Raw genomic sequence first — 144,179 nt, forward strand, 5'->3', positions numbered from 1 at the left:
TTGCTTGCAGAGGCCCGCCCCTATGACTTGTCACCTCATTATTGATGGTCAGACGATGACTGGTGAGGTGTTTGTGTCGTGGCAGCCATGAGGTCATCATTGAAGTTTTGGTTCCAAATAGGACGCTAATTATGCCACTCATGACGTGTCACTCTGCTTTTGTCTCCAGGAGGTGCATTGTGGTCCACCCTGGTTTGGGGCGGACCAAGGTTATAAAACGGGCTGGAGCCAACAAGGAGGTGCGCAGTCTTCTATTATGCTCCGAAAGAGCACAGCTCCATGTGTTGAACCCATTGCGGCTTTAGGCCAGAGGTAGGCAGGGATAGGGCGTCGATGCAGGCCGCCACCACAGTTGGTAACGCAGAACGGTTAAGACCAGCTCCTGTCCTACAAGTCCTGCTTGTGCAGCCCAGTGGCATTAACAGGCCTGCTGCTGCTGATGCGCCTGCTGTCCACAGGTGTGGCCCCAATGCACACGGTCAGAGTACTGAATGGCCCCTGTGATGTTAACAGGGAGTTCCTGGGCTGGGTGGGCGTGTGGACCCTGTGACGCTAACAGGGCTCCCAGTCTCCAGATCCGAGTGGCGTCTAACTCGGTTCAGGCAACTATTAGTTTCATAGCCACACAGATCTGTATCCTCCATCTAACCTTCCAGTTGCCAACCTCTCCTTTTCCATCTGGGAGCACGGTGGACATTGACTGCTGATGGGGATATATACCTTTCTCTTTCTTTTCTTATTCATTTTCGTTATATAGCGGTAACATAGTATATACCACCTTATCCAAATCTGCCAGTCCCACCGTAACAGATGGTGTTTCTTCATCAAATGTTACTTTTGCTTAACCAACAAACCCACGGACAAAAACTTTTTTCCCCTTTCCAACACACCTTTTCCCCTTTCCACCAGCATCTGTCCTTTTTGAACTCATTTGGTATATGACCAAAAGTGCAACTCTGCAGGGACACCGTACTCAATGCCATCTCAGCACAGCAACCAGCCCTCGGTCCCTCAGATGTGGACAAGTAAAAGACCATTTCCTCCTATCCATGACAAAGCATTGAGATTCACTTTGTGCAGCACTGGTGTTTACTGGAAAAGCAGATCTAAGAATCCGTACCACCTTCTGCAGATACTCCTGTATACGTGCGTCCCTTTCTATGGCAGGAATTATTTCGCCAAATTTTGTCTTGGGATCTAACAGTGTGGCAACCCAGTAGTTAGCATTACTTCGAATTCGTACAATCCGAGGGTCATGTTGTAGGTAGTGCAGCAAGAAGGCGCTCATGTGTCTTGTGCATCCAGGAGGACCAAGTCCTTGGTGTGTTGGTGGCAGAGAGGTGAGAATCGTGCCTCCTACCTCTGCCCTCTCCCCCCAACCTCGCACAACCTAAATGTGAGCAAGCTCTCACTCATCTGCTGAGTCTTCCATGCCCATCGCCAGTTCGTCCTCCATTTCTTCATGGGCTCCTGCACCTTCCTCAACAATTTTTGCAGATACTATGCGCCCTTGTTAATCCCTCTCCCCCACCGTCCCTTGACTTCCACCTAGGTGCCGCTCACCGTCTGGACCTTGTAGATCTTATTATCCCTTCTGCATATGACTCCTCCTGTACTTCCTCCCCTTCCTCTTGGACCAACACCTGACTCCGAATAATGCATACAGTGTGCTCCATCTTGTAGATGACCAGAATTGTCACGCTGAGAATGGCATCGCCAGTGCTAAAGATCTTCGTCGATATTTGTAAACTGTGTAGAAGGGTGCATAGGTCCTTGATCTGACACCACTCCAGCAGCGTGATCTGCACCACCTCTGGATCAAGTTAGCCCAGGGTATACGTCATGCCGTATTTCAGCAGGGCTCTGCGGTGCTGCCACAGACGCTGCAACATGTGCAGATTCCAATTCCTGCGTGTCGGAACATCGCATTTCAGGCGTTTAACCGCCAGACCCTAAGACTTCAGGAGCGATGAAAGTTGTTGAGCTGCTGGGTGCGAAGGATGAAAGTGAGCACATAGCAGCGTGCCCGCTGCACAAGGCCATGTAGGCCGGGATGGTATTTTAAAAATTGCTGGAGAATCAGATTCAACACGTGAGCCATACAAGGCACGTGTGTCACATTGCCCTGACGAAGGGCCGCTGACAGGTTTGCATCATTGCCGCACACGGCTGTTAAGTCACCAACGTAGTCCACTCAATCAATTTGTACTCCTGTCGCCAGGTGACAACGTGTTCCTTTCATGCATAGTGCTGATGATGGTAAAGGAGTCGATGCCAGCGACGCAGGTGGATGCAGGTTATGCTCACCCACTGGGCTGCGTTACCTTGACAGATGCAGAACCACAGGCTGAATGTAGGTGGTGGGTATCTGAACAGATGAAGTACTATCATTCAGCTACAACCAATGGGAATACACCACACCCTTTTTTAGGCTCCTCCTCTCTGCAGACCACTGCCAGACAAAGCTATGAACCTCTTATTACTGTTACCCCCAGTTCAGTTTTATGATTTTGTGTGCTTGTTACCTGTGACTACTTTTCCTGCTTGCTGTTTATGTACCTCGTTGGCCGATCCGCATTTCACCTCTGCTTGTTTTCTGATTAAGTTCTGGCCATCCCATTCTGTTCCTCTTCCTCAATTATTGTTTTGACCCTGCATGACTACTATTCTCTGGAACTGCAGCCTTCCACAGGTATTGATCAACTTGGGCCCTGTGTAATTCCAAATCACTGTATAGGGGTTAAAGGGTTTCAGGGTTCTGGGTGTCCAGCTTGGTGAGTGGCTTCCCTCTAGCCTATCCTTTACAGCCCATCTGAGTGTGTCGATCCAGGCAGGCGTTACACCGTGCCCTGGTCAGAAGGCCATGTAGGCCGGGATAGTGTTTTAAAAATTGCTGGACAACCAGGTTCAACACGTGAGCCATACAAGGCACGTGTGTCACATTGCCCTGAAGAAGGGTCGCAGACTGGTTTGCATCATTGTCGCACCCGACCTTCCCTGGCTGCTGGTTGAGTGGAGACAACCATTGATGAAACTCGGTCTCACTCTCCAGAGCTAACCGTCCACAATTCCTCAGCGGTGTCTCACATTTCCCCTACATTTCAAAGTAAACATTTGACCGCCTGATGGCCTTGAGCTCTGCTGCCAGCATAGTAAGGAGGTGTGTGGGATTCCTTGGGCGCAGTTACAAGGAAGGGTGGACTGACCACACAGGGTTTGGGCCGAGGTGGAGGACCCACACGAGGTTGAGGAGGCAGAAGCAGTGGAGGAACTTGTACATACAGAGGAAGGATTGACACACAAGTCGTGGGGACGGCAAGACTTGTACAGCAAACCCTTCTCCATCTCTCACCATAGTTACCCAGTGCACAGTCAGCAACATGTAACTCCCCTGTCCATGCTTACTGGTCCAAGTATCTTTGGTGAAATGCACCCTGTCACACACAGAGTTTCTCAAGGAATCGGTGAGGTTGTGTGCAACCTGCTGTGGTGGCGCGGGCATGCCTTTCTTGGAGAAGGAGTGACGACTGGCCATCGGCTCTTAGGGCACTGCAATGGGCATAAGGTCTCGAAAATCCTCGGTCTCAAAAGGGTGTAAAGGCAGCCTTTCTGTTGCCAACAAGTTGCAGATGATGAAACTCAACCTCTTAGTCATGTCATGCCCTTCAAAAATCATGTAAAACACAGCGAGGGGACTCCAACCACAGTCTCCCTTGTTTCCACTAATTGGGCCACACACACCCCACTTGACTGGCATCACTTGATCCCCCTTTTCAAAATGAAAAAGATGCTTTGCATGAAGCACTCTCAGAAATACGCGTGCCTTTCTCCTCCCCTGGCTGACCCAGGGGAAGAAAAGTCCTCTGAGAGCCATGACTTGTTCATCTTGGTTCTTTTTTCAAAAGCGAGGGGACTCCAACCACAGTCTCCCTTGTTTCAGCTAATTGGGCCACACACACCCCACTTGACTGGCATCAGTTGACCCCCCTTTTGAAAAAGAAAAAGATGCTTTGCATGAAGCACTCTCAAAACTACGCGTGCCTTTCGCCTCCCCTGGCTGACCCAGGGGAAGAAAAGTCCTCTGAGAGCCATGTCCACATTGTCAGTGGACAGACACGTGTGCTTATCTGCCAGCAGACCCCCAGCAGCACTGAAGACAGGTTCCGAGAGAACACTGGCTGCAGGACACGACAAGATCCCCAAGGCGTACGTGGCAAGCTCAGTCAATTTATCCAGATTAGAAGCCTAAAATGAGCAGGGCTCAAGTTGCACAGTAATGGCATCGATGTTTCCTTGCATATACTCATATATCTGTGTGTCCTCCTCTTTTTCCTTGTCCAGCTCTTTTGTTTTCGCATGAGTATATGTACTTGTCACTTTCCCATGTGTTTGTGTTGTGTTGTGAGTTGTCACCTTTTGGACACCTTTGAGGGTGTTTTCTAGGTGTTTTTATGTGTTTGTGAATGCCTGCCATTGTTTCCTATGCAGTTCGAGTTCGGTTCGTCAAACGTTCGACGAACCGAACTCGAACGGGACCTCCGTTCGGCGAACCGAACTCGAGCCAAACCACGACCGGTTCGCTCATCTCTACTGCTGAGGCCACTGATTGGCTGCAGCATTACATGACGTGCGGTTAAGATGTCATCTCTTTTGGGCCAATGGAGATAATTGGAGCAGAAGAAGTGGAGAATTCTGGAGGTAAGTATGCCTTCTTTATATCTGGTGATGGGCAAATAGTAACTTTTCGTGATCGGATTATTTGTAACAAATCCCAGAGTGCTATGCCAGTATTCATCACAAGTAACGAACCTAATGCAAGTCAATGGGGAACCTGAGCAGTTTTCTGGAAAATCTTCAAGAAAAATGCTTGGGTTGCCCATTGACTTTCATTTGGTTCATTATTCATGATGAATACCGGCATAGCACTTTGGGATTCGTTATGAATAATCCGAACACGAATAGTTACTAATCACCCATCACTAGATATATCATTTAGGAGCATCCCTCCCACTGCAACCTTTTCATTTTCAAGACCAGAAACCACTGTAAATGGTGGATGCTTTTGCTGTTTATGGAGATAATTTGAGTTGTGAGAACAGAGATGTAAAAAGATACCAAATTCATTATTACAAGAATAATAGGGAGTGTCATTACAAAGAAACAGCACCAGGTCTATGTGGAAATGTAAAAGTATTCCACTGAATTTAGAAGTAGCTGCTTTAAGAGATGTTGTTGCGTTGTTTTATTTTTGTATTAATACAGTTAGGTCCAGAAATATTTGGACAGTGCACAATTTTCGCGAGTTGGGCTCTGCATGCCACCACATTGGATTTGAAATGAAACCTCTACAACAGAATTCAAGTGCAGATTGTAACATTTAATTTGAAGGTTTGAACAAAAACATCTGATAGAAATTGTAGGAATTGTACACATTTCTTTACAAACACTCCACATTTTAGGAGGTCAAAAGTAATTGGACAAATAAACCAAACCCAAAAAAAAAATTTTATTTTCAATATTTTGTTGTGAATCCTTTGGAGGCAATCACTGCCTTAAGTCTGGAACCCATGGACATCACCAAACGCTGGGTTTCCTCCTTCTTAATGCTTTGCCAGGCCTTTACAGCCGCAGCCTTCAGGTCTTGCTTGTTTGTGGGTCTTTCCGTCTTAAGTCTGGATTTGAGCAAGTGAAATGCATGCTCAATTGGGTTAAGATCTGGTGATTGACTTGGCCATTGCAGAATGTTCCACTTTTTTGCACTCATGAACTCCTGGGTAGCTTTGGCTGTATGCTTGGAGTCATTGTCCATCTGTACTATGAAGCGCCGTCCGATCAACTTTGCGGCATTTGGCTGAATCTGGGCTGAAAGTATATCCCGGTACACTTCAGAATTCATCCGGCTACTCTTGTCTGCTGTTATGTCATCAATAAACACAAGTGACCCAGTGCCATTGAAAGCCATGCATGCCCATGCCATCACGTTGCCTCCACCATGTTTTACAGAGGATGTGGTGTGCCTTGGATCATGTGCCGTTCTCTTTCTTCTCCAAACTTTTTTCTTCCCATCATTCTGGTACAGGTTGATCTTTGTCTCATCTGTCCATAGAATACTTTTCCAGAACTGAGCTGGCTTCATGAGGTGTTTTTCAGCAAATTTAACTCTGGCCTGTCTATTTTTGGAATTGATGAATGGTTTGCATCCAGATGTGAACCCTTTGTATTTACTTTCATGGAGTCTTCTCTTTACTGTTGACTTAGAGACAGATACACCTACTTCACTAAGAGTGTTCTGGACTTCAGTTGATGTTGTGAATGGGTTCTTCTTCACCAAAGAAAGTATGCGGCGATCATCCACCACTGTTGTCATCCGTGGACGCCCAGGCCTTTTTGAGTTCCCAAGCTCACCAGTCAATTCCTTTTTTCTCAGAATGTACCTGACTGTTGATTTTGCTACTCCAAGCATGTCTGCTATCTCTCTGATGGATTTTTTCTTTTTTTTCAGCCTCAGGATGTTCTGCTTCACCTCAATTGAGAGTTCCTTAGACCGCATGTTGTCTGGTCACAGCAACAGCTTCCAAATGCAAAACCACACACCTGTAATCAACCCCAGACCATTTAACTACTTCATTGATTACAGGTTAACGAGGGAGACGCCTTCAGAGTTAATTGCAGTCCTTAGAGTCCCTTGTCCAATTACTTTTGGTCCCTTGAAAAAGAGGAGGCTATGCATTACAGAGCTATGATTCCTAAACCCTTTCTCCAATTTGGATGTGAAAACTCTCATATTGCAGCTGGGAGTGTGCACTTTCAGCCCATATTATATATATAATTGTATTTCTGAACATGTTTTTGTAAACAGCTAAAATAACAAAACTTGTGTCACTGTCCAAATATTTCTGGACCTAACTGTAATAGTGATTATGAAATCAAGTATTTTTAATACAAAAGTAAATTCACTGTTTATTTAGTTTTTATTTCATTCTAGTTTTACTGAAACACTGGGCACTGCCATCATGGATTTGCTGTGTGTAACAACAGTTACCTCAAATACGACAGCCCCTGTGCATAACAATCAGTTGTCGGGCTGCGATCCCTATACTTAACACTGACACTGCTTCTGCTGTGATCTGGACAAGGCCCCTGGGCTGTCCAGATCACAGCAGAGGGAGGTGATCGCCGCCATATTTGTGGAGCTCACAGCATATGCTGTGTGCTGCACTTTCCCCCTGTCACCCAGGATGTGTGAGTACCGGCGCTGGGCCGCCGCTGCTCCCCCCTCCCCCCACTGCCAATACCCTCCCACCCTGCCGCTCTCCCCACCCCTCACCGCCGCTACCCTCCCCCTGCTGCCACCGCTCCCACCCCCGCCACTCCCCACCGCCGTCATTCCCCCGTCACACCCCTCGCTCTCGTGTGCTCACCTTGGGCCTCTGCTCAGTGGGGCACAGTACAGTGAGGAGTACAGTGCAGTACACTGCAGTATGCAGCAGAGCGCAGTATTCAACGGAGCGCAAAATACAGCAGAGCACAGTATACAGTAGAGGACAGAATACAGCGGAGAGTGGTATACTGAGGAGCACGGAATACAGCAGAGTGCGGTATACAGCAGGGTGCAGAATACAGTGATGCACAGAATATAGCAGTGCGTAGTATACAACAGAGCGCGGTATACAGCGAAGCACAGTATACAGCAGAGTGCGGTATACTGAGGAGCACTGAATACAGCAGAGCGCGGTATACTGAGGAGTGTGGTATACAGCGGGGCACGGTATGCAGTGGAGCACGGTATACAGCAGAGCGCGGAATACAGCCGGGGCGCAGTATTGAGCGGATCGCAGTATACATTGGGGCATAGTATACAGTGGCGCACTATGCCATTTGTCCTTAGTGACACTTTAGATATATTAGGATCACTTTGTGGTCACCAACAATATGGCTCCGCATTGTGATCCTAAATTTCATTCTCTCTTATCCCTTTGGAAACACCAGATTGGGAGGGGGAGGTGACATCACACACAGGAGAGCAGAGTCTGCCCACATTTACTGCAGCTGTAATGTGAGCTAGCTCTACAGTAATTCTACAGTAGGATTGCAGTAGCTGCTACCCCAGTGTTTAAGAGTGGAAAATATCAAACTTTAAAAAAAATGATATTTTGCTCAATTAAAAACAAATATTAATATTTAAACATAACGTTAAAACTTTACATTTTTTCAGTTATTGACCTTTTTTTTTTTTTTACAATACCTTCCCTTTAACGTTACACAGCACTACTCAGTCTGCCATTTGCTTTTTCACCCAGAAATCTTTAGTTCATTGCTTATGTGAAATATTTCCATCTAACAACACAAATTGTTAATCCTATTGTCTATAGTGTTATCTCGTTATTGTACATCCTTTTGCAGGGTAAATCTGTTCATACTGTTCAAACTCCAATGCTTCCATGTCAGTCACAATACCTCATTCTCAAGCAACTGATTGCCCCATGTAAGACACAAACTGTCCCCATATTAGCCAGAAAAGCTCTGTTAACTCTTTATGAGAGCCATAAATGCTTCCCATGACAGCCATGGATCTCCCAAATAACAGCAACAGATGGCCTCCGTGAAAGACACAGATTTTCTACATAACAGACACAATAGCAGCCATATATTCTCCACGAAAAATAAAGATATCTCCCTTGACAGTAGACAGTCATACTGGATGAGAGGGCCTGACTCACAATCTTCATTTGCGTTCATCCCAAAGGTATTTGTAAGAGTTAAGCCAGTAAAGTTCTTCCACACCTAACTCACCCAAGCATGCCTTTATGGACATTGCTTTGTGCACCAGGCATGATGGAACAGAAAAGGGCCTTCCTCAAACTGCTCCCACAAAGTTGGAACCATACAAGTGTCCAAAAAAATCTTTGTGTGCTGAAGCATTAACCTTTCCTTTCATTTAAATTAAATGGTCTAGGCCAACCAATAAAAAAGAGCACTATGGCATCATCCCAACTCTACGAAATGTTACAGTTGGCACAATGCACTCAGGCAGGTAATGGTCTCTTGGCATTCACCAAACCCAGACACATCCATCAGAATCCCAGGCAGAGAAGTGTAATTCATTCGGGGTTCATACCATTCACCGGATGTCTGGTGCTCATACTCAAACATGAACTTGTAAAAATCTTTTAACTAAAGTCTTTTGACTAAAATCTGATGAACCGGAACTGTCACCGGTCCGCTCATCTCTACTTGTAAGCAATGGAAATCCCCACCAGGAAGTTCTCTGTACTCAATTTATGTGCTGATGTTAATGCCAGATGAGGTTTGTAGCTCTCCAGGTATTGCGTCAGCAAAGAGTTGACCATTTTTATGCATTCTGCACCTCAGCACTCAACGATTGTACTCTGTAAGTGGTCTCTACTTTGTTCTTGAGTTGCTGTGATTCCTAAATGCTTCCATTATTCAATACCACTCATAGCTAATCACAGGAGACATAGGAGGGAAGAAAATACATTATTGCAGAGGTGACATCTTATTACTATACAATACTGTGCACTCTCACAAATGTTTGAAAAGGCAGCCTGCATGGCGAGGGGCTGAATTGTATACAACTGTAGGAATATAATTGAATTCTATGTCAATAGGGTTTTTATCACTATTTTTGCCACATAATGTACAGTCGTGGCCAAACGTTCTGAGACTGACACAACTTTTGGCTTTACAAATTTACCTAATTTTGTGGTTTTAGATCTGTTAGATATTTATATGGTTACTGAAGTACAGTAAGTAGTATTTCATACATTTGTACACTTTTATTAATAAATACATCAAGTTTATGCAAAGACTTAATATTTATAGCATTGTACCTAATTTTTCATGAATTCTGTCCTTCATCCTCACTGCTAAACATCAACTTCTGTGCCAAATCCTGACTGATGACCCAATCTTGTCCAATCACTTCTTGGAGTTTATTACATTTTTTGTATTTTTGTTTGTCCATCCCCCGTTTTTGAGGATTCACCGCATGTCCCCAATGAGACTGAGATCTGGGATGTGTCCATGACCATAGACCCAAAGTTAAAATGATCTGTTCACCTAGCCACTTGGTTATCACTTTTGCCTTATGACCTGGTTCTTCATCATGATGGAAAAACAATGTTCATCACCAAATTGCTCCTGGTTCATTGAGAGAAGTTGGTATGGAAGGATGTCTAAATTCAGTTCTTTATTCATAGCAGTGTTTTTAGGCGAAATTGTGAGTGAGCTCACTCCCTTGTATGAAAATGGTCTCAAGATGCTTTACTATTGACATAGTACCAGACTCCTGGTAGCGTTCACCTATTCTTCTCCAAGAAATAATTCTTCAAAATGTCCAAAACAGTCTGAAGGAGGCTTTATCAAACAAAATAAGTTTTTGCCAGTCCTTTGAAGTCCAATCTCTGTGCTTCCTCCAAAGCTGTTTTCTGGGATGAAGCCAGTGCAAATTACAAAAGCCAAAAGAAATAAGGGTCTACCCTAGAGATTGGCAAACCTGCAGCTGTTTGGGTTTGGGAGGTCCCCCCTATTTTGTAATATAAAGGTTTAATGACAGCTCACAGCTGCCACTAAGCTCTAGATTAGTAATGGGTTGTAGGAGAATCCCCAATTACTAATCATGTAAGTGAAAAGAAATAAATACAAACACAAAAAAAATCCTTTATTTGAAATGAAAATACAAAAAACACGTTTTTTTTCTCCAATTTATTAATCTCCCAAACACCCAGGTGTGAAGTAATCCACATATGAAGTCCAAAAATGATCCCAACTCTACTGCATACTGAAGTTGTTGAACGCTCAGGCACATTAAAGAACATGACCGCCTACTGCGGCTTCAGGCAGACACTAACTGAGCCGCAGCTGTGAGCGGTGACAAAATTGAGTTTATCTGCATTCACAGCTGGAATTCCTATGGTACCCCACCTGTGACCACAGGTAAACTCACCCTAGGTGAACTCGTTGAACTCAGTGACTTCACCTCAGGTAAATGGAGTTCAGTCAAACCTGCATCTCTTGGCAGAAAACCGCATTTGTTTTGCCAAAAAAATGCAGACTTGGTGCTGCAATTTATACACCAAATCCTGCACCAAATCTGCATTTCTTTGCAAAAGACACATCAAAACGCGATGTTGTTTTGATGCAGTATTGATGCCATTTTTTGTTAGGAGATGCAGATTCTGTGTAGGAATTGAGTGTATAAATTCTAGCACCAAATCTGCATCTCCTGGCAGATAACATACAAAAACATGGTTTTGATGCCTTTTCCATGTGGTTTTCTGCCAGGAGATGCAACTATGGTGCAGAAATCTGGTGCAGAGATTTCACTACCACATTTGCATTTCCTGACAGGAAACTGTGTTTTTGTGCCAGGAGCTAAAATTTATGCACCAAAATACCAGCACCAAATCTGCATCTCCTGGCAAAAGAAATGGATAAAAACGTGATGCGTTTTTTTAGCCAGAAGATGCAGATTTGGTGCAGGAATTTGGTGTATAAATTTCAGCACCAAATCTGCATCTCCTGACAAAATAACGTAGTTTAGGTGCAGTTTTCTGCCAGGAGATGCAAATTCCATGCTGAAATGCCTTTGCGCCTGTTCTTTGTCTAGTTTTCTGTGTTTTGTGTCTTTTTTTTCTGTACCGAATTCACTGTACTTTATTTGTGCCTTTTTTTATTCTATTTCATATGCCCTTGCCTGCTTCTTCTTTTGTTCACCTTGCTGGCTTAGTTTAGTGACTTCAGATATTTTTAGTCCCTTGACCCCCACCAGGTATTGTTCTATGTACTTTATTTAAGAAGTCGTATGTTTTGTGAAATTTTGAAAAAGATGCCACTTTTTGCTCCAAAACAAAATCTAAAAATTGTTCATGGAATTTTTTTCAATTTGTGCTAAAGTCATGTACCACATGCACCATTTCTATTTTAATGTTAATTTAGTAATTTAATAATTGTCAGCGAATAGCACAGGTCACAAAAAAGAAAAGTGACTTAAAAAAAATTCAAATGAAAACTCGGTGCTTCCGATGTTATTATACTATGCTACCACTAATTTAGGTATTGAATAGGTGAACAATAATCAAAAGCAAATTGTGAAGGTAGAGCAACACCCTCAGAAAAATCAACTGTGCAATTGCTTCCGAAGACCTTCATCCATAGCAAATAGCACAGGGGCCAAGGACTGCGGATGATAAACAGGCTGCAAAATTGACAAAATGACCTGCGTTGGTAAATATGGCAGAGCAGTGATTGGTTTAGGGATACGAGGGAGGGGTAAGAAGGGGCTGAAACATTTGGTTAATAAATGGCATGATTTTCAAATCTCCTGAATGCTACTTATTCTCCTACATGTTAATGAAGATTACGTCATCTAAATATATAAGCAATAAGAATTGCACTACTGACTTTCCTGATAATTATTATTATTATTATTATTATTATTAATAATAATGTAAATATATATATATATATATATGTACACTACATATATATGTATATAATAATGATAAAATCGTATCCAAGCCACTAGCTAGGCTCTAGCTGTCTTTAGCAGCGACAGTATATAAACCTCTAGCCATATTTCTTCAAATATTTTCTACATTTCATGTGTCAATCCACCGTGCTTAGTAAAGCATGCTGACACTGACACCCTACCCCATGGCTCTGATACTTCCTGTTCGTGTAAATTTGATGAGACAATATTTCATCTGTGTCAGTTATGCCATGTATGCCATTTTACTGTAGGTGTCTGGTTACGATGAGTGACAAAGTCCAGACCTCTTATTTATACCTAACACCTTGTATCAGGAAGTTCACTGCAGGCAATTGCTTTAAGCAAGAGGACGGCATCAGTATTTTATTAGTACACAGACCGGCAGTAATTAGACTTTTTAAGCGTAGTATATAAAAGCTATCAAGCACAGAATAGGATATACACATCAAGAATACAAAATGTATTGTAGAAAACAGGTAATAGGACTCACAATATGAAAAACACACATTTTTAAACTAAATTTAATAAACAGTTATCAAACTGAGGCTTCACGTTTAATGTCTCATATTCCAATTGTTTAACAGAAAGGAAACAATGTTGCAGATTTACCATTCCAGTCTGGTGCACATGCTCTTCGCTACATTAATTAAAGAAGATGTCCAGGATTAGCAAAATGTAGCTACTTTCTTTCAAAACAGTTTTTTCCCTTTACTCCCATCCATACCTGTTTAAGATAAAAACAGTCATGGATGACAGGGGAAAGCAAAAAAAAAATGAGCAGAGGAGCTGACAGAGCACTTTCTTTCTTCCAGTTCATTACAGAATATCAGCACAGTCAGCAATTACGCATATTTTTCTTAATGAATTAACAAGTATTCTTTCAGTTCCTTTACTTATTCTTTCTGCTTTTGATGTCACCATCTAACAGATGAGACACAAACAAATAAAAGTGTATATAGAGTACAGAGTTGCATATGAACCAGGGGTACTCAACTCATTTACCACCAGGGACAGCGTTGGACTTTCATCTGATGGCACCACAAGGTAAGAAGGACTTTACCAAAAGCTGTCCTCAAAGAGTATCACTGTTTGAATCTGTGCACTGCGGAAAAGAACCATCCCCATGAGGTTACAAGCACCATTGTTATTCATGTTTAGTCAAGGGTGCACCACTTAGGCTAGGTTCACATTTCCGTCAATTTGTATCAGTCACAATCCGCGGCTCTGGTAAACAACATAAACTTGTATGAGTGGCGGATTGCGACTGATGACCTTGCGTTGCATCCGCTACACGGCGCATCAGTCGTCTTTGGACTGACCACTGGGCGGAAACAACGCAGAATGTAATGTTTTTTGGGCCGTCAAAATTAACGCACCGCGCAGGAATCCGTCAAGCTTGTAATGGATTGCTATGGCGCTGGATTCCGTCATGCTCTACTGAGCATGCCCAGCATGTTTGGCACACCCACTGGGCTGTCCCAAACACAAACGGATCATGACGGATGCGTCAAAAACAGACACACAGCGGATGTAACGGACGCGACGGATCAGTTTTTCCACAGGATTCCTGTGAACAGAATCTTGTGAAAAACACATCCGTTGCGTCAGTTGCCATCTAAAAAACGACGGATCCATCGCTAACGGACCTGACGGATTTAAAACAACGGAAATGTGAACCTAGCCTTAGAGACAACTGTCTAGGTCAGTGACTCTACACCCCAGTCCTCAAGATCCACCAACAGATTATGTTTCAAGGTTTTCTTCAATCAGGCTTTCAGGATTTCCTTAATGGTCCACAGGTGATGGAATTATTCCTTGTCTAATATTAAAGGGAACCTATCAGGATCCATATGCATTCTAACCTACCTGTGGCCTAGAAACCCCTTCCTACCCATCCCTGTGTTGTAATATTGTATAATATGAATGTATAAAAATACGTTTTATTACTTACATGTTCCCTATGTAAATGATCAGAGGGCCTAGCCCCCTGGGTGCTGCATCGCCCCATGGGCGTTTGCATACTTTCCGTGGTATTACGCCCCTGTGGGTGTGATACCATGGATTTACATCAACGACGTCACCGTGAGCTCCTTGAGATCCCGCACGTGCGCACTTGCCATTCCCACAACCTTGTTATCCGGGTGCTTGCTTGCTGGCTTTAGTCACGTAGTGTGCATGCTCAGAAGACTCCTGCGGTTTTGACCATGCGTAGAGCACGCCTGAAGCCGAGAAGCATGCACCCGGATAACAAGGTAATAAGGCTGCGGGAATGGTAAGCGCACACGCGCGGGATCTCAAGCAGCTAACGGTGATGTCGCTGACGTAAATCCATGGCATCACGCCCACAGGGGCGTGATACCGCAGAAAACATGCAAACGCCCGCAGGGCGATGCGACGCCCAGAGTACAAGAGTATCTGATCATTTACATAGGGAACATGTAAGTAATAAAACTTTTTTTATACATTCATATTACACAATATTACAATACAGGGATGAGTAGGAAGCGGTTTCTAGGCCCCACATCACTCTGCTTGAAGTTTAGAATGCATATGGAACCTGACAGGTTCCCTTTAAGGAAAAGCTGAAAACATGATCCGTTGGTGGGTCTTGAGGACTGGAGTCGAGAAACACTGGTCTAGGTGGATACTGGTTCTTGTTAAATATCTACTCAATAGAAATGTTAAATGTTAAAGCAAACCTGACAGCTGATACATGTTGCCCAAGCCACGACATGCATGTATAAAGGGGGCTTTACACGCAGCGATAACACTAGCGATATCGCTAGCGAGCGTACCCGCCCCGTTGTTTGTGCGTCACAGGCAAATCGCTGCCCGTGGCGCACAATATCGTTAGGAGCCATCACACGGACCTCCTTCCTCATTGCCGATGGCCGCAGGTAAGCTGTAGTTCGTCGTTGCCGAGGTGTCACACATAGCGATGTGTGCTGCCCCGGGAACGACAAAAAACCTGCGTTCTCAACAAACAACGATTTTTTGAAAAGGAACCACGTGTCAACAATGGATGATTTGGTGAGTATTTTCCATTGTTAACGGTCGCTCGTTGGTGTCACACGCAACAACGTCGCTAAGGATGCCGGATGTGCGTCACGGAATCCGTGACCCCGGCGATATATCATTAGATACGTCATTGTGTGTAACGGGGCCTTAAGACCCTGGCTCTGTGATCTCAGGCAAGTATTTTTGACTCTGAAATGCTGCAGAATTTCAGAGGAGAATATACTTTAAAAGCCGCCAGGGTCCAATCTGTATGGGAAACTAGGAGGACACACTGGTCCTTTTTCCGCCCACTACCAATGAGTGACAGGCCTCTCCCTGAGTGTGTGCATAAGGGAGACGTGTCAAATCAGGGCAGTGAGAGGGAAAGAGACAACAAGATCCCGCTTGTCCGACTTGCCTCCCTTGAGCTTGGTCCTCAGCAGCTTTTACCAGAATCAAACATAGCTGACTGAAATTAACATTTGATAGCATTTGATACTTGAAGCCTGTGATTCGGGCAGCAGGTATCAGTGTATCAGCTGTCAGGTTCCCTTTAAATATCTATTTCACAATCCAACTATTAAGTTACAATCAGAAATTTTATTCAGCGACAGTGTCGTCCATGATAAACCAACACGGATATGTGCTGCTCTAAGATTAAAATTAAGGAGGAATTAATTGAGTTATAAGTCATCCTCCCACCTCCACGACATTTCTGCCTTTTGAAATTGATGAAGTGTCATGATATGTTGAAATAGCAAACACAAAAGATGCAGCCGCTTTCCAAGTGCTAAGATATAAGCAAACATTGAATAGATTTTTTGCTATTTTGCAATGCATATTGTGTTAAATTAGGTTATAATGACCTGATTGCACTAGGCACTGAAGAAGAGTAGAAATAAAATGTGTAATAATCTTCTTTTCCAGACTCTTATATTGTGACAGTAATGTATAGAGTGATAAATTATGTATTCTAAGAGGGCTGCTCAGGACGGAGGCAGGGTCCTACATTTTTAGGACAGCATTGCATGTCATATGAAGAAAAACAGCTAATGGAGAATGCTTACTATGCATTCTAAATAATTGGTTCTAACTAGAGATGAGCAGATCGTATGAAATTTAAATTTCTCTGGCTTCAATGAATTTTCCCAAAAATATGATTTCCAGCTAATCTCAATGTTGGAAAGCTTATAATTACTAAGAATATACACATGGAGGAGAGGAGAAAGAGAGAGAGGACCCTGCTGACTATAAGACCTTACACTCTACAGGAGAGATATGTTCAGCAGGATCCTAACAGCTTATATTCTACAGGAGAGAGAGGACCCTGCTGACTATAAGAGCTTACACTCTACAGGAGTGAGGGGATCCTGCTGACCATAAGAGCTTATACTCTACAGGAGAGAGAGGGGACCCTGCTGATCATAAGAGCTTACACTCTACAGATGAAAGAACCCTCCTAACCATAAGAGATTACACTCTACAGGTGAGAGAGGGAGGATGCTCCTGACCATAAGAGCTTACACTTTACAGGAGAGAATGAGGACCCTGCTGATCATAAGACCTTACACACTACAAGTGAAAGGGAAGACCCCGCTGAGCAAAAGAGCTTACACTCTACATAAGGCCTCCGACACACATCCGTGCCGCCGGTACATGTTTGGTAAGTTTTTGCACGTACCGGCAGCACGGAGACACGTACACCAATGTTACCCTATGGTAACAGGCGCACACACATAAAACCACACGGAACGTGTGTCTGTGTCGTTTGTACGTGTGTACGTTTTTTCACACGCTCATCATGTCCGTTTTTCTCCGGCATCACGCAGGCACGGACCCGCTAAAGTCAATGGGTCCGTGTCTGCACGTATGTGACACAGAGCATGTCCGTGTTCTATCCGTACCATCCGTGTGCGTTTTTTTGGTGAATTGTGGATGCGATGTCAGTCAATCTCCCTCTATCGGTCGGTCGGTATCTTTCGCTGTCAGATGGTCGCTCTGTCTGTCTGTCTCTCTCTCTGTCTGTCCCTCTCTCTGTCCGTCGGTCGGTATCTCCCCCTCTCGCATACTCGCCAATCCCCGATCACTGGCGCGGCGCTGCACAGCTGTCAAAAACCTCCGGCGGCTTTTACTTTTTTGAAAATGCCGGCCGCTCATTATTCAATCTCGTATTCACTGCTTCATCCACCCACCGGCGCCTATGATTGGTTGTAGTCAGGCACACCCCCATGCTGAGTGACAGCTGTCTCACTGCAATCAATCACAGCCGCCGGTGGGTGGGTCTATATCTTGCTGTAAAATAAATAAATAAATAATTTAAAAAAACAGCGTGCGGTCCCCCCCCAATTTTGATACCAGCCAGGGTAAAGCCACACGGCTGAAGGTTGGTATTCTCAGGATGGGGGGCTCCATGTTATGGGGAGCCACCCAGCCTAACAATATCAGCCAGCAGCCGCCCAGAATTGCCGCATCCATTAGAGGCGACATTTCCGGGACTCTACCCAGCTCATCCCAAATTGGCCTGGTGCAGTGGCAATTGAGGTAATAAGGTGTTAATTATGGCAGGCATCTCCCCGAGATACCTTCCATGATTAACCTGTAAGTTAAAGAAAAGAAACACACACAACGAAAAATGCTTTATTTGGAATAATACACAAAAACAAACACCCTCTTTCACCACTTTATTAAGCCACAAATACCCATCCAGGTCCAGCGTAATCCACGGAGGTCCCACGACGCTCTCAGCTCTGCTACATGAAGGTGACAGGAACGGCCATATACCATGACTGCTCTCTGTCAGCTCCACGCAGCAACTGAGGTGAGCCGCGCAATCAGTGATGACGTCACTCAGGTTACTCTCGGCCACCGCTGGATCCTCCAACTGTGACAGCAAGTCACCCAAGTGAGTGAAGTGAGCTGAGCGATCTGCAAAAAAGTCACAGGTGAGTTGTGGTCTCAGGTGGAGGACTCCAGCTAGCCGCGGGTAGCCTGAGTGACTGCAGCGATAATCACGCCCCTAACTTCAGTCACTCAGCAGATTATTGGTCACCGGTGAGTCCTTGATGGGTGACTACTAATCAGGAGGCCACACACAGACAGAGCCGTGGTATGACAATGAAGTTGGGTGAAGTTCATCCGAGTTCATTCTCATCGCGTCTCTCTGTCTGTGTCGTCTGTTAGCGGGTATGTATCAACGACATTTTGCCACACACACGGATCATTTCAAACGGACACCACATGGACATTACTTGTACGTATCTCACGCATACACAGACATTCAACGCGCACACACGGCAAGCATACGCCATCACACGGATGTCACACGTACCGGAGAAACGCCCATAAAAAAAACGGAACACGTACCCGAAAAACAGAATGTGAGACACATACTTTTTTTTTGCGGAAGTGTGGCAGAGGCCAAAGAGAGAGGACCTCACTGACTATAAGAGCTCACATTAATGTAAGTTTGACCTGAACCAAAAATTTAAACTCAAAATGTTCAAATTCGAGTGAAACTGTGAATTTTAGGAAATTCAATAAACTTGATGCCTTGCCTCTTTGCAAATCAATCTGCTCAGCTCTGGTTCTAAGAGGAAATGATGAATCATTTTGGTGACTGGATCTCTTCAAATGGATGGTCTGCTTTAACTTGGTTTGAGAGCGTTTTTTTGCAAGGCAAGCAAAGCTTTTTACAAATTTGTAACTTGGTTTAAGAGCAATGCTTTGCAAGAAGAGCAAATACTTACCGTGCGTACTTCCGGTTCCATCCTTTCACCGCGCTCTGACCCGCTCGGGAGGTAACATTCTGTACATTCGTGCTGTATACAGTATACTATTGTACAGTACAGTATATACTATATAGCATGTCTATCAATTTGCATTTATGGATACAGTAATATACTTTCTTTCTGCTAAGCAGTACAACACATTACTGTACTGTACCTCCCAAACCCCAACAATTTTATTGTAAGCTAAAGTGCAGTTTAATTTGTTTTTACTGTACTGCACAGTATTTTGTAATAGTGTACTGTAATAATTTTATATGAATACAGTACATTATTTTGGATTACTGTAATAAGTTTGTATAAATACAGTAAATATTTTTGGGTTGTGGAACGAATTGTTTGTGCTTCAATTATTTCCTATGGGAAAATTTGCTCTGATATAAGAGTAACTTGGTTTAAGAGCGGAACTAATTATGCTCGTAATCCAAGGTTCCACTGTGTATATATATATATATATATATATATATATATTGTGATATGATCACTGGTACAGTGCAAGGGGGGAGATATGTGTCGCTGAGATTACTGATATCAGTGATGTGAACCTGGGTTGAATACTCCGGCATATTAAGTGCTGAGAGGGTTAATGTGTGTTACCTGGGCCGGGTTTGTTGTGAACAGCTAAAGAGATGGGTGGGATGGCTGTTCACCATATCTCCACCTCGGGGTGTGGTACCAGAGGTAAAAGCCAGGCCTCTGGACACACTCGTTGGTCTGCTCTGTATAATCCTGTGCTGGAGGAAGTAGTTCCGGGTTTGTCTGTGGGTGGAGGTGAGGAAACCTCTTCTGAGAAGTCTCTGCTGGGACTTATGTGCTGGACTGACACTGAAGATCTGGTGTTTGGGAATGTGCCTGTTTCCCTGCATGTAAATTCCATTTGTTGTCCGTACTGGCGGTATGCTTTATGCAGTCCAAATAAAGCAGCCTGAGGTTTTAAGCAAAGTGCCTCCCGTGTCTACCTGAACCCGCATGCTGAGTGAGTACCCCCCCCTCCCTCACGTTGCAGGGGCTGCAACATTACAATTGGTGGAGAATGCGGGCAGAGTTCCCAGGAGCACGTGTTGGATTCACAGCTGGGGATCGGCGGGTCCACGAAAAGTGACAGCGCACTCAAGCGGCTTGCAGTGGATCGGCGGGTCCACGAAGGTCCGGGGGAGCTGAGCGGCCATGAGTGGAGCAGCAGGCTGTACCAGTTCCTTGTGCATGGACAGAAGGAGTGGTCAGTGCACAGAGATGTGGCAGCAGTGGACCAGTTTGTGAGTTCCCTTCTGGGGCCAGTATGGACACAGGGTGCCCAGGGAGATAATGGGGAACGGTGTGAACTGGGGGCTAAAGACACTGAAAGGAAGCCACAGAAACCCCATAAGGGGGCGGAGTCGCATAAAGGGGTAGTTACCCAAAAGGGGGCGGGGTCCCAGAAAGCGGTGGTGGCCCAAAAAGGGGTGGAGCATCCCAAATCTGAAGGTGTAGTGGCACCGATGGACAGTAGCCAAGGACAATGCTGCTCATGCTATGCGTGTCCGGTCTGCGGTACAGACTGCCTGGCTAACGAGAAGTCACGTCTGTGTTCCGTGGAAGTTGATGGCACATGTGTGACTGGGCTGGTAGACTCAGTGAGCTTGGTGTCCCTGGTGAGGGCCTCGCTCAATACCTACCTGATTCCTGGAAAGATGGAAGCCCGCTGCAGACATGGGAACATTGGAGAGTATCCACGGTCCCGAGTGATCTTTGAGACAGATGGGGTGTTTGGATCCGTTAATGTTGGTGTAGTGCCTGACTTACCACATCCCATTATAATAGGCCGGGACTGTGATTTTTTTGAGGACTTGTGGGAGCTGGGGAAAGTGCCCATGAGCTCATGCAAAAATCGGAGTGGTACTAAGGAAGCCCCACCACAGCTGGAGGCTGAAGGGCTTCCTTGTTGTATGTTTGTGTGTCAGAAGGAGGAGAGAGTGCCTCCTACAGGCAACAGCCCTAAGTTAGGGGTGACTAAAGAAAATGGGGGACATGCCCAACTTAGTGACATGACCTTTAAAGTAATAAATGATAGTGTGACCGTTAAAAACGGGAGAGCTCTAGACAAGGGGGCCGACACCATGTTAAGTGGGGACGTGTTAGTCCAGGACACCAGGGGGAGTGACGATGACTCCGGTAAAGACACTGACACAAGAAAGGTGACAAACGAGTACAGTGAGATACAGATGAGTGAGAAGGGTAAAACCTCCTTCCAACGCCGAAGACGTAATAAGTGCCGAGAGGTGGCACAGTGTATGCTGTCTGATGGTGCAGAGAAGGTGAAATACCTGGTTAATGAAAACATATTGCCAGTAGCAACTGCTACGGTAGAGTCAGACAGCGATATCCTGCAAAAAAAAGAGGAATCAGAGACTGAACTGATACATTGTAACGACAGAAATCAGCAGGCTGAAATTGCAGAAAAGGAGCCAACCAAGGAAGTAATGGTGGTGTCCCCTATGATTTCCAAGCACAAAGCTGATGGTCTGTCAAGTGAGAGTGGTATAGGAAATGAAATCCTGGAAAGCACTACAAGAAAAGAAATCCTGGAGAGTGTTGGTGGAGGAATAATCCACAAAGGTCATGGTGAGCAGACTGGTGAACTACCTAGTGCTGGGGTGGAGAACAGCGAATACAGCCCCACATCTCTAAAAGGAACAGAGTACCATGCTGAAGGGCGTAACACCCTGGCAGAAGGTGATGCTGCAAATTCCCAAGAGAAGTCTGAGGGTGACACTGCAGAGACCCAAGAGGAAGTTGGAGGTAATGCAGTGAAGTCCCAAGACACAGCTGGTGCTGTAAAAGTTGAAAGAGCCTCTGAGGAAGAGGTGAAGTCTGGACCCGAGGTCTTATCAGGAGCTGAGAGCTTGACTGACTCAGTGGGTAAGACCAAGATCGCAGACAAGAAGATTGACTCAGCAAAGAGCCTGAAACCCAAAGGCTCTGAGGCTGGGGCTGAGCCCGAGGAGTGTGTAACTCAAAAGGTGAAGCCTTTGGTGAAGAATATGGAGGGAGGCAAGAGACCTCAGGAACAGTCTAGTGTCCTTGAAAGTAAAGGAAGCAGACCAGTCTTCAAGTGCCTGATAGATGTGCCAGAAGACTTAAGAGAAGCCTGTGCCAGTGAGATGGTGCATGAGAGATTTCAGAAGGCAGTAGGAGCCTGTAAAGTGTACTTTGCCGCAGAGACTAATCGGTTGGTGGTGTGCTCTTTAAGTGATGTCACAAAGAAGCGAGTGGCCATCCTGAGTGACATGCACCTACGGTGTCTTCGTACAAAGTGGCTCATCCCTGCAAAGAAGGATGAAGACACCAGACGCTTGGTGCAGATGAAGCAGCTGACCGCAGTGTTTCAAGAAGTGGATGTTGTGAAGAAAACATTAATTGGGCTGGCAATAAGAGCGCTAAGAAATAATATTAAGCAAGCCAGGAAGGTTCCAGGTGTTACAGGTGTGCAATTAGAAAAAGACAGTGGAACATTTCGTATCTATGGGAAAACTGCAGAAGCAGTTAAGACAGCTCGAAGGTTGTTGGAGTTTGTGGAAGAGATCATACAAGTGCCCAGAGAGATGGTCATGAGGCTTCTTGGACCACATGGAAGAGTCATGCAGGAGATGGTTGATAAGACCGGTGTGACGAGAGTAAGAATTGATATTCATAATGAAGCCAGGATGCCCTGTGAAGTCGGTATGGTTCCATGCGCCATTGTGGGAACAAAGGAGTGTGTTGAAGATATACGAGCTCTCCTAGAATACCGCCTGGGATACTTGAAAGACTTAAAACAATTAAATCTAGAAGGATAGAGAATTACAAACCAACTTTGTCAAGTTGGTGTCAGATGGCAACCATATTTGGGCTATGGCCCAGAAAAGAAGGGTGGCCCACTCTATGAAAGTGTTGCCCCAGAGGGCAAAAGCAAGTCCTATAGTAAAATGAGCAAAGGTCATAGAGGACCCAGGTATTCATCAGGCTATAGCACAGATTCTGAAAGGTCTCAGTCCTTTGAGAAAAAATCCAAAGGACAGAATGAAATGAGTGATGTGTCTTTAGCCAAAGATGCTGACAAGAGAGTGCAAAATCAGAGAGACAGATTGAAGATGCCCTAGAAGAAGAGCCCACAATAGATCTGCAAACAGACAATGCGGAAGGTCTAGATATGGCGACTCTTCTGTCAGCTCAGTGCTGAGGCCCCTCGATAGTAACCCCTCTAGTGGACAGGATAGCTCAGAGTTGGACAGGATGGTAGTACCAACTAAGCGAGAGTCTCCCTACCACACTGACCATTGGCGGTAGTCATGGAGAGATAGGTCTGACCAGGGGCGTATAAGAGAGTTCACTGGGAAGGGTCTGGTGACTGTGACGGACGGTATGTCAAGGGCTGTAGTCCAGGGCGGACAGAGTGGATGCTCTTGTCCACTATATCAAGGTGCCAAAACCCCCCGGCTTTGGGCAGAGGGGGGGATACGTGATATAATCACTGGTACAGTGCAAGGGGGAGATATGTGTCGCTGAGATTATTGAAATCTGTGATGTGAACCTGGGTGGAATACTCCAGCATATTAGGTGCTGAGAGGGTTAATGTGTATTACCTGGGCCGGGTTTGCTGTGAACAGCTAAAGAGATGGGTGGGATGGCTGTTCACCATATCTCCACCTCGGGGTGTGGTCCCAGAGGTAAAAGCCAGGCCTCTGGACACACTCGTTGGTCTGCTCTGTATAATCCTGTGCTGGAGGAAGTAGTTCTGGGTTTGTCTGTGGGTGGAGGTGAGGAAACCTCTTCTGAGAAGTCTCTGCTGGGACTTATGTGCTGGACTGACACTGAAGATCTGGTGTTTGGGAATGTGCCTGTTTTCCTGCATTTAAATGCCATTTGTTGTCGGTACTGGCGGTATGCTTTATGCAGTCCAAATAAAGCAGCCTGAGGTTTTAAGGAAAGTGACTCCCGTGGCTACCTGAACCCGCATGCTGAGTGAGCACCCTCCCTCCCTCACGTTGCAGGGGCTGCAACATCACAATATATATATATATATATATATATATATATATATATATATATAAATATATATATATATATATATATATATATATACAGTATATATTTATTAAGCTTTTTAGTCAATTCTGAATTAATAAAGAGTGATCAGGACCCTCATCTGCAATATCATCTATAGAACTAGATCCTGAAGAAAATCCATGAACTACGTGAAAATCCGATTGATTTCAACATGAACTGTGCAATGTTTCTTTTTTTTTTTTTTTGTGCTACTGCCAGAAAATGAAAAAGAGATGAGGAACAGTCCTTGGTCACCCTATCATCAGGGAAATCCTTCTAACAGGAATTGTGTTCTTTTATGACCTTTTATATGGTCTCTAAATTTAGATTATGGCCTATAGCTTATTTCCAAATTCCAAACGGTTTACATAATTTACTATTGAAAAAAATATTTTGAAAAGGATAGCATTTTGTTATCATTGTTCTTTGTTTTGCATGGAAATGTACAGTAGGTGCCATGTGTATAGTCTGGCGAGAACTGTAATTGTTTTTAAAGATAGAGCTCATTAATTACTATCCCACAGAAAGACATACTTAGCTTCTAGCAGTCCAAGAAAATCTGCCACATTTAACCACTTCAATACAGGTACCATATATACTGCCAGTGCAAAATCTTAACATTCAATTTATGTAAATTTATATAAAAGAAAACCAAAAGCAAAATATAATACTTAGTGCTTGTTATGCATGCCTTCTATTTTTGTGAATATGTAGGGTCAACATAAAATGTAGTATTTACCATAGCTCTACAATTTCTTAAAGTGCACTAATCACCAGGATTTTCCTATGTAACCTAAATCCAGTGCTATACTGGCACTATCAGGCTGATTCTCTACATACCTGTAGTGGTCAGCATGGATGTTTAGGTTTTGCAACACAAGCAAGTACAGTTGGTAAAATCAGCAGCTTTTTGAATGACAGCAGCTGCAGCAGCTGATAGCTGGGGTGGATATTCATAGTTATCCCCTTCCCCTGTTATTTATGCTAATTCTATTATAGAATCGATTTACTTTGTGAGTAGAAGGACCTGTGCTGATGTCCTACCCATGTGAATAGAAGGGGTGGGGCCTCAGCCAACAGAAAAATGTTGCTTCCTGGTATCAGCTATGTTGGCTGAGGCCCTGCCCCTTCTGGTCACATGGGTATGACATCAGCACAGATCCTTCTAGTCACAAAATAAATCAATTCTATAATAGAATTATCCTAAATAACAGGGGGAGGGGATAACTATGAAACCCCAGCCCAACTATCAGCTGCTGCAGCTGCTGTCATTCAAAAAGCTGGCTGATTTTACAAACTTTACTTGCTTGTGTTTCAAAACCTATTCATCCTAGCTGACAACTAAAGGCATGTATAGAATCAGCCGGACAGTGCCAGCATAACACTGGCTTTAAGTTATATAGGAAAATCCTGGTGATTGGTGCAACTTAAGTTAATTTTCAAGTTTCCCCAAGTATGTGTCACAATGATTCTTACAGGATGAATAACACTATATTGTGCTTTGTGTTTCAATACCATATTATTTTCAAACCCTTTAACCCCTTAAGGTCTGGGTGATTTTCATTTTTGTGTTTTCATTCCCCCCCCCCCACCCTTATTGCAAGAGCCAAAACATTTTTAATTTTCCATGGATATAGCCATGTGATGACTAGGGCTTATTTTTTTCGGGATGAGTTGTACTTTTGAATGACACCAAACATTTTATTGTATGATGTAATAGAAAGTGTCAAAATACAAAAACAAGTGAAATTCTTTTTACCATATAACTGGCCTGGCAGTACAATTTTCCAGGTTAGTACTATTATGTACATACCAAACATGTTTAGTTTTTGTTTTTTTAAGTGGTAAATAAAATTAAAATATGTTCAAGAAAAAAATCTTGTGTCTCGACTTTCCAAGAGCCACAACGTTTTCAATTTTTGGGACCTGGGGCTGTGTGAAGGCTTGTTTTTTGTGCCCACAAATAAACTTTTAATTGATTTTATTTTGGAATATATACGATGTTTTTATTGTCTGTATTACAACTTTTTCTGTTGTTGCAGCTGCCAAAAAACTGCAATTCTGGCATTTTGTTTTTTTCTCATTACTCTGTTTACTGATCAGATTAATTTATTTTATATTTTACTAGATCTGACATTTCAGAATGCAACAATACCAAATATGTATATTTTTATATTTTTAAATTGTTTTATTTTCAAGGCGTTGATTTAAACTTTTGCGTTTTTTTTATTTTTTTCATATTTTTTTTTTATTTTTTTTTTTACTATTTACTGTTTTTACTAATCCACAGGATGATTGTAATGACAGACATATGGGTCCTCAGCTGACTCCTGGCTGTGAGGACAACCCATTGGCACCACGCGATCACATCACGGAAGCGCCAATGGTAACGCGGAATGACACACCCCACTGCCAGCATGTGATAAATCCCTCTGTCAGAGATTGACAGTGGAATTTAACTGGAAATATGTGGGCTCAATGTGCAAGGGAAACGACTCATGACGTAGATAGCACGACATGGGTCGTTAAGGGCTTAAAGGGAATGCCTTATCATAAGATGACACATAATTGAAATTAGTTCAAAAGGGTAAGGCACGTCTACCGAATTTCTAGTTACCAGGGTGCTCAGGTAGGTTTCCAAACCATATACAGTAGTATTATATACAAGGCACGCCTGAATTCAGTAAAATATGATGATTTTTATTATTTCATACTCAGTAGTCAAGTCAGACGTTGCGGCCCAAACATGGCCTTCATCAGTAACTAGCACCTGAATCTCAGGTGCTAGTTACTGATGAAGGCCATGTTTGGGCCACAACGTCTGACTTGACTACTGAGTATGAAATTATATAATTGAAATTACCATATTTTTTGGACCATAAGACGCACTTTTTTTTCCCCCAAATGTTGAAGGAAAGTGGGGGGTGAGTCTAATGGTCTGAATGTAGGGCATGGCTGTGGGGAATGAGGGTGTTGCAGTGGAGTCGGTCATCGGGGGCACGAGCAGGCAGCAGCAGTGCCTGCCGTAACCACGTGGGCCTGCTCATTACATATGCACGCCAATCCTCCCGCCAATCTCTCAGCGCTGAAGCCGGGGCTGATAGGTGGATGGGATGATTGGCGGGGACGCGCGCATAATTAACAGTCGGCCGTGATCACCCATGGCAACTACAGCCTGGAGTGATCATGCTTGGCTGTATTCACTGCCCCCCGCGCATCATCATCAGCGCGGGGGGCAGTGAATCAATGTACTCACCGTTCCCCTGCAGCACCGCGATCTCCTCCAGTCTGCCTGCCGCGCTGTGTGGACTGGAGACTAGCGGTGCTCACAGCGATGACGTCATCACTGTGCACACGTGTGTCTTCACAGCCGTGCCAGCAGACTGGAGGACAATACATCGCAGTGCTGCAGGGGAACGTGGCCGGCTCAACACAGCACTGCCGGCACAGACAGGAGGAGGAGCGACGCTGCGTGGAACGAGGAAATGTGAGTGTAAATGTGTCGCCCAGGGACCAGGGGGTACTCAGATCTGGGCCACGAGGTCACTTCTGTGGGTATCACGGTGGCGTGACCCGGTCTGTGAAGCCAGGCTCCACAGTAAAAGGGGGTTTGTTAAGGGAGATTGTCCGTGACGCCACCCACAGTTGTGGTGATTGTGGACACCACCGCTGCGATGAAGGTGCGGGACTTCCGGGAACGGTGTTGGGATGCAGCTTAGGATGTTAACCCCTCCGTGGGTAGGGGCAGTTGGTCCCGGGGCCCGTTCGGGGATAAGCAGGGAGTAGGGCGCAGTGCTGTGGTGTGGTGCCTGAGGGCACGGGCGTACTCACAAGTATTTCACACAGAGTCACTGGTACCTAGGAATTGCCGGTGTCCGCAGCCTTCGGTACGGGGTGTTAGTGTCCCACACACAGTGCAGCAGATCCTGTTGTTCTTTCCCTGCAGCCAGGTGCCTCTCTCTCCACTCTCTTCCTCTTTCTCCTCAGCCGGGAACAAGGAATCCACTCCCCTGCAGTGATCCGGGTCACCCTAGGTACCGGTGGGCCACTATCCTGCCCCGGCTACCTCTGGCCCCTTCCTCACTCACAGCCTGTCCCGGCCCTTTCAGAGCACGCTTCACTATCAGCCTGGGAGCTACAACTCCAGACTCCACTTCTGTCTGTCTCTCCACACACTCTGCTCCAGCCCCTCCCCTCTGCTCTGCTTTTCTCTTACCCTGGGGGATGTGGTTTGTCCTGCTGCATCGGTGTGGGATCAGGTTACCAAGGAGGATTAACTCTTTCTGTGACAACCTGGCTTTGCCAGGGCGTCACACACCCCCTTGGTAAAACACAGCCCGTCCTCGGGCTGTCTGGGCACCAACATTTATTGAGCGGGAAAAAGAAAAATTAAACATTACAAACATGCATCTTCCCACATCGGGAGGTACGTTTGCTCAAACTTTAAACTGTTCTGCCACCCCCACCTGCGGTGTAGACGGCCCCCTCCGGAACTTGAGGACATTCAGCAGGGGTGACAGTCCATAAAACAGTCAACGTTTTAACTTGCGGGTAGCCGTCCATGCTCCGCTACCACTGCCGCTGCCGCCACTCCCAGTATGGGGCACGGGTTCCGTGCTCTGCCTCCTGCTCAGAAGCCAGGCCCACTTGGATGCCCTCGGCGCCGGCTACAACCGGCCTCGCTAACTGCCGAGGGCTCCATCTCTCACTGGCCTGCTCCTCCTCTCTGCAGGTGCACTCCGGCTGCTCCACAGCCATGACGGGATACCTGGGAGCGGCTGGCGCCACATCTGGGGCAGACTTCCAATCGGGTGCCACCTCCGTTGCGGCCGGGCGGACTGCCGGAGCCGACATCATCACCGTGGCGGTTGGGCGGACTGCCGGAGCCGGGTAAGATGTCATCGGGGTAGCGGCTACTGCTTGTCAAGGAACGGAATTAGGCAAAGTCCTGGCGTCCCTGCCTTTACAATCCTGGTCACATAAACTGCGGTTCCTTCCTCCTGCTCCCCCTTGGTACTCGGGAGCAGTCCTTCTAGCAACTTTTAAAGTTTTCCTTTCTCTTCCGGTCCTCCGGAGCTTCACTTCCGCCCGCGTTCTCAGGGGGCGGAGCCTCTTTTTCGCGCCCACCGCTTGGGGAAGAAGGCGCTGGGCGGGAGATTTTCGCGCCCAAAATGGCGGCAAAGATGGCGACTTTCAAAATTTTTGCAGTGGAACACCGCTGACAGTCCAGAACAAGGCGCACTTCCTCCAGGTAACTGGATGGGTTCGATCCTGTTCGTGACGCCAAACGTGTCGCCCGGGGACCAGTGGGTACTCAGATCCGGGCCACGAGGTCACTTCTGTGGGTATCACGGTGGCGTGACCCGGTCTGTGAACCCAGGCTCCACAGTAAAAGGGGGTTTGTTAAGGGAGATTAAGGAATAACGTTTGGAACTCCATTCTATGTCTAAACTGGGTGCAAAAACCTAAAAAACATCACTATGGGGAGATAAGGTATGCACACCAGTGACTATGTAAGGGGAATACATGGAATAGCAGAAACTGCTGTGTGAATACTGACATGAAAAATTCAATAGCTATATGTAAGAATGAAATGTGAAAAATGGAACTTGCATTACTGCCATGAATATATGAATAAAGAGAAATTTAGCTACTGAATTGATCAATGCAATAGAGCCCCAACACTACGCCAAAGTATTTCTCTACGTTGGGGTCCCTAGCTTGTGTGTGTCCTCTCATGCAGTTAAAAAACTTACCGCGTATGGGAAGCTGAGACCCAGGCTATATATACGATGTGGATTGGCAATAGGTGTGTGTGGGGAGGGTTCACAAACGAAAAACTACTAACATTAAGGAATAACGTTTGGAACTCCATTCTATGTCTAAGCTGGGTGCAAAAACCTAAAAAACATCACTATGGGGAGATAAGGTATGCACACCAGTGACTATGTAAGGGGAATACATGGAATAGCAGAAACTGCTGTGTGAATACTGACATGAAAAATTCAATAGCTATATGTAAGAATGAAATGTGAAAAATGGAACTTGCATTACTGCCATGAATATATGAATAAAGAGAAATTTAGCTACTGAATTGATCAATGCAATAGAGCCCCAACACTACGCCAAAGTATTTCTCTACGTTGGGGTCCCTAGCTTGTGTGTGTCCTCTCATGCAGTTAAAAAACTTACCGTGTATGGGAAGCTGAGACCCAGGCTATATATACGATGTGGATTGGCAATAGGTGTGTGTGGGGAGGGTTCACAAACGAAAAACTACTAACATTAAGGAATAACGTTTGGAACTCCATTCTATGTCTAAACTGGGTGCAAAAACCTAAAAAACATCACTATGGGGAGATAAGGTATGCACACCAGTGACTATGTAAGGGGAATACATGGAATAGCAGAAACTGCTGTGTGAATACTGACATGAAAAATTCAATAGCTATATGTAAGAATGAAATGTGAAAAATGGAACTTGCATTACTGCCATGAATATATGAATAAAGAGAAATTTAGCTACTGAATTGATCAATGCAATAGAGCCCCAACACTACGCCAAAGTATTTCTCTACGTTGGGGTCCCTAGCTTGTGTGTGCCCTCTCATGCAGTTAAAAAACTTACCGCGTATGGGAAGCTGAGACCCAGGCTATATATACGATGTGGATTGGCAATAGGTGTGTGTGGGGAGGGTTCACAAACGAAAAACTACTAACATTAAGGAATAACGTTTGGAACTCCATTCTATGTCTAAACTGGGTGCAAAAACCTAAAAAACATCACTATGGGGAGATAAGGTATGCACACCAGTGACTATGTAAGGGGAATACATGGAATAGCAGAAATTGCTGTGTGAATACTGACATGAAAAATTCAATAGCTATATGTAAGAATGAAATGTGAAAAATGGAACTTGCATTACTGCCATGAATATATGAATAAAGAGAAATTTAGCTACTGAATTGATCAATGCAATAGAGCCCCAACACTACGCCAAAGTATTTCTCTACGTTGGGGTCCCTAGCTTGTGTGTGTCCTCTCATGCAGTTAAAAAACTTACCGTGTATGGGAAGCTGAGACCCAGGCTATATATACGATGTGGATTGGCAATAGGTGTGTGTGGGGAGGGTTCACAAACGAAAAACTACTAACATTAAGGAATAACGTTTGGAACTCCATTCTATGTCTAAACTGGGTGCAAAAACCTAAAACACATCACTATGGGGAGATAAGGTATGCAAACCAGTGACTATGTAAGGGGAATACATGGAATAGCAGAAACTGCTGTGTGAATACTGACATGAAAAATTCAATAGCTATATGTAAGAATGAAATGTGAAAAATGGAACTTGCATTACTGCCATGAATATATGAATAAAGAGAAATTTAGCTACTGAATTGATCAATGCAATAGAGCCCCAACACTACGCCAAAGTATTTCTCTACGTTGGGGTCCCTAGCTTGTGTGTGTCCTCTCATGCAGTTAAAAAACTTACCGTGTATGGGAAGCTGAGACCCAGGCTATATATACGATGTGGATTGGCAATAGGTGTGTGTGGGGAGGGTTCACAAACGAAAAACTACTAACATTAAGGAATAACGTTTGGAACTCCATTCTATGTCTAAACTGGGTGCAAAAACCTAAAAAACATCACTATGGGGAGATAAGGTATGCACACCAGTGACTATGTAAGGGGAATACATGGAATAGCAGAAACTGCTGTGTGAATACTGACATGAAAAATTCAATAGCTATATGTAAGAATGAAATGTGAAAAATGGAACTTGCATTACTGCCATGAATATATGAATAAAGAGAAATTTAGCTACTGAATTGATCAATGCAATAGAGCCCCAACACTACGCCAAAGTATTTCTCTACGTTGGGGTCCCTAGCTTGTGTGTGTCCTCTCATGCAGTTAAAAAACTTACCGTGTATGGGAAGCTGAGACCCAGGCTATATATACGATGTGGATTGGCAATAGGTGTGTGTGGGGAGGGTTCACAAACGAAAAACTACTAACATTAAGGAATAACGTTTGGAACTCCATTCTATGTCTAAACTGGGTGCAAAAACCTAAAAAACATCACTATGGGGAGATAAGGTATGCACACCAGTGACTATGTAAGGGGAATACATGGAATAGCAGAAACTGCTGTGTGAATACTGACATGAAAAATTCAATAGCTATATGTAAGAATGAAATGTGAAAAATGGAACTTGCATTACTGCCATGAATATATGAATAAAGAGAAATTTAGCTACTGAATTGATCAATGCAATAGAGCCCCAACACTACGCCAAAGTATTTCTCTACGTTGGGGTCCCTAGCTTGTGTGTGTCCTCTCATGCAGTTAAAAAACTTACCGTGTATGGGAAGCTGAGACCCAGGCTATATATACGATGTGGATTGGCAATAGGTGTGTGTGGGGAGGGTTCACAAACGAAAAACTACTAACATTAATTAAGGAATAACGTTTGGAACTCCATTCTATGTCTAAACTGGGTGCAAAAACCTAAAAAACATCACTATGGGGGAGATAAGGTATGCACACCAGTGACTATGTAAGGGGAATACATGGAATAGCAGAAACTGCTGTGTGAATACTGACATGAAAAATTCAATAGCTATATGTAAGAATGAAATGTGAAAAATGGAACTTGCATTACTGCCATGAATATATGAATAAAGAGAAATTTAGCTACTGAATTGATCAATGCAATAGAGCCCCAACACTACGCCAAAGTATTTCTCTACGTTGGGGTCCCTAGCTTGTGTGTGTCCTCTCATGCAGTTAAAAAACTTACCGTGTATGGGAAGCTGAGACCCAGGCTATATATACGATGTGGATTGGCAATAGGTGTGTGTGGGGAGGGTTCACAAACGAAAAACTACTAACATTAAGGAATAACGTTTGGAACTCCATTCTATGTCTAAACTGGGTGCAAAAACCTAAAAAACATCACTATGGGGAGATAAGGTATGCACACCAGTGACTATGTAAGGGGAATACATGGAATAGCAGAAACTGCTGTGTGAATACTGACATGAAAAATTCAATAGCTATATGTAAGAATGAAATGTGAAAAATGGAACTTGCATTACTGCCATGAATATATGAATAAAGAGAAATTTAGCTACTGAATTGATCAATGCAATAGAGCCCCAACACTACGCCAAAGTATTTCTCTACGTTGGGGTCCCTAGCTTGTGTGTGTCCTCTCATGCAGTTAAAAAACTTACCGTGTATGGGAAGCTGAGACCCAGGCTATATATACGATGTGGATTGGCAATAGGTGTGTGTGGGGAGGGTTCACAAACGAAAAACTACTAACATTAAGGAATAACGTTTGGAACTCCATTCTATGTCTAAACTGGGTGCAAAAACCTAAAAAACATCACTATGGGGATATGTCAGTATTCACACAGCAGTTTCTGCTATTCCATGTATTCCCCTTACATAGTCACTGGTGTGCATACCTTATCTCCCCATAGTGATGTTTTTTAGGTTTTTGCACCCAGTTTAGACATAGAATGGAGTTCCAAACGTTATTCCTTAATGTTAGTAGTTTTTCGTTTGTGAACCCTCCCCACACACACCTATTGCCAATCCACATCGTATATATAGCCTGGGTCTCAGCTTCCCATACACGGTAAGTTTTTTAACTGCATGAGAGGACACACACAAGCTAGGGACCCCAACGTAGAGAAATACTTTGGCGTAGTGTTGGGGCTCTATTGCATTGATCAATTCAGTAGCTAAATTTCTCTTTATTCATATATTCATGGCAGTAATGCAAGTTCCATTTTTCACATTTCATTCTTACATATAGCTATTGAATTTTTCATGTCAGTATTCACACAGCAGTTTCTGCTATTCCATGTATTCCCCTTACATAGTCACTGGTGTGCATACCTTATCTCCCCATTGTTAAGGGAGATTGTCCGTGACGCCACCCACAGTTGTTGTGATTGTGGACACCACCGCTGCGATGAAGGTGCGGGACTCCCGGGAACGATGTTGGGATGCAGCTTAGGATGTTAACCCCTCCGTGGGTAGGGGCAGTTGGTCCCGGGGCCCGTTCGCGGATAAGCAGGGAGCAGGGCGTAGTGCTGCGGTGTGGTGCCTGAGGACACGGGCGTACTCACAAGTATTTCACACAGTCACTGGTAACTAGGAATTGCCAGTGTCCGCAGCCTTCGGTACAGGGGTGTTAGTGTCCCACACACGGTGCAGCAGATCCTGTTGTTCTTTCCCTGCAGCCAGGTGCCTCTCTCTCCACTCTCTTCCTCTTTCTCCTCAGCCGGGAACGGGGAATCCACTCCCCTGCAGTGATCCGGGTCACCCTAGGTACCGGTGGGCCACTACCCTGCCCCGGCTACCTCTGGCCCCTTCCTCACTCACAGCCTGTCCCGGCCCTTTCGGAGCATGCTTCACTATCAGCCTGGGAGCTACAACTCCAGACTCCTCTTCTGTCTGTCTCTCCACACACTCTGCTCCAGCCCTTCCCCTCTGCTCTGCTTTTCTCTTACCCTGGGGGATGTGGTTTGTCCTGCTGCATCGGTGTGGGATCAGGTTACCAAGGAGGATTAACTCTTTCTGTGACAACCTGGCTTTGCCAGGGCGTCACATAAACGTTTGTTTATTTTTTTGTGTGTGCCGCAGGATGGGGGTATATGAGCAGGATGATGGGGGTATATGAACAGGATGATGGCATATAGCAGGATGATGGGGGTATATGAGCAGGATGGGGCCATATACCAGGATGATGGGAGTATATGAACAGGATGATGGCATATAGCATGATGATGGGGGTATATGAGCAGGATGATGGGGGTATATGAGCAGGATGATGGGGGTATATGAGCAGGATGATGGGGGTATATGAGCAGGATGATGGCGTATATGAGCAGGAGGATGATGGCGTATATAGCAGGATGGGAGCACATACCAGGATGCAGTATATAGCAAGATGGGGCTATACCAGGATGAGGGACATAAATATATACACAAGGTAGGAGGATCATTACCAGAATGGGGTACCTTAGTAGAGAATTTGGGGACATTACCCACATAACAGTGTCATCAGCAGATCCTCGCCCCATAACAGTGTGTCATGACCACATTTTTTGCTTAAAATTTTATTTTCCTATTTTCCTTCTCTAAAACCAGGGTGCGTCTTATGGTTCGGTGCGTCTTATAGTCCGAAAAATACAGTAGGCTTACAGCAGCTGAAAAAAGTATTAAATATGTAATTAATTCTCTTAGTAAATATATTTCAAAGGTGATAATGACATACATATTTCAAGATATGTCGGTAATAACATGAAATAATGAGTAATTACACAGGAAAAAAGTATTATTTACGCTTACTGAAATATTTTTAAGGGTACGTGTGAGAATCGGACGAGTGCAATGCGAGAAATTATCACATTGCACTCTAACCAATGTTAGACAATGAGGGAGAGCAGTTAGTCAGCTTTTCTGGTATCCAGATTCTGGATGCGAGAAAAGCGGTAGCATGCTGCGATTTTCTGCTACAGCCGTATCTCTCGCAGCCATTCAAGTGAATGGGTGCGAGAGATACATCGGACTGCACTCGGATGTTATTCCAGTGCAGTGCGATATACGCACAGGCTGACAATGGAGGAGATGGGGGGATTAACCCCTCCCTCTCCTCCACAGCGCCCGCAGTGAGCTTCACAGCTGTGACCCGATCAGGTAACAGTCGCATGACACTCTGCTCATGCTCGCAGCAGAGCCTGAGCTAGGGGTCATTAGGATATCGCATCCGATGCTCTCGCATCGGATACCATACGCTCGTGTGAGTCCAGCCTAATACTTTGAACAAAAGCCTTTGTTGGTGCTGATGACAGCTTTAAGAAGGCTCCTGTTTGGAGAAACTAGACACATGCAAAATCCTGAAGTTTTCAAGAGATCCTTCTATGAACTTTGGCCTTAGGTGCAATAGAAAATTATGGAAGGAAGTAAAGCTCTGAGTTCATAGATTTGTCCATGGAACCTTCAAGATTTGAAGAATGTTTGTGTGGAAGAATGGGACATAATCACACCTGACCAATGCATGCAACTAATTTCCCATACAGGAGCTGTCTTGAAGCTGTCATCATCACCATCAAAGGCTTTATTTTCTTTCTCTAAAACTATTGAGAATTTCCTTGGTTGTGTGTTTGAGATCATTGTCTTGCTGAAATGTCCACCCTCGTTTCATCCTCATCACCCTAGTAGATGGCAGAAGATTTTTATCAAGAATGTCTCTGTAAAAATTTTTATTAAACCTTCACCGAATTACATGAAATTTGCCAGTGCCGTATGATGAATAGCACCCGCACATTATTATGTTCCCATCTTTAAACTTGACTATTCGTATGGTGCTTTTAGGGTGATACGCAGTGCTTATGAGACTCCAAACAAGGTGTACAGTTAGGTCCAGAAATATTTGGACAGTGACACAATTTTCGCGAGTTGGGCTCTGCATGCCACCACATTGGATTTGAAATGAAACCTCTACAACAGAATTCGAGTGCAGATTGTAACGTTTAATTTGAAGGTTTGAACAAAAATATCTGATAGAAATTGTAGGAATTGTACACATTTCTTTACAAACACTCCACATTTTAGGAGGTCAAAAGTAATTGGAGAAATAAACCCAACCCAAACAAAATATTTTTATTTTCAATATTTTGTTGCGAATCCTTTGGAGGCAATCACTGCCTTAAGTCTGTAACCCATGGACATCACCAAACGCTGGGTTTCCTCCTTCTTAATGCTTTGCCAGGCCTTTACAGCCGCAGCCTTCAGGTCTTGTTTGTTTGTGGGTCTTTCCGTCTTAAGTCTGGATTTGACCAAGTGAAATGCATGCTCAATTGGGTTAAGATCTGGTGATTGACTTGGCCATTGCAGAATGTTCCACTTTTTTGAACTCATGAACTCCTGGGTAGCTTTGGCTGTATGCTTGGAGTCATTGTCCATCTGTACTATGAAGCGCCGTCCGATCAACTTTGCGGCATTTGGCTGAATCTGGGCTGAAAGTATATCCCGGTACACTTCAGAATTCATCTGGCTACTCTTGTCTGCTGTTATGTCATCAATAAACACAAGTGACCCAGTGCCATTGAAAGCCATGCATGCCCATGCCATCACGTTGCCTCCACCATGTTTTACAGAGGATGTGGTGTGCCTTGGATCATGTGCCGTTCCCTTTCTTCTCCAAACTTTTTTCTTCCCATCATTCTGGTAGAGGTTGATCCTTGTCTCATCTGTCCATAGAATACTTTTCCAGAACTGAGCTGGCTTCATGAGGTGTTTTTCAGCAAATTTAACTCTGGCCTGTCTATTTTTGGAATTGATGAATGGTTTGCATCTAGATGTGAACCCTTTGTATTTACTTTCATGGAGTCTTCTCTTTACTGTTGACTTAGAGACAGATACACCTACTTCACTGAGAGTGTTCTGGACTTCAGTTGATGTTGTGAATGGGTTCTTCTTCACCAAAGAAAGTATGCGGCGATCATCCACCACTGTTGTCATCCATGGACGCCCAGGCCTTTTTGAGTTCCCAAGCTCACCAGTCAATTCCTTTTTTCTCAGAATGTACCCAACTGTTGATTTTGCTACTCCAAGCATGTCTGCGATCTCTCTGATGGATTTTTTCTTTTTTTTCAGCCTCAGGATGTTCTGCTTCACCTCAATTGAGAGTTCCTTAGACCGCATGTTGTCTGGTCACAGCAACAGCTTCCAAATGCAAAACCACACACCTGTAATCAACTCCAGACCTTTTAACTACTTCATTGATTACAGGTTAACGAGGGAGATGCCTTCAGAGTTAATTGCAGCCCTTAGAGTCCCTTGTCCAATTACTTTTGGTCCCTTGAAAAAGAGGAGGCTATGCATTACAGAGCTATGATTCCTAAACCCCTTCTCCGATTTGGATGTGAAAACTCTCATATTGCAGCTGGGAGTGTGCACTTTCAGCCCATATTATATATATATAATTGTATTTCTGAACAGGTTTTTGTAAACAGCTAAAATAACAAAACTTGTGTCACTGTCCAAATATTTCTGGCCCTGACTGTATATTATGGCATTCAAATTGTTCAATTTTGGTCTATATTATCAAAGTATTTCACAGGCATGTTTAAATGTTTTTGGGTAAACTTTAACCCCTTCACGACCGGCCGATTGTTCGCTTTCCGTTTTTTTTTTTTCGCCATTCTTTTTCTGAGAGACGTAACTTTTTTATTTTTCAGTCAATATGGTCATGTGAGGGCTCATTTTTTGCGGAACGAGCTGTACTTTTAAATGAAACCATCAGTTTTACCATATAGTGTACTAGAAAACGGCAAAAAAAATTCCAAATGCAGAAAAATTGCAAAAAAAGTGCGATAGCACTATGGTTTTTGAGATTTTATTCACTGTGTTCACTATATGGTAAAACTGAAGTGTGGGTGTGATGCCTCAGGTCAGTGTGAGTTTGTAGACACCAAACATGTATAGGTTTACTTTTATATAAGGGGTTAAAAAAAAATCGGAAGTTTGTCCGAAAAAAGTGGCGCACGTTTTACGCCATATTCCGTGACCCGTAGCGTTCTCATTTTTCGGGATCTATGGCTCAATGATGGCTTATTTTTTGCATCTCGAGCTGACGTTTTTAACGGTACCATTTTTGCGCAGATGCTACGTTTTGATCGCCTCTTATTGCATATTGCGCAAAAGTTGTGGCGACAAAAAAAAAACATCGTTTTGGCGTTTGGATTTTTTTTGCCGCTATGCCGTATACTGATCAGATTAATTGATTTTATATTTTGATAGATCGGGCGTTTCTGAACGCGGCGATACCAAATGTGTGTATATTTTTTATTTTTTTAACCCTTTAATTTTCAATGGGGCGAATGGGGGGTGATTTGAACTTTTAGGTTTTTTTTGTTTTTTTTTAATTTTTTAAAACTTTTTTTTTAACTTTTTTTTTTTTTTTTTTTACTAGTCCCCCTAGGGGGCTATTGCGATCAGCAATCCGATCGCTCTGCAGTATCTGCTGATCACAGCTACAAGGCTGTAAACAGCAGATACGCTCTCTTTCTCTTTTGCTGTGCCGCTGGCACAGCGAAAGTGAAAGCAAGTCAGGTGTAGTACAGGAGTCATCACATGACCCTGTGCTACCATGACAACTATCGGAAGTCACGTGATCGCGTCACGTGACTTCCGGTATTGGGCGGTAAGTAAATGTTTACCGCGATCGCGCTTATAATGGTGCTGTCACATATTGACAGCGCCATATAAGGGGTTAAACGGCATGAGCAGATAACGATTCTGCTCGTGCCTAGCAGGCACACATCTCAGCTGTGAAAATCAGCTGAGATGTGCGCCGATCGCAGCATGATGCTGCCGGCAGACCACGGGCAGTAACATTATGACCGTAAGGACATAATTTTACGGCCCGCGGTCGTTAAGGGGTTAAATGCACTTGAACTTGCTTTTTGTTCAGCGATGGAGTCTGGCATGGTGAGTATGCATATAGGCCATGGAGGATGAGTGCATTGCTTATTGTTTTCATTGAAACAATTGCACCTACTGATTTTAGGAATTTCTGTACCTCTCCACAGGCGGTTCTTGGATCTTGAACAACTTTTATCATAATTCTTTTCACTCCTCCGTCTGAAATCTTGCAGGGAGCACCTGGTCGTGTCCGGTTCACAGTGAAATGATGTTATCTCAACATCTGGATTACAGCCCCTACCATGCTCACTGGAGCTTTCAGTAGTTTAGAAATTACAAATTCTTCTGTAACCAATGCCATCAGTATGTATTGCAACAATAAGGTTGCAAATGTCTTGAGGCAGCTCGCTGGTTTTACACATAATGAGATGTTTCTTGTGTGGAACCTTGGTAATAAGACACCTTTAAAGGATGAGCTCACATTAGCATACAACATCCCATTCAAGAGCATCGGATGCAATAGGCTAATGACAGCTCAAGTTCTTCTGCGAGCATGAGCCAAGTGTAATGCTCTGATTCTCTCACATGTGAGAATCGGTGCACAGATGAGGAGAGGATGGGGAAATAAAGCTCTCTATCTTCTCCATTGATTGTCTCTGCATATATCAGACTGTACATGGATGTTATCCAAGTGCTGTCCGATGTTTCACATGGACCCAAAGACTTGTATGGGTACGAGTGATCCGATATATGCTGACAAACTCAGCATGCAGCAATTTTTTCCTCCTGCCGAACTGGCAAGAGAAAAAAAATTGCAGATCTGACATGCATCATTAATTAACATTGGTCAGAGTGCATTGCACTTCTCCGTATTATACACCAGTGTGAATGTACCCTAAGGCTACTTTCACACATCAGTTTTTTGCCATCAGGTACAATCCGGAAAAAAAAAGGATAAAACGGATCCGGTATCGCATCCGGTTTATCCCCATAGACTTGCATTGTAACCGGATTGTACCTGATGGCTTTGCGGTGCATCCGTTTTTTTCCGGATGCGGCAAAATAATTAAATCCGGCGGCCGGATACAACGTATCATGTAACGTTTTTTTGGCCCTTAAAAAAACCGCATTCTGCCGGATCCGGCGCAATGCGGCATTGTATACAATGGTTGTCTATGCATGCCGGATCCGGCGCAATGCGGTTTAAACCGGATGCGGTGACCGCATCCGGTTTGGTAAACAGAGCATGCGCAAATTTTTTTTTTTCATCATCACAAAACTTATAAAAGGATCCAGCACATTCTACACACCTCCTGCCGTTGGTTCCTGACTTCAACTTCTGCTGTCCTCCAGTCCAGTGCTCCAGGGAAGAGGTAATGTCCACAGTACTGTCCACAGATCACTGATGTGAGCTGCGTACATGTACTTAGACATTGTTTTTGCTTTTTTTACAGGTGCAGTGTTGCGGGCAAAGTTTGTTCAAGCCATTTGCAGTGCCAGTTTGTTTCGGTGCCAGTCTTGAAGTGTTGTGGCGGAGAGTGTCCCTGAGGTAATGTCCACAGTACTGTCCACAGATCACTGATGTGAGCTGCGTACATGTACTTAGACATTGTTTTTGCTTTTTTTACAGGTGCAGTGTTGCGGGCAAAGTTTGTTCAAGCCATTTGCAGTGCGAGGCCTGTTATAGAAAAAGATATGTCGTCTTCTGGTAGCCCGCCCTCCGGTTCACAAACTGAGGTATATATTTTTTTTTTGGGTTTTTTTTAAAAAAAAAAATCAAAAATTTTTTAAATAAACGACATTTACACAGGTGGCCGAAACATCACAGGAGATGCTGCCAGAAGATGACGGAAGGGGTGGAGAAATACAAGGAGCGGGCGGTCAGAGTGTAAGTTTCATACAGGAATTGTTTACCACAGCACACCAAACACATAAGTAAATAATGGTTTTTTTTTTCCTTCACTAAAGGCTTCAACTTCTAGGGCTCACGATAGAGCTCCCCCAAGACCGTCCCAGGGTCGTCGTCGAGGTGGCGGTGGTCTTAGTGTAAGTTTTTTTTTTTATTTTTTTTTTTTTTTTTTCATATCTGTGTGAATTTAGGTATAATTTTTTTTTTTTTTTAATTTCTTTTTTGTTTCTTTGAACAGGCATCACAGCGTGCTCCCGATTCTGACGGTGAGGAGGCCGGATTTATCAACATCGACCTCCTCATCGATGAAGTTAGAGAGAGGGAGCCGCTGTGGAACATGGCTGACCGCCGCCACGCTGATTCGATCGTAACCCGTCGACTCTGGGACGAGGTATGCCACGCAGCGGTAGAAGGTTGGGGGGAGCTCAATTCTCGTGGCCAGAAGAAACAGCGTAAGTATTCACAGTTCAGTAGGTTATGCTGCAGGATGTAATGTGTTGTATACTAACCACTTTGCGCTTTCCACTTTCAGGTGACAAACTTCAGAAGCGGTGGCGGTCTATCAGGGATCGCTTCAAAAAGGAGTTGAATCAAGAGATGCAGGCCCCGAGTGGATCCGGAGGACGCAGATCGAAGTACCGTTACTTTAGAGCGTTGTCGTTCCTCCGGACAACTATGGTGTGCAGAAGGTAAATATTCCACACAATATGTACAAAGTATAATATTTTATGTCTGTTTTTTTTTGCCTTTTTTTTTTTATTCAGTGGCACTGTATAGCAATTAAATTAATTATTGTTTTGTTTTTCCTCTTTTTACCAGCACCGTCTGCAGCACTCAGGAGCCTGCATCGAACCCGACAGGAGCGATCCCTGAACAGTCCGCCACTGGGGAACACAGGCACAGACCCCACCCATCTGAACCTTCCCTTCCATCGACATCTGTCCCATCCACCTGCGCTGGAGCTTCACGTGAGACTTCATTACCTGAAGCTGCTGGTGATGAGATAGCTTTTCCCCTACCCCACCCCTCTGACACTGCTGCCCTCAGTAGAACACCTTTGGGTTCTGGGCGTCAGCGTCATAGGGGTCAGGAAAAGAGCTATGCGCCCGAGTTCTTGCATCTAAATGCAGCCTTCCAGAACGCCATTCAATTATTAGCCGAACAAAATCGTTCATCTTTTAGCTTCATAAATGCCAATATGGAAAAAAATACGCACGAATTGTGCACGTGTCTGGACAGGCTGCATTTAGATGCAAGTAAATCACCCAATCATTGTTTTTTTCAAGCTGTACTAGAGCGCATGGAAAAGCTTTCTCCTGACCAGCAGATGCATGTAATGCAAGCCACACGGCAGGCTCTGGCGCAGGTTTCCTCCCAACCACCTCCACCCACCCCTCCTCCAGCACCTGCCCCCCCTCCAGCCATTGTCCCTACTCCCCCTGCTGCCCAGTACCAGCCTGCTGCCCAGTACCAGCCTGCTGCCCAGTACCAGCCTGCTGCCCAGTACCAGCCTGCAGCCCAATACCAGCCTGCTGACCAGTACCAGCCTGCAGCCCAGTACCAGCTCCCAACCACATCTGCCCCTACACTTCCTTCCCACTACCACATCTCGCCTTCCACACCCATCATGACCCCAACTCAAGCCACTAATTCACCCGCCACCTCTTCTGTCTCCCAATCCCTCCACTCCACCCCTCAATCCTTACCAAATCCCATCCCATCTCCTGGTTTCCCTCTTGGTTTCTCAACCACACCTTCACCTTCTGTTACTTCCCCACCACCACCACCAACACCACTTTCCACCCTCAATACTCCAACTGTGCGTGTGTTCCCACCTGTCAGCCCCTCCAGTACTATCTCCACCCCAAGCCCAAGATATACCAATTTATAATTTATTTATGTAATAAAAATAAAAGTTTTTTGTTGAAAAGTATTTATTTGTTCTTGTTTTTTTGGGGGGGTAATATTATTTTGCAAGTTAAGTTAATAATAAAGGTAATACAAAAACATAACATGTTGTAATTTGACGGTGTAAAAATTACAAATTTTTAAAGCGAGTGAAAGATTAAAATTAACAAGGTTAACAAGATATTTTTTAATTTATTTTTAACTATGTTTATTTGTTATAAAACTAAACAAAAAACTTATACCATTTGATCTTGCCAATCTACTCTACCTTCTGGGGACACAAAATAGTCAGCATATTTGTCACGGATTGTTGAACAGGCAACACTACTCCTAAATCCAGGACTGGTGTAGTCAGTCAAAGAGGTGGATTCCAAACTCTGGTCATCCAAGGACAAAGGTTCCTTTGTTAAAACAAAATTGTGCAGTACCACACATGCTTTCACTATTTCATCAACAGTTTCAATGTTTAAATTAATGGCTGTTAACAACACTCGCCATTTGCTGGTTAGTATCCCAAAGGAGCATTCCACCATTCTTCTGGCTCTGGATAATCTGTAATTATATATTTTTTGTGTTTGCGTCAATCCACGGCTTGCATATGGCTTCAACAGATGTTGGGAGAGTTGAAAGGCTTCGTCGGCCACAAAAACAAAGGGCATTGGGGGCTCACATGTGCCAGGAAGAGGTCTTGCAGGAGGGAAATCAAAAGTATTCCCATAGATTCGCCGCCCCATTGGGGACATTTTAAAGACCTGAGAGTCATTGGATCTCCCATATGCGCCAATGTCCACTGAGATAAATTTGTAGTCCGCATCCGTTATTGCCATTAGGACAATTGAGAAATACTTTTTATAATTGTAGTATTCTGACCCCGAAGCAGCAGGTTTCACAATTCTTATATGTTTGCCGTCCACTGAGCCAAGGCAATTTGGAAACTGACAAATGTTATAGTATTGTTCAGCAATTGCAAGCCATCTGTCCCTGGTGGGCTGGGGGATGAAATCATCATGGAGGCAATCCCACAAGGCTTGGCAAGTGTCTCTAATGATTCCCGAGATGGTGGAAATTCCTAGTCGAAACTGGTAGTGGAGGGACGAAAGCGACTCTCCAGTTGCAAGGAATCTGTAAAGGAAAGACAATAATTATAAAAAAATAATAGCAAACACATTACAGTTAAAAGTCAATTTACAGGAGGATACAGTTCGAAAAAAAAAAACTTACCTAAGCGTAATCAGCAAACGCTCCTCGGGTGTTATAGAGAACCGGCTGTAGGTGTCCGTTTTACGGATGTTGTCCGCAACAAGGCCAAGGAGGACGTCAAAATTATTCACTGCCATCCGGACATAGCTTGTGAATTTTTCATGGTTTCCACGGAGCTCCAGGTATAGGGTTGAAAACACCCCACGTGTCAGTCTCTGGGCAGTCAGGGGATGGATCCAAAAGCGTCGATGTCGCTGACGCCTCAGTCGCTGTCGCTCCTTTTCTCTGACGATGATACCCAAGCGATTTGCCTCAAATATAAAATCTGCAGCGATCTTTGTGTAATTTGCAAGAATAGCATCCATGGTTTCTGCTTGCCTCTGTCTTCATTCTGTCATATATGCTTCAAAATACTGTATATATACTATATTTTCCCAATAGCCAATCAGAATACTGAACTCGTCAATTGTTTGTTTAGTGTTTAAAAAACGGATCCGTAAAAAAACGGACATAACGGATGCAAAACGGATGCAAACCGGACCCACTGGATCCGTTTTTTTCCGGATCCGTACACAACGGATCCGCTTAAAACCGGATCCGGTGGGTCCGGTTTGCTCCGGTTTGCACAACAAAACCGGAAACGTTGGATACGGCAAAAAAAAGGACTGTACCTGAATACAGAAAACTGATGTGTGAAAGTAGCCTAATACTTTTTATAAGCCATCAGTTGAACCAGCTGGTATTATTTTTTACAAAGTAGCAGGATTGCTTTTTAATCACTGATTGAAGTCGGCTGGTGCCATGACTGTCCTTGGCTTTTTGCATCTCTTTCCTGATGTGTTCAATACTTTTTCCCTGTGTCATTTCTCATTATTTCACATAACAAATTATGGACATTTATGGTTTGATTTCTTTGCTTGTGTGGATTGGATGGGTTATTACTGACATTTGGTGAGAAATTCATGTCAACAGCACCTTTAAATATATATTTATTTAGAAAATCGCTGATGTGTTCAATACTTATTTCACCAGCTGTATACTGTATGTTGCATTTATTTTTTTGGCCAAGTGTAGAAGTAACACATAGGACCCGTTGAAGTGCAGTTTTGCTCCAAAGGCCATCTTCCACGGATTTTAAGCAAACAAAATAAAAGACTTTTATGGATTGGTGAGTGCCACCTATCTCTTCGACACTCGGCTCTGCTGTACCATCCACTTAAAGGTTGAGCGAGCACCACTTTCTCCAGGTGGCCACTTAGTGCTCATTGTAATCATTTTTGTGTCCCGCAAAGAGTGTGCTGGATCTATCCTCCTGTACCAGTCTGAGCCTTGTACTGTTTATGATTATTGTACTTGTCCCTATTATGTACACCCTTTTCACATGTAAAGCGCCATGGAATAAATGGCGCTATAATAATTAATAATGATAATAATAATAATTAATGGTGCCAGATCTGTTTTCTGTTTTTTTTGTGAAAAATGTATTTATTTTTTATTATTTTTCAAAATGTATATATTACTATCTATATTTTAAAATCAGAACTCTCGCAATCTTCACTCTTGCCACTAAACCTAATACTAAGTTCTTCCTGTTCTGTACAGATGACATTTTATCAGTTTCATTGTCATCACAGACAGACAGACATTGAAAGATAACACCCCTATATGCAGTAGTTAGCAGAGGATTCACTGTTCAAAAGCTCATCTCACAATGACATTTGCCCAGATTACAGCATGCTCAAGTAATACTTCTACAGTGCTGCTCACCATTATTGGCACCCCTTCATTTTTTTCATAGACTGTACAATATCTTCAGAAATAAATGGAAATGTACCAAAGTTATATCCTCAGAATGTTTTAATTAGTGGTCCAAAGTAATACAACAGTAAAACATTGTCAACTTGCATGTTGTTATTTCAAAGAAGAAACAGAATAAACAGCATGTGCACCAATAAAGGCACCCCTAATTAATACTTGGTTGCCCCCCTAATTCATTCTTAGTTGTACACCCTTTGGTATTGATGACAGTCTCCAAACGTTTCTTGTAGCCATCTATAAGCTTCTTGCACTTCTCAGCTGGTATTTTCTCCCACTCTTCCTTTGCAGTTTGTTGAAGCTCTTGAATGTTTGCAGGGTTCTTTTTCCCAATGGCAGATTTTAGCTCACCCCAAAGATTTTCAATGGGATTGAGGTCAAGACTCATTGTTGTTCATTTTAAAATAGTCCATATTTTCTTTTTCAACCATTCATGTGTACTTTTGAATGTGTGCTTTGGGTCATTATCTTGCTTAAAGACCCAGGATCTTTGACTCAAACCAAGTTTTCTACATTGGGTAGGACATTTTTTTCTAAAATCTGTTGACTCTATGATTTCATGATTCCTGTGATATGGGCAAGTCCTCCAGTAACAGACACAGCAAAACAACCCAACAGCATTATGGATCCTCTACCATGCCTAACTGTTGGTAGGATTTTCTTTTCCTTATAAGCATCATTATGTTGTCCATAAACAAACTGTTGCTTTGCATTGCCAAAAGGGTCTATTTTTATTTCATTTGTCCATAGAAAATTTTCCCAGAAGGATTGTGGTTTATCAAGGTACTCTTTGGCAAAGATCAGTTGTTCCTTTTAATGTCTTTTCTTCAACAATGGTTTCTCCCTTGGCCTTTGCCCATAAAGCTCTGCTTGGTTTAGTGTGCGGCGTATGGTACTTGTTGAAACCATGACCTCAGACTGTTCCAGGTTGGCCTACAGGTCTTTGGATGTTTGACGTGGTGTTTTTTACCTCATTCGCACCAACCTTCAAAGACATCTCATGTCAATTTTCCTCATTTCCCGAGTCCATGGAGGATCTTGACGATTCCATGCTTGGCAAACTTCTTAATAACATTGCGCACTGTTGAAACTGGGAAACCAAGGTTTTTTGGAGATGGCTTTATACCCTTTGGAAGGTTTGCTAATAACAGCAGTTTTGATGTCCTCAGACAGCAACTTTGTCTTCAACATTGTAATAAAGGAAAAGGGCCTACCATGTGACTTTTTCAAACTCTGAAGTCATCATTCATTGGCTAATTAATGTCACATGGGCACCGACAATTTATCACAGGTGATTCTCATTTGGGATTAACCACAGGCGAGTCAAAATGTGTTTCCATAATAATTTAACGTAAAGGTGCCAATAGCAGTATCACAGTAAGCTTTTTTTTTTTTTTCTATTTCACCTCCCATTGTTTTTTGTATAAAACTGTTGTTAATCATTTCCGCTTTTGTGGTTAAAATGAATGCTCTATATAAAAAAGTTGTTTCACTGAATTCATTTTTTCAGGAGATATTCCACATTATCTACTTAACCCCTTTACGACCGCCGATACGCCTTTTAACGGCGGCATATTAGGGTACTTTTTCCGATCCGCCGCTTTTTAACGGCGGTCGGAAAAAAGGGTCTAGCGCCCCCCAGAGTCAGAAAATTTCCGGGGTCTCAGCTGCCGGGGGTAGCTGAGACCCTGGAGATCATGATTCGGGCCGGTTTTTCCGGTCCCCAGTCACGTGATGACCGGTATACACCGTATACCGATCATCAAGTTATAGTAAATGACCGCATCGGTAAAAAATGATTTATCTCCCATCTGGCATGATCAAACATGCCAGATGGGAGATAAATCTTTTTCCCGGTTCCCTCCGGTCCCCTCGGTATCCCCAAAGTGCCCACCCCGACCCCCAACCCCCTCCCGAAAATCCAAGATGGCCGCGCGCACCGGCGATCACAGCAGCGCGCCGGCCGCATTTCCCCCTTTTCTATGGTTTCTGTCGCATGTGCCATAACACATGCGACAGAAACCTGCTCCCCAGGCCCTGCCGGGTCCCCCCCTATCCCCCCCGGTGTTCCCCGGTGTCATACATAGCTGTCGGAGCGCTGATCCCCCGCGGCCCCCTCCTCCGGCTCCTTCACAGCAGTGCCGGTCACATGTGCCGAGCGCGGCTGTCAGCTTCCTGTGTCTGTGACTCAGACGCTGGCGGCTGCTGCTGCTTGCACAGTCTGCAGCTGTGACCCGGGGAGAGTGGGTGCAGATTCTTTGCACCCACTCTCCTCAAATGGAGGGTCTGCCCTACTAGAAAATGGGGGATACGTTCCCTGAACGTGTCCCCCATATTCTAGAAGGTCCAGAGTCGACGTGGGACGTCCAAATGGATTATAGTGGATTTTTTTTTTCTTTTCAATAAATTGGTCAATCAGGGAATGTTTTGGGGAGTGTTTTTTCAAATAAATTTTTTTTTGTTGTCAATTTTTTTTTTTATTACTGTCAATTAGTTATGTCGGGTATCTGATAGACGCCGTGACATAACTAATTGCTGGGCTTGATGCCAGGTGACATTACACATCTGGTATCAACCCCATTCATTACCCCGTTAGCCAACGCACCAGGGCGCGGGATGAGCTGGGGCGAAGCGCCAGAATTGGCGCATCTAATGGATGCGCCACTTCTGGGGCGGCTGCGGCCTGCTATTTTTAGGCTGGGAAGAGTCCAATAACCATGGCTCTTCCCATCCTGAGAATACCAGACCCCAGCTGTCAGCTTCACCTTGGCTGGTGATCTAATTTGGGGGGACCCCACGTTTGTTTTGTTTTTTAATTATTTATTTATAAATAATTAAAAAAAAAAAAACAGCTTGGGGAGCCCTCCAAATTGATCACCAGACAAGATGAAGCTGTCAGCTGTGGTTTGCAGGCTACAGCTGTCTGCTTTACCCTAGCTGGCTATCAAAAATAGGGGGGACCCCACGTCATTTATTTTAATTCTTTTTTTTTTTTTGGGCTAAATACAAGGCTAGGCACCCTTTAGTGTCACATGAAAGGCACTAAAGGGCGCCAGCTTAGAATATGAAGGGGGGTGGGACGTTATATATGTTTGACATCTATCCATTCATCCATTGTAGCATTTTACGCTGTGTGCCGACAATCAGGGTTTGCAACGTTTTGGACGCAGAGTGTTTTCCCTGCGTCCATAACGCTGCGTTGTGCAGTAGAAGCACAGTGGCAGGATTTTTAGAAATCCCGTGCCCACTGTGTTTCTTTTCTCCGCAGCATAAATCGACCTGTGGCGCAGCTTCCCGAGCCTCAGCATGTCAATTTATGCTGCGGAGATGAGTGTTCTTTGCAGGTAGAATAGAACTAAAGTCCACAGCAGCCTGAACCCAAATCGTGGGCATGGGCAGCTGCGTTCTCCCGTGGACAACACTCACATTTCTGCAGGAGGCTGACACTGGGTACTAGACGCCGTGTCACTGGATCATGGCCACATAGCCTAAAGGCTACTTTACACGCTGCGATATCGGTCCCGATATCGCTAGCGTGGGTACCCGCCCCCATCTGTTGTGCGACACGGGCAAATCGCTGCCCGTGCCGCACAACATCGCGCAGACGCGTCACACATGCTTACCTGCCCGGCAACGTCGCTGTGACCGGCGAACCGCCTCCTTTCTAAGGGGGCGGTCCGTGTGGCGTCACAGTGACGTCACTGAGCGGCCGCCCAATAGAAGCGGAGGGAACATCCCGCCCACCTCCTTCCTTCCTCATAGCGGCCGGGAGGCAGGTAAGGAGAGGTTCCTCGTTCCTGCGGCGTCACACATAGCGATGTGTGCTGCCGCAGGAGCGACGAAGTACATCGTTACTGCTGCAGTAACGATAATCGAGAATGGACCCCCATGTCACCGATGAGCGATTTTGCACGTTTTTGCAACGATGCAAAATCGCTCATCGGTGTCACAAGCAACGGCATCGCTAATGCAGCCGGATGTGCGTCACCAATTCCGTGACCCTAACGACTCCGCATTAGCGATGTCGCAGCGTGTAAAGCCCCCTTAACAGTGAGAAATTTGTTGCTACAGCAACATTTTTGTGAAGTACCTGTGGATTCAAAATGCTTACTATACTCCTGAATAAAATCCTTGAGGGGTCCAGTTTCCAAAATGAGGTCACTTGTGGGGGGTTTCTGATGTATAGGTGCCCAAGGGGCCCTGCTAATGTGACATGGTGCGCGCAATTTACTTCAACTTTTCCAAAATTCAAATGGTACTCCTTCCATTCCAAGCCCTCCCATTTATCCAAACAAAGGTTTTTGGCCACATGTGGGGTATCCCTGCGCTCACAAGAAATTAGATAACAACCTGTGGGGTACACGTTTTGTTGTTGCCTCTTGAAAAAGTGAAAAATGTGTCGCTAAATCAACATTTTTGTGAAAAAAATGAAAATTTCAATATGGCAACCTAAGCTTATCAAATTCTGTGAAGTATTCGTGGATTAAAAATGCTCAATATACACCTAGATTAAAGCCTTGAGGGGTCTTATTTCCAGAACGGGGTCACTTGTGGTGGACCTCCACTGCTTAGGCACCTCAGAGGCTCTCCTAATGCAACATGGCGTCCGCTATTGATTCCAGCCAATTTTGCAGTCAAATTGCACTCCTTCTCTTCTGAGCCCTGTAGTGTGCCCAAACAGTTGATTTCCACCACATACAAGATATCAACAAACTCAGGAGAAATTGCAGAATAAATTTCATGGTGATTTTTTTCCTGTTACCCTTGTGAAAAAAAAAGCTACCTGGTTGAAGTAACAATTTTGTGGTAAAATTTTATTTTTTTATTTTCATGGCTCAACGTTATAAACTTCTGTAAAGCTCCTGGGGGTTCAGGGTACTCGCCAAACATCTAGATAAATTCCTTGAGGGGCCTAGTTTCCAATATGGGGTCACTTGTGGTGTTTTTTTGCTGTTTACGTACCTTAGGGGTCCTCCAAATGCGACATGGTGCCCGCAATCTTTTTCAGCCAAATTTCCTTTCCAAAATTCAAATATTGCTCCTTCCGTTCCAAGCCCTCCCATTTCTCCAAACAAAGGTTTCAGACCACAAGTGAGGTATCACCGCGCTCATAAAAAAGTGGGTAACAAACATTGGGGTCAAATTTTTGGAATTACCTCTTGAAAAAGTGAAAACATTGATGCTAAAGCAACATTTTTGAGAAAAAAATGAAAATTTTCAATGTGACAACGTAACGTTATCAAAATCTGTGAAGTACCTGTGGATCCAAAATGCTCACTATACCCCTAGATAGAAGCCTTAAGGGGTCTAGTTTCCAAAATGGTGTCACTTGTGAGGGGTTTCTGCTGTTTAGGTACCTTAGCGGACATGTAAATGCAACATGGTGCCCGCAATCTATTTCAGCCAAATTTGCTTTCCAAAATTCAAATATTGCTCCTTCTGTTCCGAGCCCTCCCATTTGTCCAAACAAAGGTTTCTGACCACATGTGGGGTATTGGCGCGTTCATAAGAAAGTGGGTAACAAGTTTTGGGGTTCATTTTGTTGTGTTATTTCTTCTAAAAGTGAATAAATTTGGGGTAGAGCAACATTGTAGGTAAAATTTTATTTTTTGCTTTTTTTCATTCCACTTTTCTTTAGTTCCTGTGAAGCACCTGAAGGGTTAATAAACTTCTTGAATGTGGTTTTGAGTACTTTGAGGGGTGCTGTTTTGAGAATGGTGTCACTTTTGGGTATTTTCTGTCACCCAGGCCTCTCAAAGTCACTTCAAATGTGATGTGGTCCCTAAAAAAATGGTTTTGTGAATTTTGTTGAAAAAATGGGAAATTGCAGATGAACTTTGACCCCTTCTAACTTCCTAACCCCAAAACATTTTGTTTTAGAAATTGCGCTAATGTAAAGTAGACATGTGGGAAATGTTATTTATTAACTGTTTTGTGGGACATAACTCTCTGGGTTAAGGGCATAAAAATTAAAAGTTTGAAAATTGCAAAATTTTCAAAATTTTCATCAAATTTCCGATTTTTTCACAAATAAAAGCAAAAAATATCGTTCTAAATTTATAACTATCATGAAGTACAATATGTCACGAAAAAACAATGTCAGAATCACCAGGATCCGTTGAAGCGTTCCAGAGTTATGACCTCATAAAGTGACACTGGTCAGAATTGCAAAAAATGGCCTGGGCATTAAGTACAAAACTGGCTTCGTCCTTAAGGGGTTAAACTTCATGGGTGCCAGTAATGATGAGAAGCATTGTGTACAAACAAATAGGGTCTAAGTTATTTTATTGCAGCTGAAAAGATCAGAAAGTAATGGTCAATTCTTAGGCAATATATTACATTTTTTTTGTAAATAGTGATCTGAAAAATAAAAAGATAACCTTTTATTTAAAAAAAATAAATAAATTTCACATAAAACTATTTACAAAATAAGTAATTTTTTGATGAAACATTCACTTTCATTGTTTAAAAATTGCAGGGCAAGACAAGAACAGCAAAAGAGCAAGGAGAGGTTATCCAATTTTAAATGTCTTCTCCTTGTGCCTATTTATATAATGATATATTGGTTGCAAAAAGAAACAAGTAAAAAAAGAGATTGATAGACGAGTGATCATATAAATGTAGTGTAGATGTATAAATGAAAAAAAATACATTACATTTTCCATCTATGAATTAATCTTTAATATTATTCCTGTACATATTGTGTTATGACTCAGTGGATTTGGCCTGTATTGAATGGTGAAATTTAGTAAAAAATTGCTGTGCATAGCTTTTTTCTATACAAGCTGTCAACAGCATTCACGCTTCTGCAGACATGCAAATGAGCCTGCCATACTGCACACACAACAATAAGCTTCTCTGATCTAATGGAGTTGTTTGTTCTTTAGGTCCTTACAAAATATCTCTCAATTCTGTGTTAGAAAACAATGCAGGTTCATGAGCACCTTTTTATAAGTCTGTAAGAGGGTAGACGAGAAGAAGAACTCACCTTTGATGAAGACCTTTTGTAAGGGGATGCAGAAGTCAATACAAGTAAACGTCACCATCTTCTGGTCAAAGTTACTAAGAGAAAACAGATATTAAAGAGTTGACTGTGTGTTTCCTCGAGAGAAGAGTTTAGAAGAGACTCCGGGTCAGGTGACAGTTGTGTTGCAGTTACTAAATATAAAAGATCTGGCAGGGCGAAGAAGAGTAGGAGTTGGTGCCAGAACCTGCATCAGGAAGGTAGTGTAGCAGCAAAGCAGGCTTACAGCCACCATTGCCGCAGAAAGGCCATGGAGTGGTCAGATCCCAAAGAGGGTCTAATTTATACCAGCACCAGTAGAACACTGTGACCTATGCAAGTAGAAGATTGTGACCTACACCAGTAGAAAACCGTGACATATGCCAGTAGAAGAACCTTAACAAATGCCAGTAGAAGACCATGATCTACACCAGTAGAAGCCCATGACCTGCTCCAGTAGAAACCCATGACCTGTGCCAGTGAAAGACCCATGATCATTGTCAGCCAAATACTGTGACCCAATCCGAACTAGGCTCAAAAGACGACCCAGCTGTAACAGAGGCCTGTTGCTGATGGAAGCTGCTTCTTGAGCAGACATATGATATTGAGTGTCAACTGTGGCCGCTCTTCAAAGCACAAAGGTGACCAGCTGGTAAAGTGTATGCAGAGATCCCCCAACTTGAACTTACAGGCTAGCATATAGAGTCTCCAACCCCGTTAGGGTCTGAGCACTGTTTAGTATTGTTTAATTAAGTAGACCACAGTGACTGCTAGACGGATTTAGATAACAACATCAATGGTGACCATTAGTTGGTGGTAGACAAAATAACATTTAAATAGAACTGTGATAGTATACTTTGGTCACTAATTTCTTGACTGTGAAATAATCTGATTTACTACTATACTGTGTGCATAATTATTAGGCAAATGAGTATTTTGATCACATTATACTTTTTATACATATTGTCCTACTCCAAGCTGTATAGGCCTGAGAGCCAACTACCAATTAAGTAAATCAGGTGATGTGCATCTCCATAATGAGGAGGGGTGTGGTGTAATGACATTAACACCCTATATAAGGTGTGCTTAATTATTAGGCAACTTCCTTTTCTTTACCAAAATGGGTCAGAAGAGAGATTTGACGGGCTCTGAAAAGTCCAAAATTGTGAAATGTCTTGCAGAGGGATGCACCAGTCTGGAAATTGCCAAATTTTTGAAGCATGATCTCTGAACAATCAAGCGTTTCATGGCAAATAGCCAACAGGGTCACAAGAAGTGTGTTGGGCAAAAAAGGCGCAAAATATCTGCCCACGAATTGAGGAAAATCAAGCGGGAAGCTGCCAAGATGCCATTTGCCACCAGTTTAGCCATATTTCAGAGCTGCAACGTTACTGGAGTATCAAATAGCACAAGGTGTGCCATACTCAGGGACATGGCCAAGGTAAGGAAGGCTGAAAAATGACCACCTTTGAACAAGAAACATAAGATTAAACGTCAAGACTGGGCCAAGAAATATCTTAAGACTGATTTTTCAAAGGTTTTATACACTGATGAAATGAGAGTGACTCTTATGGGCCAGATGGATGGCCAAGAGGCTGGATCAGTAAAGGGCAGACAACTCCACTCCGACACAGACACCAGCAAGGTGGAGGTGGGGTATTGGTATGGGCTGGTATCATCAAAGATGAACTTGTGGGACCTTTTTGGGTTGAGGATGGAGTCAAGCTCAACTCCCAGACCTACTGCCAGTTTCTGGAAGACAACTTCTTCAAGCAGTGGTACAGGAAGAAGTCGGTATTGTTTAAGAATAACATGATTTTCATGCAGGACAATGCTCCATCACATGCATCCATCTACTCCACAGCGTGGCTGGCCAGTAAAGGTCTAAAAGATGAAAAAATAATGTCATGGCCCCCTTGTTCACCTGATCCGAACCCCATAGAGAACCTGTGGTCCCTCATAAATGTAAGATCTACAGGGAGGGATAACAGTACACCTCTCGGAACAATGTCTGGAAGGCTGAGGTGGCTGCTGCTCGCAATATTGATCGTAAACAGATCAAGCAACTGACAGAATCTATGGATGGTAGGGTGTTGAGTGTCATCATAAAGAAAGGTGGCTTTATTGGTCACTAATTTTTTGGGGGTTTGTTTTTGCATGTCAGAAATGTTTATTTCTAAATTTTGTGCAGTTATATTGGTTTACCTGGTGAAAATAAACAAGTGAGCTGGGAATATATTTAGTTTTTATTAAGTTGCCTAATAATTCTGCACAGTAATAGTTACCTTCAAAAACAGATATCCTCCTAAGATAGCCAAATCTAAAAAAAAAAACACTCCAACTTCCAAAAATATGAAGCTTTGATATGTATGAGTCTTTTGGGTTGATTGAGAACTTAGTTGTTGATCAATAATAACAAAATCCTCTAAAATACAACTTGCCTAACGTTCATACTGTGAGCTGAGAGCTGTAGTGTGCAATCAACACTTGTCACATACACCACTCTGGCTCAGTGCCAGGTACTGGTTTTCCCCAAAAATAAACCCAAGCAGGAATTTTTAGCCTTTTTGGCTTAAAATATAAGCCCTACTCCAAAAATAAGCCCTAGTTGAGGTTCAATACTGAAGTGTTCATGCAGCTAAAAAAAAAACAAGAATGTAACAAAACACTTCATTAAAGAAAGCAGACATTCCGAAAAGAGAGAAGACAGCATCAAAAGAGAGAAGACAGCCCCTAAAGGAAGCAGTTAGCCCCCCCAAAAAATTGCACTTACCAGACCCCGAACAGCTGCAGCTTGTAGATGCTGATGGTGGATGGGATCCCCCACAGTCATTTGTGTCGCTGTCAGGTCCCTCGCTGTTCTGATTATACACACATCGGGGCCAGGATCCTTCTGGTCTCACACACACACACACACACTCAAACATCCGATCGCAGTAACATTCCACTCTCACACATACACATCTGGTGATACTGTGCGGCTTCTGACTGCCAGGGGGATTTGGGAGGAATTGAGTGGAATGCAGGAATACATTAAGGACCTTTTGGGAAGACCGCTGGGGAACACACGAGGACCTGCTGAGAGCAACCACTATGGAACACATTAAGGACCTGTGGGAGGACCACTATGAAATGCATCGAGAACCTGCTAGGAGGACCGCTGTGCAACACATGAGAACCTGCTTTGCGGACCGCTGTGGAATGCAGGAGGACCTGCAGGGTGCAACCGCTGTGGAACGCACAAAGACCTGCTGTGATTGACCACTGTGAAATGCATTGAGGACCTGCTGTGATTGACTGCTTTGGAATGCAGGAGGGCCTGCAGATGTCCGGGGTCTGGTAAGTGAGATTCTCCTGGGGGGTGTATGTCTTCGTTTGGGGGTAAACTTACCCCCAAACCGTGTTTTCCAAAAAATAAGCTCTACACAGAAAATAAGTCCTAATCAATTTTTCAAGGCAAAAAATATGAGACAGTGTCTTATTTTCAGGGAAACAAGGTATCAGATCTCCAGCAAACTTGGTTGTAGCGTACCCAATATATAAATATATAAATCAATCCCCACCCTGACTAACATTTCTGAGTCTTAGGTAAATGTCCCAAAGCAATCTTCTGCAGTACCTATGACATTCTCAGATTATAGTACTCCAAAAACTGCTCACACAATGGTCCTCAAACAACAATAAACCCAGCCCACAATTTTAACCTCTTCAGGACCTGTGACATAAGTTTACCTCATGGTCGGATAGGGTTTACGTCATGGCGATTGCGCATGCACAGCTCCTGTGCTCGAGATCACCACTATGAACTTGGCATATGTCACGCTCCCCGGGTCCCCTGCGCTGCCCTCCGGCTCACCTGTCACGCTCCCCGGCTCTCCTGCCTCGCTTCCCGGTTCCTCGGTCCGGTCACCGCCGCTCCCCGCTCTCCAGCAGCCATTGCCGGCGCGTCCCCGGTGTCCTGGTCCCCGCTCCCGGCGCCCGTCGGCTTCTCAGCCCCAGCCCGGCCCTGCTGCTTCCTCCTCGCAGCTTCCTGCTCTGGCTTCTGGCACTCGGGCCGCGCGCATGCGCATTAGGGCGCGCGCGCGGTCATTGACCCTTTCTTAAAGGGCCAGCGTCCATTAACAGGAAATGATGCAAAACAGGTACAGGGTATAAAGGGGTTTAATGTCCAAGGGGGCGGGGCCTGATCTTCGTGTTTCTTAAGCTAGGAGTCAGGTCTCCTGGTGTCGCTGTGATATACTCACCTATCTCTCTTGTAGAGCCGTGCCTGCCTCGCCATCCGGTCCTGCCGAATCCCGAACCCCGAACGCTGTCCATCTGCCATCCTGACAGTCCGTACCATCTCGGATCCCTGCGGTGACCCGTCATCTCGCTCCAAAGGTTCCGGACCCCGCCTGACATCTTCTCGGCTTCCGAACCTGAGCTCCGTCACCCGGACTACCATCAGTGACTCCGTGGTCCCAGGGACTTCTCCGTTATACTCGTGTGCACGGACTGTTCTGCTGCCTATAGTGCTTCAGCTACCGGACCCCTTACCACCATCTAGGAGTTCGGCCCAGTGGATCCACCTCCTGGGTCTGCCCGTCCACCTGGCCCTGACAGTAAGATCAGGCCATGGATCCCGCTGCAGCACTAGCAGCCGTACAGGAGGAACTCCAACGCCAGCGTGAGACTCAGACCCGCATGCTGCAATTCATGTCTTCTGTTGATGCCCGCCTGAACACGCTACAAGCGGCAGTTACGTCTTCAACATCCCGGGCTTCCACTAGTCAATCCACTGCTCCAGCTCCCGTGGCGACTTCTTCAGATACTTCCAGACTTCGTTTGGCCTCACCACCCCGGTACGCCGGAGACCCCAAGACCTGCAGGGGATTCTTAAACCAATGCTCCCTCCATTTCACGCAGTTGCCGCATTTGTTTGCCTCCGACCAAGCCAAGGTCGCCTTCATCATGTCCCATCTAGAGGGTGAGGCACTGGCGTGGATGAACCCCTTGTGGGAGAAGGGGGATCCTGTGACCACTAACATCCAGGAGTTCCTGCAGGCATTCCGTGGCACCTTTGATGAGCCCGAACGCGCCTCCGCGTCTGCTTCGTCTCTTCTCCGGTTACGTCAGGGGACTCTGACGGTGGGTCAATACGCAATCCGGTTTCGCACCTTGGCTTCGGAACTCGGCTGGAACAACGAGGCCCTAACCGCCGCCTTCTGGGAAGGACTCTCGGGGCGAATTAAAGATGAGCTGGCGGGTCGTGACGTACCGACCACCCTGGATGCCCTGATTGCCTTAGCGACTCGAGTGGACATTCGCTTTCAGGAGCGATCCAAGGAAGTGTCCCGTGAGAGACGTCCGGTACGGCATTCCTCTCCTCCGCAGAAGCCCTCCGTACTTCAGTCATCGACAGCTGGGGCCCCCGTCCACGAGCCCATGCAGATCGACCGAGTGCGGCAGTCTGAACAACGTCGAGCAGAGCGGCTCGCCAAGGGTCTCTGCTTTTACTGCGGAGAGGGCACACACCTGCTACGCTCCTGTCCAGAGAGGCCGGGAAACTCCAAAGCCTAGGGTTGGTAGGAGAGGCCACCCTAGGTGCTGGGACTCTCTCAGACCCAGTTACGTGGACTGTGCAAGTGACAACGGGAGAGACGCGGTTCACGGCCGAGGCGTACCTCGATTCAGGGGCAGCAGGCAATTTCATCCAGCAGGCCACGGTGGACAAGTACCAGGTGCCTGTTACTCCACTCGACAAGCCCCTAGTGATTGCCTCTGTGGATGGGAGACCCCTCTCTGACACCATCTCCTGGATCACCAGGCCAGTCGAACTGCGTATCGGTGCCCTGCACACCGAGAACATCGCTCTCTACGTCCTCCCACACATGTCCCATCAAATCCTGCTGGGACTTCCCTGGTTGCGGACACATGAACCATTAGTCAGCTGGGGCACTGGCGAAATCACTCGATGGGGCTCTTCGTGCCAGGAGAAGTGTCTAAAGACCATACAACCCATCCGACAACCTCCGGTTCCAGAGAACCTACCAGGACTGCCCTCGGCCTATTGGTCCTTCGCAGACGTCTTTGATAAAAAGGAATCTGAGGTACTTCCACCACATCGTCCTTACGATTGTGCCATCGACCTGCTCCCAGGAACAACACCACCTCGAGGACGGATATATCCATTGTCTCCAGCCGAAACAAGGGCCATGTCTACTTACATCACAGAGAGCCTGGCAAGGGGATTCATTCGGAGATCCTCCTCTCCTGCTGGAGCAGGCTTCTTCTTCGTCAAGAAGAAAGAGGGCGACTTACGCCCATGCATAGACTACCGGGGATTGAATCAAATCACCGTAAAAAACAAGTACCCTCTGCCGCTCATCCCCGAATTGTTTGACCGGCTTAGAGGAGCTCGTGTGTTCACCAAGCTGAATCTTCGGGGTGCTTACAATCTGGTATACATCCGCTCTGGGGACGAATGGAAGACCGCGTTCAATACTCGCGATGGGCACTATGAATACTGCGTGATGCCCTTCGGCCTGTGTAACGCTCCAGCCGTCTTTCAAGAACTGGTGAACGACGTTTTCCGGGACCTTCTCTACGTCTGTGTGGTAGTGTATCTGGATGACATCCTTGTCTTCTCTCCGGACCTCCAGACCCACAGAGAGAACGTACAGCTGGTTCTACAGAGACTGAGAGAGAATCGTCTGTACGCCAAGTACGAGAAGTGTGTCTTTGAGCAGTCTTCTCTCCCCTTCCTGGGGTACATCATCTCTGATACCGGACTGCAGATGGATCCAAAGAAGGTCTCCTCCATTCTCAACTGGCCTCCTCCTTCTGGACTGAAGGCAATCCAACGCTTCCTGGGATTCGCCAACTACTACCGCCAGTTCATCCCTCACTTCTCTGCTCTGACTGCTCCTCTCTCCACGTTGACCAAGAAGGAGGCTAATCCAAAGGACTGGTCCCCTGAGGCCGACGCCGCGTTTGGCTCTCTGAAGCGGGCATTTGCCTCCTCTCCTGTACTCCACCGTCCGGAGTTAAACCGCCAGTTCACCTTGGAGGTGGATGCCTCCTCCTCGGGAGCCGGAGCAGTGCTCATGCAGAAATCCTCCTCCGGGAAGATGGTGACTTGCGGATTCTTCTCCAAGAGCTTCTCAGCGCCTGAACGCAACTACACCATCGGTGACCGAGAGTTTTTGGCAGTCAAACTGGCTCTGGAGGAATGGCGCTACCTTCTGGAAGGAGCAGTGTACCCCGTGATTATTTACACGGACCACAAGAACCTGGAATACCTGCGGTCCGCTCAGCGACTGAACCCACGGCAAGCCAGGTGGTCCTTATTCTTTGCCAGGTTTGATTTCCAGCTCCATTTCCGACCCGCGGACAAGAATGTACGCGCTGATGCCTTGTCCAGGTCTTTCATGCCCATGGAGCAGGAGGAGGAGACTACCCAACCCATCATCTGTCCTAGCAAAATCATTCCGGTGGCCCCTGTCACCCTGGCCCAGATACCGCCCGGGAAGACCTATGTCTCTGAGACTGACAGGCAAAAAGTGTTACACTGGGGTCATGCCTCGAAAACAGCCAGTCATGCTGGTCAGAAGAGAACATGGGGTGCGATTGTACGTCATTACTGGTGGCCATCCCTTCGCACGGACGTCGCTGCTTTTGTCTCTGCCTGCTCCTCTTGTGCCAGGAACAAGACGCCCAAACACCTGCCATATGGCCGTCTTCTGCCTCTGCCGATACCCTCAGTTCCGTGGCAACACATAGCGATGGACTTTATTACGGACTTGCCATTGTCCTCCGGACACACAGTCATATGAGTCGTGGTGGATCGGTTCTCTAAAATGGCTCATTTCGTCCCTATGGCTGGACTGCCTTCTGCTCAGGAACTCGCGGACGCCTATATACATCACATCTTCCGCTTGCATGGCTTTCCATCACACATCGTATCCGACAGAGGAACTCAGTTCACCTCCCGCTTCTGGAGGGCTCTCTGCAAACATCTGGGAGTGACTCTGGACTTTTCTTCTGCCTACCATCCTCAGTCTAATGGCCAAGTGGAGAGGGTCAATCAAATCTTGACCTCCTTCTTACGTCACTATGTCAACGCCCATCACGACGACTGGTCCACGCTTCTTCCTTGGGCTGAATTCTCCCATAACCACCACATCAGTGAGTCGTCCTCCAGCTCTCCATTCCATGTCGTTTACGGACTTCAGCCTTCCGTCCCATTGCCTGTATCCCCTTCTTCGGATGTCCCTGCTGCTGATACTGTAGCCCGTGACTTTGCAACCATTTGGGACTCCGTCAAGGCGTCCCTTGGGCGTGCTTCCCTGCGGATGAAGAGACACGCAGACAAGAGACGTCTGGACCCTCCGTGTTTCTCTCCTGGAGATCTAGTCTGGCTTGCTTCCAAGTACGTCCGATTGAAGATACCATCCTACAAGCTGGGTCCTCGCTACATCGGGCCGTTTAAAGTCCTCAACAAGATCAATGAGGTCTCCTACAAGCTACAGCTCCCGGCCACGATGAGGATACCCAACTCATTCCACGTCTCCCTGCTCAAGCCGGTTGTCCTTGGTCCCTTCTCCGCTGCTGCCAGTTCGGCTCCTCCTCCTATTGCCGATGATGACATCTATGCGGTAAGGGATATCGTGGCCATGAAGACCGTACGGGGTCGACAGTTCTTCCTGGTGGACTGGGCAGGGTATGGTCCTGAGGATAGGTCCTGGGAGCCCCGGGAGAATGTGGGTACTCCGCTGATCCGTGCCTTCCTGTCCCGGTTGCGGGGAGGGGGGCGTGGGGGGGGGTACTGTCACGCTCCCCGGGTCCCCTGCGCTGCCCTCCGGCTCACCTGTCACGCTCCCCGGCTCTCCTGCCTTGCTTCCCGGTTCCTCGGTCCGGTCACCGCCGCTCCCCGCTCTCCAGCAGCCATTGCCGGCGCGTCCCCGGTGTCCTGGTCCCCGCTCCCGGCGCCCGTCGGCTTCTCAGCCCCAGCCCGGCCCTGCTGCTTCCTCCTCGCAGCTTCCTGCTCTGGCTTCTGGCACTCGGGCCGCGCGCATGCGCATTAGGGCGCGCGCGCGGTCATTGACCCATTCTTAAAGGGCCAGCGTCCATTAACAGGAAATGATGCAAAACAGGTACAGGGTATAAAGGGGTTTAATGTCCAAGGTGGCGGGGCCTGATCTTCGTGTTTCTTAAGCTAGGAGTCAGGTCTCCTGGTGTCGCTGTGATATACTCACCTATCTCTCTTGTAGAGCCGTGCCTGCCTCGCCATCCGGTCCTGCCGAATCCCGAACCCCGAACGCTGTCCATCTGCCATCCTGACAGTCCGTACCATCTCGGATCCCTGCGGTGACCCGTCATCTCGCTCCAAAGGTTCCGGACCCCGCCTGACATCTTCTCGGCTTCCGAACCTGAGCTCCGTCACCCGGACTACCATCAGTGACTTCGTGGTCCCAGGGACTTCTCCGTTATACTCGTGTGCACGGACTGTTCTGCTGCCTATAGTGCTTCAGCTACCGGACCCCTTACCACCATCTAGGAGTTCGGCCCAGTGGATCCACCTCCTGGGTCTGCCCGTCCACCTGGCCCTGACAGCATAAGTGATAGCCAAGCTCCAGTTGTCACAGCCAGGGACGGTCCCAGCTGTTCTGAACAACCTGATCTATAAAACTGCTACATTAGTTATCCCCTTCAGTGAACACCGAAAAAAAATATTAAAACATATAGCAAAAACTGTCTTTTTTTTATATACAGCTGAAAAAAATGTGGAATAAAATGCAATCAAAAAGCAATTTGTAAATACAAACAGTATCACTGAAAACATCATCTCGTCCACCAAAAAACAAGCCATAACACAGCTTCATCAGTGAAAAAATAAAAAAGCTATAGCTCTCAGAATACAGAAATGCAAAAACTATTTTTTTCTATAAAAATGTTTTTATTTTGTAAAAGCAGCAAAAAAAACAAACAACTGGTATCACTGTAATCGTTCTGACCTGAAAAATAAAGCTGTCTTATCACTTTTATGACACGGTAAATGGCGTAAAAAGAAAAATAAACAATTCCTATATTGTTGTTTTTTCTTGATTGTGCTTCACAAAAAACCAGAATATAAAGCAACCAAAAAATATTATGTGAGCCAAAATAGTACAAATAAAATTTTTAAAGCGGGCTTTACACGCTACAATATATCTTATGACGTGTCGGCGGGGTCACGTCGTAAGTGACGCACATCCGGCATCGTAAGTTAAATTGTAGTGTGTGACAGCTACATGCGATTGTGATTGAACGTTAAAGGTCGTTCAATTGCTAAAAATTGAAAGTGAGGTGGTTCAATCCTCCCGAGGTATCACACATCGCAGTGTGTGACACCCCGGGAATGATGAACAGATCTTACCTGCGTCCCGCAGCTCCCGCCGGCAATGCGGAAGCAAGGAGGTGGGCGGGATGTTTACGTCCTGCTCATCTCCGCCCCTCCGCTTCTATTGGCCGGCTGCCGCGTGACGTCGATGTGACGCCGAACGTCCCTCCCACTCCAGGAAGTGGACATTCGCCGCCCACATCAAGGTCGTATGGAAGGGTAAGTACGTGTGATAGCAAATAATCGTTTGTGCAACACGTTCAACAAATTGAACGTTCCGCACATACTATGGGGCGGTTACGATCGCATACGATATCGTATGCTTAATTGTAACGTGTAAAGCAGGCTTAAATTATATAGCTCTGTAGGCAGAAAAGTAAATAAAAAAAACTATAGCATTCAAAATCTGGTGATGTAAAAAAGCTTTAATTTGTAAAAAAGCATTTTTTACTGTGATAGTAGCCAAACTTAAAAATTATAGCAATCTGGTATCACTGTAATCGTACTGACTCGAGGAATAAAGCCGCCTAATCAATTATACCAATCAGTGAACAGTGTAAAAATAAATAAATAAAGACAATATTTAAACTGCTGTTGATTTGTTCATCCTATTTCCTAAAGATCACCGTAAGGGCTCATGCGCACGTTGCGTAATACCATACATTTACGCTGCGTATTGCACTGCAGCGTAATTGCATGCGTCCTGCGTCCCCTGTACAATCTATGAAGATTGTGCATGATACGTGCATACGTTGCTTTTATGAACGAAGCGATTTGGGTGCTAAAATTTTGACCCAAATCCGTGCGTTCACACAAGCAGCACGTCAATTATTTGTGCGTTCTGGATGCAGCTTCCACTCTGTCTATGGTGGGGGCAGCATCCCGAGCGTATGAAATCGGATTTTTTTAACAAAAATACTGCATTCATTATGGAGTGTTTCTGCAGTGATTTGAAGCGCACATGTGCTGTCAAATCGCTGCAGAAGAATTAGCAGTTAGGTGCGCATGAGCCCTTAGGCTTGACTCACATTTACCTGCACTCCATGCTGAGAAGTTACATTGGGGTTTATGTGTAAATCTTTGAAAAATGTGATTCAGACAAAATTCACAACAGAAAATTCAATGTAATGAGGCATATAAAGTAATATTGAACTCTCCTCTCGTCTGTTGTATGGCGGTGTCTATTATTTTACGTGTCTTTTTAGGGCTGCACAAAAGTGCAGTCAACAACAGTTTTGAGCACCTTTGAAAAGAAAGACACTGTTTAACAGAAGCCAAATGGAGTCCAGAGATAGGCTATGTGCGCACATTGCGTTGTGTCCCTGCAGAAATTTCTGCAGGGATTTGACAGCACATGTGCGATTCAAATCGCTGCAGAAACACTGCATAATGGGTGCAGTGTTTCTGCAGAAAAAAAGCCGATTTCATGCGCTCTGGATGCAGCCTCTCCCATAGACAGAGCGGGGGCTGCATCCAAAGCGTACCGAATAATTGACATATTGCTTTTTAGAACTCAGCGATTTTGAACAAAATTTTGGCATCCAAATTGCTGCACTCTCAAATGCAACGTGCACATGGATTATACACAATCTTCATAGATAGTGCTGGGGATGCAGGACGCATGCATTTACGCTGCGGTGCAATACGCAGCGTAAATGCATGAAATTAGGCAACGTGCGCACACAGCCTAACTCTGCTGCCTCATTAGTGAATGGATCCCAGTGGATAATTTCACCTGAATCCCATATTTCATAGATGTAGATGGAAACCCCGATGTAAGTGCTCAGCATAGAGCAAAGGATAAATGTGAACTGATCCAAAATGTTCTGAACACCAAATTGCCACCAATAGCATTCAACTCAACCCACAAAAATACAAGTCTCCACTCAAGTCAGTCATCTCTGTTAATGGAAATATAGTGGGCTTCCAGGTTACTGGTAGTACAAAGGCTGTGGAAAAGCACTGCTACCCCCGCCTAAAAAAAAAGAAATCCAGCAAAATCTGTGCTCCCAATTCCAAATACCCCTTCCTTTCTGAGCAACACAATGTGCCTAAACCACAGTTAGCATCCAAATGTTGGCAATAGTGCAGTGAGGAGGCCCACTTAATTTATGGAGTGTGTGTCTCCAGAGCAAAAGCTGGGCACTACAATGCAATGGGCACTACAAGGGCTTATTTGCAATTAATCCTGCAACTCTGTCTCTGGTTCACTCCATGGGTATTTTCCAGAGACAAAATCATTACTACACTTGTAGATGTATTCCCAGTTGGATGTAAATTAGAAAATGTGGTCACTTGAAAGTGCTGTTCTGGCACTTAGGGGGTCTGCAAATGAAGTCCACAAACTATTCTATGCTACAAGGCACTCCTTCCCTCCTGAGCCCTGATGTGTGGCAAAACACTAATATACAGTCAAATGTAGTGTATTGCCATGTTTAGGAGAAATTGTTTAATACAGTATGGGGCCTTTTTTTTTACCTATTCCCTTTGTGAAAATTGGAAATCTGGGGCAAAAACATTATAGTAGTAAAAATGTAATTATTTTTTTCACTGCAAAATAGTATAACATTTCATGACACATCTGTGGTGTCAATATGATTACTGCATCCCTAGATGAAGTCATTAAGGGTGAGGGGTGTAGTTTGTAAAATGAAGTCAATTATGTTGGATTTCTGCTGCTCTGGCACCTCCCTGGCTCTGCTAATGTGACATAGTAGCTTAAAACCATTCCAGCAAATTATGAAGTCCAATATGACGCTCCTTCCCTTCTGTAACGCCTGTCCCTGCCAGGTCTCGAGGGGGCGCTCTTCCTCTCACCTGCACCAGTCCAGTTCAAGCGTGGCTCCCATGCGTGCCCTCGCTCCTAACCTCTGGCAGCAGCGTCCTTCCCTTCACCTGCACCGTGGCCCTGCTCCTGATTCAGGTCCTGCTGTGGTTCCCCCTCACTCCCGGGTCGTGCGCTCTGCTCCAGAGTATGCTGTGGCTTCTTCCTGCTTCCAGGCCACACGCAGATCTGCAATAAGTGATCTTGGGCTGCGCGCGAGGCCACACACCCTTTGTTAAAGTGGTAGCATCCCATTACCTGGAAGTGAGCTCAGAGGTCACCTGTTGCCTAAAGGGTATTTAAGTTTGCCTTCCCTGACAGAAGGTGCCCGAGTAACGCTGCTTATAGTGCGCTGCTAGTATCCAGGCCCCTGTGCACTATTCTAGTGTATCTTTGCACCTGCTACCCTAGCCTAACCTTTGTCTCGTTCTAGTGCCATACCTGCTGTGGACGTCACACCTGTGCCATACCTGTGCCATACCTGCTGTGGACGTCACACCTGTGCCATACCTGTGCCATACCTGCTGTGAACGTCACACCTGTGCCATACCTGTGTGAACGTCACACCTGTGCCATACCTGTGCCATACCTACTGTGGACATCATACCTGTGCCATACCTGCTGTGGACGTCACACCTGTGTCATACCTGGGCCATACCTGCTTTGGACGTCTAAGAGACTATACCTGGCCTTAAAGAGACTATTGCTTCCGGTTCCTGGCTGCCGAGCACTTAGGCCCTTTGGAGGAGGCACCACACAGTCCCTGTATAGGGGTTCGCTGCTGGTCGCTTCCTCAAGGGAGTCCGGTGCATGGTCCAGTGGGTCCACCTCCAGACGCTCGCCGCCCCTCGGTGAGCGTAACACCTTCTCAGCTTTACACTGTACCTCTAAAGTAGTTCCCGATTACATGGCGAGTATTGTTGCAGTCAGGGGAAAAAAATAAAACATCACAAACTGTGTGGTCCATTTTTTTCTTACAGCCCTTATAGAAATTAAAAGATTGGAGATAAAACAACCTTTTAATGGATAAAACAGATTTATTATTCTTTCTTCTCCGCCCAATGGTATAAAATTTTGCAGCACACCTGTGGTGTCAATATGCTCTCTGTATCCCTAGATGAATTCATTGTTAGGTGCAGGTTTTAAAATGTGATCACTTATGGAGGTCTGCTTTTCAGGCATGTCAGGGGTTCTGCCAAAGTGACATGGCACCTCCAAACCATTCCAACTAAATCTGAACTCCAACATGGCGTTCCTTCCCTTCTGACCTTTGTACTGTGCCTCAAAAGTAGTTTGGCCATATATGAGGTACTGGCAAATTCAAGAGAAATTGTGTAACAAATTGTATAATCCATTTTCTCCTATTACCCTTTTTAAAATTAAAGCTTTCGGGCCAAAGGAACATTTCAGTGGAACCATGGTAATATTTTATTTTTAGAACCCAATGTTATACAATTCCGTAAATCACCTGGGGGTTAAAATTGCTCACTATACCCCTAGATGAATTCCTTGAGAGCTATAATTTCCAGAATGGGTTCATTTATTTGTGGTTTCTGCTGTTTTGGAATGTCAAGGAATCTTGAAATGTGTCATGGCATCCACAATCTATTCCAGCCAAAATGGTTCTCCAAAATTCAAATAGTACGCCTTCCCTTGCGAGCCCTGCCGTGCGGCTGAAGAGTAGTTTTCCACCATATATGGGGTATTCTTGTTCTTAGGATAAATTGCACAACAAATTGTATGTCTGTTTTCTAATGTGACCCTTGGGACCCTTGTGAAAATGAAAAAAATTGGGGGTTTAAACATTTTGTGGTAAAATTTATTTTTTTCAATTTCACAGCTCAATGTTATAAAATTTTGTGACGCATCTGTTCAATGTTCTCAATACACATCTAGATAAATTCTTTAAGGGGGTTTAGTTTCCATAATAGGCTGATTTGTATGGGGTTTCCACTATTTAAGCATGTCAGGGGCTCTGCAAATGCGACATGGTATCCGCATTCAAGCGAATTTCAATACAATTTTCATTTTTTCCTTCCACATTTCTTCAATTTCTGTGAAGCACGTTAAGGGTTAATAAACTTATTGAATGTGGTTTTGTGCAGTTTTAAAAATGGGTGCACTTTTGGGTATTTTTATGTCACATCCAATGTGACTTCCAATAATAATAATAATAATATTTTATTCATTTGTATAGCGCTATTAATTCCACAGCGCTTTACATACATTGGCAACACTGTCCCCATTGGGGCTCACAATCTAGAGTCCCTATCAGTATGTCTTTCGAGTGTGGGAGGAAAACGGAGTACCCGGAGGAAACCCACGCAAACACGGGGAGAACATACAGACTCCTTGATGTGATCCCTAAACAAAAGTGTTGTAAATTATGTTGGAAAAATTAGAAATTGCTGATACATTTTTAACCCTTCTAACTTCCTAACAAAAAAATAATGTTTCAAAAATGGTGCTTAAATAAAGTAGACATGTGGCAAATGTTATTTAATAATGATTTTGTGTAATTATAAGTATCTAGTTTAAGGGCATAAAAATCCAAAGTTGAGAAATTGTGAAATGTTCTAATTTTTTTTCAAATTTTTGATAGTTTCATAAATTTACCACTAACATGAAGTACAATATGTAATGAAGAAAACATTCTTCGAATCAGTGGGATCCTTTGAATTGTTCCCGAGTTATTACCTCAGAACGGTACACTGCTCAGAATTTCATGACTTAAGGCCCCGTTACACGCAACGACGTATCTACCGATATATCGCCGGGGTCACGGATTCCGTGACGCACATCCGGCGTTGTTAGCGACGTCGTTGTGTGTAACAGCTCCGAGTGAGTTTTAACGATCAAAAATACTCACCTTATCGTTGATTGTTGACACTTCGTTCATTTTCACAAAATCGTTGCTGTTGCAGGACGCAGGTTGTTCGTCGTTCCTGCGGCAGCACACATCGCTACGTGTGACACCGCAGGAACGAGGAACATCACCGTACCTACGGCCGCCCACAATGAGGAAGTAAGGGGGTGGGCGGGATGTTACACCCGCTCATCTCCGCCCTTCTGCTTCTATTGGGCGGCCGCTAAGTGACGCCGCTGTGACGTCGCATGAACCGCCCCCTTAGAAAGGAGGCGGTTTGCCGGCCACAGTGACGTCACTAGGCACGTAAGTCCCATGTGACGGGTCTTAACGATGTTGTGCGCCACGGGCATCGATTTGCCCGTGACGCACAACCGACGGGGGTGGGTGCTTTCACCAGCGACATCGCTAGCGATGTCGCTGCGTGTAAAGCCCCCTTTAGTCTGGTCAGGAAGGTGAAAACAGGCTAGGTGGGGAAGGAGTTAAGACAGAATCAGCAAAATCAGCTCACCATGAGCTGCCTGGGGCATTTTCCAAGCTCTGCACAGTGAAATCAAGATGACAACATCTTTTTTAATGGGGCCGACTTTATAGCATCTCCATCAACTTTGCGTTCACAGACTTTGATTTTTAGCAGACCAATTTTCTTGCAAGGACAGACCATTCGGTTTACAACCTATTGTTGTTGCCTGAATGAACCAGCCTAATCTGGCCTTCAGCTCACTAAAGGTCCAGTCACACTAAGCAACTTACCAGCGATCCCAACAACGATAGGGATCGCTGGTAAGTTGCTAGGAGGTTGCTGGTGAGATGTCACACTGCGACGCTCCAGCGATCCCACCAGCAACCTGACCTGGCAGGGATCGCTGGAGTGACTCGCCCACCCCAGGGCTATGGGACACCCGGTGCCGGGCCGGACTAGTCCGGTGGTAGTCAGTGGTGGCTGGGCCCGGCTCCGTGGCCCTGGTGGGTGTCAGTAGAATATGTGGCTTGATGAATAAAGTTTGTGTTCGTGACGCCACCTGTGGTCTGCGGCTATTAAGCCGCCGCTGCTGTGTGAGGCCTCCGGGGTGATGTTATAGCAGCAATGGTGGTACTGCTCCCCACAGGTGGAGCGGAGCCACGGGGACCCTGTTAGTGCTCGTGGAAGTCTATGGGGTTGTGTGGCTAACACGGTGCAGGGCCGACAGGCAATGAAAGAACCAGGCACAAACAACAGTCTCTTTACCTTTTCCTCTTTTACTTTGGAAACAGTCCAGTCCTGGGAGACCGTTACAGGTGGTGATGGGGATCCGGTCGGCCTGGAAGTACTTGGGGAGATCTTTCTGGCCAGCTGAGTATGAGGCCTACTCCTGTGCTTTTCTTTGTTATGATAGGACCCTGCTTCTCTGAATCCAGCAATGGCCCTCTTGCTGCTGGGACTGATGGTACGTCCCTTTCCCTCTGTAGCAGGCTGCGCAGGCCCTCTCTCTGGTGCTCCTCTGCTGGAGTCCACACCGGGCCTTGATGCTGCAGCTGTGCTTTTGGGATGTTTTTGGGCCAGGTGCTTGCAGCTCTCCTGCCCTTCGGATTCGGCTACCAGGGAGTATGCTTAAGCCCTGGTGGCCACAGACTCCGATGTCCGAGTCTCTCCGTTGCCTCTCAGCTACTCCTGCTTCTCTGGGCCAAGCTACTCTAGCTCTAGGCCCCATATTCACAGGACAGCTCACTCTGCGTCTGTTCACTTCTACTGCTCTCTACAGACTGACCACTACTTCCTCCCCCAGATCAGACTTAAGGGGATACTCCCTGGAATCCCAGGTTCAGAGCTCCCCCTGCTGGCCGAAGGGAGAACTGCGTTGGATGTTAAACTTGCTGGCCAATGGACCTCCCAATTACCTCCAGGCTCAGCATTAACCCTTTGGGAGGGCAATGCTGTTGTGGCGACCAGGTCCTGGGGCGCCACAGGAGCGTGGCTACACGAGTTGCTGGTGAGCTCACCAGCAACCAGTGACCAGCCCCCAGCGCCGCGTGGAAGATGCTGCGCTTGGTAACTAAGGTAAATATCGGGTAACCAACCCGATATTTACCTTGGTTACCAGCGCACGGAGCTACACGTGCAGAGAGCAGGGAGCAGCGCACACTGAGCGCTGGCTCCCTGCTCTCCTAGTTACAGCACACATCAGGTTAATTACCCGATGTGTGCTGCAGCTACATGTGCACAGAGCAGGGAGCAGCGCACAATGCTTAGCGCTGGCTCCTTGCTCTCCTAGCTACAGCACACATCGGGTTAATTAACCTGATGTGTCCTGCAGCTACATGTGCACAGAGCAGGAGCCGGCACTGACAGTGAGAGCGGCGGAGGCTGGTAACAAAGGTAAATATCGGGTAACCAAGGACAGGGCTTCTTGGTTACCCGGTTTACTGTGGTTACCAGCCTCCGCAGAAGCCGGCTCCTGCTGCCTGCACATTAGTTGTTGCTCTGTCGCTGTCACACACAGCGATCTGTGCTTCACAGCGGGACAGCAACAACTAAAAAATGGCACAGGACATTCAGCAACAACCAACGACCTCACAGCAGGGGTCAGGTTGTTGCTGGATGTCACACACAGCAACATCGCTAGCAACATCACAAAAGTTGTTCGTTAGCAGCGATGTTGCTAGCAATGTTGCTTAGTGTGACGGGGCCTTATGGCTCACCTCAAATCAGCGGTATTTTGCCACACAACCGGATCCGTCACAAATGCATTTCAGTTCAATTTATTTCCAATGGAATCGCGGCAAGATGCGGTCACATACGGTTATGTGCGTCATACATAACCACATGTGACCGTATGTGACCTACACCGCACGTCCCTATTTTAAACTATAGCTGGCTTATCTACACTGCCTAGCATTAAACCCCTAATCTCACTGTCTATCAGCAGCATCTTCCCTAACAAGGAATATTCAGAAAATGGAACCAACGCATAATGGCCGCTATTTATATCCACACTGACATGTGACTTAGCAAGCTAATCACAGAAGCCCTTCTGTCTCGACCTTGAGAATGTTTGCTGTGTCATTATTGGCTACACGAACATCCGCAAATAAAGTTAAGAAAAAAAATGGCACCACGTGCCAAAAGCCTTCTCCCATCCCCGCGCCCCTCCACTAATTTTACAAATACCCCCATTCATCAGACAGCACCACAATCCTATATAAAACAGAAAATGTTATTCCAAATTTATTTTTGGAAACACAGTGTTTGTGGAAAAACTGAACCGAAACCCGACTTTTAAGTATAATACTTATGTTGCCAAACTGAACTTGAACAGGCAGTTTGGTGAACTTTTATGGAACAGGTTCGCTCATCTCTAGTGGTGGCAGCACGTTTCAGATGATGCCAGAGGAAGACATAGGGTTCAGCTAACCTTTCTTTTAGACCAGCTTTTCCGGATTTATGACATAACAACTTGTCATAAACTTAAACCTCTTTGGATGTATAACTTCATTTGGAACATGAAGGCTTTTGGGTCGTTATCTGCTTCAGTGAGGACAACACATCATAATTATTCATCTTTTTTATTAGCATTTGATGACAGGGCTTTATCACCATTCTTGTGAATGATTATTACAATCTTTGATGATACCAAAGGTGCACTCATATAAACTAAAATAATTAATACAGAAACTAGAGGTCATAAATACCGAAAGTCATAAATAAGAGCAGAAGTTTCCATTTCATGTAGGGCACATAATTTAGACTGTCACACAAGTGTTATGGTCTCTGTTTATGACAGAAAACATAAGGCTTTGCTGATTCTGTTATATGACAAATGCCACACTGGTACGTAAAGAGACCCTGTCATCAGCATATTGCCTATTAATCCGTAAACTGTAAGTCTGCAAGGGCAGAGCCCTCTCCTTTCTGTACCAGTCTATCATTGTTTGTTTATTCACTGAAATCTGTATTTTGTATGTAACCCCTTCCCATGTACAGCAGCATGGAATCAATGGTAATCTAAAAATGAATAGTTCTAATCTATATATATAATTGCCTTATTCTGTCTGTCTGTCTGTCTGTCTTGCTCCAAAATTGTGTCCTTACGGTGACACAAAGCTGATTGGCCGCTGGGCTCGCCATGGCCCCGCCCCCCCGCACGGATTGGCCGCTCGCCCAGGCTCCGCCCGCACACGGATTGGCCGGCCGCTCCGCCCCCCACACGGATTGGCCTCTCGCCCCGGCACCCTGCACGCATTGGCAACTCGGCCACGCCCCGCCCCCCTCACGCAATGCACGCTCTGGCCCCGCCCCCCGCACGCATTCCCCAAACTGACACGGAGCCACGACTCCCAGGTGAGTACTGTACCCACGGGAGCCCACATCAGCGTACGCCGCCAACCCAGCCGACACATACCCTCGCATTGCTGGGGTTGCCGCCGTATGCTGGTGTGGGCTCCCGTGCGAGCGGGGGACGGGATACGCTGGTAACCATGGTAGCATAGTTACCAACGCATAAAGGTCCTGCAGCGGCGGAACATACACACGCACACACATAACAACACACACACACATCAGATCACACTCACTCTCACACACACATCACATCGCATCCACACACTCACAACATCCTGGGATATCGCTTGCTTCTCGGCGGCGATACTGTGGAGTGACCTTCCAGGACCTGCCGGAGGATCACATGGCCAGAAGCATGTGGTATCTCCGGATGTTGTGAGTGTGAGCGCGTATGTGCGATATCTTCAGTGTGTGTGTGAGTGTATGCGATGAGATGTGTGTGAGTGTGTTCAGATGTGTGAGTGTGTGAGTGTATGCGATCGGATCTGTGAATGTCGGCAGAGGAGCACGGCGTGCTGGGGGAGGCTGGGAGGGGGAGGCTGATGCTGGGGGAGGCTGGGAGAAGAGAGGCTGATGCTGGGGTAGGCTGATGCTGGGGGAGGCTGGGAGGGTGTAGGCTGATGCTGGGGTAGGCTGATGCTGGGGTAGGCTGATGCTGGGGGAGGCTGGGAGGGTGTAGGCTGATGCTGGGGGAGGCTGAGAGGAGAGAGGCTGATGAGGCGGGAAGGCTAGGAGGAGAGAGGCTGATGCTGGGGGAGGCTGGGAGGGGGTGGCTGATGCTGGGGGAGGCTGGGAGGAGGGAGGCTGGGAGTAGAGAGGCTGATCCTGGGGAAGGCTGGGAGGGGGAGGCTGATGCTGGGGGAGGCTGGGAGGAGAGAGGCTGATGCTGGAGGAGGCTGGGAGGAGAGAGGCTGATGCTGGGGGAGGCTGGGAGGAGAGAGGCTGATGCTGGGGGAGGCTGGGAGGCGAGAGGCTGATGCTGGGGGAGGCTGATGCTGGGGGAGGCTGGGAGGAGGGAGGCTGGGAGGGGGGAGGCTGAGAGAAGAGAGGCTGATGCTGGGGGAGGCTGAGGCTGGGAGGAGAGAGGCTGATGCTGGGGACAGAGAGGCTGATGCTGGGGACAGAGAGGCTGATGCTGGGAGGAGAGAGGCTGATGCTGGGAGGAGAGAGGCTGATGCTGGGAGGAGAGAGGTTGATGCTGGGGGCAGAGAGGCTGATGCTGGTGCAGCATGGGGGATGGAGCACGATGGGGGGTGCGCAGCATGGGGCATGGAGCACGATGGGGAGTGCGCAGCATGGGGGATGGAGCACGTTTGGGAGTGCGCAGCATGGCGGATGGAGCACGTTTGGGAGTGCGCAGCATGGCGGATGGACCACGTTTGGAAGTGCGCAGCATGGCGGATGGAGCACGTTTGGGAGTGCGCAGCATGGCGGATGGAGCACGTTTGGGAGTGCGCAGCATGGCGGATGGACCACGTTTGGGAGTGCGCAGCATGGCGGATGGACCACGTTTGGGAGTGCGCAGCATGGCGGATGGAGCCCGTTTGGGAGTGCGCAGCATGGCGGATAGAGCACGTTTGGGAGTGCGCAGCATGGCGGATGGAGCACGATGGGGGGTGCGCAGCATGGGGGATGGAGCATGATGGGAGGTGCACACCTCCCCCCAACACACACACACACACAACACACCACACACACACTGGGAACCACAAACACCGCCCTACACAGACACCCACACACACAGACAACGCTGCACACACACAACACCCAACACACAAACATCGCGGCATACATAAATATACGCACATACCACGCAACACACACACATTGCAAAAAACATACCTCCCCCCAAAACACACCACACCCACACAAACCGCGCAACACACACACACAACGCTACAGACACACAGCGCTCCACAAACAACGCAACACACGCAACACACATACAACACCGCTCTCACCCCCCGCCACACCCAGACAACACCCAGAACATGTACAGCGCCCTACACAAACACTTGGTAACTACAGACAACAACATCTATATATATATATATATATAACAAAAATCATACATTAACTACACAATACGTAAATTCTAGAATACCCGATGCGTAGAATCGGGCCACCTTCTAGTAATAATAATAATCTGTTACCATATTCTTACAGATAATGAAATGGCAATACTCATGGTGTCTGTAGATGAATTGTACTATTTGTGGTTTAGTTTTGTTGCCTTGTGTGTTAAATCATTACCCTGAACAGCATCATGGCCAAATCACAGATTCATCCATGTGAACACACCCATCCTCCATTGATTGATAGATCCCAAATCTTGGTGACGTTAGCATAGATGTCTTTAACCCATTCAGCCCCGGGGCACTTTCAATTTTTGCGTTTTTGTTTTTTGCTCCCCTTCTTCTGAGAGACGTAACCTTTTTATTTTTCCGTCAATCTTGCCATATGAGGGCTTGTTTTTTGCGGGACAAGTTGTACTTTTAAATGAAACCATATGTTTTACCATATGGTGTACTGGAAAACAGCAAAAAAATTCCAAGTGTGGAAATACTGCAAAAAAAAGTGTGATGGCACAATATTTTTTGGGATGTTTTATTCACGGTGTTCACTATATGGTAAAACTGATGTTTGGGTATGATGCCTGAGGTTGGTGCGAGTTTGTAGACACTAAACATGTATAGGTTTACTTGTATCTAAGGGGTTAAAAAAAATTCACAAACTTGTCCAATAAAAGTGTTGCACGTTTTGCGCCATTTTCCAAAAACCGTAGAGTTCTCATTTTTTGGGATCTATGGCTCAGTGACGGCTTATTTTTTGCGTCTCGATCTGACGTTTCTAATGGCACTATTTTGCGCAGATGCTACGTTTTGATCGCCTGTTATTGCATTTTGCGTAAAACTTGTGGCGACCAAAAAACAGAATTTTGGCGTTTGGAATTTATTTGCCACTACGCCGTTTACCAATCAGATTAATTGATTTTATATTTTGATAGATTGGGCATTTCTGAACGCGGCGATACCAAATATGTATGTATTTATTTATTTTTTAACCCTTTAATTTTCAATGGGGGGAAAGGAGAGTGATTTGAACTTTTAGGTTTTTGGGTTTTTTTTATTTTTTAAAACTTTTTTTTTATTTTTTTTTATTTTACTAGTCCCCTAGGGGGCTATAGCGATCAGCAATCCGATCGCTCTTATCTATCTGCTGATCACAGCTATACAGCTGTAAACAGCAGATTCAGAGCAAAAGTGGGATTTCAAAAACATCTGCATTGAGGTCATAAGGATGTGAGTTATCAACAAATGGATAGTAGGCTAGTATAACCCAGTGACTCAGTGACTCGGCCACAAAGGACTGCAACTTGTGCAGCCTATCTAGAAACATCACAAAAAAAGAGTGGAGGATCAACAGTTCCTTAAGAAAGTGCTGATCTGCCTTTCTTTATTTGTGCTAATTGACCAGGTCAAATAGTTTTGGATCTCTGCACCCACTTAACAACAAGTTCTGATATCTACAACATCCATTTTCTTTTTTATCTACAAACATCATGGCTGTTATCATTTCACTGGTGACAGATTAATGGGCAATAGCCTAATGACATGTTCCTTGTTATGAGACCCCACTAACTTACAATAAGGTTGTCAGGCTCCATTGTGGTTTTGTTCTATAACATGGAAAGAATCCTTCCTCGTGATCAGTCTGCAGCCATGTTTCTTAAAGGGAACCTGTCAGGTCCCATTTGCGTTCTAACCTACAAGCAGGGTGATGTGTGGCCTAGAAACCTGTTGTGAATTTCATCCTAGTGGGTGCTGTGTGGAGCTGCCTCTGGTGGCCAGGAATGGTAATGAAGTGGAGTCTGAATTTGTGACTCAAACAGGTGATGGTATTAATTGGGAATCCAGAAAGTCCTATTGCAGATCATCCTAGTGTATTTAAGAGAGCATTTTGTGCCTGGTGGCCGCAGTTGTTAAATATTTTCTGCTGCTTCTGAAGATGGCTGGGAGTTTTCCCTTCAGTTTCTCCCATTTATTCTGTGCCTGAATCTAATCCAGATAAGTTTACTAATGTATGTGCTTAATTGCTGGAATTGCACTTAAGCGTGTTTCTGCTTATTCCGTTTTGGACTGTGTTTTTGCTTTTTTGTTTGTGAGGATCTGACTCTCTGCTTTTCTGAGCAGGGCAGTTCCGCCAGCAGGAAAGGGAGCTTGCTCCCTTTTCATGTTTGGATTATTTGCGCTTTAGAATATTATTTGTTCTGTGATTTTTCTTCTTCCCATTATATCTGCAGTGCTGTTTAAAGTGTCTGGCACAAGAGTACCTGATAAAGTTGGGGAGAGACCGTGTGGTCTCAGTTCTTTTTTCTATCAGGAGTTTGGTATTTTTGCAGGGTTTTCTGGCTGCAATCAGTTATCTTTCCTGTCCTATGGTATCTAGTAAGTCACGCCTCACCTTTGCTAATCTATATTTTCTATCTGTGTATTGTGTTTTCTTACATCACTGTCGTTTTCAGTAAGTGTCTGGCACTGTCATTTACATGTTGGGAGCTTGCTATTTCTTTAGGGACTGCTCTGAGGCAAGTTAGGATTCCTTATTTCTATTTTTGAGGTGTAGCAAGTTTCCCCGGCAGTGACGAGGTGTCTAGGTGTGTTAGGAACATCCCAATGCTCCCACTAGGAACATCCCACTGGTCAGCTTAGTTTCCAACTACTCTTGTGATTTTGTTTTTTCTTGATTAATGGAATTTTTTGTGATCGTCCACGGTTACCAGTTCATAACAGAAACCCCTTCCTACCCATCCCTGTGTTGTAATATTGTATAATATGAATGTATAAAAAAACATTTTATTACTTATATGTTCCCTATGTAAATGATCAGAGGCTCTAGTTCCCTGGACATTGCATCGCCCTGTGGGCGTGATACCATGGATTTACATGAGTGATGTCACCGTCAGCTCCTTGAGATCCCATGTGTTCACGCTTGCCATTCCCGCAGCCTTGCTTTCCAGGTGCTTGCTTGTCAGCTTCAAACGCCCATTGCGCATGCTCAGAAGACTCCTGCAGTTCCGACCATGCGCAGAGTGTGTGTGAAGCCAAGAAGCAAGCACCCTGATAACAAGGCTGCGGGAATGGTAAGCGCGCACGCACGGGATCTCATGGAGCTGACGGTGACATCGCTAATGTAAATCCATGGTATTACGCCCACAGGGGGTGATACCATGGAAAGCAGGCAAACGCCCACAGGGCAATGCAATGCCCAGAAGGACTAGACCCTCTGATCATTTACATAGGGAACACATAAGTTATAAAACATTTTTTCATACATTCATATTACACAATATTATAACACAAGGATGGGTAGGAAAGGGTTTCTATACCACACATTACCCTGCTTTAGGTTAGAACATATATGGGACCTGACAGGTTCCCTTTAATTCAGGGACAACACTTTTAAATAGCACAACACAGCCCAGCACCCAAGACACCTGTGCTGCCAGTCCATGTCCACCCAACTCTGCTTCTGTATGCCTATTTGCGATTTCCTATTAATACAAGAGACAAAATATTAGCAGTATGAGGGGGTATACAGAAATGTGAAATTTAAAGAAAATATGTTTTATATCTTTCAAAATTAATTTAACAAAACTTAAAAAACAATGTACAAACTCTCTGTACCACTTCATTAGAGATGAAAATACAGGGTCATATCGCCTTTCCTGTACCTTATCATGATGAATCTCATTTTCTTGTAGAGGTTCTTTATTATGGCACAAAACCTTAAATCAGGTTTCAAGATATTCACATTTGAAAAGTAATGATTAATGAATGTTCAGCTTGCATTATTTATCCACCATACTGTATGTCAGTTCTATTTAGCTATACCTGCCCATTTAGGATAATTCAAAGTGCTGTTTTGGGCATCTTTTTGGCATTTTTCCATATTTACTAATCCCAGTTATTAAAAAATCATATAAAGGTAATCTAAATTTCTACAGTCAGGGCCAGAAATATTTGGACAGTGACACAAGTTTTGTTATTTTAGCTGTTTACAAAAACATGTTCAGAAATACAATTATATATATAATATGGGCTGAAAGTGCACACTCCCAGCTGCAATATGAGAGTTTTCACATCCAAATCGGAGAAAGGGTTTAGGAATCATAGCTCTGTAATGCATAGCCTCCTCTTTTTCAAGGGACCAAAAGTAATTGGACAAGCGACTCTAAGGGCTGCAATTAACTCTGAAGGCATCTCCCTCGTTAACCTGTAATCAATGAAGTAGTTAAAAGGTCTGGGGTTGATTACAGGTGTGTGGTTTTGCATTTGGAAGTTGTTGCTGTGACCAGACAACATGTGGTCTAAGGAACTCTAAATTGAAGTGAAGCAGAACATCCTGAGGCTGAAAAAAAAAGAAAAAATCCATCAGAGAGATAGCAGACATGCTTGGAGTAGCAAAATCAACAGTCGGGTACATTCTGAGAAAAAAGGAATTGACTGGTGAGCTTCGGAACTCAAAAAGGCCTTGGCGTCCACGGATGACAACAGTGGTGGATGATCGCCGCATACTTTCTTTGGTGAAGAAGAACCCATTCACAACATCAACTGAAGTCCAGAACACTCTCAGTGAAGTAGGTGTATCTGTCTCTAAGTCAACAGTAAAGAGAAGACTCCATGAAAGTAAATACAAAGGGTTCTCATCTAGATGCAAACCATTCATCAATTCCAAAAATAGACAGGCCAGAGTTAAATATTTTGTTTGGGTTTGGTTTATTTGTCCAATTACTTTTGACCTCCTAAAATGTGGAGTGTTTGTAAAGAAATGTGTACAATTCCTACAATTTCTATCAGATATTTTTGTTCAAACCTTCAAATTAAACGTTACAATCTGCACTTGAATTCTGTTGTAGAGGTTTCATTTCAAATCCAATGTGGTGGCATGCAGAGCCCAACTCGCGAAAATTGTGTCACTGTCCAAATATTTCTGGACCTAACTGTATGATTGAGGACTTTTCTTTCATGATTGGCAGAATATTTCCTTTTTCTCCCCCAATGTTAATGTTTGTTGAGGACTTTATACTTTAAAAGGGAATGTAAAACATATATTACCGTATTTTTTCGGTCTATAAGACGCACCAGACTATAAGACGCACCCTGGTTTTAGAGGAGGAAAATAGGAAAATCAAATTTTAAGCAAAAAATGTGGTCCTGATACACTGTTATGGGGCTTGGATCTGCTGCCTACACTGTTATGGGGGTAATGTCCCCAAATTCTCTACTAAGGTGTTACATCCTGGTAATGATCCTCCTGCCTTGTATATACAGTATATGTCCCTCATCCTGCTATATACCGTCATCCTGCCATATGGCCGCATCCTGCTATATACTGCCATATGGCCGCATCCTGCTATATAACCCATCATGGCATATGCCCCCATCCTGCTAATATGACCCCATTCTGCTCGTATGACCCCATCCTGCACAGATGACCCCATCCTGCTCGTATGACCCCATCCTGCTCGTATGACCCCATCCTGCTCAGATGACCCCATCCTGCTCAGATGACCCCATCCTGCTCAGATGACCCCATCCTGCTCATATTATACCCCCATCCTGGTGTATGGCCGCATCCTGTGGCACATAAAAAAAATAAACGTTCATACTCACCTCAGCTCACCTCACTCCCTGCAGCATCGCTCGTCCTCCCGTCTGTGTCAGCGGCAGCGCCGCTGAGTGGTGCCGTCCCCGTTCTCCTGCAGCATCGCTTGTCCTCTCGTCTGTGTCAGCGGCAGCGCCGCTGAGTGGAGCCGTCCCCGTTACCCTGATGCATCGTGATCATCTCCTGTGTCTGTGCCGGGCAGGCGGCTGCGTGTGGACACGTGCGCACAGCGATGACGTCATCGCTGTGCGCGCCGCTAGTCTCCACCCAGCCGACGGCACAGACACAGGAGATAATCGCGATACAGCAAGGTAACGGGGATGGCTCTACTCAGCGGCGCTGCCGCTGACACAGACGAGAGGACAAGCGATGCTGCAGGAGAACGGGGACGGCACCACTCAGCGGCGCTGAATAAAGAGTCCTTAATCATAATGACTTATGATTAAGGACTGTGTATGTTTTTAAAAATGAAGTCCGAAACGCGTAAAGTTCCCATTTTGATTTCTCAAACACCTCGGTCTTCACGTTTTTGTTATTTTTAATTATTCAAAATAAAGCTTTGATGTTTTTATCTAACAAGAAAAATCGTGCTGGATCCTTCATCTATATTTTTTCCTTGGCGTACATAACCGGTTGGGACTCACCGGCGGATCCAAGGCACCCGTAAGGAGTAGCAGTATTGAAGCAGGTGAGCTGAGAATTTTTCCTTTTTCCTTCACGCAATCCTGAAGGGCCTGTGCAGTGTGCACAGGTCTCGGGGGAGAGAAGCAGGAAGCACCCATGTGGAGGACAGTGGGGAAGCCGAGCAGCGTGGTGTTGGCCAGCCGCTGTGGTGATGGAGCATCCCTTGATGGAGGAGGGCAAGTAGTGGAGGGATGCTGACGCTGCAGTACCCCCCCTTATGCCCCCTCTTCACCAGACCAGAAGGAGGTCTCTTCTCCGCAATTATGTCCTCAGAGTTGACGGAAGAAGAGATGGCTGGTGGAAGAAGTAGACTGAATGACCTTTGTTTAGGAGACTTATTCCAACATACGGAACTGGTAACCGAGACAGACATCATAAAAGATTCAGGGATACCTGGTGATTCCTCTTTCCTCTCAACAAAGTCAATGGTAACCAATTGACAGGCAGGAGATAGGACTGTATGGCAGGATGGTACCTCAGAAGACCTGGACGGATGGACATTAACCAGACACTTCTTGTGGCATCTTTGTCTCCAATGGAGTATCTCACCGGATTTACAATCCAGAATGGGCTCATGAGCACAGAGCCAAGGCAGACCTAGAAGAAACAGACAAGTCAAATTTGAAAAACTAAGGAAAGAGATCATCTCCAAATGCCTATCTCCCACATGTAGCTCCACAGACCGAGAGAAGAAGCGTATTAGTTCTAACAGAAGCATTCCATTCACAGATGACACCGACAAGGGCTTCAGAAGGCTGAACAAAACTTCCAACAGAACCGGAGTCCAGATGAGCCGTTTCAGAGAACTTAACTCCTCTATATGATACGGACACAGACAAGGCCAACGAAGAAGAGGAACTGCTTTCGACAAGGGAGACCCCCTACTGAGCCAAGGTAAAAGGGTTCCAGTCTCAAAGGACAGGCCTGAATGAAGTGCTCTGCTCCTCCACAGTAGACGCACAACCCCAAGGCTTGGCGATGTCGTCTTCATTGTTCACACATCTTGATATCATCCACTTGCATGGGTTCAGGAACTGGGGTGGAAGCTGGAGCCTTGGGAGACAATGGTCTGTAGATGGCTGGAGCCAGGCACATGGGTCTCCTTTCATGGGTGATCTCCTTGGATCGTACCTGGAATCTGAGATCAACTCATCTGGTTAAAGAGAGAAGATCATCCAGAGTCAAGGGAAAGTCATAAGCGGCTAGCTTGTCCTTGATTCTCCCAGATAAACTTATTCCATCCAAGTTCCAAACAGAGATTATGGATTTGAACCACATATTTACCCACAGTCTGGACTCCTTGGCGCAACCGCAGAACAGAAGATGCAGCAAACACAACACAGCCCGGTTCATAAAAAATCTTAAGAAGGCTTGCAGAAATTCCTTTATGTCAGCAGTAATTGGGTAATTTCTTTCCCACAGGGGATTGACCCAAGCGAGAGCTTCCCCACCAAGGTGCGATATCATGAATACCACTTTGGACCAGTCTCCAGTCTGAAGAAAACTGCTGGGCCAGCAGTTCAAAGTACAGAATGTACTGGTAGATGAAACCTCAGTGTGGTGCCCCTGAGGCGTCAGGTGCCACAGGGTATTGCATCCAGTAACAGGTGCGGTACTAACCCCGGTATTCCTGGAAGACCAGTGCCGGTAAGTACCATTCAAACACACACATACATACCCTTTTTCCCAGATTGGTAACAGGCTAGAGACGGGTCTGATGGATGGCCACCAATTGGCCGGGACTTATCAAATCCGCTAGTCAGAAACTTTGGAAGGGGAGGGGCTAGTTATGGAAGACGGACATCTTGTCAGAGACACAGACAGTTGGTCAGACAGTCAGTCAGACAGTCGGTCAGAAGTTGACGTTGAGACAAAGTGTAAAGTGGCTTGTTGGACTCAAGGAGTACGGTCGCCAGGGAGAGAACGGCATGAGTACTCACTGGACCGAGCACCTGCGGGGTGCAAAGCCCTGGTTTAGGAAGACGCTTCAACCTCACTTGATAAATCTGAGGGAATCATCAGGGTTTCTCATCAACGTTAGTGTCTGGGGGACAGCAGCAAAAATGGAACCTGGGAACTGGGACAGAGGTCCGACCCAAGAGAGGTTCAAGATGCCTACCATACGGGCCAGGACTGTGACAACAGGAAGGGACCCTAGAACGCTTCAGGCCATGGGGACCCACCAACTATAGACAGGTGCATGGAAGTAAAGCTCACCAGGTCACTACACCAGCACTGGGATCAAGGGAATTCCGGATTCCTGAGGCCCAGATTGGTAGAGACCAGCACCAGCTGGGTTGCAGCTACTCAGAACCAGTGAGTAAAGAACAAGTTAAACCGCAGCCCCTGTGTTGTCTGAATTCTTCCTACACCTCTGCATCACCAACTTTCACCATACTACAACCACCATCATTCTCCCCCTGGGGCTTAGCTCTACTTGCGGAAGGCTATAACATCCAAGCTGCTCAATTCCACCAGCCCCAGCAGTGAGAGACTTTGCAGCTGCGGCTTTGCCCATATAGCCGCATACTGCAAGTGGCATCATGAAAAACATTTTATTTTTATTTTCCCTTTTATTTCCTCTTTTTATTAAGCAACCCCCAGGGTCACAGAACCGAGCACCGGCCACCCATGATTCAAGGCTCGGAACCGAGTACTCCAAGGCCCTGGGTGCGTCATCAGCATTGCTTGGGGCGACATTCAAAACGAAGTGGGGAATACAAACCAGGTCCAGATACAAGCGAAGCAGGAGCTGGAGCATTTAGGTGGACATTCACTGATCGTAGATGGACCAGAATTTGATTTTGCTGTTCCTGCATCTGCGACATCTCTTGATATATTTCAGAGAGAGGCAAAGAGCCGGAGATAGAGGAGTCCATTGCCTTTAGAGATGTTAAAGTGGCGAGCAGGAGTGGACCCTCTAGACCACAGGGGGGCCCCAGGCTTACCATTTAATGAGAGGGGCTTGACAAAGTGCCCTCTGTAAGGCATGCGCCAGGTACCACTTCCAGGGCTGTGACCGGGAGTGTGGCAGCTGACTCCCAGGGCAAGGACATACACAGATGCAAACAGTCTCTAGTGTAGACAGGAACCACCGGGACAGCTGAGGCAGGAAGCCTGGCCAGGGCGGACAGGTACAGTCACTAGTATAGACAGTGATCACCTGGATGGCTGAGGCTGGTAGCAAGGCCATAACAGACAGGCACAGTCACTAATATTGACAGGGATTACTGGGACGGCTGAGGCAGGTAGCACGGCCAGGATAGACAGGCACAGTCACTAGTATAGACAGAGACCACCAGGATGGCTTAGGCACATAGCATAGCCAGAACAGACAGGAGCAAGGCACTAGCAGGGCACGGAAAGAGGAATGTACACTGGCTAGGGAACGGAAGGTGAACAAGGTGACCTGACAACTAGCTGGCTAGGGAACAAACCCCTAACTAATAGCATTGATCAGGCACTTCCCCTGGTGCCTTAAGTACCTAGTGCCTCTCGGCAATAGGCTGAGAGGCACTTCCAGGGAATGATGCGCTGGCCTTTTAAAAGAAGGGTAGCGGTGCACGCGTATGCCCTAGGTGTGCACAGGTTCCACGGGGGAGAGGCAGGAAGCACCCATTTAGAGGACCGTGGAGAAGCCGTGCAGCATGGTGCAGGTCGGCCAATGCGGTGAGTGAGTGCGCATCACTGCAGGGAGGAGGGCAAGCAGTGCAGGGACAAATCAATTACACAGGAGAGTTTTCTAAGCATGCTTTCTGATCTGTAAATGGGTAAGGGAAGTAGAAATTAGTCACCATTATTGGATTATCCTATGTTATTTACATATAGCATAAGCAGAAAAATCTAGCTCCAAAATACTTGAATAAAAATTTCAAGGATTTATTACTAGGTTGCGGTTGCCATTTGTATTTTATGGTCAATGTTTAGCCCTGTAGGGTTATGTAATTTTATTACCTTTAACTATATGCCATTTTGGATTTTAGCAGCAAATTTGTAATAAAGCCTTGACATTTTTATCCGAGTGTTTTGGAGCTGGATTTTTTCTCCTTATGCTGCATTTCCACATTGAACAGGGTGATTCCTTGCTCCATTGAGGGGAAACCCAGGCACAGGTGAGCTGGCTATTTTCAATGTTGTTACTTATTTACATATACACTGGAGATCAAATTTTCCTAAATGTTAAGGTCATTAAGTAGTCCTATGTAACATGAGTAAACTACCAGTATTTTAAGCTTATTTCATAGATTAAAATTAATCAAGAGCACATAATACAAATGTATATGAGATAAATAAAAAAGAACACTGATCAAAATTAGAGAACACTTTCATATACCTGCAAGTTATTGGTGTTAATCTGGCACCTGGTTCTAATTTCCTTAATTATGTGACAAACCCTATTTAACTGGCAGCCTAACTTTCCAGTTTGCACTGACTTTGCAAAAATGGTGTGACATTCCAAAGTGACTGAAACCCCCGGCAGCAGGTTGTCCAGATAAATGCCAAACAGGTGACCCTATCAGACATAGCAAGAGAAGTTGGTCATTCCAAGTTTGTGAATATTGCATCACATCTTTACAACATCACAAACTATTTCAAGTCCCCCAAGAAGGCTGGTCACCCTCGAAAGACAAATGCAAGAGAGGACAGGATAATGTGGAGAATCTTCATGGGGAATCGTTTCAACACTGCAGCTAGAATTGCTTGCCAATTCTGCACTGAACAGGATAAGGATCTGTCTTGTCATACATTGTCACGATGTTTAAGAGCATTTGGACTGAAAGCCCAGTCTGCAGTGACCAGACCTCTCATTAGCAGAAAGAATCAGAAGGCTAGACTCACCTTTGGTGAGGAGCATGTTGTGTGGACAGAGGAGAAGTGGTTCACAGTTCATTTTAGTGACGAAAGCAAGTTTAATTTATATGGGTCTGCTGGGAAACATTATGTTCGTCAACAAACTGTGGAAAGACTGAACTGAAAGTGTGTTAAGAAGTCAGTGAAAGGTGGTGGAGGAAGTGTCATGTTTGGGGAATGTTTTCTGCAGCAGGAGATGGACCTCTCATACAGCTACATGACAGAATGAATGCAAGTGTGTATGAGAAACTTTTTCAACAACACGTGGTTTCGTACTTGAGTTCATCACTAAAAAACACCTAGCAATTTTCATGCAGGACAATGCCCCCTGTCACACAGCAAAACTCGTAAAGCAGTTCCTTGAAACAGAAAACATTGACACAATGAAATGGCCAGCCCTGAGTTCTGATCTAAACCCAATAGAAAACCTCTGGAAAATCCTTGGTGAGAAAGTTAAGAAGAAAGAAACCCACAACAGTCAAAGAACTATGGAAGAGACTGGAAGAAGAGTGGACCAAAATCACACCAGAGCAGTGTGAGAGACTAGTGATGTTCTGTGGCAGATGTGCTGAAGTCATTCACAGCAAAGGCCTGCACATGTCCTACTGACTGGTGACTGTTGTGACCTTCAGAAAATGTAGTTATAATCTTTTTCTATGCTACAGTCATTGTTGTTCTCTAATTATGATCATCACGTTTTGGTCAAAATGATAAACGTTGGATCTTTTGTAAAACACTGTTCTAGTGGCATGGTGTACCCCTTACAAAAAACCTTCAAGTGCTGATCAATGTAGATTACATTATTTCTGAAGTAAGCTAGTGATCATACATTGTTCTCTAATTTTGATCTCCAGTGTAGATGTTTTGATGACCTTTTATTGTAATTCTGTCTGTGATGATAGTAAGATGACTAATGAAAAGCGATTTCTACAGAGCAGTAAGGGACCCACTCATTATTACATTTCCCACTTTTTTAGTGATGTTTTTGTTGCTTTCAACTTTTTTAGATTGCATCGAATTCAACCTCCACGTCCACATTTTATCAACTTTATTTTATATGTATTTGATAATTGTTTGAGGGCGCATGGCTTAGGCGGGCTTTGCACACTACGACATTGTAGGTGCGATGTCGGTGGGGTCAAATTGAAAGTGACGCACATCCGGCATCGCATGTGACATCGTAGTGTGTAAAGCCTAGATGATACGAATAACAAGCGCAAAAGCGTCGTAATCGTATCATCGGTGTAGCGTCGACGTAATCCATAATTACGCTGACGCGACGGTCCGATGTTGTTCCTCGCTCCTGCGGCAGCACACATCGCTGTGTGTGAAGTCGCAGGAGAGAGGAACATCTCCTACCGGCGTCACTGCGGCTTTCGTAGGATATGCGGAAGGAAGGAGGTGGGCGGGATGTTTACATCCTGCTCATCTCCGCCCCTCCGCTCCTATTGGCCGCCTGCCGTGTGACGTCGCAGTGACGCCGCACGACCCGCCCCCTTAATAAGGAGGCGGGTCGCCGGCCAGAGCGACGGTCGCAGGGCAGGTGAGTGCATGTGAAGCCGGCATAGCGATAATTTTCGCTACGCCAGCTGTCACAAGATATTGTACCTGCGACGGGGGCGGGGACTATCGCGTGCGACATCGCAGCATCGGCTTGCTATGTCGCAACGTGCAAAGCCCACCTTAGTTCCAGAAGTCTTTGTCTGACTCATCACTTGCAACTTTCAAAAAGATATAAAATTTGTTACAAACTTATTCCAGCCCCCCCTTTGGAGTAATAGTATCTACAGGATTAAAAAAAAAAAAAGGAAAGTAAGAAAAATTACTGCAAAAACATAAATGATGAATCGGGTTTGAAGTGTCAGTCAAATATAAATCTTAGTGTCCAGAGTGACAACTGCAAGACTTTGGGATAAATTTCTCAACATTGAAAAATATTTTATATTTTTTTAAATGTTATTGTTAAACTTAAAAAAGTGATTCTAACAACTGGTGATTTTCCTATGATACCCTCCCTTAAGCTCAAATTTGATGCATAAAATATAAGTCCGGTGTTCATTAACAATGCCCTTTATTTCTCCCAAAATCCCATTAGTAAATTCTAATTAATATACTGCACACATTCATTTTCCAGAAAGGAAGGTTAAATATTTAATTCATTTTTTTTCAAACATAAGTCAAAAATGATATACAATGAAGTGTCATGGAATGGTGTTTTGTGAAGCATTGAAGTTCAGGGGCACAACAGATGTTTCTGTGCATCCATCTTGTGATTAGAATGCTTATGCGTACTAATAATTTACTGCATAAACCTCATTTCTGAAAACAAACAATATTAAACACCAACTGGCATCCTGCTTGCCTGCTATCTTTAGTTAACACATATACAGTTGAAACAAGAAATTTATATACATTAGCTAAAAAGACACAAATGCATGTTTTTTCCCGTTTTAAGCCAATTAGGATTACCAAAAATATTTATATTTGTCAAATCCCAGAATGAGAGAGAATGTTTGAAGTAATTAGTATTACTTTCTGCAAAGTCAAAAGTTTACATAGATTTCATTAGTATTTGTTACCATTGCTATTAAACTGCAATGCCTGCCTCCCACCACTGTGTTTTGACTTGGGTCAAACGTTTTGGATATCCTTCCACAAGGTTCTCACAATATTTGGTAGTAAGTTGGACCCTTCCCTGCTGACAGAACTAGTGTAAGGCTATGTGCGCACGTTGCGTCGGAGTACCTGCAGTTTATTCTGCACGTTTTCCTTCCCTTGGTTTTTGACCAAATGGCTTTTGACCATTTTTTAGCGCTAAAAACGCATGCGTTTTTACCGCGTTTTTAGTGCGTTTTTAGCGCTTTTTACCTGCGTTTTCACCTGCGTTTCTGCAGATGCGTTTTTTAGATCAAGACACTGAGAAATAAAGTTGAATTAGTCAAAAAGAATGAAAAAAGAGAAAAAAAAGTATAAAATTAACTTTTAATAAAACTATATGGGAAATTATCAATTTTAATGAAAAAATAGTGGTTATGCACATTTTATCAGAAAAATAGGTGAAGTTTATAATTTTTTAACATTTAAATTGTCGGTTATTGTGTGTGTGTAAAGGAACATTAGAACCCATTAATTTTTGTTCAGAAAAGCATGCGTTTTTGGAGCCAAAAACGCAGTGGAAAAGCAGGTAAAAAGCATGAAAAACGCAGGAATTGTGATTTTGGTTGCGTTTTGCCATTTCTCATTGACTCCAATGTTAAGGAAACGCTGCAGAAATGGCAAAAACAACTGACATGCTGCTTCTTTTTCAGCATGGTTTTTGACCACAAATATGCAAATTAAACGCTGCAGAAAAAAAAGCAAAGTGCAGGCAGGATTTCTGCTTTTCCCATAGACTTTGCTGGAAATCAAAAACGCATGCGTTTTTGCGCAAAAACGCTGCAGCCAAAAACGCTGCAGAAACGCAGAAAAAAACGCAACGTGCGAACATAGCCTAACTGAGCCATTTTTGTAGGTCGCCTTGCTCGCACCTGCCTCTTCAGCTTTGCACACAGATTTTCAATAGGATTGAGATCAGGGGATTGTGATGGCCACTGCAAAAATATTGACTTTGTGGTGCTTAAGCCACTTTGTAAGGCCGGTTTCACACATCCGGCTTTTTCCCGTTTTGCCGGATGCGGCGCTCTCCCGTACAGTTAATACAGTACAATGACAGCGCAACAAGCGCCGGTCACATGCTGTCATGTGACCGGCGCATGTGACCCGGAAGTTACAGCGCTGTCATTGTACTGTATTAACTGTACGGGAGAGCGCCGTATCCGACAAAACGGCAGAAAGCCGGATGTGTGAAACCGGCCTAACCAGTTTGGCAGTATGCTTTGGGTCATTGTCCATTTGGAAGACACATTTCCGCCCAAGCTTTAAGTTCTTGGCTGATGACTTGAGATGTTGCTTCAGTATTGCTACATAATATTCTTTCCTCATGATGCCATCTATTTTGTGAAGTACACCAGTCCCTCCTACAGGAAAACAGCTCCACAACATGATGCTGCCACCTTCGTGTTTCACAGTTGTGATGGTGTTCTTAGGCTTCAAAGCTTTTCCCTTTTTCCTCCAAACGTAAAAGATGATCATTATGGCCAAACAGTTCAATTTTACTTTTGTCAGACCTCGAGACATGTCTCCAAAAATTAGGGCCGTTGTTCCTGTGCTCATTTGCAAACTTTAATCTGGCTTTTTTTATGTTTCTTTTGGAGTAATGGCTTCTTCCTGGCAGAGAGGCCGTTCAGCCGATGTTGATACAGTACTCGCTTATCTGTGGATAATAACACAATCTTACCAGATTTCGCCAGCATCTTCACACAAGGTCTTTTGGTTTTGTTCTTGGGTTGATATGTACAGTTCTGACCAAAGCACATTCATCTCTGGTACACAGAATCCATCTCCTCCTGGGTGGACTTATGGCTGCACATTCCCATCTTGCTTGTGCTTGCGTATAATTGTTTGCACAGATGAATGAAGCACCTTCAAGTATCTGGAAATTGCACCCAAGGATGAACCAGACTTGTGCAAGTCCACAATTCTGTTCCTGAGATCTTGGCTGATTTCTTTTGACTTACCCATGATGCTACACAAAGAAACAGTGTGTTCAAAGTGTGTATTAAAATATATACATGGGGGCATCTCTGATTAACTCAGATTTTGCCAATAAATCATCACCATAAATCAGAAGCTTCCAAAGGCATGAAATCATTATATGGGCTGTCCCATATTGTTTAAAGCAGGGCTGGGGAACTTCCGGCCCATGCCATGTCCTTTTCTGCGGCCCCCGGGCAGATTCCCGAGGGCGGCAGTGCTCGAGCCGCCTCCGCGGTCTTGCAGGCTGACGGCCCTTTAAATGCTCACATGCTCTTCTTGTGGCCAGTGCCAGCGAGCTCAGGACTTACTTTATGAGCAGGTTTAGCATTCTGTGCTTCCGTCCCACAGTAGGTTCACAGTTTCTAGCAGTGTGTACCCGCCCTCTGCCCTCAAGAGCAGTGTGCCCGCACCTCTGCCACCCGGGGCATTGTACCCGCCCCTCTAAACTCAGGAGCTGTGTGTCTGGCACCTGCTCTCTGGTGCTGTGAGTCCGGCGCTACTATGTGTCCAGCGCTCACCCTCTGCTGCTGTGTGGCCCTTCCAGTACTTTTTGGCCCCCTCCTCCCAGAGTTAAGTGCAAGCTTCAGTGCTGTGTGCCCACCAATGCTGTGTATCACCCCAGGTTTGTGTGTTTCTCCTCCCCCCCAGTGATGTCAGGGCTCCGCAAGTGCTATGTGCAGCCTCTCACTGTTGTGTGCCTCTCGCTAGTGATGCCTGTGCCTCCCACCAGTGATGCCTGTGCCTCCCACCAGTGATGCCTGTGCCTCCCACCAGTGATGCCTGTGCCTCTCACCAGTGATACCTGTGCCTCCCACCAGTGATGTCTGTGCCTCCCACCAGTGATGTCTGTGCCTCCCACCACTGATGTCTGTGCTCCCCCCGTGATGACTGTATCCCCCCGTGATGTTTGTACCCCATCCAGTGATGTCTGTGCCCCACCCAGTGATGTCTGTGCCCCACCCAGTGATGTCTGTGTCCTTCCAGGGATGTATGTGCCCCCCAGTGATGTCTGTGCCCCAGCCCCTCTTGTAGTGTGTACCAGCCCCTTTTGTAGTGTATGTGTCCCAGACCCTCTGTAGTGCTCTACGTGCTGCATGCCCCCAGCGTCTCCTGTGATGTACATGCCCCCAGCGTTTCCTGTGATGTGCATGTCCCCAGCGTTTCCTGTAATGTGCATGGCCCCAGCATTTCCTACGATGTGCCTGCCCTCAGCGTTTCCTGTGATATGCATGTCCCCAGCATCTCCTGTGATGTGTATGCCCTCAAGCATCTCCTGTGATGTGCATGCCCCCAAGAATCTCCTGTGACTTAAACATCACTTTGGAGATGCTGGGGGGCATATACATCACATTGGAGAAGCTGGGGGCATATACATCACAGGAGGGCATGGGGGCATATAGGTCGCGGGCGGGGAGGAGGGTGTCAGCACACCGCGCTCACCCCTTCTGCTCGGGTCCGGCGGCTGCTGCTCAGTGGTGGCTCGAGCGGTGGGCCGGATCCCGGGGGTCTCTCGAGCGGCACTCCTCGCCCGTGAGTGAAAGGGAATTTGTTGGGTGTGGGGATGGATTATTGTCCGTGACGCCACCCACGGTTGTGGTGATTTCACCACCGCTGCTCTATACGGGGCTCCCGGGGATGGTGATGCGGAGCAGCCAGGTGTTGTGTTGCCCCTCCGTGGGTAGGGGTTGGTGATCCCGGGGCCCGGTGATGGGGATGGAGGTGCAGGGCCTGGTGGGCGCAGGGACGTGGGGGCAGCGCTGTGCCTTGCGGCACTGTGGTACTCACTCAGCCTGAGACGTGACACAGTTTTTACGGTAAACCAAATGGCTGGATAGACGGTCCCACGGACGGCTGCACTTGCTCTCCCAGTAGGTGACGGTGATGTCCCTTTTCCTTGCACCTTGGTGTACTTGTTGGTTGCGATGGGTCCCCACCGGTAACCCGCTCCCCGGCTTCAAGCTGGACCGGGAAGCTCTACTCTTTGCCCGCAGGCGCTGGCCCTAAGAAACGGGTGCCTTGGCGGTGGCGGTGTCTCTTCTATACTGGCTGGGCTGTTGCCTTCAATCGGGACTTGGTTGTTGGGGGATCTACGTCCCCTTCACTGACGGATTCGGCAAATTGTGGCGACTCCAAGCCTTGCCGGGGTCCGAGAGGCCCCTGCCCTGGTGCTGACTGTCCTTCGGAACACTGCTCCAGACCGCCGGGCACACAGCCAACGGGGTCCTTCCAGGAACTTCCAAACGGTCCACCTCCAGACAGTCACCGCCGTTGCTGACCTTGCTGACCTGGCCCTACACAAAGCTGGACCCTTCAGGCTTTCCTTCCTTCTTGTCACCTCACTTGCTTTCCTCCTTTACACTTTTCTACTTTCACTACTTTCACTTAGTTGTTTACTCAAGCTCGTCCCTGAGCTATCTGCCTGGTTTTTCCGGCCTCCAGAGCTGCGACCTCCTCGGTGGGCGGAGCCAACCGCCTGGCCCACCCCCTGGTGTGAATCAGCAGCCTCTGGAGGAAGGCAACAAGGATTTTTGGTTAGCTGTGGTGTTCCTAGCTGGGATGTAGGGTGTGGTGGTGTGTGACCTGTGTCCCCTGGCTTGCCCAGGGCGACACATTCCCCCTTAGCAAAATGCAGACCGTCCGCGGGCTGCCGTCCAACACCGGTTTTATTTTTCTGAAAAAGATAACATAATGATATAACATATTTACATTTTTAATAATAACTCTTCCCAAGACGGGAGGCACATTTCTTTTAACGTTGCAAACGGTTTACGGTTACGGTTTCCGCTCTCTCCCACCCAAGCAACCTGGCCCTGATGCTGCCCCTAAAGCCCAGGCAGCACCCCTTGACCCACAGTGCAGCACACGGTACCCGAGCGGGATCTGTCCTTCCCTCCAGAGGGTAGCCACCGGTTCCTTTGGTGGCTGGGCCCTAGCCTGCTCTGCTGAGGGCCCTCCCTCCAACCTGCCTCTCCAGAGGCGGCATTGCGGAAAACGGTAACGGTAAACAACATATTTACAAGCCACTAACGTTTGTGGTTGCCCTGCAAGTTCACGGCCTTGTCCATGGATAGTCCTCCATGCAAAACACTTTTTAACGGTCCCCACGGGGACAACGGTGTCGGCTCCAGCCGGTTGCAAATCACGGTAAATCAGGTAAGGCACTCGGTCATCATCATTTTCTTATCATTCTTTCAAACTTTTTAAACTTTTCAAACAACAAAGTGGTGGTCCCAACGGGGACTGCTGCTGCGGGCACCCGCTGCCCTACTCGTACTTTTCTGCTGAGGCGGACCCATCCTCTGCCACCGGCACGTCAAACATGCACTGACATGCCTGCGGTGACAGGGGCACCCGGTACCCATTTCCACCAGCACGCGGGGTATGGACAGCCACGGGGTCTCCTACATAGCGGGAACGCTCACTTGCCTCTTCAAACTCAGCAGCAGACCCGGGACTAGGGCCGGAGTCGTCATCTCGTGCTTCTGCGTTAGGCGGGTTGCCGCCAGCTGTCGCAGCCTCCTGGCCTCCAACATCCAGCACTTCAGCCCCTTCTGCGGTAGCACGGAGCAGCAGATTAGGCGAGCTGACATTAAGGTGCCTCATAAGTAACGGCAAGGGCGATGCATAGGCCGAGACTAGGCCGGGCCCCTCAGCCGCAGCGGCCGGTCCTGGTAGGACATAGGGACGTGGGTCACCAGTCGGTTCTGCTACATCCATTCCCCCTCCGTACCTCGGGGCAGTTATAAGCAGCTCCTCCACCTCGTTGGTCCACTGCTCCATCATCCGGAAGATCTGATCCTGCTGACGCTGGTGGAATTGCATCACCCGGGCCTTCATCCAGGCCACGGTCTCGGGCTCAGGGTCTGGCACAGTCTCTATTGGGACCTCTGGCACCATGCTGTTAAGGGGTCGCGGTTCCAGCGGTTCCCCCTGGTATACTTCAGGGACGTCCCGGACGTCTGCAGCCGGCTGGTCCGCCGGAGCGGCTGGGCAGGGTATCGCTACTGGTTGGGTCGGTAGCGGGCCTAATGGTGGGGCGGCAGCAGCTATTACGGGTAGCAGGGAGAGAGGTAGGGTGAGCGGAAGCCGGCCGGGCCCCTCAGCTCCAACGGCCGATCCCTCAGGAATACAGGGGCGTGGGTCGCTTACCCCGCTCCTCCAAATCCTCTTCTGCCTCGCGTCTCCACATAGCAGCCACCACATCCGCCATGTCGGTCTCCCACTCCTCCAGGAGGAGTTGCATATGGGCCTGCAGACGATTACTCAGCGGGACGGTCCGGTCCCTCAACCACGTCGCCGTGCCAGGCGCGGGGGCTTCCCTCGTTGTGAGCAGGGTTTTGCATCTTGATAACGAGGTCTTCCAGGAACCCAATATCGCTGCAGAGTCCTGGCGTCCCTGCTTTTATAGCTGCAGCTACATGCGTCCAGCCGCCATCGCGTCCCCCTTAGCTCTTTCCGGCCCCTCCTCTCCCGGGGCGGAGTTTTGGCCTTCGCGCCTCTACTGCTCGAGAAGACGCTCGAGCGGGAACTTTTCGCGCCAAAGATGGCGGCTTCTGAAATTTTTCTGCCGGATTCCTCCGGCGGTAACAAGGCGCACCTCTACCAGACGGCAGAGCGGTAAGATCCTGTTCGTGACGCCAAGTTGTCGCGGGCGGGGAGGAGGGTGTCAGCACACCGCGCTCACCCCTTCTGCTCGGGTCCGGCGGCTGCTGCTCAGTGGTGGCTCGAGCGGTGGGCCGGATCCCGGGGGTCTCTCGAGTGGCACTCCTCGCCCGTGAGTGAAAGGGAGTTTGTTGGGTGTGGGGATGATTATTGTCCGTGACGCCACCCACGGTTGTGGTGATTTCACCACCGCTGTTCTATACGGGGCTCCGGGGATGGTGATGCGGAGCAGCCAGGTGTTGTGTTGCCCCTCCGTGGGTAGGGGTTGGTGATCCCGGGGCCCGGGGATGGAGGTGCAGGGCCTGGTGGGCGCAGGGACGCGGGGGCAGCGCTGTGCCTTGCGGCACTGTGGTACTCACTCAGCCTGAGACGTGACACAGTTTTTACGGTAAACCAAACGGCTGGATAGACGGTCCCACGGACGGCTGCACTTGCTCTCCCAGTAGGTGACGGTGATGTCCCTCTTCCTTGCACCTTTGTGTACTTGTTGGTTGCGATGGGTCCCCACCGGTAACCCGCTCCCCGGCTTCAAGCTGGACCGGGGGAGCTCTACTCTTTGCCCGCAGGCGCTGGCCCTAAGAAACGGGTGCCTTGGCGGTGGCGGTGTCTCTTCTATACTGGCTGGGCTGTTGCCTTCAATCGGGACTTGGTTGTTGGGGGATCTACGTCCCCTTCACTGACGGATTCGGCAAATTGTGACGACTCCAAGCCTTGCCGGGGTCCGAGAGGCCCCTGCCCTGGTGCTGACTGTCCTTCGGAACACTGCTCCAGACCGCCGGGGCACACAGCCAACGGGGTCCTTCCAGGAACTTCCAAACGGTCCCCCCTCCAGACAGTCACCACCGTTGCTGACCTTGCTGACCTGGCCCTACACAAAGCTGGACCCTTCAGGCTTTCCTTCCTTCTTGTCACCTCACTTGTTTTCCTCCTTTACACTTTTCTACTTTCACTACTTTCACTTAGTTGTTTACTCAAGCACGTCCCTGAGCTATCTGCCTGGTTTTTCCCGCCTCCAGAGCTGCGACCTCCTCGGTGGGCGGAGCCAACCGCCTGGCCCACCCCCTGGTGTGAATGAGCAGCCTCTGGAGGAAGGCAACAAGGATTTTTGGTTAGCTGTGGTGTTCCTAGCTGGGATGTAGGGTGTGGTGGTGTGTGACCTGTGTCCCCTGGCTTGCCCAGGGCGACACATATACATCACAAGAGGGGCAGGGGGCATATACATGTCCCCAGCCCCTTGTGTAATGAATGTACCCCCAGTGTCTCCTGTGATGTATATACAGCAGTCCCAGCGTCTCCTATGTGATGTACATGCCACCAGCCCCTCCAGTGATGTATGTGACCCCAGGGTCTCATGTAATGTATATACAGCAGTCCCAGTGTGATATATGTGCCTCCAGTGTCTCCTGTGATGTATATACAGCATCTGTTATGTGATGTATATGATTTACCAATCTTATCACACAGAGTTGACTGCACTTCAGACAGAGACAAACCTGAAAAAGAAGCTGTGAAAAGAAACATGATCAGTATCACCAAACATGACTGCCGCACCAAAGAGAAGCCGCACCGTACACCACAGCAGGGGTGAGTTAATTAATTGTTTGACAAAATATAGCAGGGTCATTTTCACATTGCTAATTTTGTGTGGCCCCTGAAGGTTGGTAGAAATTTTCAAATGGCCCCCAGCTGAAAAAAGGTTCTTCACCCCTGATTTAAAGGCATAGTACTCTTAGTGTATGTAAACTTTTGACTTTATAGAAAGTAATAAAAATGCCTTAAAACATTCTCCTGTTCCTCCTGTATGAGACCCTTGGTTTCCTGAAAACTGTCATCTCTCGATCTGTGTTGACCTTCATCTCCAAGAAAGACCAAAGGAAACACCTTTATCTACCAGGGGTCTTGTGTTTAATGAACCTAGGTCTGAGTCCACTGAGGAACCCATGCAGTTGGGAGAACAACTTGTGGCATCAGTCCACCTGTAGTTGGTGCAAAATATGGGTCTTGGTTTTTTGTCGTCATAAGGGTCACTGCTGGGACTTTCACGAACCTAATCGTATCACCGTTCAGGATCCATACCCTCTCCCTCTTATCCAAGATCTTATCTTTTAAATTAGATTGTCGTGGCTAACTGGTTTACCAAACTGGATCTTAAGGTGGTGTCACACACAGCGATGACGACAACGACATTGCTGCTAAGTCGCCATTTTCTGTGACGTAGCAACGACCTCAACAGCGACGTCGCTTTGTGTGACACATAACAACGATCAGACCCCTGCTGCGAGACCGCTGCTCGCTCTTGAATATTCCAGGTCATTTTTTGATCGCTGCTATCCCGCTGCGCCACATGCATCCTTGGTGTTTGACACCACAGCAGCAACGGTCGCGACGACGCTGAAGGCAGTGACGTAGGACTGAAGGCAGGACAAGGGCGTGTTTTTGCGGTGTATTTTACAACGCCCCCACGACTCCGATTGGTGGTCATAACAGCGTTCCGATTGGGTAATTTGCCGAAGGAGTTACAGTGATTTCCTTCTTTAAGTTCCATTCTTTGTTCCACGTAGTAGAGTCTCTGTCTGGTGTCGCTAATGTGTCGTTCTTTGGGTGACCGTGACAAACAAAGGAAGACACAATCAGGTGCCGCTGTAGTGATCACAGGATGGCCTATAATTTTATCCGTATTAGGGCAGGGGATAAGTGGAAGATGGCTTTCAATACCCTAGAGGCTCATTTTGAAAATCTCATGCCATTTAGATTGACCAATGCCCCCCACCATTTTTCAGCATTTTATTAATGATAGCTTCGGCCATTTGGCAGGTAGTTTTGTGGTGGTCTATCTGGATGACATTTTAATCTACACGCCTGACTTAAGGCCCCGTTACATGCAACGACATCGCTAACGAGATATCGCTGGGGTCACGGAATTCGTGACGCACATCCAGCGTCGTTAGCAACGTCGTTGCGTGTGACACCTACGAAAAACCGCTAACAATCCAAAAAGCGTCAAAAATTGTTGATTGTTCAAATGTCGTTCCTTTCCCAAATATCGTTGCTTATTTTGGACGCAGGTTGTTTGTCATTCCTGAGGCAGTGCACATCGCTAAGTGTGACACCCCGGGAACGATGAACAACAGCGTTCCTGCGTCCTCCGGCAATGAGATGGGAGTGACGTTAATGCGGCTGCTCTCCACCCCTCTGCTTCTATTGGTGGCTTGCTGTGTAACGTCACTGGGACGCCGCACGAACCTCCCCCTTAAAAAAAGAGTTTGTTCGCCGGCCACAGCGACGTCATTAGGAAGGTATGTGCGTGTGACACTTAAGGCCACTTTACACGCTGCGATATCGTTACTGATATCGTTAGCGTGCGTACCCGCCCCCATCGGTTTTGCGACACGGGCAAATCGCTGCCCGTGGCGCACAACATCGCTCAGACCTGTGCACAGACTTACCCGCCTAGCGACGTCGCTGTTGCCGGCGAACCGCCTCCTTTCTAAGGGGGCGGTTCGTTCGGCGTCACAGCGACGTCACTAAGCGGGCGCCCAATCAAAGCGGAGGGGCGGAGATGAGCGGGACGAACATCCCGCCCACCTTCTTCCTTCATCATTGCTGGCGGGACTCAGGTAAAGTGAGGTTCCTCGTTCCTGCGGTGTCACACGTAGTGATGTGTGCTGCCGCAGGAACGAGGAACAACATCGTTACTGCAGCAGCAGCGATAATAGAGAATAGGGGGGATGTCACCGATTAGCGATTTTGATCGTTTTTATAACGATTCAAAATCGCTAATAGGTGTCACACGCAACGACATCGCTAACGCGGCTGGATGTGCGTCACAAAATCCGTGACCCCAACGAGATCGCTTTAGCGATGTTGTAGCATGTAAAGCCACCTTTACTAGCGATATTGTTCGCCATGGGCAGCGATTTGCCCGTGACGCACACACGACGGGGGCAGGGGCGATCACTAGCGACATCGCTAGCGATGTCGCAGCGCGTAAAGCGGCCTTTAGAGTCACTCCAAGAACATGTGAGGCAGGTTTTACAGGTGTTAAGGGAAAATAAACTCATGTGGTGATCTTGTATTATAGTGCATCTTTTTTCTCCAACATTTTGGGAAAATAAACTTTGTGAAGTTGAAAAAATGTAATTCGCTGTCAAGGTGATTACATTTTTGGCGTATCTATTTTCATTAGCTGTTTTTTGTATGAATCCTGATAAAGTCCGGGTAGTTCTTGACTGGATTCCTCCTGAAAACCTGAAAGCTTTGCAGCGGTTTCTTGGTTTCACCAATTATTACCTCAAGGTCATCAAGAACTTTTCAGTAGTGGCTAAACTTGTAATGGATATGACCAGGACAGGGATTTTCGAGATGGTCTAAACCACCCTGTATTGTGTTTGCTGCTTTAAAGAGAAGTTTTGCTTCTGGTCCTGTCACTATACAGCCTGATGTTACCGAACTGTTTAGGGTCCTAACTGCCAAGGTGAAGCTGCCAACTGTGGAATGCAGGCTGCAGCTGTCTGCTTTACCTGAGGTGGCTACAAAAGATATGGGGGACCCCACGTAATTTTTTTTAATTATTTTTTTTTTTTCTTTGGCTAAATACAAGGCTAGGCACCCTTTAGTACCACAGGAAAGGCAATAAGGGTGCAAGATTACAAAATGCTGGGGAGTGGGACATTAGACATGTCTTTCTCATCTGTTATCTATCTATCCCTCTACCTATCCCTCTATCTATCCTTCTAGTCATTCATTCATTCATTCATTCATTCATCTATCCCTCTATTTATCCCTCTATCTGTCTTTCTATCTATTGTATCTATCCCTCTATCTATCTATCTATCCCTCTATCTATCCCTCTATCTATCTATCCTTCAATCTATCCCTCTATCTATCTATATCTATCTAACCATCTATTTATATATCTAGCTGCTTCCGTTTTTTTGCGGTGCGCAAAAACAACGGAAGGCACACTGATGACGCACGGCCCGTTTCCGGAATGGGACGGATGTCACATGGATGCCACACAGATGCATCCATGAAAAAACAGGACCATTCTTTACGGCCCGCAAAAATGAGACGGTCGTGTGAATGTAGCCTAATTGGGAGAACTTGCACAATTGGTGGCTGACTAAATACTTTTTTCCCCACTGTATATATATATATATATATATATATATATAGAGTTAGGTCCAGAAATATTTGGACAGTGACACAATTTTCGCGAGTTGGGCTCTGCATGCCACCACATTGGATTTGAAATGAAACCTCTACAACAGAATTCAAGTGCAGATTGTAACGTTTAATTTGAAGGTTTGAACAAAAATATCTGATAGGAATTGTACACATTTCTTTACAAACACTCCACATTTTAGGAGGTCAAAAGTAATTGGACAAATAAACCAAACCCAAAAAAAAAAATTTATTTTCAAAATTTTGTTGCGAATCCTTTGGAGGCAATCACTGCCTTAAGTCTGGAACCCATGGACATCACCAAACGCTGGGTTTCCTCCTTCTTAATGCTTTGCCAGGCCTTTACAGCCGCAGCCTTCAGGTCTTGCTTGTTTCTGGGTCTTTCCGTCTTAAGTCTGGATTTGAGCAAGTGAAATGCATGCTCAATTGGGTTAAGATCTGGTGATTCACTTGGCCATTGCAGAATGTTCCACTTTTTTGCACTCATGAACTCCTGGGTAGCTTTGGCTGTATGCTTGGGGTCATTGTCCATCTGTACTATGAAGCGCCGTCCGATCAACTTTGCGGCATTTGGCTGAATCTGGGCTGAAAGTATATCCCGGTACACTTCAGAATTCATCCGGCTACTCTTGTCTGCTGTTATGTCATCAATAAACACAAGTGACCCAATGCCATTGAAAGCCATGCATGCCCATGCCATCACGTTGCCTCCACCATGTTTTACAGAGGATGTGGTGTGCCTTGGATCATGTGCCGTTCCCTTTCTTCTCCAAACTTTTTTCTTCCCATCATTCTGGTACAGGTTGATCTTGGTCTCATCTGTCCATAGAATACTTTTCCAGAACTGAGCTTGCTTCATGAGCTGTTTTTCAGCAAATTTAACTCTGGCCTGTCTATTTTTGGAATTGATGAATGGTTTGCATCTAGATGTGAACCCTTTGTATTTACTTTCATGGAGTCTTCTCTTTACTGTTGACTTAGAGACAGATACACCTACTTCATTGAGAGTGTTCTGGACTTCAGTTGATGTTGTGAACGGGTTCTTCTTCACCAAAGAAAGTATGCGGCGATCATCCACCACTGTTGTCATCCGTGGACGCCAAGGCCTTTTTGAGTTCCCAAGCTCCCAGTCAATTCCTTTTTTCTCAGAATGTACCTGACTGTTGATTTTGCTACTCCAAGCATGTCTGCGATCTCTCTGATGGATTTTTTCTTTTTCGTCAGCCTCAGGATGTTCTGCTTCACCTCAATTGAGAGTTCCTTAGACCGCATGTTGTCTGGTCACAGCAACAGCTTCCAAATGCAAAACCACACACCTGTAATCAACCCCAGACCTTTTAACTACTTCATTGATTACAGGTTAACGAGGGAGATGCCTTCAGAGTTAATTGCAGCCCTTAGAGTCCCTTGTCCAATTACTTTTGGTCCCTTGAAAGAGAGGAGGCTATGCATTACAGAGCTATGATTCCTAAACCCTTTCTCCGATTTGGATGTGAAAACTCTCATATTGCAGCTGGGAGTGTGCACTTTCAGCCCATATTATATATATAATTGTATTTCTGAACATGTTTTTGTAAACAGCTAAAATAACAAAACTTGTGTCACTGTCCAAATATTTCTGGACCTAACTGTATATATATATATTAGTGATGAGCAAGTACTAAAAAGCTCGGGTGCTCGAGGCTCGGGCCGAGCATCCCAAGATACTCATGTACTCGGCCCGAGCACCGAGCCCAATGTTATCCTATGGGAGACCCGAGTATTTTTCTGAAATGACCCCCGGCAGCATGTAGAAACCCTAAAAATGTGACAAAAGTCTCAGAAGAGTGCTCAAATGACATGGCAACAGCATGGGGAAGACCCCTTGAAGCATTTATCACTCAAAAGTCACAGCTGTGAACAATTTTGTCCGAGTTTTACGCCATTTTTACGGACTCACCAGAAAACCTTCCAAAATGACACCAAAATGAATTTTCATGGCGGAAATGTTAAGGGCACATACGCAATAGTGAGATAGAGCTGGTGTATGTTACTTTTTGAGATTAATACATGAAAGATTTTACGTAAAACATTGTGTGGCACTCCGATGTACAAAACGCACGTTTTGTGCTTTTTACTAGTGATGTCGGTCATTTTTTTTTTCATTCTATCTCCCGTCGGTCGGTCTCGCTCTGTCTGTCTCTCTCTGTCTTGTCTGTCCCCCTCTCACAGTCTGTCGGTCAGTCTCCCCCCTCTCTCTTACTTACCGTTCCCCGATCACTGCCGTGGCGCTGATTGGTTGCAGTGAGACATGCCCCCACGCTGAGTGACAGGTGTCTCACTGCACACAAGCACAGCAGCCGGTGGGCGGGTCTATACTGTGCAGTGAAATAAATAATTAAATAATTAAAAAAATGGCGTGCGGTCCCCCCCAATTTTAATACCAGCCAGATAAAGCCATACGGCTGAAGGCTGGTATTCTCAGGATGGGGAGCTCCACGTTATGGGGAGCCCCCCAGCCTAACAATATCAGTCAGCAGCCGCCCAGAATTGCCGCATACATTATATGCGACAGTTCAGGGACTGTACCCGGCTCTTCCCGATTTGCCCTGGTGCGTTGGCAAATCGGGGTAATAAGCAGTTATTGGAGTTATTGGACCGGAGCGGCGGTGTCTTCTGCAGCTCCTGTCACCTGCATGCAGCACAGCTGGACGCGACGCTGGAGGTCCATGGATTAGGCAGGACATGGAGGGTTTGTCGGGGTTAATAAATTGGTGATGAGGGACTTTGTTATTGTTTTTTATTTCTAATAAAGGATTTTTCGTGTGTGTGTGTTTTTTAACTGCAATTTACAGATTAATCATGGAAGGTATCTCGGGGAGACGCCTGACATGATTAATCTAGGATTTAGTGGCAGCTATGGGCTGCCATTAACTCCTTATTACCCCGATTTGCCAACACACTAGGGTAAATCGGGAAGAGCCGGGTACAGTCCCAGAACTGTCGCATATAATGTATGTGGCAATTCTGGGCGGCTGCTGACTGATATTGTTAGGCTGGGGGGCTCCCCATAACGTGGGGCTCCCCATCCTGAGAATACCAGCCTTCAGCTGTATGGCTTTATCTGGCTGGTATTAAAATTGGGGGGGAACGCACACCCGTTTTTTTAATTATTTATTTATTTATTTTACTGCACAGTATAGACACGCCCACCGGCTGCTGTGATTGGGTGCAGTGAGACACCTGTCACTCAGCGTGGGGGCGTGTCTCACTGCAACCAATCATAGGCGCCTGTGGGCGGGGAAAGCAGGGAATATGAGATGGCTGTGTGCAGAGCACAGCGCGCCCGCCGGTATAAAGGCTCGGTCACGCTGTGCAGGCCGGCCAATCACTGCAATTCCACAACTAACAGGGCTGTGGCATTACAGTGGTCTGCCAGCCAATCCTTGCATGAGGGCTGGCTCTCAAAAGAGCGCCAACATGCAGGGATGAAGACCACGAGTACAGCACGAGTATCGCGAAATTACTCGGTACCCGCCGAGTAGCCCGAGTACAGTGATACTCGTGCGAGTACCGAGTAGTAACAACCATACTCGCTCATCACTAATATATATACATATATATATACATATATATATATATATATATATATATATATATATATATATATATATGAAAATTTTGCCTGTATGGGGTCCAAGCCCCAGATCCATGCACTCTGTCAGAGCTGGATGAAAATAGTGTGAGAGCAACAAAAATCGCAACGTTTTAGTCTGTTTTCAGCTCACGTGGCTCAGAAGGTAACCAGTGCAGTGCTGTAAACTGGGGAAGAGGGTGATCGGCAAGAATTTTAATGCACTTTCACTCCAAAACATACATAATTAGGAGGAGTTTCAAAATTAAAATTTTGATGTGCCTTTTTTTAACTTTTGACTATAATATTATCTATCAATACCAGCTTAAGGCCGCTTTACACACGGCGATTTATCATGTGATCGCATGTGCGATCGCAACCGCCCCCATCGTTTGTGCGTCACGGGCAATTTATTGCCCGTGTCTCACAAAGTTGGTAACCCCTGTCACACGTATTTACCTTCCAAACGACCTCGCTGTGGGCGGCGAACATCCTCTTCCTGAAGGGGAAGGGATGTTCGGCGTCACTGCGACGTCACACAGCGGCCGCCCAATCGAAGCGGAGGGGCGGAGATGAGCGGGACGTAACATCCCGCCCACCTCCTTCCTTCCGCATTGCCGACGGGACGCAAGTAAGTTGTGTTCGTCGTTCCCGGGGTGTCACACGTAGCGATGTGTGCTGCCTCAGGAACAACGAACAACCTGTATCCAGGAATTTGACCGATATTTTGAAAATGAACGACGTGTCAACGAGCAACGATAAGGTGAGTATTTTTGCTCGATCACAGTCGCTCGTAGCTGTCACACGCTACGATATGTCAAACGATGCCGGATGTGCGTCACTAGCGACGTGACCCTGACAACATGTCGTTAGATATATTGTACCGTGTAACGCCGCCTTTAAACATATACTTTACTAATGTATTTATATATTCTGATTGTAGGTTTCTTAGCATTGTTTTGAGCAGTTCATAGATATTCTTCACAGTGGCTGTGAACCTCTTCCGACAGTGCACCATATTATAAGTATAGCTAACACTCTGCTAGTACGGCTGGAAACGGCAATTACAAGATTGTGATGACTGTGTGTACATTTATTTTAATTACATATAGAGGTGATTTAGGATCATCACTGTGGCATTCAATGCTTATAATAGATCTAAAACGAATTATGGCTGAAATTGAGTATTCTGAAAACTAGAACAACAGACAATACAATACCTCCTGCTTACTTTGCTTTGGTAATAAATAGACGATTTGGGCTTTTATCTCTCTGAGAAGTGCTTCCTTTTTACATGTCATTAGCATATTACAGAAGGTTTTATTTAATGATATGATTAATTAATTCAGCTGTGTAAACAGGAACAAACAGCTGGAATCCTTTGAATGGCCTCTAAGATAACTGGAACCCCTTGATCTCAGATGTGTTGCCATAGATACATGGATTTAACGATAGTCATTAAAAGATGAAAGGTTATTACACTAATACCAGGTGCTCACAATCGATGACAGCATTGAAATTTACTTCATACATTTAACGTGTAGGGTACAACTAAAGGTTTAGAGAAAGTTTTCAGAGATGCTTTAGTAAAAGATCAGGTCATAAAAAAAAATTGTTTTAAAAAACTTGCATTAGAATTACCATTACCACCCAGGCAGAAGCTCTCTACCATACTTCCCTGAAAAAATAAGACTTACCCAAAAAATAACCACTAGCAGTATTTTTCCTGCTTTTTGGAGTATGCTTATAAAATATAATCCTTACACCAAAAATAATCCCTAGTTGCGGTTCATTTTTGCATACCACACTAATAGCATCCTGAAATAGGGCTTGGGCAGCCCTTTCAGGATATGTAGTTTTTATTGCTGTATGTTGCACCATTGTGACCCATTGCAAAAAAAAGTAACAAAACCAAATCGAGTTTTGATGTGTTTTTTTGCCAGAAGATGCAGATTTGGTGCTGGTATTTGGTGTGCATCGTGTGCAGAATTATTAGGCAAATGAGTATTTTGATCACATGATACTTCTTATACATGTTGTCCTACTCCAAACTGTATAGGCTTGAGAGACAACTACCAATTAAGTAAATCTGGTGATGTGCATCTCTGTAATGAGGAGGGGTGTGATGTAAAAAGGCTCTGAAAAGTCCAAAATTGTGAGATGTCTTGCAGAGGGATGCAGCAGTCTTGAAATTGGCAAACGTTTAAAGCGTGATCACCGAACAATCAAGTGTTTCATGGCAAATAGCCAACAGGGTCGCAAGAAGAGTGTTGGGCAAAAAAGGCGCAAAATAACTGCACATAAATTGAAGAAAATCAAGCATGAAGCTGTCAATATGCCATTTGCCACCAGTTTAGCCATATTTCAGAGCAGCAACGTTACTGGAGTATCAAAAAGCACAAGGTGTGCCATACTCAGGGACATGGCCAAGGTAAGGAAGGCTGAAAAACGACCACCTTTGAACAAGAAACATAAGATAAAATGTCAAGACTGGGCCAAGAAATATCTTAAGGCTATGTGCGCACTGGGAAATGGAATTTTCTTGAGAAAATTCCGCATGCTCTCAAAGATTACCGCACCCGCGGTAAAAAAACGCTGCAAACCGCACCCGAAAACCGCATGCGGTTTGCCGCGGTTTGCTGCGGTTTCACCGTGGTATTGTTCGCGGTTTTTCCGCGTGCGGGTTGGGATGTGCGTTATTGCATTCAATGCAATAAAGCACATTGAAAAAAAAAAAAAAAGTCATTTAATTCTGAGATAGTAGATAGATAGACAGAAGAATAGATAGAGGGATAGATAGATAGATAGACAGATAGAGGGATAGATAGAAGGATAGATAGATAGCTAGAGGACAGATCGCTGCATTTCCCACGGTCGGCAGTGAGTTCACATTACCGGCCGTGGGAAATGACCGGTAATTACCTCTGCTGTCTGCTGCATTCATTCAGCGCCGTGTCTGTGACAGTCGCGGCTGGATGTAAGCAGCGCAGGACGTCGGAGCTGTGGATTACGCCGGACCTTTGGTGCGGGAGAGGTTAATAAAAGGGTGAACGAGGCTTGTTTGTTTTATTTAAAATAAAGGATTTTCGGTGTCTGTGTTTTATTCACTTTACTTACGGGTTGATCATGTCAGCTGTCACATAGACGCTGCCATGATCAAGCCTGGAGTTAATGGAGGTGATCTACCACCATTAACCCCTTGTATTACCCTGCTGCCTCTGCTACACGGCAGCAGGAAGAGCCGAGGACACACCGGTGCTGCCGCATAATGCATGCGACAGTCCCGGGGCAGCTGCGGCTGATATTCTCGGCTGCGGGAGGGGGAGTGAGGCGGGGGACATTACCCCTGCCCCTCTCCCTCCCCAGCCTGAGAATACCGGGCCGCCGCTGTGTGCTTACCTCGGCTGGAAGGTAAATATACAGCGGAGCCCACGTTCTTTGTTTTCTATATTTCCGTTTTCTTTCTATGTGTGTTCTATGTGTCTGTCTGTGTCTGTGTTCTATGTCTGTGATGTCTGTGTGTGATCTTTGTGTGTGTTTACTCTCTGCACGGCTTCCTCTTCCTGTAATGACATCACTTCCCTGCAAAACCGCAGACAGGCGATGTACATTACCGGAGGTAAACCGCGAAATACCGCAGGGAATAACGCAGGAAAACGCAGTGAACCGCACAGAATTTGCTGCCTGCGTTATTCCCTGCGGGATTTCCCGATTACATTGGAGTCAATAAAGTGAAATCCCGCAGCGATGTGCGGAAAAGAATTGACATGCAATTGTTTTTGCTGCGGGAATCCCGCAGCAAAACATGCAGCTGTCAAATTCCGCCTAGTGCGCACAGGATTTTTTTGCCCATAGGTTTTGCTGGTGATTCACTGCAGAGATGTTATGAACATTTTCTGCAGCGAAACATGCAGCAAAACCGCAAAAAATCCGCGGCAAAATCCGGTAAGTGCGCACATAGCCTAAGACTGATTTTTCAAATGTTTTATAGACTGATGAAATGAGAGTGACTCTTGAAGGGTCAGATGGATGGGCCAGAGGCTGGATCAGTAAAGGGAAGAGAGCTCCACTCCGACTCAGACGCCAGCAAGGTGGAGGTGGGTACTGGTATGGGCTGGTATCATCAAAGATGAACTTGTGGGAGCTTTATGGGTTGAGAATGGAGTGAAGCTCAACTCCCAGACCTACTGCCAGTTTCTGGAAGACAACTTCTTTAAGCAGTGGCACAGGAAGAAGTCAGTATTGTTCAAGAAAAACATGATTTTCATGCAGGACAATGCTCCATCACATGCATCCAACTACTCCACAGTGTGGCTGGCCAGTAAAGGTCTAAAAGATGAAAAAATAATGACATGGCCCCCTTGTTCACCTGATCTGAACCCCATAGAGAACCTGTTGTCCCTCATAAAATGTGAGATCTACGGGAAGAGAAAACAGTACACCTCTCGGAACAGTGTCTGGGAGGCTGTGGTGGCTGCTGCACGCAATGTTGATCGTAAACAGATCAAGCAACTGACAGAATCTATGGATGGTAGGCTGTTGAGTGTCATCATAAAGAAAGGTGGCTATATTGGTCACAAATATTTTTGGGTTTTGTTTTTGCATGTCAGAAATGTTTATTTCTAAATTTTGTGCCGTTATATTGGTTTACCTGGTGAAAATAAACAAGTGAGATGGGAATATATTTGGTTTTTATTAAGTTGCCTAATAATTCTGCACAGTAAAGGCCCCGTCACACTAAGCAACATCGCTAGCAACATCGCTGCTAACGAACAACTTTTGTGACGTTGCTAGCGATGTTGCTGTGTGTGACATCCAGCAACAACCTGGCCCCTGCTGTGAGGTCGTTGGTTGTTGCTGAATGTCCTGGGCCATTTTTTAGTTGTTGCTGTCCTGCTGTGAAGCACAGATCGCTGTGTGTGACAGCGAGACAGCAACAACTAAATGTGCAGGCAGCAGGAGCCGGCTTCTGCAGAGGCTGGTAACCAATGTAAACATCGGGTAACCAAGAAGCCCTGTCCTTGGTTACCCGATATTTACCTTTGATACCAGCCTCAGCCGCTCTCACTGTCAGTGCCGGCTCCTGCTCTGTAAACATGTAGCTGCAGGACACATCGGGTTAATTAACCCGATGTGTGCTGTAGCTAGGAGAGCAGGGAGCCAGCGCTAAGCAGTGTGCGCTGCTCCCTGCTCTGTGCACATTAGCTGCAGCACACATCAGGTAATTAACCCGATTTGTGCTGTAACTAGGAGAGCAAGGAGCCAGCGCTCAGTGTGCGCTGCTCCCTGCTCTCTGCACGTGTGGCTGGACACTGGTTGCTGGTGTGCTCACCAGCAACTCGTGTAGCCACGCTCCAGCGATCCCTGCCAGGTCAGGTTGCTGGTGGGATCGCTGGAGCGTCGCAGTGTGACAGCTCACCAGCAACCTCCTAGCAACTTACCAGCGATCCCTATCGTTGTTGGGATCGCTGGTAAGTTGCTTAGTGTGACTGGACCTTAATAGTTACCTGCACAAAGAGAAATCCTCCTAAGATAGCCAAATCTAAAAAAAAAAACACTCCAACTTCCAAAAATATTAAGCTTTGATATTTATGAGTCTTTTGGGTTGATTGAGAACATAGTTGTTGATCAATAACAAAAAAAATCCTCTAAAATACAACTTGCCTAATAATTCTGCACACGGTGTATAAATTTCAGCACCAAATCTGCATCTCCTGGCAAAAAAACACAGTTAAGGTGCAGTTTTCAGCCAGGAGATGCAGATTTGATGAGAAATGTTTGCACCAAATTTGTGCACCATATTTGCATCTGCTGTCAAAATACCGCACCAAAATGGCATCAAAACCAGCTTCAGGAATTTATACACCAAATTCCTGCACCAAATCTGCATTTCCTAGTAAAAAAACACATCAAAACCACATCACAAGTATCAAAATTGGAGGAGACTGCATGTCGTGTTTTTAATTAAACAATTGTAAACAAGCCACATGGGTTCCCTCATATTTTGATAAACAGCCAAGATAACACGCACAGCTGGGGCTATAGCCTGTAGCCGTCTGCTTTATCTGCACTGGGTATCAATATATGGGGGACCTTAGGTCATTTTATTTATTTTTACACCACTATAGAGACGCAAACAGGGAGTGTGATTCCAAACAATCCCCGACGCTGTCACACAGGTCGGGAACACCAGTTTGCAACCAATCACAGATGCCGGGACTGACAATGGAGAGAAAAAGCAGTGAATATGTATGACAACAAATGATTGGACCCGGAAGCAGTGCTACAGACACGCGAAAGGGCAATAATTATAACTTTCCAGCTTTATTCCTTATTTTCTTTCTTTTGCAGCCACCCTGGCCCTAACTATTACCCTTTTATAACACATAAGCTCGGGTCCCTTAGATTTATATAGGGTTTATCATCCAGGGTCAAGTTCAGGGGCAAGATTAGCTGCCGAACTTTTTGTTTGTTTGTGATTGTTCAGTGAACGCGAACATCGTCAGGTTCACTCATCACTAGTTGCTGTAATCCCCGAAATATTTATAGTCGCTCGCAGGCTGTTAATGCAAAATGAATATTCACCCCTTCCCCTCCCATAATTCTGCCCTTCCCTCTGCACAGGCATTAGTGTTGGGTGCAGTAAGACTGGTATATTACTTGCCTGATGGTCGCATTGCAATACTTGGACTGGCTGCCTAGTCTCCTTGAAAGTGACAGATGCATAGAAATACATGCTGTATTCATTTTGCATTAAAAGCTGGCGCGCAACTATAAATTTTCAGGGGCATAGAGCAACACAACAGAGCAACGTACAGCAAAAAAAATTACATGTCCTGAAAAAGTTACCCAAGCCCTATTTCAGGATATTAGGTATTAGTATGGTATGGAAAAATAACCTGACAGATTCCCTTTAAAGGATACAGCAGGTCCCTTAATCCAAGAAAGCAAATAAATATAAGACATCCCATAAAAATAAGCCCTAGTGCATCTTTCGGAGCATAAACTAACGTAAGATGCTGTCTTATTTTAGGGGAAATACGGGATTAAATTGTATGCGTCATATGGTTGGCAATGAAGCTTAAACCTGTGCTGGAGAAGGGAGGTATAAGCTTTCTTCTCCATCACTCACACTTACAGACCATAAAACTTTATAGGCCTGCAGCCTACAGTTAGGTCCATAAATATTTGGACAGTGACACAATTTTCGCGAGTTGGGCTCTGCATGCCACCACATTGGATTTGAAATGAAACCTCTACAACAGAATTCAAGTGCAGATTGTAACGTTTAATTTGAAGGTTTGAACAAAAATATCTGATAGAAATTGTAGGAATTGTACACATTTCTTTACAAACACTCCACATTTTAGGAGGTCAAAAGTAATTGGACAAATAAACCAAACCCAAACAAAATATTTTTATTTTCAATATTTTGTTGCGAATCCTTTGGAGGCAATCACTGCCTTAAGTCTGGAACCCATGGACATCACCAAACGCTGGGTTTCCTCCTTCTTAATGCTTTGCCAGGCCTTTACAGCCGCAGCCTTCAGGTCTTGCTTGTTTGTGGGTCTTTCCGTCTTAAGTCTGGATTTGAGCAAGTGAAATGCATGCTCAATTGGGTTAAGATCTGGTGATTGACTTGGCCATTGCAGAATGTTCCACTTTTTTGCACTCATGAACTCCTGTCCATCTGTACTATGAAGCGCCGTCTGATCAACTTTGCGGCATTTGGGTGAATCTGGGCTGAAAGTATATCCCGGTACACTTCAGAATTCATCCGGCTACTCTTGTCTGCTGTTATGTCATCAATAAACACAAGTGACCCAGTGCCATTGAAAGCCATGCATGCCCATGCCATCACGTTGCCTCCACCATGTTTTACAGAGGATGTGGTGTGCCTTGGATTATGTGCCGTTCCCTTTCTTCTCCAAACTTTTTTCTTCCCATCATTCTGGTACAGGTTGATCCTTGTCTCATCTGTCCATAGAATACTTTTCCAGAACTGAGCTTGCTTCATGAGGTGTTTTTCAGCAAATTTAACTCTGGCCTGTCTATTTTTGGAATTGATGAATGGTTTGCATCTAGATGTGAACCCTTTGTATTTACTTTCATGGAGTCTTCTCTTTACTGTTGACTTAGAGACAGATACACCTACTTCACTGAGAGTGTTCTGGACTTCAGTTGATGTTGTGAACGGGTTCTTCTTCACCAAAGAAAGTATGCGGCGATCATCCACCACTGTTGTCATCCGTGGACGCCCAGGCCTTTTTGAGTTCCCAAGCTCACCAGTCAATTCCTTTTTTCTCAGAATGTACCCGACTGTTGATTTTGCTACTCCAAGCATGTCTGCTATCTCTCTGATGGATTTTTTCTTTTTTTTCAGCCTCAGGATGTTCTGCTTCACCTCAATTGAGAGTTCCTTAGACCGCATGTTGTCTGGTCATAGCAACAGCTTCCAAATGCAAAACCACACACCTGTAATCAACCCCAGACCTTTTAACTACTTCATTGATTACAGGTTAACGAGGGAGACGCCTTCAGAGTTAATTGCAGCCCTTAGAGTCCCTTGTCCAATTACTTTTGGTCCCTTTAAAAAGAGGAGGCTATGCATTAGAGAGCTATGATTCCTAAACCCTTTCTCCGATTTGGATGTGAAAACTCTCATATTGCAGCTGGGAGTGTGCACTTTCAGCCCATATAATATATATAATTGTATTTCTGAACATGTTTTTGTAAACAGCTAAAATAACAAAACTTGTGTCACTGTCCAAATATTTCTGGCCCTGACTGTATGCACACAGGATGTCAAAGTTATGGTTAGCACTCAAATTGTATTGTGCATTTCAGGGGTAATATCCAGGTCCAATTTAATAGAAAGAGAGAAATCATGGCACTCTCATGCAAATTTGTTCTTCTTTATCCTTTATCCTAACAGAATGTGGACACCATTTAGGCACGATTACTATGTGGGCATTATTTCTGACTGGGACATTACTGGGAGCACTATAAATGTTTAATGCACTATCTATATGACCTTATTTGGGAGACAATATATATCTGATGTTATCATTTTTAAGTCCCTACATATACAGTGACTTGAAAAAGTATTCATACCCTGTGAACTTTTCCAACTTTTTTAACATTTCAGCCACAAATTTAAATAAATTTCAATGGGATTTTATGTGATAAACCAAAACAAAGTGGCAAGTATTTGTGAAGTATAAAGGAAAGTCATCTAATTAGTAAATTGAGTCCACCTCAATCTAACTAAAGCTGTTTTGTAAAGGCCTTTAAGTTTTGTTTCAAGTCTGCTGCAGCCTGTAAAAGGTTTTCCTCCAGGATTGCCCTGTATTTAGCTCCATCCATTTTGCTATCAACTCTGACCAGTTTCTCTGTCCCTGCTGAAGAAAAGCATCCCCACAGCATGATGCTGCCACCACCATGTTTGACTGTGGAGATGGTGTTTTCAGGGTGATGTGCAGTCTTAGTTTTCTGCCATGCATAGTGTTTTGCATGTAGCACATAAATTTCTAATTTGGACTCATCAAATCAATCCCCCTTTTCTACATACTAACTGTGTCCCCTAGATTTTTGCAAATTGCAAATGGGACTTCTTATGGCTTGCTTTCAAAAATGGCTTTTTCCTTGCCACTCTTCCATAAATTGAGCCCAGTTACACATATTTTCCCTTAGTCCCATTATTCTCATTTGATGTTCCAACCGCTTGTGTGGCACTGGATCAAACGTCTTTGAAAAGTCCAGATAGACAACATCTATGGCAATAATCTTGGTCCAGGCTGGAACTTACCTCTTCATACACACTGATCAGATTAGTTTCACAGGATCAATCCCTCATAAACCCACGTTGATGTTGTGTCATGAGGTTATCTTATTGAGATACTCCATGATAGCATCTCTTAAGAAACCCTCAAAAACTTTACCTACAGTGGAAGTTGAACTTAGCAGCCTATAATTTTCAGGTTAAGATTTTGCTCCTTTTTTGAATATTGGCAAACCATTTGCTATGCGTCAGTTCTGTGGTACAAAAGTTAAGTTTAAGGTAATGTGACCCACATTTTCTTCAAAGTCCCGAAATTTGCTTGACAAAATCTCCAGAGTGCAGTCAAAAACATTTAAATTTGTTGCTTTATCTGTTTCAATAAAAGATTATTTCTAGTTTAACCATGAACCTATTATGTACCAAAGGATAGAGTGCTCCAATCCTACATTTTTTCCATATTCATCCATATTGTCAGATGTTCACTACAACCTTCTGCGACATCTGCTTCTGTCGCCAGGCATCACCGTATTCACAGTGTGGGTTGTGCTGTTGGTAGAAGAGATGTTGGAGCCAGATGTTCTGGAAAGTGCAGGCTCTGTCCAGCCACTTTGATTAGGATGGCTGAAACCTCCAGTGCCATCCAGTTTGGCACTAATGGTGTGTGCTTTCAGCTGGAGTTATCAGCTCATTGTTCCAGGCAATTGGAGAGCACCACACCCTAACTAAGCTTCCATCTCACTACTGGAAGCTGCCAGATATCGTCTTGTGTTCTTCTGGTTCAGTCTCTTTAGTTCAGCTCTTGTGTAGTGTTTGCTTCCTGTTTTTGACCTTCCCTTGTTTTTTTACTATTCTTGCATCTTCCGATTTTGTACTTTTCCTTCCCTCTTGATTCTGACCCAGCTACCTGACCACTGTTGCCGGTCTACCCCACCATACAGCAGCTTAATCCTTGGTCCCAGCCCACAGGCCCCTGATAAGTCCAGATTCCTGTATATGGGGTAAAGGCCAGGACAACACCTGGTATCTCGTAACAGGAGTGGCTTGTGCTAAGTCAGTCCACGGTAGCCAGTTTAGAGCTGCCAGGTATGCACTGAAGAGCCAGTTTACACATATCAAACAGTTTCTCAATGGTAACCATTTCAAGAGGAGATGCAGCAGTTCGTTTTTACTTATAATGTGGCGATCGCAGGTGAGCTCCTATAATGTTTTTAGCATGATTTCTATGTATTATCTCCTGTCTCCTATAGCGTGTTCTTTTTTTCCCAGCATATTGAAAAACCTCTTTAAACTTTGTAGCATTCATGAATTCATGCTGTTTTCAATCAAATACAAATTATCAATTTTACAACCAAATATTTTTACTGATGCTGAGAGGAAGTGAACAAAGGTTTGATGTTCGGAGTTTGGACCAAACACAGACTTTACAAAAAAACAGAGTTTGGGTTCAGAGTTCAGTGCTTTATGTATGCAAACCACTCATGCAAGCATCACTGTGCTCGGGTACACTCGGTGCTCAGCCAAGCGTGAGCTGTTTGCAGTGTTTGAGATAAAAAATCTCAGTGTTTGAATGACTCACACTGGGGATAGCAACAGCATAATCAGATGTAGTTTGCACAAAACAAAAATAATTGAAAAACCCATCCCACCCGCCCTGGAAGTGACCTGAACTGCCTAATTACTGACTTCCATAGGGGTTCAGGTCAAGTCTTAAGGGGGCTTTCGACACAATGACATCACTAACGAGATGTCGTTGGGGTCACGGAATTCGTGACACACATCCGGCCTCGTTAGCGACGTCATTGCGTGAAACACCTAAGAGCGAGTGTTAACGATCTGAATTACTCACCTAATTGTTGATCGTTGACACGTCGTTCATTTCCCAAATGTCATTGCTGTTGCAGGACGCAGGTTGTTCGTCGTTCCTGAGGCAGCACACATCGCTACGTGTAACAACCCAGGAACGATGAACAACACCGTACCTGCGTCCTCCGGCAACGAGGTGGGCGTTACTTCCATGCGGCTGCTCTCCGCCCCTCCGCTTCTATTGGACACCTGCCATAAAAACCCTATAAAAGAGGTTGTTCGTCGGCCACAGTGACGTCGCTAGGAAGGTAAGTATGTGTGACGGGTACTAGCGATTTTGTATGCCACGGGCAGCGATTTTCCCATGACGCACAAACGACGAGGACGGGTGCTTTCACGAGCGACATCGCTAGCGATGTCACTTCGTGTAAAGCAGCCTTTAGTCCCACACCGAACTTTATCTAAAGTCTGTTCACTTATCTCTAATCTTCAGCTGTTTTAACACATTGGTTGACCCAGTGCACAAATTTAATGAATGAGTCCCTCACCTACTAAACTTTATTATCACTATCTTCCAATCTCTTTACAAACTGTTAATTATATAAAAATAATTCTTTCTATTAAAGAAAATTTTTGACACACATTAATGGGAACATTTTATGGTGTCTCATTGATAACATCAAGTTTGATTGAATGCATTAAAAGGAACCTGTTGGGTGCAATATGCACCCAGAACCATGAGCAGTTCTGGGTGCATATTGCTAATCCCTGCCTAACCGTCCCTGTATACACTAGCATAGATAAAAAGATCTTTAGAAAAAGTATTTCTAAAGATCTTTTATGAAATGCTAAGCACAGGGACTAGTCACAAGTTCCTGGGCTCATTCCGCCCTCTTAGCATGTTTGCACGACCATAGGGGCGTGCTAACATGCTATTCAATGCAGCATCATCAGCAGTGACCCACATACCTGTATCCGCTGTCATTGCTGATCAGAATGCCTGGCCCCTCCGATCATGCGCAATATGAAGCTGGGTGTACCCGGCTTCAGAGAGGTCTAGTACGCATGACCAGAAGTGCCGGACCTTCTAATCAGTGGTGACAGTGGACACAGGTATGCGGGTCACTGCTGATGATGATGCTGCATTGAATAGCATATTAGTACACCCCTGTGGGCATGCTAACATGCTAAGAGTGCGGAATGAGCGCAGGAACTAACGCCCTTGCAAGTAGTCCCTGCGCTCATTAGCATATCATGAAAGATCTTTACAAATATTTTTTCTAAAGATGTCTTTATGCTTTCTACTAGATACAGGGACAGTTAGGCAGGGATTAGCAATATGCACCCAGAACTGCCCGTGTTTCTGGGTGCATATTGCACCTGACAGGTTCACGTTAAGTTCACTTTATCTTTTCTCTTCAGACTGTCATGATTACTTCTTACAGCCATGACTTATCTCTGTATCATTTGCTGATCAGGATCTTTTGAAAGTAATCCCTACCTGCTCATCCTACTGCTACCCTGAGTTTTGCGACCCCATTGCTGTACTCCCTGTATTTTAAAGTGCTTAAAAATATTGATATTCAGAAATAAACTATAGTGTCATATACAGTACCTTATAAAAGTATTCATGCCCTGTAAACATTTACATACTTTTGAATGTTACAAGCACAAACAAATGTATTTTATTGGGTTTTTATATGATATTCCAATACTAAGTAGCAAGTATTTGTGGAGTGTAAAGGAAATGATACATGGTTTTCTAAATATTTTAAAAATTTCAATCTGAAAATTGTGGCTTGCATTTGTATTAAGCCGCCCTATAGTCTTATAGGCCCAATAGGTTTGTTTGAGAACGTTAGGGATCAAAGAGGATCATAAATGAAACCAAGGAACACACCAAACAGGTCAAGGATAAAGTTGTCGAGAAAAGTAAAGCAGGGTTATGTTAAAAAACAAATAGCTCAAACTCTAAATATCTCACAGAGCACCGTTCAATCCATCATCCAAAACTGGAATAACTATGGCACAACTGCAAACATACCAAGACAGTTGCCACCTTAAATTACATTAAAAGCAAGGAGACCACTAATCATAGAGGCAGCCAAGAGGCCCATGGTCAATCAGGAGGAACTGCAGAGATCCACAACTCCACAAATCTGCCCTTTGTGGTAGAGTTGCAGGAAGAAAGCCATTTTTAAAGCAATCCATAAGACGTCATGGTGGCAGTTGCAAAAAGCCATGTAGAGGGCACAGCTAGCATGTGGAAGAAGGTGCTCTGGTCAGATGAGACCAAAGTAGAACTTTTTGGGCTAAATGCAAAACGCTATGTATGACAGAAAACAAACATTGCACATCACCCTGAAAATACCACCCGCACAGTCAAACATGGTGGAGCAGCATCATGTTGTGTGTCTTCTTCAGCAGGGACAGGGAAGCTGGTCATAGTTAATCAGAAAATGGATTAAACTAAATACAGAGCAATCTTGGAGGAAAACGTCTTAAACACTGCAAAAGACTTGACACTGGGGTGTAGCCGATTCACCCTCCAGCAGGACAACAACCCTAAACATACTGCCAGAGTTACCATGGAATGGTTTAGATCAAAGCATATTCATGTGTGGGAATGGTCCAGTCAGAGTCCAGAACTAAATCCCAATTTAAAGTCTGTGACAAGACTTGAAAATTGCTGTTCACAGATGCTCTCCATGCAATCTCATTGAAAGAACTATTTTGTAAAGAAGAATGGGCAAAAATTTCAGCCTCTAGATGTGCAAAGCTGGTAGAGACATTCACCAAAAGACTTGCAGCAGTAATTGCAGTGATAGGTGGTCTTACAAAGCATTAACACACGGGGGCTGAATACAAATGCACATCACAATTTTCAGATTTATATTTTTTAAATATTTAGAAAACAATGTATCATTTCCTTTACACTTCACAAATACTTGATGCTTATTGTTGGTAGATCACATAAAAATCATATAAAATCCCAATAAAATACATTTATATTTGTGTGTGTAGCATGAAAAAATGTGGAAAGGTTCACAGGGTATGATATTTCAAGGCACTGTAAGTATACCAGTAAAGGCCGCTTTACACGCAGTGACATCGCTAACGAGATATCGCTGGGGTCACGGAATTCGCGACGCACATCCAGCCTCGTTAGCGACGTCGTTGCATGTGACACCTAAGAGCAACCGCTAACGATCAGAAATACTCACCAAATCGTTGATACGTCGTTCATTTTCAAAATACCGTTGCTCATTTGGGACGCAGGTTGTTCGTCGTTCCTGAGCCATCACACATCGCTACGCGTCATACCCTGGGAACGACAAACAACAGCGTTCCTGCGACCTCCGGCAACGAGGTGGGCGTGTCATTAATGCGGCTGCTCTCCGCCCCTCTGCTTCTATTGGTGGCCCGCTGAGTGACGTCGCTGTGACGCCGAACGAACCGCCCCCTTAAAAAAGAGGTTGTTCGGCAGCCACAGCGGCATCGTTAGGAAGGTAAGTTGGTGTGTCGGGTACTGGCGATATTGTTCACCATGGGTAGCGATTTTCCCGTGATGCACAAACGACGCTAGTGATGTCTCTGCGTGTAAAGCAGCTTTATCTTGTGGACAAGGGTTGATTGGGAGAAAAATGATTCCAGCAAGTTAGCAACACTGCTGTGAAAATACATGCAAAAAAGTTGCTGTTCTCAGTGAACAATAATGTGAATAAAGCCTTTTTGCGTGGACTTTTTTCAACAAATATAGTTTCATTTCTAGCTCTATTTCAGCTTCTATCATAAATGCAACCAAACTTACTGTATCGCTACTTGCTGAGTGATAAGTGAGACCTTCATTAGCACAAAGTAGAATGTAATTATAATAAAAAGATAATAGGTTTCCATCAGCCATTGAAAATACATTAGTTATATAGGAGATGTCAAAAAGAACTGCAACATTGTTGTTTTTGGTGATGTTATTGCAGAAAGATTCTAGGAAAGGTTATGATAATGTATCCTAGAAGTCAATCAATCATAAATAAAGACAGGACATAAAGGGTTCTTATAGTCAAGTAAGGATAGAGAGGGGCTTCATAATTACAGATGAAGCATTTTGTCTTCCTGATCTCACTAGCCTATAAAGAATATAATCCTGTCTGAGAGCATGGTTTATAATGGAGGACACTAATGAGAACTCAAAAATGCACGTAAGCACTTGTCCTTTAGGTATACTTTAACTATTTAGGAGCATATCACTCCCAATTGACAATACTTTCTTATTTACATACCCCATAATATTATTTTATATCATATTGTATAGTTTTTATATACATACGGTAGATTTGTAGGTATCTTTTTATATCTCCACTGAAATGAGCCAAGAAAGGCATTCATTAGAAAGTTTCCCCTAGCTAGGTAAACTCTATCTTAACTATAATTATTTAATGTGTATTAATGTGTCTCCTCTAGGGCACAACACAAGAGGATGCCTATAAACCTTTAATGATGGGTATTCCAATAAAGGGAACCTGTCACCTCAGAAAATGTTATGTAGCACCAGATAGAGTGTTAATCTGCAGATAAATAGAATTACAATTCTGCCTAAAGGCCCCGTCACACGCTACGATATATCTAACGATATGTCGTCTGGGTCACGGAATTCGTGATGCACAACCGGCATCGTTAGAGATGTCGTAGCATATGACACCTTCAAATGACTGTTAACGAGCAAAAATACTCACCTTATCGTTGCTCGTTGACACATCGTTCATTTTCATAATGTCGTTCCTCCTTCTGCGCGCTGGTTGTTCGTCATTCCTGAGGCAGCACACATCACTACGTGTGACACCCCAGGACAGGGCCAGATTAAGGTTGGTGGGGGCCCCTGGGCAGAAAATCTGGTGGGGGCCCAATAACGTTAACAATTTTAGCCGTAACAGTAGAGCACGCACTGTAGCATTTAGATATAAATACTGCACCTCAGTCTCACATTCCCCCTTCTCAGCATACTGTGCCCTCCTCCATACTGTGCCCTCACACTGGCCACCTTGCTGCCCCTTCTCTATACTGCACCTCAGTCTCACATTCCCCCTCCTCAGCATACTGTGCCCTCACACTGGCCACCTTGCTGCCCCTTCTCTATACTGCACCTCAGTCTCACATTCCCCCTCCTCAGCATACTGTGCCCTCACACTGGCCACCTTGCTGCCCCTTCTCTATACTGCCTATGTCCTTCACTATCCAGTCACTATACTGTACCTCCGTCTCACATTCCCCCTCCTCAGCATACTGTGCCCTCCATACTGTGCCCTCACACTGGCCACCATGCTGCCCCTTCTCTATACTGCTTATCCCCCACCACTACCCAGTCTCTATTCTATGCCCCTCACACTTTTCTTTCCCAATACTGTCTACTTACAATTTTCTCCCACCATACTGCTGCCTCACACTTTCCAATGGTGCCCCTTTGATAAATATGCAAATATGCCGCATGCCCCCCAAAGGTACGCCCCTGCACAGTGTACAGGAGAATACATGACTGGTACACGCAGGGCCGGCTCCAGGTTTTTGTGGGCCCTGGGCGAAAGAGTCTCAGTGGGCCCCATCCACACATAGACATGCACAGATACATACAGGCATACATACACATATATATTTAAAGAGAAATTCACAAAAACACATATAAATAGACATAAATCTAGACACAGTCATATACACTGACATACATAGATGACATACACAGATCATACACAGATACACATCACACATGCACACACAGACACATTTTTATATTTTTATATATATTTTTAATATTGGGAAGCCGGCAACAGCCTCATTCACCTCCCCGCTTGTGTCCGTCCAGCTCCTCCTGGGCATGTGTCTGTGCCACGCTGATTGGTGGCAGTCACTAACAGACATGGCCGCACATAGAGCACACTAACACCGATGTATATACACATCACATGAGAGGCTGGGGACATACACATTACTGGGGGGGCATAAATATTACTAAGGAAAGGGGTATGGAGCAATGGGGGGCATACAGCTCTAGAGGGGGGCAGTGGCTCTGAGGTGGGGGGACAAACAGCTCTGAGGTGGGGGGGTGACATGCAGCTCTTAGGATATACAGCTCTGGGGTGGAAGGGACATACAACTCTGGGGGTATAGTATTATGCAGCCTCAATATTCCTCCATATAGTATTATGCAGCCCCGATATGGCATTATGCAGCCCCGATATGGCATTATGCAGCCCCCATATGGCATTATGCAGCCCCCATATGGCATTATGCAGCCCCCATATGGCACTATGCAGCCCCCATATGGCACTATGCAGCCCCCATATGGCACTATGCAGCCCCCATATGGCACTATGCAGCCCCCATATTACAATAAGCAGTCCTCATATAGTACAATGCAGACCCATATAGCAGTAGGCACCCTCATGTAGTATACAGCCCCATATGGCACTATGCAGCCCCCATATGGCACTATGCAGCCCCCATATTACAATAAGCAGTCCTCATATAGTACAATGCAGACCCATATAGCAGTAGGCACCCTCATGTAGTATACAGCCCCCATATAGCACAATGCAGACCCATATAGCATTAGGCATCCTCATGTAGTACACAGCCCCTATATAGCACAGTGCAGACCCAGATAGCATTAGGCATCCTCACGTAGTACACAGCCCCTATATAGCACAGTGCAGAGCCAATAGCATTAGGCATCCTCACATAGTACACAGCCCCTATATAGCACAGAGCAGACCAGATAATATTAAGCACCTTCACATAGTACACAGCCCCTATATAGCACAGTGCAGACCCTGATAGCATTAGGCATCCTCATGTAGTATACAGCCCCTATATAGCACAGTGCAGAGCCAGTTAGCATTAGGCACCCTCATGTAGTATACAGCCAGTATATAGCACAGTGCAGAGAACCAGATAGCAATAGGCATCCTCATGTAGTGTACAGCCGCCATATCATTTAATGTACCCCCATGGTCATCTGGCCACAGTGATTGTACATACTCATTTCTCCTCGTTCCCCCGCTGCTCCGGTCTCCTCGGCGCGTCCATTGCTGTCGTTCGACCTATCAGCAGGCGCGCAGTGATGACGTCACCGAGCTCCGCTGCAGAGCTGTCAGAGCGCCAACAGAGACAGTGAGGAGAATCATGAGAGAGAGCCGCCCAATCTCATCATTGCTCTCAATTGTATCGGCAACTGCGATGCCGATACAATTGAAAGTGCGATCCTCGGCGGGGGGGGGGCTGGTGACAGCGCTAGCACTGGGCCCCCTGACTAGCGGTACGCCACTCCTGCCACCGCGATTGGGCCCCCCGGCAGCTCAGGGCCCCGGCATTTGACCGGGTTTACTGTGATACAGACACCAGATGTTATACAATATACATATTATATGCCATCTGATGTGTGTACACAGTATATCACACTGCTCTGTACACTGGATGTGGTATACCATGTACACAGTATATCACACTGCTCTGTACACTGGATGTGGTATACCATGTACACAGTATATCACACTGCTCTGTACACTGGATGTGGTATACCATGTACACAGTATATCACACTGCTCTGTACACTGGATGTGGTATACCATGTACACAGTATATCACACTACTCTGTACACTGGATGTGGTATCCCATGTACACAGTATATCACACTGCTCTGTACACTGGATGTGGTATATAATGTACACAGTATATCACACTACTCTGTACACTGGATGTGGTATCCCATGTACACAGTATATCACACTACTCTGTACACTGGATGTGGTATCCCATGTAGACAGTATATCACACTACTCTGTACACTGGATGTGGTATACCATGTACACAGTATATCACACTGCTCTGTACAATGGATGTGGTATACCATGTACACAGTATATCACACTGCTCTGTACACTGGATGTGATATATAATGTACACAGTATATCACACTGCTCTGTACACTGGATGTGGTATCCCATGTACACAGTATATCACACTACTCTGTACACTGGATGTGGTATACCATGTACACAGTATATCACACTACTCTGTACACTGGATGTGGTATCCCATGTACACAGTATATCACACTACTCTGTACACTGGATGTGATATACCATGTACACAGTATATCACACTACTCTGTACACTGGATGTGATATACCATGTACACAGTATATCACACTACTCTGTACACTGGATGTGGTATACCATGTACACAGTATATCACACTGCTCTGTACACTGGATGTGGTATCCCATGTACACAGTATATCACACTACTCTGTACACTGGATGTGGTATACCATGTACACAGTATATCACACTGCTCTGTACACTAGATGTGATATATAATGTACACAGTATATCACACTGCTCTGTACACTGGATGTGGTATATACACAGATATACAATGCCCTGCACTGATCACACCTGGGCCTACAGGACGTCACATATTCTATATGTAATATGGGCCACATAGTGTAATGTGTGCTGCAGGCTCAAATGTGATCAGTGCAGGATTCTGTGTAGTGATGTCTCTGCTGAAGATCAGTGTGAGTTATTGCAGGGGAGGGATGAGGCCAATGACCCGGCACTGACAGCCCGACCTGATCTGCAGCAGGTCACACTCCTGCAATAACTCACACTGGTCCTGCCGGCAGAGCTGCCGCTGACACTATGGAATCCCGTCCTGCTCCCTCCTCACTGCAGCCTCCTGCCCGGCACCATGATGGATGACGTCACTCACCATCATCCACCGAGGCCTCTGCTCCGGTCCTCCCACAAGCTCCTGTACGGCACGAAGAAGCAGCAGCGCGGTGACGTCATCCTTGCAGACTCAGCCCACACAGCATGCAGTGGGCGTGTCTGCAGCATAGTGATGGCCGGATTGAAATTCTCTTAAAGGTACAGTGTGGTCCTGAACCTTAATAAAATGGCGCTCACACTGATGGTGGTGGGGGCCCCCTCAGAAGCTCTTGTGGTGGGGGCCCCTGGGCTAAAGCCCCGCCTGCCCCGCCTATAATCCGGCCCTGCCCCAGGAACAATGAACACAGCTTACCTGCATCCCGCCGACAATGAGGAAGGAAGGAGGTGGGCGGGATGTTCCAGCCGCTCATCTCCGCCCCTCCGCTTCTATTGAGCGGCCGCTGTGTGACACCGCTGTGATGCCGAACGTCCCTCCCCCTTCAGGAAGAAGATGTTCGCCACCCACAGTGACGTCGTTAGGGAGGTAAGTACGTGTGATGGGGGTTAACGACATTGTGCGCCACGGGCAATGTCCGTGACACACAACCGACGGGGGCGGGTGCGATCGCTCATGCGATCACACAATATATCGGAGCGTGTGATGGGGCCTTTACTGAAAAAAGCAGCTACTGGGAGAAAATGAACTTGTTTCCTCCTGGGAACTGCGGCAAAGAACGCTGAAAGTTCTGCAGGTATTATATTCAGTTAGTGAAAAAATAAGTGTGTGCATGAGATTTCTGAAATACAACTGGTATTGTAAAAAAACAGCTTCTTATTTTCACAAAAAAAAACCACAAATGGTGTAAAAACACTACTTGTGAACATAACCTAAATCTCTATTACAGATGCTGAGAGTCTCACACTGGAGAACAGAGAAAAGAGGAGAAGAGAATCTTCACAACCCACAGACTCATTGTGAGAGGAGATGAGATAATGCTGGAGCATCATCACTTCTGCAGGAGCAGATTCTCATGAGTTGTTTAAAGTTTTCTCAAAAGAGGATCCAGATTCATACTCCTTTTGCATCCATGTACCTGAACAGTGCTGCCAGAAAGAGATCCTAATCCTATCCCTAATCCTATTACTAACCCTAGTTTTATATTTAACCCTTTTCCTATCCCAGGCCCTAACCTTAGTCCTTGACAGGAACAGCTGCTCTCTAGCACCCCCCTTATCGTCAGGTCAATTACGGAATTGCCGAACAATAAGTAAATGAGGCTGCTGCTCTGCTATTATGCCAAATATTGAAGGACTCACAGTGAGGGTAATGTATATATCACCGATTCCCGCTAATGGAATATGTATATACATCAGTACCCTCGCTGGTAGCACCACATTAACTCTAAGCAAAAAAACTAGATACCACCACCAATCTTTAGAGGTAGATTGGACACCCGTTTCAGCTAACGTAAGGTTTTTCGAGTTCGGGGTTCGTATATAGAGCAAGAGGAAAGAAGCTATTACATTTTATATATTTAATCAATAAGAATAGGCAGTGTTTATAAATATACAGGAATTTATAGAAGGCAACAATGCAATACAATATACACTGTTACATAAAATAAAAAGGGAAAAATGAAAGAACGTTACTTCACCTGGTCACGGATATGGCTGAGATATAGCGCTAGAGTCACCCCAGAAGAAGGTGGACAATCCAATACACAGCATGTATTTCTCTAGGCATTGACCCAGATTGCAATAAGGTATTTGCTTATATTAACCTCCTTCACATCCATTAACCTCGCCTCTGGTGACCTAGGATAGGGGAGGTGACTTCAACTCTCACAGAATTATGGAATTCTCACTTTCCGCATATCTCTGCCTGGAAGCATGCCACGCGAAAGATAATGCCGTCATATTTTCTATGACAATTTTATCAGAATCTGGATAGTAAAAAAGAGGTGTCTAGTATGTTCTAGCTCACAGATATTAATTTGTGACTCATCCGTATGTCCCCCAATTAAGCTAAAATATGTCTTATGTGCATGATGGAATCCTCAAATCGAAGGTTTGCCTGATATATTTGTGTGACTTATGTACAGGGCCGTAGTTGGCATTCATGCTGCCCTAGGCACTTTAAGTTGTAACGCCCCCTACTGGTAAGGCTGCTTTCACACTTGCGTTGTTTTGCATCCGTCACAATCAGTTGTGTGACTTATGCAACGGATGCGTTGCAGATAGTGGCACAACTGATGTGACTGATGCTGCAAAACAACAATCCGTTGTTTTTTTTTACTGTTTTACCAGCGGCTGGCTATTGTGAACGATCAGCTGATCACACGGCGGCCAGCCGCTGGGCGATCACCTGATTGTTCACAGTAGCCGAGCGATCAGATGATCATTCTCAAAAGCCAGCTGATCGATCTCAAAATCCAGCCGCCAGGCAATCAGCTGATTGTTCGGCCGCCGAGAGAGAGAAAGAAACATTGATTTCAATTATTAAACACAAGACCTGAGCATCATGCGCAGTAGAAAAAAAAAAAAAAGGATTCCAACGCTCAAAAAACGCTACATGCTGCGCTCCTACGTTCGTACATAACTTCACAAGAACAACCATCAGTACATAAATACATCACCAGAACCACAGTCAGTACATGCCTACATCACCAGAACAATCATCAGTACAGAAATACAGCCGCAGAACAACTGTCAGTACATGACTGCATCACCAGAACAATTGTCAGTACAGAAATACAGCCTGAGAACAACCGTCAATACATGACACATCACCGTTATACAGCGATCACTTTCAATGTCAGGTTAGCCCCTATCATATAAACTTGTATACCTTAACAATGGTAAGGAGATGATTGAAATTGTTGTTACCAACTATCATCAAACTAGGTACCACAGTACTGATTAGTTGCTAGTAGCTGCACTAGTAAACATTTAAAGAGTAACTTAAAGGTTTGGTCCGAAGGAAAAGTAATTTTCATTCTAAATCCCTATCTATTTAGTGCCAAAATATAATTTTTTTTTTAATATACTTGCATTAATAATTTCCTATCCTGTCCCTTGATGACGCTTCATTTCAGGGAGGGGCAGAGGCTGTGGCAGTGACTGCAGCCTCCGCCCCATGATAACGCTTCTTTCGAGTATCCCAGCATGCACCATGCTCTAGGATTCTCAAAAGAAGGGTCATCAAAAAGGTCCATTAATTCTTAGACTGGTGCAGTAATGTGTCCTGAGACCCCCATAGGTGAAGTGCACGGCTCAGGAGACAGAACTCTGACTTTCTACTGAAGCTGCGCTGCTCTATCTGCTCTCCTGCACTTTCCTAAGGGGTCTTTGGAGCAATTGTGGGGGTCTCGGGACCGGGTTCCCCTCAGATCTGTTCAAAATTAATTACCCTAAGGCTACTTTCACACATCATGTTTTTTCCATCAGGCACAATCCGGAAAAAAACGGGTAAAACTGATACAGTACTGCATCCGTTTTATCCCCATAGATTTGCATTGTTACCGGATTGTGCCTGATGGTTTTGCGTTGGATCCGCTTTTTTCCAGATGCGGCAAAATTAATTAAAGCGGCGGCCGGAAGCAACGTATCTTGTACAGTTTTTTTGTCCGGCAAAAAAAAAAACCGCATTGCACCGGATCCGGCGCGATACGGCGTGTTTTACAATGGAAGCCTATGGACGCCGGATCCGTTTTGTAAACTGAGCATGCTCCAATGTTTTGAAAAAACGGATCCAGCAAAAAAAAACCAGACAAAACGAATGCAAAAACGGATGCAAAGCGGATCAAACGGATCCGTTTTTTTACGCATCCGGCATAACGGATCCGTTAAAAAACGGATCCGGTGGATACGGTTTTTACATTTTTTGCCGGATCCGTTGGATCAGGAAAAAAAAGGATTGTGCCTAAATGCAGAAAACTGATGTGTGAAAGTAGCCTAAAACATATAAAATAATTTCTGAAACATTAAGTCGCTCTTTAAGGTGTGTTTACACTGCTGCGGATCATCGGTCTACCTCAACAAACTGTCAATCACCTGATACAGGAGCAAAATATCTGTCACCTACAAAATGCCTATCACCAGGCACAAATATTCATAATAGGGAACGTCGCCCATAGAAAAATCATACCAGATGTATACAGCCCATACAGAAATCATACCAGGTTTATACAGCCCATACAGAAATCATACCAGGTGTATACAGCCCATACAGAAATCACACCAGGTGTATACAGAAATCATACCAGGTGTATACAGCCCATACAGAAATCACACCAGGTGTATACAGCCCATACAGAAATCACACCAGGTGTATACAGCTGAATACAGAAATCACACCAGGTGTATACAGCTGAATACAGAAATTATACCAGATGTATGCAGCCTATACAGAAATCATACCGGGTGTATACAGCCCATACAGAAATCATACCGGGTGTATACAGCCCATACAGAGATGACACCAGGTCTGTACAGCTCATACAAAAATGATACCATGTGTATATAGCTCATACAGAAATCACACCAGGTGTACACAGCCTATACGGAAATCCCACCAGGTGTATACAGCCCATACAGAAATCATACCAGGTGTATACAGCTCACACAGAAATCATACCAGGTGTATACAGCCCATACAGAAATCATACCAGGTGTATACAACCCTTACAGAAATCATACCAGGTGTATACAGCCCATACAGAAATCATACCAGGTGTATACAGCCCATACAGAAATCATACCAGGTGTATACAGCCCATACAGAAATCACACCAGGTGTATACAGCTCACACAGAAATCATACCAGGTGTATACAGCCCATACAGAAATCATACCAGGTGTATACAACCCATACAGAAATCATACCAGGTGTATACAGCTCACACAGAAATCATACCAGGTGTATACAGCCCATACAGAAATCATACCAGGTGTATACAACCCATACAGAAATCACACCAGGTGTATACAGCTCAACTTAACATTTGATAAAAGATTCACTTTTGTTTATGGCATAGGCCACTCCAAAAGTGCACAATGCCCCCTCACTGCAAAATAAATAAATAAAATAGAAGATTTTTTTATTGTTAGGTTACACTGTTTCTACCTGGCATGATTTTTATATGGGCTGTGTTCCCTAACAAATGTTTGTACAGTTTAATTGGCATTTGGGGGGGGGGGTGACAGACGCCTTTAAATATCTTTCTTGGCCGCACATTGTCCTGTGAACACATGCTGCCAAGAACAATGCTATTCTATGTGCACAGGACGATCATCGTAAAGATCGTACTGTGCACATGAAAGTGCGGTCACAGGCTCAGCAGCTATAAAACCACTGACCATCTGCTGGATATAGATCAGCGATCACTTAAAACCTGCATTTAGCAATGTGTTTAGCCTTCACTTGCATTTATCCAGCCTCAAACCTCGGTACCTCACAGGTCCTGGTGCCATGATGACCTCACATCCACAGCTCATCTCTGCAGACCTCCATCTTCTCTGCTCTTCTGCAGCACATCACGACACAGTGCCCTTAATAATAACATGTCATTATAAAAATAATCAACAATGCTGTTCCCTAAATAAGCCCCCAAAATAAATAAGGCTATGTGCGCACGTGTGCGCTCTGCACCGCACCGAAAAGGTGCGCTTCAGAGCGCAGCTGAAAAGCTCCGTTCTGAAGCGCATGGTGTCGGCAGAGAACGTGCGCTCTGCCTGCAGCTCCTGCCATAGAGGGAGCAGGGGCTGCCGGCAAAGCGCACGGAAGAAGTGACATTTTCCTTCTTAGAACGCACGCTTCGGGCAGCAGCCGAAGCGCTGCGCTCTAAGACGCCACGTGCGCACGGCCCCTGCACATTCTCCATAGATTGTGCAGGGGACACAGGACGCATGCAGTTACGCTGCGCTTTGTAGCACACGTGCGCACATAGCCTCACTGTCCCTCACTTTAATCCCTACACAAAAATATGACCCCCCACACACACACACACACTGTCTATATTATGGTACATGGCTTCCACACTGCCCCCTTTATAATACCACACCGTCTCCCCTCATGAGTTACACTCACTACACCCTCCTCACTTATGAACTATGATCGCCAAACTGTCTGCACCACATGCTGCCCCCTATTCGAACTGTCTCCCACACATTAGACTTCTCCATACTGAGCCCACCCCACGCTTCCCCCTTTTCCATACTGAGCCTACCCCACGCTGCCCCCTTTTCCATACTGAGCCCACCCCATGCTGCCCCCTTTTCCACAGTGATTCCACCCCGCAGGCTGCCCCCTGCCCCATACAGATCACACCCCGTGCTGTGAGCCCACACAGAGCCAACTACATGCACCCCCTTTATCATACAGAGCGCTCCCTCTGCTACTGCCCCCTGCCCCATAGAGATCCCCCTCCATGCACCCCCTTTCCTTTACAGCGTGCCCCCTATGGCTGCTGCCCCTGCCCCATAGAGATCCCCCTCCATGCACCCCCTTTCCAATACAGTGCACCCCCTATGGCTGCTGCCCCTGCCCCATAGAGATCCCCCTCCATGCACCCCCTTTCCAATACAGCGCGCCCCCTATGGCTGCTGCCCCTGCCCCATAGAGATCTCCCTCCATGCACCCCCTTTCCAATACAGCACGCCCCCTATGGCTGCTGCCCCCTACCTCATAGAGATCCCCCTCCATGCACCCCCTTTCCTATACAGCGTGCCCCCTATGGCTGCTGCCCCTGTCCCATAGAGATCCTCCTCCATGCACCCCCTTTCCTATAGAGTGCACCTCCTATGGCTGCTGCCCCTTGCACCATAGAGATCCCCCTCCATGCACCCCCTTTCCAATACAGCGTGCCCCCTATGGCTGCTGCCCCTGCCCCATAGAGATCTCCCTCCATGCACCCCCTTTCCAATACAGCACGCCCCCTATGGCTGCTGCCCTTTACCTCAGAGATCCCCCTCCATGCACCCCCTTTCCTATACAGCGCGCCCCATGGCTGCTGCCCCCTGCCCCATAGAGATCCCCCTCCATGCACCCCCTTTCCAATATAGAGCGCCTCCTATGGCTGCTGCCCCTGTCTCATAGAGATACCCCTCCATGCACCCCCTTTCCTATACAGCGCGCCCCCTATGGCTGCTGCCCTTTACCTCATAGAGATCCCCCTCCATGCACCCCCTTTCCTATACAGCGCGCCCCATGGCTGCTGCCCCCTGCCCCATAGAGATCCCCCTCCATGCACCCCCTTTCCAATATAGAGCGCCTCCTATGGCTGCTGCCCCTGTCTCATAGAGATACCCCTCCATGCACCCCCTTTCCTATACAGCGCGCCCCCTATGGCTGCTGACCCTGTTCCATAGAGATCCCCCTCCATGCACCCCCTTTCCTATACAGCGTGCCCCCTATGGCTGCTGCCCCTGCCCCATAGAGATCCCCCTCCATGCACCCCCTTTCCTATATAGAGCGCCCCCTATGGCTGCTGCCCCTGCCCCATAGAGATCCCCCTCCATGCACCCCCTTTCCTATATAGAGCACCCCCTATTGCTGCTGCCCCCTGCCCCCTAGAGATCCCCCTCCATGCACCCCCTTTCCTATATAGAGCACCCCCTATGGCTGTTGCCCCTGCCCCCTAGAGATCCCCCTCCATGCACCCCCTTTCCTATATAGAGCACCCCCTATTGCTGCTGCCCCCTGCCCCATAGAGATCCCCCTTCATGCACCCCCTTTAATATATAGAGCGCCCCCTATGGCTGCTGCCCCTGCCCCATAGAGATCCCCCTCCATGCACCCCCTTTCCTATATAGAGCGCCCCCTATTGCTGTTGCCCCCTGCCCCATAGAGATCCTCCTTCATGCACCCCCTTTCCTATATAGAGCGCCCCCTATTGCTGCTGCCCCCTGCCCTATAGAGATCCCCCTCCATGCACCCCCTTTCCTATATAGAGCGCCCTCTATGGCTGCTGCCCCCTGCCCCATAGAGATCCCCCTCCATGCACCCCCTTTCCTATATAGAGCGCCCCCTATGGCTGCTGTCCCCTGCCCCATAGAGATCCCCCTCCATGCACCCCCTTTCCTATATAGAGCGCCCCCTATGGCTGCTGCCCCTGCCCCACACAGATTATACCCCATGCACCTGTTTTTCCCATAGAGCGCCCCCTATGGCTGCTGCCCCTGTCCCATGCACATTACACCCCGCTGGCTGCCGCCGCTATCTTCGGCTCTACAGCGCCTACCTTCTGGCTCCAGTGACTTCTCTCCTCAGCGGCACTCAGTCTGCAGAGATGCCGGCAGTGGTAAGGTGACTCATCGCGCTGCCCGTGACGTCGTCAGTGAGCGTGCCAGGCCAGGGAGCTGATTGCAGCTTGTGACCCCGGAAGTGCCCTTGCGCAGGGAGCAGGTATGGAGGATGATTTGTATTAGCGTTTAAGACGCTAATACAAATTAAAAACGGGACCAACTAACACCTATTTAACACCTAAATTTTTTTTTTTTTAATTTTTTTTTTTACTCTTACCCTTGGCGCCGCCCCCCCGCAACCCGCCGCCCCAGGCACCGGACCACGGGTGCCTAATGGTAAATACGGCCCTGCTTATGTACAATGCAATATTAATACTTTTTCCATTGGAGCCAGATCGGCTGCTATGCTCTTTTGCTCAGAGAACCTGGCTTCCAGCAGGAATCCTCTGCTCCACCCTTGTGTACACAAAAGCTAGTCCAACCATCTCTTAGCACCATGTGGTTCCTGAGCTCAAAGAGGCTTGTTTCCTTTCTGTAAGTAATTTGGTAACACATTTGCTAAGTGGGTATCTTCATCTTGTATTTACAGCTCTCATGAAGGAGGGGGCCACTCCTGACCCAAAGGTCGTGACAACATATCTGCCTATTATATTTTCAGAGCAGTCCTCCTAACCGTATTCATAGAGTTTATAGCACAAAAAAGTTTATTATTGTTTTGGTGGAGGGTTTTTTCTTTTTTTGCAGAGTAAACTTTTTTCAATTTGACATAGTTACTCCTGGAGAACGTTGTTTCTCACAAGAATTACAAGTGAGAGGAGAGGTGGGTAGTTGTGGGAATGCATAAGGCCGGTGTCACACTTGCGATTGCCTCGCGTGTCATTCACGTGAGTCTCGCGGTGCATCACCCGGCATGGACTCACACTCTTCTCACTGGAGCGGGTCGGTTGCATAGAGATGAATGCAACCGACTCGCTCCTGTGAGCAGAATGTGAGTCCGTGACGGGTGATGCACCGTGAGACTCACGCTAGATACACACGAGGCAATCGCAAGTGTGACACCGGCCTAATACTGCAGAGAACAGGAGTCGTAATTAGTTTGGCGGCGGCTTATGTAGCAACTAAAATGCATTGTATGCGGTATTGCTTGAGTGATGGTCGCTGCAAGTCTCCTCATCTTTAAGTTTAGGGACCCACTAAGAAGTTCCCTATGACCTGGCAGTGGTCTTCATACAGTCTGATCAGAATGTTAACTTTGAACCTCATGTTCCGTTTTGTAAACTCAACGTACAAGTTTTGTATGAGCGGTCCAAGTCTTTTCTTTCACAGTTATGGTATACAAATTAGCAAAACTGCTTAGTGAAATATAGACCGTATTGCCTCTCCTTACTTTCTCCTAATTATAACTTTTCATTTTAACCCTCATTTAAATTATATAAATAAAGATGTTGCATTTCCACCTATGGAAGTCTTTCTTTTTTCTATTGAAGATGTTGCTGTTTTACTGCACTGTAATTAAGCATGGAAATGATATGTGTAACTACACGAGGCAGAACAATGAACACACACCATTCATATAATTAGCTGTATAGAAATATGAACCCATAACACAGAGCCGTAGATGAAACAAGTGCTGAGGAACAAAGGAAAAAAAGTACAGAGGATATGAACATGAAAAGATATAGTTCTAGCAATGCTACAGTAAAGTAAATGAGGTCAATATACATAGAATTTGAGAATAATAAAAGTTATAGTTTTAAGGTACAAAACAATTGATGTAAAAAATCTCAATCTATATCACTATTGGCAAATAGATATTGACACTGACAAGAGAGAACCTCTACAATAAAAATAGTGATGGCCAAAAGTTTTGAGATTCAAACAAATTTTCGTTTTTACAAAGTTTACTGCGTTTATTTTTATGGCATGAATTTGCATTAACTCTAGATTGTTATGAAAAGTGATCAGATGAAATGCAAAAAATAGTTGTCATTCCTTGACATGAAAATTAACTTAATCACAAAACCCCATTTGCATTGAATTTCAGCTTAGTCACAAAATGACCTTATATAATTTCAGTGATTATCTTGTTAGTTCAGGAGAAACCGTTAATAGGGATCAAGAAAGTTGATTTCATTGACATGAAAGGCATCCATTAGAAAGTTTCCCCTAGCTGGGTAAACTCTATCTTAACTACAATTATTTAATGTGTATTAATGTGTCTCCTCTCGGGCACAACACAAGAGGGAAGGTGTCGTCCAAAAAAAAAAATGTCAATAACTGAAAAACTGTAAAGTATTAATGTTTTAATGTTTTGTTTAAATATTATTTGTTTTTAATTGAGCAAAATATGAAAAAATAAAAAGTTTGATATTTTCCACTCTTAAACACTAGGGGGAGCAGCTCCTGAACTCATCCTGTAGAACTACTGTAGAACTAGCTCACATTACAACTGTAGTAATAGTGGGTGGAATCTGCTCACCTGTGTGTGATGTCACAGCTCCCCCTCCCAATCTGGGTGTTTCCAACAAGATAAGGGATGATGAAGCTTCGTTACATAGTGTGGAGCCATTTTGATGGTTATCTCAAATTGATCCTAATGTCTAAAGTGTCACCAAGGACAGCTGCATAGTGCTCCCCACACAGTTCTCTGCACGCCCCAGTCCAGCAATGCTCTGCCACATGCAAGCCCGCACACAATACTCTGCCACACGCACACCCACCCACAATGCTCTGCCACATACATGCTCGCAATGCTCTAACACACGCACGCACACAATGCTCTGCCACATGCATGCACACAATGCTCTGCTGCAAACACGCTCGCAATGCTCTGCCACACACACACACACAATACTCTGCTGCAAACACGCTCGCAATGCTCTGCCACACACACAAACAATGCTCTGCCACACGCACACAATGCTCTGCAACATGCACGCTTACACACAATGCTCTGCCGCACGCACGCTTACACATAATGATCTGCTGCACACATGCACACCCGCAATGCTCTGCCACACGCACGCCCGCCCACACACACAATGCTCCACTGCAAGCACGCCCGCAGTGGCTGCAGCAGAGAGAGTAGGGGGGAGAGCGGGGGGGTGTCATTGGAGATGGTAGCGGCGGCGGGGAGAGGGTAGCGGTGGCGCCCGGCGCCAGTACTCACACAGGCCGAACGTGTGACAGGGGGAAATTGCATCACACAGCATATGCTGTGAACTCCACAGAGATGGCGATGATCTCCTCCCTCTGCTGTGATATAGACAGCCCAGGGGGCGTGTCCAGGTCACAGCAGGGAGCTCTCCTGTGTTAAGTCTAGGGGTCGGAGTCTGACTATCAGACCCAATGCCCTGGGCGCTGCCATAAAGGAGGTGAGTAACTGTCGTTATACACATCAAATCCAAGATGGCAGCGCCCAGTGTTTCAGTAAAATTAGAATTAAATAAAAACTAAACAATGAGTTTAATTTTGTATTAAAAATACTTGCTTTCATAATCACTATTATTAATACAAAAATAAAAAAAGCGACACCTTACCTTTAAAATTATAAGCACAAACTGGTTGTTTTAAAAGGGGGCTGGTGCTTGAAATCATAATCTTCCTCGATTAACCATGGTTAAAACCCAAAAAAGACACATAGTCATCATAACATTGCATCAAAAGAGCTTTACAAGCTAGGACATTGCTACATGTAAGATTTTCCCTAATTCAGACATCAGATCATTAAAAACTTCTAGACTATCAGACTTACTGGATGGTAGTTGCCTGTATCTACCTTTTTATCTTTCTTAAATATCGGTACCACATCAGCTCTCCTTCAATCTAGTGTCACCAACTCTTTTACAAGAGAGTCTAAAAAGATGAGATACAGCAATTTGTCAATTACTGAGCTAAATTTTCTCAATATTCATGGATGAATACTATCTGGCCTGGGGAATTTCTAAATGTTTAATTTGTTCAGAAGTAAGCATATCTCTTCTTGAGTTAAATTAGTTATATCAAGTGGCAAACTTTGATTTTTGCCTTGTTGAATGATACCTGGAACAGTCATTCCTTGGTGAACACGGATGAAAAGTGCCTGTTTTATATCTCAGCCTTTGCTTTGTCCTCTGTAATTATCCTGTTATTATATTTAAATGGACGATAACATCCGTTTGTTTTCTTTTTTGGCATTGATGTATATATAAAAAATGTTGAGATTTATTTTATTTATTTAGATGGCGGTTTGTATTTCAGTAGTTAATTTTGTTAGCTTGATTTATTTTTTTACATTTCACTATTTATTATTATTATTTATTATTATTATTATTTATTATTATAGCGCCATTAGTTCCATGGCGCTTTACATATGAAAAAGGGTATACATACTAGCGACAAGTACAATAATCATGAAAAATACAAAGCACAGATTGGAACAGGAAGAGAGAGGACCCTGCCCGCGAGGGCTCATAATCTACAATTGAGATTTATATCCCTGAAATGTTATTTTGTGTATTCTCAGCCTTCAAGATTTTGAATGACCTTTGTTTTTATCTTATTATTAGAGATAAGCAAGCAGTAAAATGCTGGGGTGCTCAATGCTCAGTTCGAGCATATTGAAATGCTCGGGTGCTCAACCCGAGCACCGAGCCCAATGTTAGCCTATGGGATACCCGAGCATTTTTCCGGGGGCACCCCCGTCCGTCTGGAAAAGCTCAAAAATATCACAAATGTAGAACAACAATGCTCAAAAGGCATGGGAGCAGCATGGGGAAGACCCCTGTAAGCATTTCTGACTCCCATGTCACTGCTGTGAGCAATATTGTCTGAGTAATGGGGGGGAATCCTGTGTTCCTCCTCCCGTGTGACATGCACTTTCTCTTAGTAGCATATGTGCGGCAGCTTCTCTCTACCTGTACATTCGCTGCTAAGCAAAACCAAACGGGAACAGTAGAAACACAAAAATAATATAATCATATTCACCTGTCTGCAGACTCCCGGGGCACGTCGGATCGCTCCAGGACCTGCCGGTGACAGGCTGATGCGGTCACCAGATGGCATCAGCTGATCGTATAAGTCCAGCAGTGAAAAGTGTCATGGTTCGCCTCCCTGTCCACATGGCTAGGGGGCGGAGCCTTCTCTCGAGCCTCACTTCCAGACCCTGGATGCCTTAAAAGCTGGCATTTCCAGTGAACAAGTGCCGGCTATAAGCTTAGCACTGCTTTGCCTGTGATTGCTGATCCTGTGAGTGATATCCTGATCTGTCTGTTCCTGTGCCCCCGTGCCCTTGTCTCCTATTTCCCCACTCGGTTGCTTCCTACGGTACTGACCTTGGCCTGACTTTGACTCCGCTTTTGCTCATTCCTCCAGTCCTGCTTCTGCCCGTACGGTGTTTGACCCAGCCTGTCTGACTATTCCTTGCATGCTCTGCACCTCTGCTTCTCAGCTGTGCTTTGAGGTAATGCATGAGAACGCTGTGAATTCACTTCCTGGTTCTCATTGCTCTGTGTAGTGTCCCCTACGCTGTACGCTGTCCCCTAACTGTCTTATCCCCTTCAAAATGTGTCCTCTCCACAATGCCCAGTCTCTATATTGCGTCCCTTTCCCCCACTATTTCACTCTAATTTGTGCCCTCACACTGTCACCCAAGTCTCTCCCTTGTCTATCCTGTTCCCCTCACACAGACCAGTCTATATCCAGTGCTCCCTCACACTGTCCCCTCATATGTGATCAAGTGATTGTTACGTCACCGCCAGAGTCTGCTCCAGCGACTTCTGCTCCGATCACCAGGTAACGCCGTGTTCCTGCCGTGAATGGTGCTGGTGATGGGAGAGGAGTCGATGCCAGCGGCACCAGTGGGCGCAGGCTCCGATCATCCACTGGCTGGGTTATCTTGGGATCTGCAGTACCGCTGGCTGACTGTGGGTGGCGTGTGTCTTCCAGCTGAAGTTGCCAGCGTTCAGCTACAGCCAATGGGAATACACCACACCCTTCTTATTCCCCCGCCTGTCACATAACCACTGCCAGAGATAGTTCTAATTTCCTGACTCCTGGTCCGCCCTATTCTGTTTTGTGATTCCTGTGTGCTGACTTCTGCGTGTTTTCTGACTACCCTTCTGCCTGATGTTTTTGTACCTCGCTGCCCGATCCGGATTTGACCTCTACTCCGTTTTCTGATTACGTCCTTGTCTGCCGATTCTGTCCCTGTTCTGCTATTCCTGGTTTGACCCTGCCTGACGACTACTCTCATCGGACTGCAGCCTTCCACAGGTAGTGATCTCCAAGGCCCTGTGTAATTCCAAATCCCTGTATAGGGGTTAAAGGGTTTCAGGGTTCTGGGGGTCCTGCTTGGTGAGTGGCTTCCCTCTAGTCTGTCCATTACATCCCCCCTGACTCTGTTGATCCAGGCAGGCGTTACAGTGATCTTATCAGAAGTGCCAGTGGTGAGAGCTTCAATGGTACTCATAATGTATGATCAATAAACTTGTTTTTTTTTATTTTTTTATTTAAAAAATGAATAGAAAAAGTCCACATGAGTGAGACGTTTCGACCGAACCCGGTCTTCCTCAGACAGGACTTATCTCAATGCAAGAATACGATTACTGGGTATACAGTTGGAGATGCAGCACAATGAATGGACATGAATCCTTAACACGAGGATCTACAAGGTAAGGCTTGACCTGTATTTGTAAAAGAGGGTCATCAAGCATAAAACATCATGTTAGGGTTCAAAGCACCAAGTCTTAAGTGGACAAGAGCGGTCAGATACAAGTGCCCTATGAGACCAAATGGAATTCCTAGAAGGGGAATTGGTACTCAAGGTCTGGTGCCGTAAGGGAAATTTACTTCATAAGTTGAATAGATGAGTCAGGTGGTCATTAAAGTTTCATTATGGCTGTAAGCAGCAAGCACCCGTAGTGATACTGGGAAGTATATGTCAAGTATATGGCTTTATTAGTATATAGATATGCTATGCCTGTAGCAAAGGCGCTTCTGGCTAATAGGAAAAAGGGGGTTCCCCACCGGTATATGGCAAAGCGCGCGTGTGTGCAGAGGGATAGGCTCCATGGGACTCACAGTCCCATTTGTATTGAATTACTGAAATAAATTAACTTTTTGATGATTTTCCAATTTATTGAGATGTACTTGTATATACCAGAATGTGCCCTGGAGGGGGATATATATACTAGGAGGGGCCCAGGTAGGGGACATATATATCAGTAGGAGGACATACAATTGTGCTTAAAAGTATACATACCCCAGCAGATATTTTGCTTTCTTGGCCTTTTCTCAGAGAATATGAATGATAACACAAAATCTTTTTCCCACTCATGATTAGTGGTTGGGAGAAGCCATTTATTGTCAAACTACTGTGTTTTCTCTTTTTAAATCATAATGACAACCAAAAACATTCACATGACCTTGATCAAAAGAGACTGTGGAAGGTTTGAGAGGTGGAGCTGGAGCTAGGCTAGAGCCTGGATAGAGTCTCAAGGGGGCCAGAACATTTTGACAGTATGAGGCCCTGAAATTCCTAGTGGCTACCCTTCATCTCTAGTAAAGTGGTGTAAGTGCTTCAAAATATTTGTGATAAGTGAACCCAAACTGTAAAGTTCGAGGTCCATACCTTTCAACTAGTATCCATGCACAGTGCCTATGAGACCACCCCCATTACTAATCATATAAATAAAAAGAAATCTACACAAAACACATAAAAAATCCTTCATGAAAAAACCACCGTCGTTCTCCAATTTTTTAATCCCCAAAACTTCCCTGGAGGTCCGACGTAATCCACTCTACGATGTCCCATGACAATCCCGGCTCTGCTACATAATGATACAGTTTGCAGCCACATTACAAAACGTGACCGATCACTGTGGTCTGTGGGACGCACCGACAGAGCTTTAGCTGTCAAAGCAGTGACATCATTGACTTCACTTGAAGTCAGAGATGTCGGCTCTCACACTACCCAAGATGTGACCTCAGGTAAATTCACCTGAGGTGAACTCAGTGAACTTAGTGAATTCACCTCAGGTGATCTTATTGAACTTAATGCCAGATTACCTGATTAGGCTACGTGCACTTGTTGAATTTGGTTGCAGAAATTTCTACACCAAATTTGCATCTAAAGAAAAACGCACTGAAAACGTATGCATTTTTTATGTGTTTTTGATGTGTGTTTTTTGCCAGGAGACAGTCTAATTTGGTAATTCGGCATTGAGTTCAACTGAGGTGAGTTCGCCTGAAGTGGGCTCACTTGAGGTCACAGTTGGGGTACCATGGGAACTTGCAGCTGTGACCTCAGGTGAACTCACTGACATCACCACTCTCACAGCTGCGGCTCTGTTAGTGTGTCCCAGACACTCCAGTCATATTTTCTAATGTTATCATGCACTGTAACGACAGGATGTAGCAGAGCTGTGATCGTTGTGGGATGTCTTTTCATGGATTACGTCGGAACTGCAGGGGTGTTTTGGTGGTTAATAAGTTGTAGAAAAAGGGTGGGTTTTTTTGTTAAATAAAGGATTTTTCTCTGTGTTTTTTGTTTATTTCTTTTTACTTAAACAATTAGTAATGAGAGGGTCTCACAGACATACTAACATAGGGTTTTGCGGCAGCTGTGATTTTATTTTTTACAAAATCACAGCAGTTATTCACACCTTATATTACCCCAATTGCCACTGCACCAAGGCAATCAGGATGATTTGGGTAAATACCAGGATTGCCACATCTAATGGATACACCAATTTCTGGGACATATGCAATCTGCTATTTTTAGGCTGTGGAGGGCCCAATAATCAGGGCCTTATCAGCCTGAGAATGCCAGCACCCATCTGTCTGTTTTATCTTGGCTGGGTATCAAAACTGGAGGGGACCCCATGCCATTTGAGGGTTTTTTTAAATTATTTATTTCAATAATTAAAAAACTACATGGGTCTTTTGTGTTTTGATATGCAGCCAAGATAAAGCACACAGCTGTGGGCTGCAGCCTCCAGCTTTATCTGCGCTGGGTATCAAAATACGGGGGGACACTATGTCATTTTTTGAAATTATTTATTTATTTTTAAACTCTTCTTCGGAGACCCAGACAGCTAGTTTTCCTTTTGCATCCCCTTAGCCAATGTTATAGCACTTAAGTTTGAATCCCCATAGAACAGACTTATATGGGGTTCGGTGTTTGTTCATGGCAAAGTCTGGTCCTAAACCGGACTTTTTTTTAAGTCTGCTCAGACCTGCCGAACCTGAACATCTGCAGGTTTACTCATCTCTATTTGTGACTGCTTGTAGATCATTTCTTCTCTCCACATCTCCTTTCTCCCTAGACTGTTTTAAGTGGCGGCACCCCTGTACTACCCTACCTCTTCCTGGCAGGGACTCCGACTCACTTACCCCTGTGTTGGACTGTGTCCTCTCCCGCATTCCTACTGCCATCTATGGGCTTATCTGCCTTCTCCTCCTGGGGCATTTCCAGGACATAGCACACTGGCCCTTGAAGAGCAGGGCAGGCTTGCGCATGTGCCCTAGGTGCATTCCCGAGAGACCTGTACACGGGCGCTATTTCTCAGAAGTACCTCTCAGCTGGGAGGCACTAGGCACTTAAAACATCCTCCCACTAGGAGAGGTGTCTGCGCAGTGCCTTTGGTTAGTTTACCATCTGCTAGCTAGTTGTCAGGCCCCGTGCTCCTGTCCTGTTACCTACACCTGTGTCCACCTTCCCATACTTGCCTGCCACTGCCGTACCCACCGTACCTTTTTGTTACAGCCATTTTGGCTGCACCCGCCTGCAATAGAGACTGTACTCGCTTGCACCTGTGTCTGTACCTGAGCCCGTCCCTGCACTGGAGGTCAGCTGCCAAAATCCTGAACACTGCCCTGGGAGTGGCACCTGCTGTCCACCCTAGTGTTCGCTTAGTCAATCATCTCCCGCTATGAAGCAATCTCAGCTAACTGAAAAGGAGCGGTATATCTCATTTACAAATATCCTATAGTAAGGATATTTTATTACATCTCTAAGTTAATTGGGAAACAAAGTTACTAAACTTAATATGAATGTTAACAACTGTTTTCTATTACTTTTATCAATAAACAAAGATTTTTATTTTTTTAAAAAAGTGAAAAATCAGTCCAGCAGGAGAAAGAAGTAGATTCTGCTGATAAAATATATGTCAAAGCTTCTTATTTTCATGCCTGTTATTAATTGATGATAAAAGAAATTAAAATGTCAGTTATGCGGGCGTCACACGAGACAATCTATCGTGCGATGCATTGTCGGGGTCACGGTTTTCATGAGGCACATCCGGCATCGTTCACGACGTCGTCTCGTGTGACACCTACGTGCAATCGCAAAT

General features: G+C 45.5%; 1 protein-coding gene and 1 pseudogene across 1 annotated transcript; both read left to right on the forward strand.

The window, feature by feature from the left end:
- The first annotated feature begins 22,313 nt into the window (after positions 1–22,313).
- LOC142310974 (RNA-binding protein fxr1 pseudogene) lies at positions 22,314–23,598 on the forward strand (annotated as a pseudogene).
- Positions 23,599–36,610: 13,012 nt separating this feature from the next.
- Positions 36,611–100,891, forward strand: LOC142311035 (uncharacterized). Its single transcript, XM_075349075.1, has 8 exons — positions 36,611–36,641; positions 41,448–41,554; positions 41,628–41,705; positions 41,786–41,863; positions 41,965–42,178; positions 42,259–42,415; positions 42,546–42,982; positions 100,707–100,891. The coding sequence occupies exons 1-8, from the start codon at positions 36,611–36,613 to the stop codon at positions 100,889–100,891; spliced, it is 1,287 nt and encodes a 428-aa protein (XP_075205190.1).
- The last annotated feature ends 43,288 nt before the right edge of the window (positions 100,892–144,179 follow it).

The sequence above is a fragment of the Anomaloglossus baeobatrachus genome, chromosome 1 (genome assembly GCF_048569485.1).
Source record: "Anomaloglossus baeobatrachus isolate aAnoBae1 chromosome 1, aAnoBae1.hap1, whole genome shotgun sequence".
In the NCBI taxonomy this organism is placed as follows: Eukaryota; Metazoa; Chordata; class Amphibia; order Anura; family Aromobatidae; genus Anomaloglossus; species Anomaloglossus baeobatrachus.

Bases quoted from the DNA above. Each gene is read 5' to 3' on its own strand.
- LOC142311035 (XM_075349075.1), top strand. From the start codon at position 36,611: ATGGCAGAAGATTTTTATCAAGAATGTCTCT. The intron at 41,706-41,785 runs GTAAGTTTCATA...CCTTCACTAAAG, and splicing joins AAGGAGCGGGCGGTCAGAGT to GCTTCAACTTCTAGGGCTCA. The intron at 42,416-42,545 runs GTAAATATTCCA...TCTTTTTACCAG, and splicing joins ACAACTATGGTGTGCAGAAG to CACCGTCTGCAGCACTCAGG.